This window comes from Vicugna pacos, chromosome 12 (assembly GCF_048564905.1).
Source record: "Vicugna pacos chromosome 12, VicPac4, whole genome shotgun sequence".
In the NCBI taxonomy this organism is placed as follows: Eukaryota; Metazoa; Chordata; class Mammalia; order Artiodactyla; family Camelidae; genus Vicugna; species Vicugna pacos.
In genome coordinates, this window is record NC_132998.1 from 20751977 (window position 1) to 20896155 (window position 144179).

General features: G+C 41.0%; 1 protein-coding gene and 1 long non-coding RNA gene across 4 annotated transcripts in view; one reads left to right on the forward strand and one right to left on the reverse strand.

The window, feature by feature from the left end:
- Positions 1-17447, reverse strand: part of LOC107033419 (transport and Golgi organization protein 1 homolog) — a 20087-nt gene extending 2640 nt beyond the window's left edge. Inside the window, exons 1-12 of one of the 2 annotated variants that reach the window (XM_072973001.1) lie at positions 17327-17447; positions 13253-13384; positions 12341-12362; positions 10754-10842; positions 10017-10127; positions 8273-8345; positions 6104-6230; positions 3271-3369; positions 2514-2574; positions 2366-2401; positions 2223-2290; positions 2007-2101 (exon numbers count right to left, since the gene is read on the reverse strand). In XM_072973001.1, the coding sequence (XP_072829102.1) occupies positions 2007-2101; positions 2223-2290; positions 2366-2401; positions 2514-2574; positions 3271-3369; positions 6104-6230; positions 8273-8345; positions 10017-10127; positions 10754-10842; positions 12341-12362; positions 13253-13384; positions 17327-17368 (955 nt within the window). In that variant the 5' untranslated portion in view covers positions 17369-17447. The remainder of the gene's footprint in view (positions 1-2006; positions 2102-2222; positions 2291-2365; positions 2402-2513; positions 2575-3270; positions 3370-6103; positions 6231-8272; positions 8346-10016; positions 10128-10753; positions 10843-12340; positions 12363-13252; positions 13385-17326) is intronic. The other variant, XM_072973002.1, reaches the window with a different exon arrangement.
- A 14480-nt stretch (positions 17448-31927) lies between these two features.
- Positions 31928-107626, forward strand: LOC140700152 (uncharacterized). 2 transcript variants are annotated; one of them, XR_012078409.1, is made up of 3 exons: positions 31928-32059; positions 42924-43137; positions 107336-107626. It is a non-coding gene; the product is annotated as an uncharacterized lncRNA (long non-coding RNA). The 2 variants fall into 2 exon arrangements; XR_012078410.1 differs by lacking the exons at positions 31928-32059; positions 42924-43137 and adding an exon at positions 107167-107228.
- The last annotated feature ends 36553 nt before the right edge of the window (positions 107627-144179 follow it).

Consider the following 144179-nt stretch of genomic DNA (forward strand, 5'->3'; position numbering starts at 1 on the left):
TTCCAGGGCAGCACCGACCCTGCTTACGGGAACACAACGTGAGGACTGTGGTGGGAATCCGCCCTGCAGGGAGTTAGGCATTTTCACTGAGGGCTGTTTCACTTCCAGCATATATTCCCTACCACAAATACAACATCTCTGAGATTCAGGCTTTTCTACCAAGAGTACAACTGGAGGGAGCATGGAAGACACATTTACCTACAGAGAAAAGACAGTGGTGGGCTGTGACATTTACTACATCCAGGAAGATTCGAAGTTGCACAAAGCACACGGCATAAAGTTGGAGGGAGGGCTTTTCTCATTTTTCAGTTACGGAAATTAGAATGGACATTCTAAACCAGAAGAATCACCTGACCTGAACCAGGAAAGGAGTAAAATAATGATGATGATAATAGCCTGTGACCCAGGAGCAAGCCCACGTGAAGGGGGCCAGGAAGGAGTCAGCTGCGCCAGGAGGAGTCAGTGTGGGGCGAGGGCTCACCCTCCTCACGCTATTTTGAGAAACACACTATCAGAGTCTGCGGTCCTCAGCCTCTAAGCCCTCCCTCATGGCTTTTGTAGGCACCACCAGAGGCAACGGCCTGAAGCGGGGGGGCCCCCGGCTCCTGGGGAAGAGTTTGAATTGAAAAGTCACGATGCGGTGGACACATCACAGAACAATCGGGAGGCAAGGCCAGGAGAGGGTTGTTGAAAAGAAACCAGGTATTTCCAGAGGTAGCTCCAGCACAAAATGACCCCTGGAACACAGCTGGAAAAAGATCATTTAGCCGGGGCTCCTCGGCCTCCTCAGTAGGGAAGGAGCTGCCGTTCCTCACAGGGGCGGCACCAGGTCCTGAGTCTGATCACAGCCGAGCAGTGTTGAAGTTTTGTTCTCTCTGACAGACTGTGTGGAGGAAGCAGAAACCCTCATGCCTTCCTCCAGGAGCTCACACTCCTGCCCACTCCCCGGTCTCTTCACAGAGGCCGCAGGTCTCCCTCATGTCTCAGGTGACCCCGAGGGCAAAGGGGGACTGGACCCCTGACCCTTGAGGAGGACACCACAGAGCCCTGGTTCAGGTGTTTTCATAACTAATTAACCTGGATGGAAGCTCAGGGCTCAAATCCCTGGAAATCAACACTAACACAGGGGACTCACAATACACTTCAGGTGAAACCATAGTTTCTACATAGGTTAAAAATTAAAATAAGGAGAGTCTTTCATAGGAAGAATATCAACAAGCCCTGACCATGAGCTCCACCTATTTCTCCTCAGCCTGTTGGTAAACTGTTGAAATCCTTCTGTCTGACAGAACATGTCTTGTATAAGTGACCAGGTGTCACATAAATATTTATGAAAGAAGCAGCCTTAGAAAGACTAATACTGTAATAATCGGCAAAAGACTGGTGAATTCTATGGAGACTCTGTTGGAAGATTTTAGGGTTACATGTACAACCCTAGAAGAGTGAGATTACGTAGTAATATTACTTACTAACTGGCTACTCTAGATCACTGTGCAACATTTTTTATGAGAATGAAAGGACCTGCAAAATTAGTGAAGAGATGCCTGCTGTCTTAAAGCAGATCTTGAATAGAATATTCAAGGCAAATGAAGAAACTTTTTTTCTCATCAGGACATACTGCCTTCATTCTAAAATGTTGTGCGTGTTATTTTTCTGAAATAAAAGGATAATTCAGCCTTCAACATTGTCTCCAGATGGGAAGAGGGTTCTGACGCTCATGTCTTCTAGTACACAGCAACCAACCAAATCAACCAACCAAGAGGCTGCAGGGCAGCCCACAGTCCCTGGAGGGGCATGAGCTCCACCGTTCACAGGAGACAGAGCCCTGCTGGCTGGCGGCATGTGAAGAAAAGAGCATCTTGTCAACCAACTGAGAACCTGTTCTCTGCAGTGAGTGTATGGTACGGTGTCCAGGAAACCTAACAATTACCCACGGGGACAAGAAGCCCATTGGGCAGCTTTTGCAGCAGAAATGAAGCTGCTGCACTTCACAGTGTGCTCCTTACATGTCAATGGAGGGTGCAGCCCGTATGGTCCTCCTAGGATGGCCTCCTGCTTCATGTATTTCTCTGCCTGCCTCTGTCTGGAGATTGCTTCCAGTCTTAAAGATAGAGAAAGAATGGCTTCAGTAAGAATTACATCACCAACTCCTCTACTAGACACGAAACAACCAATCCTTAAAAATCTCAAAACATCCTTAAAAATGTGTCAAAATTCTGTACCTTTGTTTCAGGTAGGCAACTTCCCTTCTCATCTCAGCATTTTCCCTCTCCAACTCCTGAGCCCTGAGCTGTGGGAGAAAAACACATCGATGCTCAGTTGTGGCCAACTGTGCACAAAGGGAAGGAAGGAAACAAATTCTTACCCAGTTGTCTTGGGCCTTCTTCTCAGCAAGAGCGATCTGAAAAATTCAACACATCAAGAAACACCCCATGGCTAGGGATTCTGAGGACAACAATAACTGTCTGCATCATGTGCGAAGGACTCAGTGTGTCAGGAGGAAGGCAGGTTACCTGGTGTCTCCAGGTGATCTCTGCTTCCTGCATTTGCCTTTGGCATTCTTCAAGTCTTCTCCTGAGTTACAGATTATTTCATCAGATAAAACACAATGCTGGGTATGATTTTAAATAACCTGGCCAAGTCCACATTATCCAAACTACACACTTATACACATTGTCTAATCGTACAAGACACATTCCATATGACCATAAATGTACAGTAGGTTCAAAGCTATTGCTGCATTAATTCCTTCCTTCATTATTATTTAATGCCTGCCAGGTTCTGCCTGACATAATTTCCTTTCCCATCCTCAGCGTTTCCCTAATTTATCCTGTATTGAGTCTCTTTCACCATCAAGTTTGATTCGTCTTTTCCTTACATCCTTATCCTATTTCTCAGGCTCACAACAAGTGGGTCTCTCCAGGGGCACGGTCATACGTATTGATGTGACTGATGTTACACCAAATTGCTTTCCTAAGGTTGATAATAATTTATGGCACCTTCAGAAACATCCCCGTGAACCTTCTTTCCACACAGTCTGGCCAGCACTGGGGATGAGGGAATTCTTAGTAACTTAATACTTTTTCAAGTTAAAACTTTAACTTAACATGTAAAATTTAACATTTTTTTCCTGTGTGAAGTATCTATACAAATGACTTCTGAACATTTGTTTTGGTCTGTGTATGATATTGTGTCTAAACGTTTGAGAAAAGTTTTTTAAAAATCCATCAGGGGTTTTCTGAGCCACAGGTGTTCAGGAGCTGAACTCACTTGTACTTTTGTGTCTCTTCCTCAGCCAATTTCAACTTCTCTTCTACTGCTAATAGCTGCTTTTTTTCCACCAGCTCACATCTTTTCATGTCCAGCTTCCTGAGAGGGGAAAGACACTCTGAAATTCTGCCAGTTTTCCATCCCAGAAATTGGAAGGGAAGAATTCAATGTTCCTTTCACCCTTCCCCATAAATGCACAGACTGACAAATACAGAGGAAGGAATTAAAGGCCCCCACTAACAGAGATCAAAAATTAAACTCAGGCTTCTGGCAAGTGTTTGGTATTTGGGCTTCTCTTCAGCGTCTCCATCCCTGTTCATTTGGACATACAGTAAACACACATGAAAAGCCCATGTGAGATGCACTGTGTGCCCTCCCAGGCCCAGCCTTCTGTGACTGGGACAGCGTGAGCTCACTGTGTTCCAATGTGGGAAACAGGGCCTGACCAAGTCATCACACCCAAACACATTAGGATGAAGCAAGCATTCATGACTTATTTGATTTCTCCCACGGAGAGCCCTGATTTCAGTTGAAGCTTGGGGGAAAACCTGATTCTTTAGGAAATATAAGAAAATGTTTGTTTTTGAATGTGGGTTAATGGGTGTGAAGTCCATGACCTCCCCCTGAGAATGACAGAAAGCTCTGGACAAATTATGACCTCCACAATTACCAAATTTCTAACAAGCCAGGAAGGAAAATGAGGCCAAGATGGAGAAGAAGGAAGCCCAGGACTGGGTCCACCTTCCCCAAGGGTCATCCGTTAACTGCAGAGGAAACTACTGAGATGCCGAGCAGCCCAGCAGCTTGTGCCCCACCCACTCCCTACCCCCCCACAACGGGCACCGCAGTCAGACAGCTGGAGCTCACGATCCATCAGTGCAGGTGATCCCTAGAGAGACCCACAGGCCTTAGCTGGGATCCATGAGAGTTACATGCCAGGAATAAAGGTGGACAGGAGACACACTGGCCTCAAGAGGGCTGACTACACTGACTGATCTCAGTTGGTAACTGGTAACTAACTGGGTTGACAGGATGCAGCACTGCTGGCTCCCTGATCACCTGCCAGCTGTAATGCCCATCTTCTCTGCAGCAAGTTAACCTCACTCTAGGCCTCAAATTTTCTCTGTTTTCTACCCAATGTCTAGAATTTAATAAAAATGATAGACACATGGCAGGTCATTGACAATATGATGCGGTTGAAACCTAAGGACAATAAAAATGGATCTGGGGGATCCAGATAATGAAGTGATTAAATCTGGTCCAAGAACCCACTAAGATCTCAAACTAAATACAAATAAGAACTCTGGTAGACAGCAGCATGTAAAACAATGAAGCTAGAACACACCCTTACACCATATACAAAAATCAACTCAAAATGGATTAAAGACTTAAACATAAGACAAGATACAATAAACCTCCTAAAGGAAAACATAGGCAAAACATTATCTGACATACATTTCAAAAATTTTCTCCTAGAAGAAATAAAAGCAAGAATAAACAAATGGGACCTAATGAAACTTACAAGCTTCTGCAGAGCAAAGGAAACCAGAAATAAAACAAGAAGAAAACCTACAGAATGGGAGAAAATTTTTGCAAGTGAAACCGACAAAGGCTTGATCTCCAAAATATATAAGCAGCTCATACGACTCAATAAGAAAAAAATAAACAACCCAATCCAAAAATGAGCAGAAGACCTAAACAAACAATTCTCCAAGGAAGACATACAAATGATCAAAAAGCACATGAAAAAATGCTCAATATCACTAATTATCAGAGAAATGCAAATCAAAACTACAATGAGGTATCACCTCACACCAGTCAGAATGGCCGTCATTCAAAAATCCACAAGTGACAAATGCTGGAGAGGCTGTGGAGAAAGGGAAACCCTCCTACACTGCTGGTGGGAATGCAGTTTGGTGCAGCCACTATGGAAAACAGTGTGGAGATTCCTCAAAAGACTAGGAATAGACTTACCATATGACCCAGGAATCCCACTCCTGGGCTTGTATCCGGAAGGAACCCTACTTCAGGATGACACCTGCACCCCAATGTTCATAGCAGCACTATTTACAATAGCCAAAACATGGAAACAGCCTAAATGTCCATCAACAGGTGACTGGATAAAGAAGAGGTGGTATATTTATACAATGGAATACTACTCAGCCATAAAAACCGACAACATAATGCCATTTGCAGCAACATGGATGATCCTAGAGAATGTCATTCTAAGTGAAGTAAGCCAGAAAGAGAAAGAAAAATAGCATATGAGATCGCTCATATGTGGAATCTAAAAAACAAAAACAAACAAACAAACAAAAACAAAGCATAAATACAGGACAGAAATAGACTCATGGACAGAGAATACAGACTTGTGGTTACCGGGGGGGGGGGGTAGAGGGTGGGAAGGGATAGACTGGGATTTCAAAATTGTAGAATAGATAAACAAGATTACACTGTATAGCACAGGGAAATATACACAAAATGTTATGATAAATCACAGAGAAAAAAATGTGACAATGAGTGTGTATATGTCCATGAATGACTGAAAAATTGTGCTGAACACTGGAATTTGACACAACACTGTAAAATGATTATAAATCAATAAAAAATGTTAAAAAAAAAAAAAAAGAACTCTGGTAACCAGTTAGAATGAACAGAAGCAGATTACAGAAATCAAGGCAGAAAAGTAAACACAAATCTGAACTGATTGAATATGGTAAAGAAAATAAGGTGGTAAGTATCCTGAAACATTATATCTACATAATTCCACACATTCATTTACATGACATTATCTGTCATAATTAACACGGGAACGTCTTACTCTTCAATGTACCTATTTAACTGTCCAGCAATTTCTTTAAGGAAGTGTATTCTTGGCTCCAGCCTTTGGAATTTCGCTTCCTCTCCCAGTTTCACAGATCCCGATGCAGCACAGTGGTCTTGCACTTCACCTTCACGTTCTGTAAATATAAAACAATTGTCTTTGTGTGTGTACATGTGCACTCAAGAGGTTGGCTATGGTGGGGAGTGGAGAAAGGAGAGAATCCTGAAGGCAGGAATCCACTTTTTACCTTCCCAGTGCAAACTCATTTTTACTACAGGCATGTCTCATTTTATTGCCCTTCATGGTGATGCATTTTTTAAAAAACAAATTAAAGATTTGTAGCAACCCTGAGTCCAGAAATTTTATCGGTAACACTTTTTTTCTGACAGCATTCGCTCATTTCTTATCTCTGTGTCACATTTTGGTAATTCTTGAAATATTTCATTCTTTATCATTTTAATTAAAACAGGCATGACATTCCTTTAAGGCAAAGCCTAATCCAGTGGAAGTCCCTAATTCTCAGCAATTCTGCAAACCCTGAGAGAGATGAAGAGGCTACAAAAGAAAAGTCTGAAGCCAGTAGGGGTTGGCCCATGAAGTTTAAGGCATGATTCCATCTCCATTGCATACATGTGCGAGGTAAGGCAGGAAAAGCTAATCCAGAAGCTGCTGCAAGTTATCCAGGAGATCAAGCTAAGACAATTAATGAAGGTGGCTAGACTAAACAACAGACTTTCAATGCAGAAAATTGGATGGGGAGGCCATCCAGCACCTTTATAGCTGGAGAGAATTCAGCACCTGGCATCAAAGCTTCAATGGACAGGCTGATTTTCTTGTTAGGGGCTAATGCAGCTGGTGACTGTAAGTTGAAGCCAATGCTCATTTAACAGTCTGAAAATCCTATGTCCCATGAGAATCATGGGAAAACTACTCTGTGCTCTCTATATGGAACAAAGCCTGGATGACAGCACATCTGTTTACAACATGAATATTTTAGCCCACTGTTGAGACCTACTGCTCAGAAAGACAAACAAACAAACAAACAAAAACCCAAAACACTTCTTTCAAAATATTATTGCTCTTGGTTAATGCACCCAGCCACCCAGGAGCTCTGATGGAGACGTATGAGATGAGTGCCGTTTCCATGCTTAACATGACATCCATTCTGCAGCCCATGGATCAGGAGTAATTATGACTTTCAAGTCTTATTATTTAAGAAATACATTTTGGAAGGCTTTAGCTGCCACAGATAGTGACACCACTGATGGGTCTGGGCAAATAAATGGAAAACTTTCTGAAAAGGATTCACCACTTTAAGTGCCATTAAGAACATTTGTGATTCATGGGAAGAAGTCAAAATATCAACATGAACCAGGGTCTGGAATGAACTCATTCCAAGCTCGATGTGTGACTTTGAGAGGCTCAAGACTTCAGTGCAGAAGGGAAATGCAGATGTGCAGAAAATAGCAAGAGAACTAGAGTTGGAATTGGAGCCTGAAGACGTGACAGAATGGCTGCAATCTCATGATAAATTGTGCACAAATGAGGAGCTGCTTCTTATGGATGAGCAAAGAGATTGTTTTCTCGAGATGGAATCTACTGGTGAAGATGCTGTAAAGAATGTTGAAATAACAAAGGTATGAACTTGGCTGATAAACTACTGCAGGGTTTGAGAGGATTGACTCTAGTTTGAAAGAAGTTCTACTGTGTGTAAAATGTATCAGATAGCATTGCCTGCTACAGAGGAGTTGTCCCTGAAAGGAAGAGTTAATCCTGTGACAAAATTCACTGTGGTCTTATGTTAAGAAATTGCAAAAGCCACACCAATCTTCAGCAACTGCCGCAATGATTGATCAGCAGCCACCAACATCAATTCAAGGCCATCCACCAACAAAAAGATAACACCTCACTGAAGGCTCAGATGATGGCTAGTAGTTTTTAATAATAAAGTATATTTAAATTAAGTTATCAACATTGGGGTTTTTAGACATAGCGGTATTGCTCACTTTAACAGACTACAGTATAGTGTAAAGATAACTGTTATATGCACTGGAAAACAAACAAAAAAACTTGACTCTCTTTATTATGATATTTATTTCATTCAAGGGTCTAGAACAGAGGCCACAACATCTCCCAGGAAGCTGACATGTGAGGTTTTCTTCCAAACAAGCAACATACCTTCCAGGTTACATTCCTCAGTTGTCACAGCTCTCTGCATCAAATCCTCAGGTCTTGTGTTCAAAATGCCTGGCTGTAAGACAGATGTGAGAAAACATATTCTAGAAGTAATGATCCACAGCAATGTGAATGTACTTAACACAAAAGGATCGTACACTTGGAAACAGCTAAGAGAGGTCATCTGATTTATGTGCATTACAACACAATTAAACATTGACAAAGTGATGTTCAGTTCTCTGATGTAAGTATCTCTGGGGGTGAGTAACATTTCTTACTCTCTTCTTCTTGCTGCTGAGCTGAACATCCTCCTGTACATGCATTTCTTCAGATTTCACTTTGGCTTCATGGACATGAGCTTTATTAAGAGCAATTTCAACCTAAAACATTCTGATTGATGACTAAATTCCCAAGAAAAATAATTTGAATAGTTATCAACATTTAGTCTTCTAAGACATGAAATTGTTGTTCCTTGTGAAAGCTAATGTGTACAGTGGGAATCCTGCTGCAACTGCAGGCACTTATCTCTGAGATTCCTGAAGTGTTCATTGAAACAGCATCTTTCAAGTTCTGAGGAGATGTTCCTTTTTCTGATATCTTCACACAGGATAGAAACAAAGCATGTATTAAGATTTCAATGAAAACTCAGGGTGATATGCTTAAAAAGCGTAACTTTTTTTTTTCAAAAACAAATTATTTTGTTAAGTGCAAAACAAACCATAGAAAATAAACATATTAGCTCTGGTACACATCCAAAGACTTTGGTGAGCATTCTCTCTACAAGATATTAAGGCAGTGAAATGATTCTGAACATACAAATTTTAAAAATAAAAGAAAACAAGTGTCATACATCCCCTTACACATGCTTGAAAGCATCTGGGACTTTGCATGAATTTTGGTTTGGGGTCAAAGACAGTGTCTGCTCCATTTGAGAGTTTACAACAGACAGGGTCTCTTACTTCAGGTTCTAGCACTAGGAATCCTAACAGTTCATTCTGACCCTTTGTGTCTTGCATTTCCTTCTTCAGCTGGTCTTCTTTCATTGCCAGCCTGTCAATCTCTTCCAGCAAGTCTTGGTTTGTTCTGATGGGCAGTTGCTTCTCTTCAACCCATTTGGAATCCTGTCCCTTCTCAGCCTGTATCCACAGCCACTCCTAAGTTTCCTGTGATGGCAGCTGATCCAGGTTGGGCCCAGGATAAATGTCAAGCCCAGAAAAAATGCAGAACAAAGACAGGCCTTCAGGCACAAATATTGCCTGGCTTCCACAAACTTCCTCCTCACTGGACAATGGAAGACATGCCTGGGTGACAAGGGGAAAGCAAGGGTGGGAAACTGCTCATGTCAAAGAGCTCATAAGTGAGTGTTCCTAGTGGAATATAAAGAAAGTTTCCCCAAATTCACATGGAAAATTCTGTTTAACTTCAACAGAGCAAGGGGCTGCACAACTCAGCTAGATTACTTCCTTAACCTCTCAGGCATTTCCTGGCATTTTCTATGTATCTTGGAGGGCAGTGTGAGTGGTGAGAAAACCCCCTAGGTTGTGAAAATAAGACATATTTCCATAGAAAAAAGTCACAGAGGTCTTAGTCCATGAAATTCTGGATCATTGTTCATAGGGAGGTTCAGCTCCCAAGCTCCCACAGTCTACTGTGCCCAAAAGCAAGAGGAGCTGGAGCTCTCAGCTTATCCAGTGCACAAAAAGCCTCAGAAGCCCAATTATGGTCAACGTGGCAGCCAAACTCTTACCAAGCACTGACGCTTGGCATTCTGATCCCTTGCTGACTGCAGTTTCGCTCGAGCAATTTGAATGAAGTAATTCAAATATTCATTAACCCTCTCCATGGTTTTGATGTTCTCCTTCAACAAAAACATACTGAATCAGTAACAATTACTCATTACTTTCATTTCTGTTTTCAGAATGTAATCTAGGAAAAGATGTTTGTAACTTAAACTTAAGTGCTTCGTCAGAGAGCATCTTCTTCTGCCTAATGGTCTCCTCTAAGCATTTCTCTGAATCATTTGTCTATGCAAATATGCAATAAAGGAAACAGAATTACAATTATTAATTACACTGCTAGCTTAACCTATCTTGTGTGTAACCCCTTCCACTAATACAGAAAGTAGTGCTTTACATCTATGACACTTGCTGTGTTTATTTATTTTTTTTATTGAAGTACATAATCAGTTACAGTGTGTCAATTTCTGGTATACAGTATAATAATTCAGTCACAGCCATATATGTACCTATATTTGTCTTCACATTATTTTTCATTATAGGTTACTACAAGATATCAAGTAGAGTTCCCTATGCTCTACAGAAGAAATTTGTTTTTTATCTAGGACACTTGCTTTGAATCTAGACCTCTTATAGAAAATATGGGACAGGACAGTGGGATGAAAGAAAGAGAGCCAAATAACTGAACTACCAGAGGGGGAAGGGATTGAAGGTGAAGTCACAAAAAATATCAAATGGACAATGATACCTTCTGCTCCCAAGTGGATATATTTTCTGCAAGTTCTCTGTTTTCATTCTTTAAATTATTGATCTTCTCAGTTATCTGCTTTATAGTAACTAAAAGGAGATAAAGCAATTTCTTATATTGGTAGGAAAACCCAGTAGAATTGAATTATCCCAATAGATTAGTGGCAGAGACAAACCTGGCTGGCACTATGAGTGTAATTAACTTTTTAGCTTTACTATTGTGCCTAAAGAAAGCAAATTTTATCAGTGGCATTTTAAATGTGAGATCACTGAGACTCCTAGTTCAATTATTTTCAAAGATGCAGAAACACTATAAAAAGTCTTCTCCTAAGTTCTCTCCCAGCTATAAGCACCATTCTTAGAAAATTCAATCATTCAAATACTTCTGACATCACCAGAGATGAAATAGAAAAACCAAGCATCCTGTCCCCTTAACATTCTCTCCTCCAATTATTAAGGTAAGTAAACGGGCCCCTGTTTAAAAAAAAAAACAAAAAAACAAAAAAGAACCCTTATTCCAGGCAGGTTCATCCCACAGCCAGGCCCTATTGTCAGCACCACAGAAGGCAAGTTCAAAACGTCTCCTGATTGGACCTGCACAGGCCTCCAGTGTCTTCCTGCTGCCTGGCGGATCATCTTTCATGAAAAACATGCTGGGGGCCCTGAAGGACAAGGTCATTGGGATTAAACACTTGGTACGATGTCACTGGAGGACCTGGATAACGCACAGTAACTAAATGACAAGTTTTCCATTGCCAGGAAGAGAATGTTCCCATCACTGCTTCAGGAAAACAGCACACAAAAAGCACCCAGTCACAGAGGACCCCACACGTGAAGCTCTAGAACGCAGCCCTCAATTCCAGACTCCTCTGTCGGGCATTTAATTCTCTCATCTGACCACACAGCACACACGCCTCTTCTCTCTGCCCAGCGGGGAAGCTCTGATGCCCAGATCCCTCTTCTCACCACCAGCACTTCTGCATCCGTTGTGACCAACACCAGCAATCAAGGGCCTACTGAGCGCCAGGCAGCCACTGTGCCTGCCACACACAGCCCTACTCAGTCAGCAGGGTCTGTGAAGAAAGCGGTGTCCTCAGGCTGAATCACTTTCATGAAGTCCCCGCTGGCATGAATGGCTCCCTTCACTTCTGAGTCAGAGTCCATGGATTCCCCTTGGCTGTGACACACACCAGCTGGCTACATCTGCATCCCTCCCTAAGCCTGGAGAGTCCTGATAGGCTCAAGTAGTGTTTTAGCACCTTTAGTTTTCACCAAGAACCAGGTCATGCCAGGTACTCACTCCAAATGTTAAGACTCTTCTCATCACCTACTCCCTGAAGGTTTCTATACAAAATTAAACTCATCCTTGTCTCCCTACACCTGTGACCCTCCTGGTCTCTTATCTCAATAGATGCCAACTTCCTCCACGGTGTCATTTATACATCATCCCCAGGAGTAAAACTTTCAAGAGTTATGAAGTCAGTTAGACATCAGAAGTCACTGTGTTTGCTCTTAGTTGAATTAAAACCCACATCAAATCCCAGTATTGAGAAAATATTACAAAGAAAACTAGATCTGAATATCTTACCTTGATACTTTTGAGGCTTTTCCTAGGAGAGGAAGAAACATTAAATTTGATGTCAAAACATGTAATTAGTATATATATAGTTTCTAATAAAATATCAGAATGGTAACCCATTGAAATTACAAATATCATTTTGGTTCAGCATAATGATTCATATAATTAAAAAATCAGGAAAAATCAGTATTTCCTACTTAAGGCAGGATCTTTCACTCACCATTTCTGATAGAGAGCACAAAAGTAAATAATTTATTTTAGAACAAAGATCTCTTTACATTCTATTAAATAAACACCAATCTATTTAATTTTCATAATGCATATTTATGTTTGATTACAGTGAACTATTTTATTTTCATAATATATTGTTATAAATACACTAATGCATCATTTATCTAATTTGTTTTTGTCAAACCAAACATCCATACTGTAGTCCAGAACCTGGATTGTTGTATAAATGTCAGAGAGAGAGAGAGAAAGAGAGAGAGGAGAAACTAAAAGAAAAATAAAGGGAAAATCTTTATACTAAGATACACCCCTATCATTCAATGAAAGTTGTTTGGAACTCTTATAAAGAGTTGACTGAATTGATAAACAACTGTAACATGTAAGTTCCTCAGATTTTTCAAGACCACTAAAAAAAGGGGGGGACATGAAATGAGACATCAGATGAGAATGATAGTGGTCAACGACTGTAACAAAAGCACAAGCAACAGCAGGAAAGACAGCTACCATTTTTAAGAAGCAAAATTTTCATTTCAAAACTAATTTCTGTTCAAGTTAGTAACGTAAAAGGAAACAAAGAAAAGGTCTGGACTTCTGGATTCTGGCCTAGGCGTGCAAATAAAATGTCCAGTGACTACAAAAATTCCTGGCAGGTGTGATTAAAAGGACAGCGTAAGGTACTTCAGTAATACTCACAGCAAGGACGGTCCTCCAGATGAACACCAGGAAAGCAAAAATTCTCCAGCAGGCAGTAAGAACAGTAGCACTCTGCAGAATTCCATGAACATCAGGCCCAGGATGGGAAAGGAGAACCAGAGTGCGGACGACCTGAAATAATATTGGAGATAATGAGGAATCTCAGAGACATTCACAGTTTATCCGTCACAAAGAATCCTCTCTAGAAACCCTAAACCACACCCCTCAAGTATCTCCTCAGAGAGGAGAGTAGGGACACTTGAGTTCAAACGGAGCAGGAGGAAGCTCTTAGGACTGTGGGTATGTTTACTGCCTTTGTTTGGAGATAAGTTTCTTTGCTGCACATTGCTGCACACATATGTCAAATATCAACAAATTGTACTCATTGGAAAGGTGCTGATATTACTTGTAAATACACCACACTAAACCTATACAAAAAAGCCTGATCCACAAAATGTTAGAGATTTGACTTTGCTGACGGACACATTGCAAATATCTTAAAAATAGTTAATAGAACTTAACTTATGAATGTAGAAGCCAACTTGAAACTGAAAATAAGCAAGCACAAGCCTACAGGGGATGGGAAGCCTACATCTTCTATTGTATGTTCATGAAGCAACTGAATAAACTCCTATGAAATATCTCCAAAAATATACCCAAAATGTATGGGAAAATAGCAATGAAAATGTGTTAAAGTAAAACTGAGATTAATACACAGAGAGATATACCTTTGTGTTTATAGATTGGACATGACTGAGAACGTGGATCAGCTACTGTTATCATAATACCAAAGTTACTATTCCAACAAAAATTAATTATAATTTATTTTAGCCCAACTTTCTAAAAACCATGGAGGTTTTCTTTCAATGTTCACTTTGACTCTGAACCAGAGTATGTAATGTCAGACTTCTGAAATATATAAGGATTTGTATAATTCAGCAATCTTGTATAATGATTAAAACTATGAGAATGAAGTTACATAAAAATAGAATTCAAAACAGTCAGTACAAATAATTCATATGCATATTTCATAGTGTTGCACCTACGTCAATTAACAGCAACCATGAAAGTTAATTAGTATTTCTGGAATGTATGGTCACCAAAACAAAAGGCAAACACATAGTTTTGTCAAAACTAGATTTCTAAGTATTGTAGGAGGGAATAAATGCACAATGCAATTTGTACTAATTCAACACCAAGCTTCAGTTTTGTGCAAATAAAACCTCTCTAGAAAGCAGCGTCTGAAATTGGTAACATTGTCGTTGTCAGCTCTCACAGTTGAGGTCAGTAAAATGTGTGATGGTGGGAAACATGCACGGTCTTTGTGTAGCTGCTGTCTGAGAGAGCAGTGGCTCTCAGCACAAAGGACAGACATGCAGATCAAAGGCACAAAAAGACAAACACCATCTGGTCACTAACTGGTAAAACACCATCTGTCGTGGGTATGCTTGTTACACACGGCACTGTCTAAATGCTGACATAAGTAGCTGACTCCTACCTAGACTCTATCCACCAGGGCCAATGAACCCAGGTTCTGACAGTCAGTGGCCATGTGCAATGGTGGAGGAGGACAAGTTAGTTTATCCAAATGCTCAAAGATGTGGTAGGGAAAGAGGGCTTAACTAACCTATGAGAACTCAGCCTCATTCCCTTTGAGGGAAAAAAATTCCAACAAAGATTACCTAGAAATGTCCTCCTTAGTAGGCTCAAACGAAACAGAACAGATTCCTCTTGAGTTGGAGCATTCATATGGCATGATTCTGCCTCAGTGCAAAGGTTGTTCCTGACACTTGATTTTTCCAGAACCCTAAGAATCTGGTGCTTGCCCATCAGAACAAACCCACTTTAATCCATGAGGTGTTCTCAGTCTTTCTTTTCCTTGGGTGTGGAGGTGCTTTTTCCTGACAGAGTGAAAATTTCACAGTATGTACCTGAATTTTCTTTATATTTGGACAATTCTAAGGACATGAAGGACCCTCTCTGCTTTGGGGAAATCAACTCTCTGCACATGGACACTTCACTAAAGGGAGGACAACTCGTCCACCTCCTAGGCATTTCCCCATTATAAATATCCCAGCAGGTTGTAGCCACTGATTTTCACATTGACTGGACTCTCAAGGCTCCCATCAACCTAGTTGGACACAGAGTCCCTGGGGGCAGCCTCCAAGATGAGAAGGAAAGGGGTGACCCAGAATTTGCTAGAAGTCTGATAGAAATAAAAGCAAAAATAAACATATGGAACTTAATTAAACTTGGAAGCTTTTGCATAGCAAAGGAAATAATAAGCAAAATAAAAAGACAACCTATGGAATGGGAGAAAATATTTGCAAAAGATGAGACTGACACGGGCTTAATTGCCAGAATATATAAATAGGTCACATAACTGAATAAGAAAAAAAACAAACAAGCCAATCCAAAAATCGTCAGAAGACCTAAACAAGCAATTCTCCAAGGAAGACATACAAATGGCCAATAGACACATGAAAAAATGCTCAATATCACTAATTATCAGAGAAATGAAAATCAAAACTACAATGAGGTATCACCTTACACCAGTCAGAAGGGCCATCATTCAAAAGTCCACAAACAGTAAATGCTGAAGAGGGTGTGGAGAAAAGGGAACCCTCCTACACTGCTGGTAGGAATGTAGTTTGGTGCAGCCATTATGGAAAATAGTACGGAGATTCATCAAAAGACTAAATATAGACTTATCATATGATCAAGCAATCCCACTCTTGGGCATATATGCAGAGGGAACCTTAATTCAAAGAGATACCTGCAACCCAATGTTCATAGCAGCATGATTTACAATAGCCAAGACATGGAAACAATCTATGTGTCCACTGACAGATGACAGGATAAAGAAGCTGTGGTATATTCATGCAATAGAATACCACTTGGCCATAAAAAATAATAAAATGATGCCATTTATACCAACATGGATGGACCTGGAGAATGTCATTCTAAGTGAAGTAAGTCAGAAAGCAAAAGAAAAAATATACCATATGATATCACTTACATGTGGAATCAAAAAAAAAAAAAAGACAAATGAACTTATTTACAAAACAAAAACTGACTCACAGACACAGAAAACAAACTTATGGTTACCAGGGGTGGAAAGGGGTGAGTAGGGAAAAATTGGGAGTTTGAGATTCATGGATACTTATCTATATAAAGTAGATGAACAACTAGCTTATACTGTAGAGCGCAGGGAACTATATTCAATATCTTGTAGTAATTTATGGTAAAAAGGAATATGAAAATGAATATATGTATGCTCCTATATGACTGAAGCATTCTGTTGTACACCAGAAATTGACACAACATTGTAAACTAACTATACTTCAATAAAAATATTTTTTAAATTATAGAGCTATTGAATATTTTCATTACATTAAAATTTCTGGAAAGAATACACTTCAAAGAGAAAAAAAAAAGTTGTTAGAAGTTAACAAACCAGAAAGCACAGAGCACAAATGACATTTCACTGTTTAACAGACTAGCACAAACCCAATGCTTAGATCCCACTGCTCCCAGGGCTGCCGAGCTTCACCACTAGGAAGAGTGTGCTCCGAGGAACACACACTGCACAGGGACTGGACCCCAAATGTGTACAGCTTGAAGCAGGATCTTGACAAGCTTTCCAGGAGCCAGTCTAACTATGACTTCTAGTAAGTAAGAGTTGCTCACTTTTTAAAAAACAGCTTTATTGAGATATAATTAACACATCCCCCCCATTTTAGACATACAACTCAATGGCTTTTAGTATATTCACACTTCCTTCTTTGCTGCAATAAAGTAACAATTTCAGGTTTCATCCCGTCAACCGTGCTGTGTTTGGCCCAAGAGGTCCTGACAGGACCCAGATCTTGATGAGGACGCCGGTGGCCAGGGCCACTTCAGGCTGGTCAAGAAACCTGTCCTGAGGGCCTCAGTCTTCACCAATGATGAGTTCCCATCAAGGACCCCATGAGAAAGCAGTTACTTAACCACAGTGTGAAAGAGCCCAGGGAAAAGGAGGAAGCCCCTGACGCCCCATGTTTACTCACAGCTCATGGGGTACGGGTTACTCACAGATGTGGGACACCCCAGCAAGTGGGACCTCATCCCCTCCATGTCCTGGTCCTCTCAGGGGCCCTCAGGTCCCCATGCAGGAGGAAGGGTGGGAGGGGAGGGGAAGGAGGAGGGGGGAGGGGAGCAGGGGGAGGGAGTGTGACAGGAAGAGGGGTTGGGCACTTAGTAGGAGAAGAAGGGGGGCACAGAAAGGATGAGGGTCAATCAAGCTTTTGAGGGGAGGAAGGAGGGTTCAGTCAGGTTAGCAGGCCAGCCATAAGAGGTCAAACGGACTCTCAGGAGCAGTTGGAGGGGATGATGCTTTATACCCTCTTTCAACCAATCACCTGCCTTCACCGCCGGCCCCTCACAGTGGACATTCCGGGTGCCCTCACTTTTGGAATGCGCCCCCCTACCTGATCCCCCACCACCAACTGCCATCCAACCCTGGGTCCTCAATGCAAGCTATTCCGACCTTATGCTTTCTTGTCCTTCCCAACCCTGGTCCCCTGCCCCCTACTTCTGGGTGCTCCCTCCTTCTCCAAATTCCCAGGGTTTCCCTTGGGCAGTGGCTGAAAAACATGTAAAGAATGACAGAACCAAGAGGAATCAATTACACAGGCTGAGTGGGAGGTCTTCACTACCCCTCGCTCAGCACTTCATACAAAAAGCAGACACAGCGTTCACAAGATGGAGAAGATCTTAACAGCAAACCATCTTAACCACATTGCCACACCTATATGGCCATCCTTATCTGTAGTACACCAGTAGGTGACACAGTAACCTTAGGTACATATGATACATACATAAAAATAAACCCTATTATTATGGCCAAAACTATAACTATAAAATATAATTATATATTGTCACACCACCTACATTGCACTTGGGTGACTCATGTACAAACAGGTCCAAAGAGGCAGAAACTACCCCGGTGGGGCAAGAGCAAAGTTATGCTCTGGGGTAGCATTGGCTGCGAGGGGGCCTGAGAAATCCTTCTGGAGTGGTGGGAAGATTTGGTGTCTGGATATGGGGGATGGTTGTGTTCATTCAATCAAGAAATACTGAGCACGCAGGGCCTGCTAGTCCCAAGGGTCAGAGAGACCCTCATATCTGTCCTCGTGAAGTGGGCAACTGCTGACGGTGAGGAAGGGATGAGGTGCCAGGAGTGGCTGCGAGAATCCAGTGAGAGGGCCCCGCACTAATCCAGGCTTTGTGCCCCGGCCCGGCCCTGCCAGCTGCCCCCAGGAGCCCAGATTCCAGGCAAACTCTGAGGGGGACTGAGGGCAGCAGCTCCCTCCTGTCTCAGGAGCTCCCATAATCTGCCCATAATTTTCTTAGTGAGAAACGGACAGGGGACAGTCAGTGGTTTGGGACTCTCTGCCATTCACAGAGAGGAGTTGGGTGAAAATACCTGGCTCCTCACAGGTCCCTCAGTCCAATCCTCAGTAGCCCCCCAAGCGCACAGGGCCCTCCCTCCTTCCTAGCTGGGGGAGGCAGCCAGCCCTGCAGCAGCACTGGGGTCCAGGCTGGGCCACCAACAGGTCAAGGTGGGGCGGTGCTGCCCAGGAGGAGGGAGAGCAGTGGTGCAGCAGTAAATAGCAGCATGAGCAGCCTCTGTAACTGGATCCCCCACTGTGAGCAGGGCCGGGGGCCACAACGTGGCAGTGAGAGTGGGAGGGCTGGGAGAGGTGGGGCCCTGTGGCCCTGGACAGGGCTGGACCAGAGCCCAGGGCCTGAGGGCCTAGGGGAGAGACAGAGAAAGAGACAGGCAGGGAGAGGGACAATGCGTGAGTGATTGAGAGAGAGAGAGGTGGGGGTCAAATCCTAGAGAGTGACAGGAGGTGACAGAAGGGGACTGGATAGGGATAAGCAGAGACAAGATGAGGCAAGAAGGAAAGAGGGAGCCAGGGTGCATGGTGGGGACGAAGGGCCAGGGTGGAGCAACTCTGGGAAGGGGCTGAGAGTGGAGGGGGCAGCAAAGGCAGGAATCCTGGCATCACAATCCCTCCCACTCTGAGGCTCTGATCTCCCTGGAGCTGAGCTCCCCAGGGGTCACCATACTTGGAAAGTCCCATTTTTCTTGGGACTGCTGGTCCCAGCCTCTATGTCTGTCCCTGTCAGGGCTGCCTTCCAGGAGAGTGGGCTGCCCTTTGGGAGGAAACTCCAGATCCTGCCCTGTGAGGAGTTGACCCCGACTCCTCACAGACCCAGTGGTGCTGGTTTCCAACCGCACTGTTGGACCTTCCTGGTCCCACAGCAGGGCTTCAGGCACTGTGCTGGCCCCAGGATCCCCCAGCCTGGAGGGACTGAGTCCCATCCAGGGTGAGCAGGTGTCAAGGATACTGGGTCTCCTCCTAATGTCAACAAAAATTCCCTCCAACTCTCAGGAGCCGGGACCCCTGATAAATTACAAATTAACATCAGATCAAAGGTATTGAGGTCTCACATTGAGCAATAAGATGTGCCAACTGATCAAATTCAAGGTGCAGTTTTCCAGTTATGCAACATTCTCAATAACACGTTTTATGAGTGAGAAGACAGAGGGGATGTGAATCACCTAAGGGTCTCAGGGCTGGTGAATGCTGTAACTTTACCTTGAACCAAGCTCTACCTTGGAAAGGGATTCCTCCTGCAGCCCATCCTGTGATCTGTTTCCTGAGGTTTTTAGGAAGATTGTTGGTTTTATCTTGGAAAATTCCTCTTCCAAGGACATGAAGTCACGCATCAGTCAGGACAAACAGGGTGAGGATGTGTTCATGAGTGATCCTGACTCCTAAAAGCTAGTCAACTTTGTCTCAGGAAATGGGTCTTCTAATATCATTAAGTCGGGCACCAAGGTAAATAAAAGTAAAAATATAAAATCCATCATACATATGAGTACTTTTTATTTAAAATATAAATGACTTTATGAACTATAAATGGATGCATTGCATTGGTCCATGACAAACTGGATCTGGCTCACGCGAGACTGTGTGTATGCTTCCAAGGAGAATGAAGTCTCTGTCTCCCCCAGTCCTATGGGGCTCCTAGAGCTAAGCCCTGCTAGCCTTCAAAACTAGATGTCCTGGGGTCCCCTCCTACTTCCAATGCCAGAACCCCAGGCTGGAGAGCCTGCTGTGGGGCTTAGAACTTCACTGCACTGCCATGCACAGCCCCAAGTCACCACCCTCAAGCTGGGGAGGATTCTGATTGGCCAGGTCAGAGAAAGTCATATAAAATGTGACTGTCACACAAGAGTCACACAGGAGAGACTTTCAGACTGCCAGACAAGAGGGGAGGACTCAACTGTCATCACAGCACTTCCTAAAGAAGAAAGCTTAATTTCACCCTCCAACCAGGCAAGCGATTACAAAATGCTCAAACGAATGAGTATCAGACTCACATATTCCCTGACTGGTCACCAATGGTGGGAGAAAAAGTGATCCTGTATTGCTGAACTGGCCCATCAACGTGACCCCAGGGTGTGGAGAGGCTGTTGGTTGTCTCCCCAGAGACTCAGATTCCTCAGTCCACTTCATGGTCCTAAATAAATCAACACAATAGAGTCAGTAGCCTGTCTGTAAGCATGGTGGACATGGGGTGGAGGGAGGGGTATGAAAGAACTGTAAGCAGGTCAGAGTCACTGCACCCAGGGGTTTCACCACTCTCTGGGGTGTTTCCTTCCTTGTGATAAAATCCGCATCTGCTCCCTTTCTCACGTGGACCCGTAAACAGTAGGAAGTTCTCCATTCAGAGCTACGGTTATGTGCTGCGCTTCCTGGGACAGAGACTAGGTTGGAACCTAAATGTACAGACTGGGAGAGAAAGGGATTTTAACTACTCTGACCGCTTCCTGTTGAATGAAACACAGAGGCCGAGCCTTCATGTTTCAAAAGTGCCCAGTTGGTGAGAAGACTCACGGCAGGGCAGGAGAAGGGAAGAAACCTCTCCTTAACTCAGGTCCCAGATGAGAAAATGGCCCAATGACACTCACTCAGCCCAAAGGGCCTTCAGCCTGAATGTGAACGTGGGAAACCCAGGCAAAAGTGGGCGCCAGGCCTCCCCTCACCTGCACAAGGTGGAGGTAGCTCTCAGCACCCCTCCCTCACCACCCACCTGCCCAGCCTTCCTCACTGAGTCACAAGGGACCTGGGTTGAAAGGATTTCAGCCTCATGTGTTTGGCCCTGGGTGGGGCTGGGATTCCCCTCTCTATCTGAGTGGAGGGCAATGATGTTCACGGAAAAGGATGTGTCTGGAATCAGCCACTCCAAGTGCCCCATGTGGGTGTTTCCTGGCACCACAATCTGGAGGGGAGGACATGCCAAATTCTGACGACAACCCAAATGCTTACTGAGTCCTCTGTTAGTCGGCATAATAACATTTATAGTAAAGGGCTGAGCCCAGACACAGCAGAAGCCAACCTCTGTGCTACCTCGTGAGATCTGCCCAAGCCACAGCGTTAGATGCAGTTTACCCTCAGGAATTCCCTCTCCACTAAATGTGAGCTCACACTTGACGCTTAGCAACTTCAACAACCTCCCATTTAGGTTCCTTGGGGAGGCTATCAACTACAACATCCAGGGCTTACAATAGTGGCCCCAAATCACCCCAAATGTTAGAGACACATAAGATACACTGCTCAAGGAGAGATTTTCTAATACAATAGAGAGCTCCTCCATGCGACGGATAAGCGCAGTGTTGTCTGAACACGTCCTGCCACACACAAGGATGCAAATCAACACTCAGACAGGGTCATCATGTGTTTATCTTTGTGCAAGGTCCTTGCTGTTTTTTGTAAAGTCTTGTAAACTTACTTTCCCTCAGGTGCTCTGATACTCTCCCTACTCACATTGGTAATTTCTGCTCTCTATATTATTAATCTACTTAGAAAATGGAATAATACTAAGATAGATGAGCAATCTGTTAAGAGATAATGAAGGCAAACTTTCAGGTAGCTTCCTAGCAAAGAGGTGTGTGTTATAATAAAAGCCCGTATTGACAAGGTCTATGAATGATTTGCATTTACTACTGGGGTTTTTTAACTCATACAGCTAATTTGCATTTTCCCCAAATTCATTTTTGCTTACTAACCCTACAGTTAATACTCTTATGATTTAATTCATCAAAAGCAATCACTTAAGCATTGTACACGGGCATGTTCATGGCCTGCATTCTCACAGGCTGCCAAGCATGACACAAACATAAGACTAAGTTCATCAGGAAATGAGTGTGCATGTGACCCAGTGCCACACCAACTCATCTACTGTCCTGTGCCAGCAACTATAGCAAGAGGCACCATAAAATCTGCAAAATTCTTCTGCTGAGCTCTCAGCTGACAACAGTACTTACAGGTTCCGAGGGTCTCATGCCAGCCAGGGGAGAACACAGAACATGGTACTGCTGCACTGCTGGGGCAGATTCCCACCAGCGAACGTCCAGGTTGTTCGGCATCAGATTGTACACTTGGACATTTCTGGCCAGTCCTCTCACCACTGAGGAAAGAAAAGCCAACACATATTTTTTATGTCTATTTATACATGTTGAACTTTTGTTATCACTTCATCTCAAATTCCACTCTGTAGTAGGATAAAATACTGTCCTCCTTAAACTTTGAATTATCTACACACAAAAACTCTCCAAATCCATATTTAGCCAAACTTAGCCAACTAGGGCCTTGGCCTATACAGAAGCTAAGTTGGTGCCAATAAAAACAAGGGAGTAAAAGTACTAATACTGGGTTGGCCATAAAAGAACAAGGGACAAGGGCAAGAAATTGGAAAAGCTTCAGTTTTCAAACACAGGTCACAGAGAGATAGACAAGAGGATTCTATCATCTCTGCCTCTAAATGAAAACTGACAACACCGAGGATGCCCATCTAATCCAGGCAGCTAGGTTAGCTGATTTCAATCATTCATTTCTTCTCATTCAACAAGCAGATACTGAGTCTGTGTGATTAAAAGAAAAGGCAAACATAGGGAGAAGTTAAAGATACACTCAGTTCTCAGATAACTGCCCCAATAAGGACTTAGAAAGACATGCAAATTAAATCCATGTATTAACCCCAAACTCCAGTTTAGCCAATAACATCATTTTTCTAGACCACTAATCTTTTGTCAAAAGAAGTCATCCACACCTGCTTTCTTTTAGTCATCAGCACGTATATTTTTAAGTCAAAAAAATATTTAGAGGTATGCATCAAAGCCTTTAAACACTACAAAGAATTATAAAACCACTATAAACTGGTTTCTGAAGATGTTAATAGCAAATGAAAGCACACAGATTTTCAATGCCAAAAAGCATTTTATTGGCAAACAGAGAAATGTGCTATCAAGTAACGTGATGAACAGATTCCAACAACTGACACTGAAAGCCAGTGACAAAATACTGCTTCACAAAAATTTATCAAGCACAAAGCAAAGCTCATGAACTTCTGTCAGTGAAAAAGAACACTGATAACTGTATACACACTTACAAATCCTGAAGTTATCATTTCAGAAGAATGTCATTATACATTTTTTATCTCATACACTAAAATATTAACAACTGATGGGAGTTGAGAGGTAAACTATGGGTAATTGCTACATTTTTATTCCATCATGAAATTTTCAAATTTTCTTTAATGGGCCTATATGGCCTGTATACTGAAAAGCAAAATGCATCATGAATAAGCCAAATTTTCCTGCCTTTTTACTTACGTGTCCTTCGAGTGTCTGGTGTATGCCCTTCATCGCCCTCAGGATAAACAGGAACTACTGTAATGGTGTGTGTGGTATCTGGCTGCAGATTCCTAAGAATGGTATAATTGAAATTCCCAGGGATTGGCACCTAAAGATTTTAATAAAATGTAAAGTACTTGATTTGAAAAACTTGTGCAAGAAATAATACTTCAAACAATAAAATACTCAAAATATTAACTCAAGACCAAGTCAAGAAGCAGGTTCTGCAATCCTGGGACCTAAGGATGTGCCCCCATACAAACTATTGTAAGAGCTGATGAAGACTTCTCTGCACACATCCTAGCTCCTTCTTGAAAAGTCCCTGGAATGATTCAATCCCCCAGCCCCAATCCCTCAAAAGCCCCCATCACTCAGGCTCTAAGGCACCAACCAACTATGCTCAGTCAAGTTCTACTGAAGGAACATGAACTTACTCAGCACTACTGAAAGCTGATTAACTCAATCTCCACTTTGCAATCTACAGCTGCAACTAATATGCACTTTTCTCTACAGGAAAAAATGACCAGTTCCTCCAGACTACCTGCTGGTGGTGCATAGAAGAGCTTGTACTGACGAGGATTTCCCTCCGCATGGTCCCAGAGAATGTTCAAAGTGCTGGTGGCAGGGTCACCATATGCTCTGAGGTTCCTCACAGTAGTCAGAGGTTCTGAAACGCACAGAAAGCACATCACATGTGATCCTAACAGCCCAGCACACCTGAAGCCCAGGTTTACTGAGGGGTCCCGGGAACCCTAGAACACAGCAGGATCCCTGTCGCAGGCACCCACAAATATCTGCAGAAGTAGTGAATAAGGGAAAAAATGTCTGTGATCATCTGGGTCATGTCTCATCCCTCCACAAGGTATTTTGTCCCCAGAGCATAGTTTGTTTATTTGTCTGTGTTATCCTAGAAAGTAATAAGCACCTTTCTCCAAGACCAGAGACAGATAAGTCCAGTAAGGATTTTAAGACAATTAAGATCTTAGGGGGAGAAGTCATGCAAAGTAATCTGAACTTCATAAAAATAAAGTTTGTTATTAATTCATTTACAGCTCAGGAAACCCAAAGCTTACAAAAACATTGCTAAATAAATCCATGTTTATTTCACTTAGGATAGCTACACTGTAAGTGAAAAGCTCTTTGGAAGGAAAGGGAGAAAATGATTATTAGCATTGAAAGCTGACTTAGACATATTTCAGAAAGTATCTTTGTGGTGAGAAACCTCCAATTATGTCATCACTTTATATGAACTGATAAAGAATTCACTGTTCTCTTGAAGCTAACCCTGATCACTGGGGTAAGTCATTCAATGCTTATCGACTTCTTAACCAAGAGCAGAGGAAATAAGTGAGGGGAGGCCACAAGGGGCAGGAGGGGCTCACAGACACAAAGCCGTCTCCCTTGCCAGGTGATCAAGGAGAGTAAAGGTCTCACATGTGGAACTCCTGACCTCGGACAGTACTCGAGGTGGTGCGGGAAAGGGGCAGTGTGCTCCAGGATAGGAGTGTTTAGTGTTGTTCCGGTTCAGTAGGTCTATAGCCCTCACAGCCCAGCTGTGCCTGGGCAGAGTATTCCCCACAGCCTGCTGGTCATGTTGCCAGAATGTGGGGTATGAAACATTCTAAGTCATTCCCTCCCAAGCCATGAGAAAGTCACACAGTCTACAATTACTATCAGAGCCACATCTGTGAGTCACCCAGCTGCCTGCACCAGATAGTTTGCCTACTGGAAAATCCTGATTAATGACTTTTTAAAAACACCAGAGTAACAATTTGACCTGCCAAAAATGACCATTTTTTCATCATGTCACCATTTTTTACTTTGGTTATCTATTATCTTCTGCAGATAATATAAAGGAAGTAAAATGAAAACGCTGTTTTTAATGTACATTAACCTCAAATCCAAATGCTGCTCCTTCCAAGGTGTGGAAAAGGTTCTGTGGTGTCAGCATTGAGGGACTCAGAGACTCCTTTTGGTTGAGGCTTTTGGGCTTCTTCAGGCCATGCTGAGATGCCGGAGGATTTTCTAGTAACTAATACAATTAATGCACATCTGCAAATAAGAGTCCTCTTGAAGTCACAGGTTACCAGGCCTGTGAGTTCCGATCAGACACACTGTTCACCGGGATGCACGGTTACTGTGAACAAAGCCCCAAGACCCCGAGGACTAAGGCCCCTCATGAAAGCCATTGTCTGAACTCCTTGGATGACAGAAAAAGCAGGTGCTTTACATTTCTGGCTCAAAAACCACCCACAGCCTGAATTGGCAGCATTAATCACAGGAAGGAATCCCTGCCTATCAGTTTATTTTTGCTCCATAGAAGCCAGTCGCTCAAAAAAGTCCGAAGCCGGAGACGCGCCAAATCGCCATTCATGGGGGAAGCGAGAGGCGGGCAGCCAGAACACTTTTGGGAGGAGAGCGAGCGCCAAGGGAGCCGCTCCTGAGTTTCTGACACCGGTTGCCCCTCCAGGGTTGTTCTCCTGTGCTCTCCCCCTGCAAAACCCCGGAGCCTGGGCTGTGCGCCCTGCCGCCCCCTCTACCTCGGACTTTTTTCCCGCCCCTGCTGGTTCACATGTACTCTGCTCCACGTCTCTCCGCTGCAGCACTACCAACCAGGGGGCCAGGAGCATGGACACACACCTGACCAGGCAGGGGGCCACCATGCCTGCCGCTCCCACCCATCTCTGGGAAGACTGTAATAATTACATCTTTATGCTACCCTTAGCCCGCCAGCCCAGAAAGGAAACAGCCGCTGCTGCCAGGGGAGACTCCTTACAGGATCCTGAGTCTCACTCAGCAACCACCCCTGAAAAAGCCTCCGTACTCCCCTTCCACTTGGAGAGCCCCTGGCTACATTCCCGGGGCAGTCACTCAGACCCCTGGTTGAGGCGGAAGGTGCACCCAGCAGGAGTGACCCCTCCCGCCTCCCAGCCGCGCCCCCCACCCTCAGGGTACTCGGCGCCCCCTGCACGCAGCCCAGGCTCCCGGCGCCTTCCATCCATTCCCAGGGGCGGTAGGCCTACCGGCCGGCGCTGAACATAGAGACAGGGTGCAGTTTGCTGCCGCCCCCACCCCCTCGAGGTGCCTAACTTGAGCGGGGCGCCCAGCCCCTCGCTGGCCGGCGCCCCTCCCGGGTCTCCGCGGGTCCTCTCTGCGGAGCCCTGCTTGGTGCTCGCTCCCGCACCCGGGTGCAGGGGCCACGCGCAAGGCTGACCCGGGTTCCCCGCCCCCAACCCAGCCGCCCTCCCGATGCCCCAGCTGTCGGTCCAGCCATGCAGCATTCCCCCGCCCCGCAACCCCCAACGGCTCCGCTGCACCTCACCGAGACCCCGCGCCGTTTTGGCCGGATGGCTCGCACCTTCCTCAGTGTAGACATCCTGGAGGGGGGCGCTCCAGTTCAGCAGGTGCCCAAGGACATGGCCCGATCGTACATCAGTCAGCCAGCCCAGAGATACTCCCCGCTGCTGCCGCTCTGACCCGCTGGGGTTCCTTGTACCTTCTGGCTTTATGCCTACCGCCTAAGCACTGGGCTCACGGCGAGGCACGGAGCACGGCGCACAGACGGGGAGAGCAGCGCAGAGAGGACGTCTGGGCAGGGGCGGGGCTCGCGCGTGGGGGAGCGTCAGGCCTCCGGTCCGTTACCCAGGCACTCGCACTCACCCTGGCCGCCCAGCACACTTGGCAGGCTCCGTCTTGGCAGCGCGCGCACTTTCCAGCCCACAAACTGTTGTGTGGGGAATGCCGGTAAGGCGGGGAAAGCCGGATTCTCCAGACACCCAAGGATGCCGCTACCTGCCCCCCGCCCCACAAGCGCAGTGCCTCAGGGGCGCCCAGTGCGCAGGCGCCAACCATAAGGCCCCAAGGTGCTAGGAGCTCTGGCAGGTTGGAGCTGAGGCAGCGTGGAGGGCCCTGGGGCTGGCAGACTGAAGGGTTCAGGAGAAAATTCCCGGGGTACCTGCTGCCCCTGTTAGAGCAGGCAGATAGCTAGATATGAGCAGAGAAAGGGGGACACAGACCAAATGGCAGGAATTGGGCAGAAAGGAGGGGCACAGGCCAAATGCTGGAAACCACACATTATTTAAGCACCAGGGGTCCCTGGACAGAGAAAGAAAAGCAGTAACCTTTGGGCTGACAATGAACAAAGAAAGTTGAGAAAAGGCAGGAATTTCCAGTGTCCGAATGTAACCTTTTGCTCATTATGCCCTCATTTCAATAAAATTAGCCTGGCCGATTAAGAGTACCCATCATGCACTGATGCCGTGACACTTCTGAGCCTGACTAAAGACAAAAATCCCTTTGCCCTCTGGGAAGGTGGAGTTGAGATGATAATCAGAGAATGCGACCCCAAACCGTTCCCTCCCCAATAATATTCCGCCCATTCATTTTTACATTCTATGTAACCAACTTGCCAAAGAAACACAGGGCAGCTGCTCACCTGAGCCTGCCTGACCCCTTGAGAGTGTACTATCCATCCTTTAATAAATCCTCACTTTACTTTTTTAACCACTGCATCTCGTCTCTGAATTCTTTCTGGGACAGGACAAGAACTTGGAACACTGGTTGCATCTACCGGCAACATTTCCACCAATGTTTTTACCCCATTCACTACATCTATGTGTTTCATCAATATAGGAAATTTATTTATTTATGTTTGTTTACTAAGGTAGATTTATTTAGAGAGATACACATTGCGTAGAATGTCGGCTGTTTCAAAAGGTGAGAGAAAGGCCATGAGATGTGGCAGGGAATTGATTTAGATGTTTTCAGTTTACCATAGCAGGAGGCTTTCCCCACCCCCAGTATTGTTTTAAAGATTTCTCTACACATATTAATGTGGCTGTATGTCATAAATTTTATCTACTAAATAGCTTCCCATTACATGAATATGCCTTAGATTGTCATCCATCTTCTGTTTATAGGCAATAAGGATAATTTCCATATTTTATAAAGAAAGCTTCAGTAAACTTCCTTGTATACATTCCCTTATGCAGATGTGTTCAGTTTCCTCCAGTTTACAGAAAAGAATCTATATGGAGATGGAAATTATAGGTTGTAGAATGTGTGTATGTTTGTTTATATATTCCATTTAAAACTTTTTTTCCAGCTTCATCGAGCTATAATTGACATAGTACATTGTGTAAGCTTAAGGCACACACTTGTGTATTACAGGATGATTACCACTGTGTTGTAGGAGGTAATCAAGAGGACGTCACTGCCTTTTGACCTATGAGCTGCACCCAGGCATTGAAGGCTCGTCACCCCCTCCCTTGTCCTTGGAATGTATCTTCTGTCCACTGTGCCCACAGTAGGAGACATTTTCAAGGGTGCAGCCTTTAGAAAATAATGTGTTGTTGAGGCCACGTGTACTGAATATGCAACTAAATCCTGGTAAGGCCTCTACAGAAACCTTTAAGATTCTGGTGGGTGGGTATGGAGATCTACTCATCTTGCGACCGCCCAAGACAAGTCTTGTGTGTAAGTTCCCTTGCTTGTTAAACCTGCTGCGTACCAATCTGGAGTGGCCTGCCTCTTCCTTCTGTCTCTCCTTGCCATCCATGTATGGGGGCCAGTTTCAGATTTGATCCAGGGAACTTCTGAGTTTTCGAACCAACACACTATAATGTGAGCTAATACCTCTATCACATCACATTACACAATTACCTTCTGTGTGTGTGTGTGTGTGTGGTGAGAACACTTAAGGTCTACTTTCTTTTTTATTTATTTATTTTTTAAAACTGAAATACAGTCAGTTACAATGTGTCAGTCTCTGGTGTACAGCACAATATCCCAGTCATGCATATACATATGTATATTCATTTCCATATTTTTTCCATTAGAGGTTTTTACAAGATATTGAACATAGTTCCTTGTGCTATACAGAAGAAACTTAAAAAAAAATCTACTTTCTTTTTTTAAACATTTTTTATTGAGTTATAGTCATTTTACAATGTTGTGTCAAATTCCAGTGTAGAGCACAATTTTTCAGTTATACATGAACATACATATATTCATTGTCACATTTTTTTTTTTGCTGTGAGCTACCACAAGATCTTGTATATATTTCCCTGTGCTATACAGTATAATCTTGCTTATCTATTCTACATATGCCTGTCAGTATCTACAAATTTTGAACTCCTAGTCTATCCCTTCCCACACCCACCCATCTTGGCAACCACAAGTTTGTGTTCTATGTCTATGAGTCTGTTTCTGTTTTGTATTTATGGTCTTTTTTTTTTTAAGATTTCACATATGAATGATCTCATATGGTATATTTCTTTCTCTTTCTGGCTTAACTTTACTTAGAATGACATTCTCCAGGAACATCCAGGTTGCTGCAAATGGCGTTATGTTGTCGGTTTTTATGGCTGAATAGTATTCCATTGAATAAATATACCATACCTTCTTTATCCAGTCAGCTGTTGATGGACATTTAGGGTGTTTCCATGTCTTGGCTATTGTAAATAGTGCTGCTATGAACATTGGGGTGCAGGTGTTTTTTTGAAGTAGGGTTCCTTCTGGATATATGCCCAAGAGTGGGATTCCTGGGTCATATGGTAAGTCTATTCCTATTCTTTTGAGGAATCTCCATACTGTTTTCCACAGTGGCTGCACCAAACTGCATTTCCACCAGCAGTGTAGGAGGGTTCCCTTTTCTCAACAGCCTCTACAGCATTTGTCATTTGTGGACTTTTAAATGATAGCCATTCTGACTGGTGTGAGGTGTAGTTTTGTAGTTTTGAGTTGCATTTCTCTGATAATTAGTGATATTGAGCATTTTTTCATGTGCCTATTGATCATTTGTATTTCTTCCTTGGAGAATTGCTTGTTTAGGTCTTCTGACCATTTTTGGATTGGGTTGTTTGGTTGTTTCTTATTAAGTTGTAGGAGCTGCTTATATATTCTGGAGATCAAGCCTTTGTCAGTTTCATTTGCAAAAATTTTCTCCCATTCCATAGGTTGTCGTTTTGTTTTACTTATGGTTTCCTTTGCTGTGTAGAAGCTTGTAAGCTTAATTAGGTCCCATTTGTTTATTCTTGCTTTTATTTCTATTGCTTGGGTAGACTGCCCTAGGAGAACATTTTTGAGATGTGTGTCAGATAATGTTTTGCCTATATTTTCTTCTAGGAGGTTTATTGTATCTTGTCTTATGTTTAAGTCTTAGATCCATTTTCAGTTTATTTTTGTGTATGGCGTAAGGGAGTGTTCTAGCTTCATTCATTTACATGCTGCTGTCCAGTTTTCCCAACACCATTTGCTGAAGAGACTGCCTTTATTCCATTGTATATTCTTGCCTCCTTTGTCGAAGATTAGTTGACCAAAAGTTTGTGGGTTCATTTCTGGTCTCTCTATTCTGTTCCACTGGTCCATATGTCTGTTTTTGTCCCAATATCATGCTGTTTTAGATCTACTTTCTTGATGACTTTCAGATGAATGGATAACAGAGTAGTATTCATATACAACGGAATATTATTAAGACATGAGAAAGAAGGAAATCCCGCCTTTGTGACAACATGGACCTGGAGGTCATAATACTAAGTGAAGGAAGTCAAAGACAAATACCCTGTTGTTACTGAGCAAAGCTCTCTCTGCCTGGGGCGCATAGAAGCCAGTACTATGGCATCAGCTTTTGAGAAAAGAAAAGCTTTATTCCGAAGTCCACCAACAAGGAGACAGGCGGCAGGGCTCAAATCTGTCTCCCTGACAGCAAGGTGAGGTGGGTAGTTTAAGTCTTAAGAGTTTGGGGGTGGTGAAGAAAAGGTGAAAAAAATCGGTTGGTTGCAAAGTTTGAGAGCGCGGCGGGTTCTTATGCGCAGGCGCAAACAGAGCTTCATCCTTAGAGGGTCACGTCCACCTTCCGCGGAAGTTGGTATGAAACATGTGCAATGCAAATTAGGTCAAAGGTCACCAACGGCACAAGCAAGTCAGCCCTGCGCAGACTCTAGCCCGCCCTGCGCAGACTCCAGCCAGCCGTCAGGGTCCCAGCTGCTTTCGGACAATTTTATCGTGTTCCCAGCGGAGGCGACTTTACCAAGCTGCTGCCTTCTCTGCTGCCTGTAAGATAAAAGCTGAACACATAGAAACAAAGGGTAGAATGGTGGTTACCAGGGGCTGGGGGAGGGGTGGGAGAAATGGGAGAAATGGCGAGAGGTTGGTCAAAGGGCACAAACTTCCAGAGAGAAGATGAATAAATTCTGGGGATGTGACGCACAGCACTGGGATTAGGGTTAAAAAATACATTCTTGGAAGTCAGGTGAGGAGACCTTCAGTGCCCCTCCACTTTTCACCTGCTGGAGGGGCACCGCTTCTCCGGCGGACTCCGCTGTGTTGCTCTGGCTACCTTGAAAGCCTTCTGGAAACGCCTGCCGTAACCAGTGACCGAGGGTTTGCCGGGAAAAACTTGCCTTTTGGACTGAGTGCTTCCAGATGTCCCTTGTGACCATTTATCACATTAAATATTTACTCATTTTTTAATTTTTGTTTCTTACTACTTAGAAGCCCCGTCCTTATAGTTATTTTTAGCTCTCCCTGTCTAGTGTTCCACAGCACCTGAGATTTTAAGCCGTCCACTTGGGACAAAATGCTGCCTTTTGAGGATTTTAATAAAATGTCAACTGCTTTGTGTCTGAAAGGTGAATTATAACTGGAAATGTCCAGAACACCATCCTATTCAATAATTCACACGTGATTATCTTATTTGGCTCTCCCAGCCTCCTGTGTTCCCCAGGCATGCCAGGGTCCTGCCACTGAGAGGACACAGAATCAAGGAAGCCGGCAGAGGAGGGAAATGTTTGATTGGGGTAATTAATGTTGCAGTCATTTCGGGTTTCTGATGTGGTTTCTGGTCTGAAAGTGTAGTTTGGAAACTGTCTGACATGCAAGTACTTGACTTCTACAATTATACCTAATATAGACTAAACTCCATCAAGCCTGTCAGAGGGGGATTTCCTTCCTAACGGAGGCAAAACCTTAAATAAACCAACTCATTGCACTCCCTTTAGGACTTGTACTCAACTCAGAGCCCCCCATTTCCATTATGTTTGATTATTTATTGAAACCCATCTGTGTACTTGACTCTACACAGCCATAAATGAAAACCTAGGCCTTTCCCAAGGACCTCCCAAGCTAAATTCTGTTGGTTAATATCCTGGTATGATTGGAGGATGGCTTGGTCCATAGCTCAAAAAAATTCTCTGAATCTTATATTAATTATGAAAACCTTGAAAAGTGATTATGTTTTGTATTAGCTCTATGCCAAAGTTAGAATCATTTGTTTCTTAAGTACCTAATATGGTTGATGGTAAAGCTCTTAGGTTATGCTTCAGAGTATTATTAAGTGGACAAATTCTTGGTTTATCGTTTAATGATTAGAATCATGATGAAATGAAAGTTGCTTACTTTCACAAAGGACAAACCCCATTAGTGGTGCTGTCCCTACTTTCAACATTTGCAATAAACTGGGCCACAAAGGAAGTTTTGAACCGAGTATCGTTACTATAAAGTAGATCCTTCAAAGCTCCAATTTTGCTCACTTGGGTTTAGTGTCTCATCACCTGCAAGCCACAGCACAGTCCTCTGGCGGCTTTGCTGCCGAAAGTGTGATCTAATTGACCAGCACCTTCAGCATCACCTGGGAGCTTGTGCAAACCACTCCAGACCTGCTGAGACAGAATCTGTATTTTTAACAAGATCCCTAGATGGTTCGTATGCATTTTCAAGTCTAAGAGACCTTATGTCTAGTCCAGCAGCAAACTGTTAGAGTGTGGCGGTCTCTCTTCCTCGTCAGTGAGAAAGCAAAGCCCAGAAGGATTAAGAAGTTTACCCAGTGACTCACAGGCAAGTAGCTGGTGCTAGGTATGTATTCAGGCCAGGTCCCACCTCCTGTGTTACTGTGTTACTTTTGTTTCCATTGTCTGCCCACTGGGTCATTCCTCTCCCTTCTGTAAGAGCCTTATCACTGCCTCCTTCAGGGAGGTACCAACTGCACCACCAGTTGAAGGAGACTTCCTCCCACCTCTCCACCCTGCCCCCACCCACAGGGGGTGTGACTGAAGATGGGTCCATCAGCTTCTGTTGCTAGAGCCTGAGATCTTTAGTTGAAACACACAGGGACACAAGGTGCTTGTAGTCAAATCATCTCATGGCAGCCCTGCAGGGAGAAACCCCGAAGCTCCCTCCTGCTGCCCCAGGCCCTAGGAGATGAGCTGGTTTCTGTGATGATAGATGTTCAGCACTTCCTTCTGTTCTGATCCTTAGAAATAATCAATGTCAATTCTTTCTTTATGAAAAAGACATACTCATTTCAGAATTTCCAGGCGTAAACCAGTGTATGTGTCTTTTTTAAATTCTGCAAATTGGTTCATTCCATAGACACTCTTCTGCATCTTGTGTGCTCACTTCGCGTAGGCTGTAATTCCTTGTTGGGAGCTTTGGGGCCAGTTGAGTTTAGGAGCTCAGAGTCTTTTGGATTTTAGAGTACTGATATAGTGCTTACACCAAATTTCACATAATACAGCTGGTCTGAGGCGGCACCCCATAATTAAACACAATAAATGGTTTTTGCACTGGAAAGTATGAATATTCTATGCACACCAAGTGAGACTGTACATATTTTCACTTCAAGACAGGTAAATATTTGCTGTCAAGTGAGTTTAGAACTGGTGAGGTTTTGCCCCCAGTTAAATTACAAAACTTTTAGTTTCCAGTGTGTGTTTTGGATTTTGGAATTGTGGATAAGAAATTGTTAGCACATGTAATATACCTTGGAGATATGATTGCCAAATCAGTACTTACAGATTTACTTCGATCTTTTTCGTGTCTGCAGAAGTATTCCACTGTGTGAATATAACGTAATTTATTTAACCAGTCTTCTATTGATGAATGTTCAGAATTTTCCAATTTCTGCTCTGTTGTGGTGATCATCTTTGTGTGTGTTTGTTTTCATGTAATTGTACAAATATGAAGCAACAATTTAAATGTATGAACAGAACCAATCAGAGGGGAAAGTGTTGCTCATCTTCTAACTGGAACTGATTTCTTCCATTGTCAAGTGACATTTATGTAGAAAAACCTAAATATAATGGTGGAAAATATCTTGGCAAAATGGAAAAAGCTCAGCCTTGGGAGTCAGGACTCATATTCCAGTTCAGGCTTTGCCATTTACCATGGGCAACATTTGTTTTCTTGTGTGTGCACCAGTTTTTCAGTCTATCAGATAGAGAACTGTAATGTATGACTCTGACCAAGATTGAGTTCCTGTGTACAGGCACTGTTCAATATGCCTGAGAAGCAGCAGGAATCCAAACCAGAGAATCCCTGCTATGAGGGAGCTTACATTTTAATCAGAAAAACCTACAATAAACATGAGAACAAAGTAAAGTACTTAGTATGTTACATAAGTGGCAAGGAAAAAAAAATTAATAAAGCAGCCAAAGGTAATAGGACGTGTCAGGAGGGAAAACTGAACTTTTGGATAGCATAGCCAGGGAAAGCCTCACAGAAAATACCTGCACAGAGCTTGCAAGAAGTAAGACAACTAGCCCTGCGGATGTTTGGGGAGGGGCAGTCAGAGCAGAGGAAGTGGTAAATACAAAGACGCCAAGGTGAGATCATGTCTGGGCTGTACAGAAGTTCAGGAAGGCCAGCGTGGTTGAAGAAGCTTAAGTAGATGGATGGGAGGAGAAGCAGGTGATGCAGGGAGGCACTGGAGGGCCAGACGAAAGGGCTTTAATGGTTTAGTGAGGACTTTGGTTTGCACTGTGTGAGAGGAGATGCCCTTGGAGGGCTGCAAACACGAGAATATCGTGACCTGCTTGGTGCTTTAAAAGGGCCTCTCTGTTAACACTATACTGGAAGGGAAAAGGACAGAAGTGTGGGAGGCTATTGATGGGGAGACTCTAGGTAGGAGGCTGTTGAACTAATTTAGGCGATGACAGTGAGCGTGGTGAGACACGGCTGAATTCTGGATGTAACTGGAAGGTAAATCTTACAAGGGTTATTGATGGATTTGATTTGAGGTTTAGAAAAGAATTTAATGATGACTCTGTGGTTATTGTCTGAGCAGCTGGAAGAATAGGGGACCAATGAGTGAGATAGGGAGCAGATGCTGGAAGACAAGGTGCAGGGGAAAGTCAGGAACTCAGGTTTAAATGAACTGAGTTTGTCTCGTGAAGATACCAATTAGACGGTTGGCTAGAGATGAGTCTGGAGTTTAAGGGAACAGGTTTGGGTTGGAGATAAAAATTTGGCAGTCATCAATGCATAGATGGACTTAAAGCCTTGGATGGGATTATGCAGGAAATGCATGCAGGCAGGTAAAATGGGAGGTCTAGGGACTGGACCTAAAGGAACTCCAACACTGAAATGTCAGACGAAGAGCAAGAGATTGAGAAGGAAAGGACTGAGAGCAAGGAGAAGAAACCAGAGGAGTGTGGTGTTCTGGAAGCCAAGTGAAGACAGTATTTCCAGAAGGTGAGTGGTCAGCTGTGCTGAACACTGCTGCCAGGTCAGTTTAGGAGAGGAATGTGGCATCAGATTGTCCTTGTTAAACTGATGAGAGCAATTTCAGTGGAGTGGATTGCGTGAAAGTCTCGCTGCATTTGGGTTCAAGAGAGGCAGGAGGAGAGAATGGGAGACAGTGAGTATGGACAACTGTTTCTGGTGTTTTTTATGGGTGTGTGTGACCAAAAAAGAGAAAAGCAGTGGAACTTGGAGGTAGCAGACGGGGTCAAAATAAGTTTCAGTTTTTTTAGGTGGAAAGATTAATGGCGTGTCTATGTGCTAACAGGAATGTTTTGGTAGAGAGGGGAAAAATGGATGCTGCAGAAGAGAGAGGGTGGTTGTTATTGAGCAGTGAAAGGGGACAGGGTCTGGTGCACAGACTGGGGCCTGGCCTTATCCAAGCTTATCCAGATATAATAGGAGAAATAGTGGTAGGTGGGAGATGTGGTGGGAACTTGGAGTCCTGGGTTTTTGTTTTTCTTTTGTTTTTTGGTGAGAACATTTAAGTTGTACTCTCTTAGCAAATTTCAGTTATACAGTCCAGTGTCATCAACTGTAGTCACCATGTTTTGCATTAGCTCCTTAGACCTTGTTCACTGCAGAGCTGAAAGTTTGAACTCTCTTACCATTGTCTCCCTATTTCCCCCAGCCCTAGCCCCTGGCAACTGCTTTTTACTCTCCGTTTCTAAGAATTTGACTTTTTTTTTTTCTTTTTAGATTCTACATGTTAGTGATACCGTGTAGTATTTGTCTTTCTCTGCCTGTCTTATTTCATGTAGCATAATGCCTTTCAAGTCCATCCATGGAAAGGCAGGATTTCCTTTTTCTCAAGGCTGAGTAATATTCCATTGTGTATGTATGAATACACACACACACACACGCACATACACACACATACATATATATATATATACATACACACACACATCTTCTGAAGTTCTATTTTTATGGTTCAGAAATGGGCAGTTAAGTTGTTAGTGAGCAGAGCAGCACTCGGGTGGGAAGGTGTGAGGCAGGGCACTGCTATTTCTTGTTATGGTGCCTTTGATACCGCCTGTGAATTAAAACTATATACACATATTTATTTGATAAACCATAAATATCTTTTAAAAGGAAGAGGTGAGAATGTCTGGTTTACTTTTATGGGGAACTGTTTGAGGTAACCCTTAAGAGAATGGAGGGACAGAGCAACCACAGAGGGAAAGACAGACCAGGTGTAGGGTTGGATTCTAGAAGACACCAACATCAGAATGAGGCACTGGGGTGTGAAAGATTGTCTGAGACTCTTAAAAACATGAAGAATCTAAAAAGTATGAAACAACATTACTGCGTTTCAATAGGACTCCTACTGAGAATGATTCCATCGCTTAACAATTCCAAATACACTTCAGTAGTCAAGCAATGGTAACCACTGACATTTCAGCCTCTCAAGTAGTCTCAAATTAATTGTTTTTCAGCTCAATGGCTGGAGGTGTTGGGGAGCGTATACTTGTGAAGGGGTGCTTTTAGCATCCTTTTGTAATTTGAAGCCTGAGACTGAAACATCTTTCTCTCTGTCTCTCTCTCTCACTGCCTCTCTTCCCCAACTTTTTCTTTCTCTCTCTCTCTCCCCTTCATCCTGTTGCAAGACATGGGCTTCCATTCATCACATTCTCAGTGACCATCTTCTTTATACCCTCCCTTATTCCCTCTTATTTAAATCATACTTATTTTTATAAATTCAGGTTAATTTCCATTTTCTGGCACTGGGGCACAAAATGGCTGTGGGCTTGGTGATATTCAAGTGGCAAAACCCAGCAGGATGTAGTCACCTAATTAAAAAAAAAAAGGATGATGTCTGAGTCTACATTAAATATTTCAGTGAATTTGCAAAGAAAATCCAATGAGAGTATCTCACCGGAGCTAGACAGGCATGAGCAGTCTCTGTGTCCTCATTTGTGCCTTCATTGATTTGACAAATACTGGTTGAGTGTCTTATCACGTGCCTGGCACAGTGTGAGGCACCAGGAATAGAGCAGTGAGTGACTCAACCAGGCAAGGCTCTGCTCTCACGGAGCTCACCTCCTACAGGGAGAGACACAGGCAATAAACAAGTCAAAAAGAAATGAAGACGAGAACCACAGAGAGGGGGCCTGCTGTAGGAAGCAGAGCAGGGGAAAGGGAAAGGATGTAAATCTGGAGGGTGGGATTCTTTCAGAGAAAGTAGCCAGGGAAGGACTCTTTCAAACGTGAAGTAGGAGTAGAGAGCTGTGAGAAAATCAGGGATGGATTCTTGGTGAGGTCTGCAAGTGCAAAGGCCCTGAGGTAGATAAGGACAGGACCAGCAAAAAGAAACCATGTGACTGGATTGTCAAGAGAAATAGGGCAAGTGGTAGGAGAAGCAGTTGGTGAACCAGTCATTTATTCAAAAAAGAAAAAAAAAAGATTAAATATGCCATGCCAGTCAATGCCCTAGGGGCTGCTTCAGTGGAAAGTTCTATACCTTCTTTCTCTAGTTGGCTCATTTGCAATATTGCCCAGAAATATAAAATTGAAGAGAGAAAATGCCCCGCCCAGCGAGCCTCAGTCTCTTGTTTCACTCTTGCTTGTTCTGCGCTGAGGCACTTAATGACCTTATTTCGCCTTAATGTACTTTCATAGGAAAAAAAAAAAAAAACCTTAGGACATGATTCCATGCCTGTTTTTAAGGCAGTTTATGAAATAGGAATGAATATGAGCAGTTTGTTCTAGTGAGCCTCTAATAATCAAATGCACCCTTGCTTGGCAGATTTTTGGCTTCCACAAAGGGATTATAATTGCCAGGGTTTTTGCAAAGACAGCATTTAGTATTCTGAGACACTCATTCAGCAAATACTGTGTTAGTATAATCTGCTTCAATGTATAAAGTAATTTGAAGAGTGGTTCTGAAGAGAGTCTCTGACCAATCCCTGTGTGAACCCTGATAAATGACACTGCAGAAGGTCTCCATCCAAATGGGATCAGCATAGATTTGTGCATTTATGGGTTTAGCCTCTGTATATAAATCCAAACCACATAACTTAAATCCTGGATCAAAGGAGATATGTATATATGACTTCTTTTTTTACTGCTATGGCCAAAGCTCTGATCACGGACTGAACCTGAGAAATCGCAAAAAGACTTACAAATCAAGTATTATTTTCTTCTTGTTTTTATTCCCAAGTATTATTTCCGTCTTATTTTTATTCCCTTGGTTTAGGTTTTATGTTCACTGGAGCCTGTAGGGTTAATGCTAGCTAGGTACACCTGTAGTACAGTCTAGCACAGTTGAACCTAGCTGCCTAGAAAGGTTTAGTAGGAGGAATTGAGGAAAGTTAGCAGTGGTGAGTGGTTAGCATACTTGATTCACAGATATCAATGTACACGTTATTATTATTTTTTTAGTGTGACTTGAAAACAAATGTCTGTCCTGATGAGATTACAGGTGTGTGGAGGGCCGCGTAATTTCATTATACGGCAAATTTGGTGACCTCCATCTCTTGCTACTGTCCATGCCTTGAGTAGATCGAGGCTATATCTTACTCACCGTTTAGCCCAGCATCTGTTATACTGCCTGGCATATAGTAGGTGCTCATTTAATATTTGTTGACTGAATGAAATATTAATAAAAGTAGAAACTACAGTGAATTAGTTATAATTAAGACAGTTTTCTCTTAGTGTGGGAGAAACCAATTTTTAAAGGTTCCAATATATTTTCTTATAGTACTTAATTTTCTTTTTATCAAAAATGGTTTTACATGCATATGCTAATTTTACAGATGTATAAATGTGATAATATTGTAAAATTGTTTTCTTCATTCAGTCATTTTTTTCCTACATGCATTTAGCTTCTTCCTCCCTCCACCTTCCAGCCCTCTAGTCCTCTGCTCCCACCTCCAAATCATATTGGTAACCTAATAATGTGTGTAATTAAGACCAGGAATGTATGAGGCAATATTTGTTCTTATCCCAGCACCACCACTTATAAGCTGCGTGACCTTGAGGAAGTTTCATAAATTTTCTTATCTGTAAGTCGAGATCATAAAACCTACATCAAAGAGTTATGAGAACTAAATGAACTAATATGTGTAGAGCTCTTAGAAGAGTGTCTGTCACTTCTCATATATATATACAGCGGTCCCCCCTCATCCACAGGGGATATGTTCCAAGACTCCAGTGGATGCCTGAAACTCCAGATAGTACCAAACTTTATATGTACTATGTTTTTTCTATATATACATACCTATAATAAAGTTTAATTTTATCAACTAGGTGCAGTAAGAGATTAACAACATAACTAATAATAAAATAGAACAATTATAATAATACACTGTAATAAAATTAAGTGAATGTGATCTGTTTCTCAAAATATCTTGCAAATTTAATGCCTTTTCCATCTTAACTGAACCTTTGCTATGCACTGTGGCTGTAACTTTTGCAGTTTGAGGTACGACAGCAAAACCAGCATAAATTTTTTATTCCTTCTTCACAATTTCACAGATAGATCAGCACATGATTCTATTTTTTTTTTTCCTTTTCTTAAGCCAAGAACTTTCTCCTTTTCATTTAAAGGAAGCATTTTGCCGCTGAGTTGCCAGCATCACTACTCTTGCCTTTTGGGGCCATTGTTAAATAAAATAAGGGTTACTAAGCATAAGCACTGGGATCTGATTATGGAGATGGCTCCTAAGTGACTAATGAGCACGACACGCTGGACAAAGGGATGATTCATGTCCAGGGTGGGTAGGAGCAGGACGGCACGAGATTTCATCAAGCTCCTCGGGTCGACTTGTAAATGAATTGTTTATTTCTGGAATTTTCTGTTAATGTTTTTGGACCACAGTTGACCATGGGTATCTGAAAATGTGGAAATCAAAAACTTGAACAAGGGAGGGACTACCATATGTGGACTGGCCGTGCACAGAAGTCATCAGTTCCTTACCACGTGGGCCTCCTCGAGAGCCGCTCACACTGAGGCATCCACCCTCCTTCAAAGTGAGAGATCCCAGAGAGAGAGGAGGAAGTTGCAGTGCCTTTTATGACCCAGTCTCCAGGCTCTATAATGTTACAATTTTAAAATGTTTATATTGGTTTTTAGATGACTGCATTTAAAATAGCTTCAGAGTTTCCATGCATGGTTAAAAGGTAACCATTTGTATATGTATTCATCAAGAGTTCTTACAAGATTTGTCTTATTTTTTGGAAAAAAAAAAAACCCTTCTTTTTTAAAGAAAATTGAAATGTATAATCAGTTACAATGTGTCAATTTCTGGTATTCAGCATAATGTTTCAACCATACATACACGTACATATATTCACTTTCATAGTCTTTTTCATTGTGGGTTACTACAAGGTATTGAGTATAGTTCTCTGTGCTATACAGAAGAAATTTGTTTTTTATCCATTTTATAAATAGTAATTAATATTTGCAAATCTCAAACTCCTAATTTATCTCTTTCCACCTCCTTCCCCCACCCCAGTAATCATAAGTTTGTTTACTATGTCTGTGAGTCTGTTTCTGTTTTGTAGGTAAGTTCACTAGTGTCTTGTGTCTTCTTTTTTCTTTTTGGAAAAAAACTCTTTAACCCACCTGCAATATATTACTATGTATGATATCAGGGTCTAATTTTATCTCTCATCAGTGACTAGATACTTAAATAGCTAAAATTAATTTTATATTTGACTCTTTATTCTGAATTGAATTTGTATATTTATCACTAATTGCTATACATGTATATACCCCCCAGCTCAGGGGCTTAATATTACAAAAAATTGTTTTCTTTTGGCTAATATGTCCAATGTGGATGCTTCTGAGAGGAAACTCTTCTGAGTTTCCTCTTCCAACCAGTAATTCAGGGACCCTGACTTCTACCTATGGCCTCCCTATCTTCAACATGAGGTTTCTAAGCCTGCCTGGGTAGTCATCACTATTCCAGTTAGCCAGAAGTGGAAATGTGTGTAGGGAGTCAGGCATGTAAAATTTTTATGGATCAAGCTTGGAGGTGGTAAACAGTATTTCCATGCTCATTTTATAAGCCTGAGCTTATAAATGCATGGCCACTCCCAACTACCAGGGAGGCTGGGAGATAAATCCTAGCTGGTGCCACTGATCTGTTTGTCAGTTTCTGTGCTGATGCTGTATTGTTTAGATTATAATGATTTTATAATGTATTCTGAAAATCCCCTTCACTGGCCGTCTTTTTGTATTTTCCCTTATTTTTCTTGGGCATTATCCTTCCATATAAAGTTTAAATCCATTTTATTCAATTCTGAAATCAGACTGAAATAACCATAACAAAACTCTGTTGAGATTTTAATTGAAAATGTATTCAACTTAATATTATTTGTACAAGTGATAATTTTCATATGTTACTGTCTTTCCAACCAAGAACAAATGTTTTTTTACTTCTTTTTTTTTTTCAGGTATTTTCCTATGTGCTTCCTGAAGATTGGATTATGAAAGAGACTGGAAAGGATAGGAAAGTTTCATGGCTGAGGTTATTGTTTTTTTTTTAAAGTGAGATATAATTTACTTATTGTGAAATGGACAGATCTTAAACCCCCATCAAGATATGGAACATGGCCATCACCTCAGAAGGTTCCCTTGTGCCTCTGCCAGTGAATCCTCACCACAAAGGTAAGAATTGTTTTGATTTTCAGCATCATAGAGTTAGTGGTGCTTATTCTTGAATTTTACGTAAGTGGAATGATATGGTATGTACTTTTTGTGCCATAAGGCTTCCTTTGCTCTGTGTGGGGAGTCATCTGTGTTGCTCCATTTATCGGTTTGTTCCTTTCTGTTGCTGAGCAATGTCTCACTGTGTGGAGGTACCACACTTGTTTATCCTTCCACATGTTGAATGACATATGGGTTGTTTCAGTTTGTTGCTCTCATGTTTAAAGCTGCTGCGGACATTCATGTGCAGGTGTCCATGTGGTCACGTGTTTTTATCTCTCTTGAGAAAATACTCAGGAATTCCTTCTGGGTCATAAGATAGGCATCTGCTTAACTTTATAAGAAACTGATGAACAATTTCCCAAAGTGTCTGTGCCATTTAACACTCCATCAGCAGTGTCTTCTCCCCATTAACACCTGTTACAGGTTACATCCTTACAGTTTTTTTAACTGAAGCCACTTGAGTGGCTGTACAGTATCTCACATACCAACTTTACTGCAGTATAATTTATGTACAGTAAAACACACATATTTTCAGGTGAAATCTGACAAGTATATCCATGCATATAACTACCACCCCAATTGAAATAAAAGAACACCCAAAACCCCAAAATACAAAACATTCCTATTACCCCTTATATCCTTTTCATTCAGTCCCCACTTCTCATCCCCACCTCAGGCTGATCTGCTTTTAATCGTGTAGATTTGTCCTTCTAACAGTTTCACTTGAAGAGGGACATAAAGTATGTGCTCTTGTGTCTGGCTTCTTTCACTTAGCATAATGTCTGTGAGATTTATATATATTATTGTACACACTAGTAACATGTTCCTTGTTATTGCTAAATAGTATTCTATTATATGAATATACCGTAGTTCACCTATTGATGAATATCTGGGTTGTTTCTAGTTTCTGGCTATTTTAAATAAGGCTGCTATGAACATTTATGTCTAAGTCTTTGTATGAACATATGCTTCCAGTTTTCTTGGATGAATATCTAGAAGTAGAATTGCTGCATCACATAGTCAGTGTATGTTAACTTTGTAAGGAAATGCCTAACTATTTTCCAAAGTGGCTATACCAGTCAGCGTTTCCATCATTAGTGTATTAGAGTTATGATTGCTTTGCACAGTTGTCAACACTTGGGGTTATCAGTCTTTTAAATTTTAACCATTGTAATTGAGTAGTCTCTTATGTTCATTTTAATTTTCATTTCTTCGATGACTAATTATGTTAAGCACCTTTTGATGTAATTACTTGACATTTGAATGTAATCTTTGCTGAGGGGTCTGTTCAAATCTTTTGCCCGTTTTTAAAAGATTGGATTGCTACTTTTATTATTACTGAGTTGTAAGAATACTTTATGTATTCTGAATATAAGACCTTTGTAAACACATTGCAAATATTTACTTTGTCTGTGTCTTGACTTTTCATTTTCTTTGTAGTGTCTTTTGAAGATCAGAACTCTTTTTTAACTTTTAGAAGTATTTTTTTTCAATTTTTTTTTAATGGTTCAGACTTTTATGTCCTATATGAAAAATATATGTATGTTAGATTTGCAGTGATCTTTTGTTATGTTTTATAGTAAAAGTTTTTTAGTTTTAGCTTGTGTGTGGGGTCTATTTTCCATCTCTAATTATTTTTGTGTACTGAATGTGAGTGTGTAGAGATTCAGTTTTTTTCCATATGGGTATTGATTTGTTCCAATATCGTTTGTTGAAAAGATTTTTCTTTCTCCATTGAATTGCCTTTATTGAAAATCAATTGACCATAAAATCTGGGTCATGTTGAATTCTTTATTCTGGTCCTTTGATCTATCTGTTCATTGTTATGTCGATACCATACTATCTTGATTATTGTAGTTTTAAAGAAAGTCTTGAAATCAGGTAGTGTGAGTTTTTTCCACTTTGTTCTTCTTTTGTAGCATTGTCTTGGCTAGTCTAAGTCCTTTGCATTTCCACATAAACTTTATGGTCAGCTCACTTTAAAGAAAATGGTGTGTTACATTGATTGACTTTTGTTTATTGAACCAATCTTACATTCCTTGGATAAATTCTACTTGGTTATTGTTTTAAAATGTAGGTTTTATTATTATTCAGGGGTGTTGAGGCCAAAGGATCAGGAAACAGTTTCCATTGAAAAGATAGTTTATTACTCACAGTTCCCAAGAAGAGGAGACACATTTATGCTATGTAGGGTGAAAGGTGCATACGGAGGACACACCATGGTCAGTCAGGAGATAGGGGAAGCGAGGGAAAATGGGGGCAAGTATCTTTATTGTGGTTTCCATGGGAAGGAAAGGGGAAGCAGGTCTAGGGCTGGCTAGTTTGAATAATTTCAGTGGGCTCTGGGGTATAGGGGCTGTCTCTAGTTGTCTGGTACCTGGCCCTGGACGTTTGGTGTAGGAGGATGGTGGCACAGACTGTGAGAACCCTATGAGAGCCTGATAAAGGAGATGGTTGAGATGGGCTCTGAATTGGTAGGTTTGCATAGGAAAGGAGCATGAGCAGATGAGCTGTTTATTGTCTCTAGGATTTGGCAGCTCTGGGAGGGACAGTCTCTCCAGAGTCAGCAGGGTCTCAGATTTCAAAGCATAAGGATAAAAAGACGTGCCTAATACAGTCTTGGTATATATTTCTTTTGCTCTGTTGCTGGATTCAATTTGCTTGATTTGTTAAGGATTTTTTAATCTATATTCGTAGGGGATATTGGTCTGTGTTTTTTGTCTCTTGTGATGTCTCTGATTTTGGTATCAGGGTTATCCTGGCCTCATAAAATGAGTTGGGAAGTGTTCCCTCTCCTGTTTTTGGAAGAATTTGTAAAGTATTCCTTACTTTAATTACTCTTTAAAAGTTTGGTAGAGATCACCAGTGAGGCCAGTTTGTCCTGAGCTTTTATTTCTGGTGAGTTTAATCACCTTACTTGTTAAAGGTCAATTCAGACTTTCTTCTTGAGTTAGTTTTGATAGTTGGTGTCTTTCTACAAATTTATCCTTTTTATCTAGGCTCTCTAATTTGTTGGCATAAAACTTACACATTTTCTTATTTACAGTAGGTAAATAACTTTTTATCAACATACCATTTCATAAAATGAAGCAAAACCACATGAGAGTCCGTGCTAAAGTACCTGGGGTGTCATCTCAAAATAAATCCTATTGTTTGGGGAGACAGAAATAAGGATATTAAATTATCATCGTTGATCTGTTCTTTAAGGGTTTGTTTGCTTCTCAGAAATCCACTAAAACTGGTGCAAGTGAAGAGGTCAGTTATTGTAAGAATGATAGTACATTGAAATGGAAATCCCAAACACTAGAGGCTATAAAGGGTTAAAGTCTTGAAGATTAAGGGGCCAGAATTTATGAAAAGATTTCTTTAAGTTATGCTGTGTGCTTTGTCCCCTGCTTCCTTCAAAGGGCAGAGGTGTGTGGTGTCTGATTCTCCCTTCAAGCCCAGGAAAGGTGATTTAAACATGATTGACTGAGAGAGCAGATGGAGGACACGGAACACTGGTGTCTGACCTGAGGTGCCAGAGAAGACTGAGAGGTGGTTGCTTTGGGGTTACTCTCCACACCCCAGACTTGCCAGGGCAAAGATGCACAGGTGCCTCCTGAGGCTCGTAGGTGGACCCTACGTATCAGAGAGGCAGTGTGATGTTGGATTAGGTTATTTTAGTAGGGCCATTAGAGTGAGAGATGGGATTGCAGCAGATGGAGGCTGAAGAAGGACCACAGGATACTTTGGGGCTGTGATAGAAATCATGTGTTATCCTGTTGAAAGATCCATTCATCTGAGTTAGAAGATCTTCTGCAAGAGATGCCTCACAATGGGTTCTTTAAAGAACCCATCCAGGTAATGCAAACATTTATCAGGCTTCCATAGAAGGAGAAACTTGCTTTGGACAGTGATAAGTAAGAACCTCCTTTTCTGTTGCCTCTCCATCCTCTCACTGATGACTCTCTTGGCCCTTTAGGAACCAGAAAGTAGCTAGTGAGTGAAAGAGTGGTGAGAAGTGAAGAAAAGGCAACTATTACACCTTTCCCTGGGTAGAACTTCCTACCTAGAGGGAAGGAAATGCCAAGAACTGTAAAGGGTCTGAAAGTTCACCCTATTTGCAAGTTAGCTTGCTATGTTTCATGGAGGCTGGTAGAAGACAGAGACTCTTGCTCCAGAGTCAAAGAACAGTTTTTTACTCACAGCAGTGGTATTTTTTAAGCTGGTTCCCTGACTGTCAGTTCCCACAATGCAAAGAGGGCCAGGTTACACCTGCACACACAGTGGATTCTGCTGTGGGAGAGGAACCCTAAACTTAGGGAACACAGATTTTTTTTTTTTTTTTTAATGAGCAGTAAACATGCCTGCCCTTTTCTCCAGAGGGAGGTGTTATCTTTCTCATTCTGGACAGCAAGCAGTCAGTTCTTTCCTCCTGAGAAAGACACGATCTCTGTCTAAGGCTGTTCACTATACAGAGATCCTTGAAAAATGGTACAGAACAAAGGAAAGTTAGCGCCTCTCTAGCAGATATGGAGAAACATGGGAGACCCGTGAAGAATCGTCCTCCCATAAGGAAATAGCTGTAACTTTGAGGGAAATGAGAAGCTTTCTCCCTAGCATGGAACAGGACCTTATAAATAAAAAGATTTGAGACTATTCTTCACTATTTAAATGATCATAGGGTGTAATGTTTTATGAGCAAAAAAAGAAATTTCAAATAGGAGTAGGGGAAAAACTCTCCCACCCCAAATAACATGTAAGAGGGAAGCAGGAGAAAACATTCAAGTTGCTTTGATTAATACTCCCATTTCACAAGAACTTGATGAACAACCTTAAAGTCATCTGAGGTCTGCTAATCTTCAAATAAAGTATAGCCAAACCTTCTGTAAACTGGAAAGGAGAATTACAATGTCAGAATTAGATAAATTCTCTCTCCCTTTGAACTTTTTCTTCTCTGTTTGGTCTCTCATCTCTGATTTCTCTGTTTGTCTGTTTTATTTTACTTTCTCTGGCTTTGTTTCTGCCTGAGTTTTCATGCTAGATCCTAGTACCATTTACCAAGAGTCATTTTGCCTCTTGGTTCAAAGTCTCCAGAGAGGAAATCATATGGTTACTGTTCAACTGATGGATTAACTTCTCTTAGTCAAGTGATTCAGTAATCGGGAGATGGGGTGGGACTGGCATCTGGTGAAGTCCAGAGGCAATAATAAGGCCACAGCAGCTACAAACATGGGTATGTTCTGAGAAAAGATAGCTGAGGGAGTGGCAAGTGCCCTCAAACAAATTTCCAAATACTGCCTTAAATCTGATCTGAATTCAGAAGAATTTCCAGGTATAATACATACAATTATAAATAAAAAGTTTGACTTCTTTGTTGGTAATGTCTATAAAATTACAAGGAAATAGTGATTGAATTCCGTAAATACCTGATACTGGCCCCAAGAGCTTGGTGAGTAGAGCTGGGTCAGGTCAAACCCATCCTATTCGTACGCAACCCAAAGCACATGTTCCACTGATGCAAGTTATGTCTCCCTGCTGACAAAGAGCAAATGGCCTAAAGCAAGTGAGAGGACGTTTAGTCACCATCCCTAAAATGCACACCAAGGACATTTTTCAGGGTAGTTTTCCTATTATGGATAAATTTTATGCTATTAGGCTGTTAATGTTATTTCCGTAATAATTTAAATGACTCATTTAAATATAACAAACAAGAAAAGACAGGCATTTTTTGTTCCTGGATAAGAACTGAAAATTTAGGGTAATACTAAATCCTCTTATTAGCAAAAGCAATTTTTATTAGCATACATGACTGTTGGCTTAAGGAAGACAGTGGTTCTTTTTTTTTTTTTTTAAGTAACACAAAGCAAGGATTCTTCTGAACTAGAACTCAAAGTAAAGAACAGACTAAGGGTGAAGTAAGAAAATGAGACAGGGTGTCAATTTTGCTAATTCTTTTTTTTAAAGTTTTTTTTTTAATTGAAATACAATCGGTTTGCAATGTGGTGTTAATTTCTGGTATAGAGCACACTGACTCAGTTGTACATATATATATGTATACATACTCCTTTTCATGCTCTTTTTCACTATAGGCCGTTACCAGGTATTGAATATAGTTCCCTGTGCTTTACAGTAGGTCTTTGCTGTTTATCTATATTTATATACAGTAGTTGGTATCTGCAAATCCTGAACTCCCAATTTATCCCCGCCACGCCACTTCCCCTCCTGGTAAAGAAAACAAACTTGCTAATTCTTTTTAAAACTCACTTTTCCTTCTATTATTCCCATCTAGTTTTTTATTTTGTGGTGTAACAAATCAACCTTGCAGGTTGAGTTAAAATTAAATTTGTGAGATTGACTTATATCTCCCCCTTTTACCGTTTTTTCCCCCCAGGGAAAAAGCTTCTTCTTCTAAGGGACTATGGTTGAAATCATTATATACAGACACACACGTTTCTTAAAGCATAAGGAATCCATTCTCTGGTTATTGCTTTGGGGGGAATGCTTGTTGGTAAAACATTCTTTTTCATATCTCCCTGAAGAGCCTGCAAGGTTTTGCAGGGGACTGATAATCAGTTATGCAGGCATTTTCTAAAACAGTAGAATGTGTATTTAGTATGTATTTTCTGCTGCGGCAAAATTCTTTTGTTGTTCTGTTTTCTATCTCCTTGAAAAGATCACTCCTCTCTGGTTTCATTTTAAGGGTCACTAAGACCAAGCTGCTTCAGGCCATCTTCCATTTTCATGTAGATTTGTTAGTTATTTTGTTTGTCCAGAAGGAGGTTTTGTTTTCTATCCTAGAGCTGATTTTGAAAAGGAAGCTAATCATGTAAGTGAAAATAATCAATTATACTCATGGTTAAATCCAATATATTGTTGGTTTCCCCACTGCTCATTCAGCCTCTGAGACCCCAGATCAAGGGCAGAGATGCTTAACAGATTTTACTTGGCTCTGGTGTGTGTGTGTGTGTGTGTGAGAGAGAGAGAGAGAGACTAAGAAGCAGACTCTCAGAAAAACTGCAGAATGCAGAACAAAGATCCAGTTTTAGAATTTACTTTATAAACAAACAAATAAATACAGACAATAAAGGGTGGATCTATATAGTTAAAATATGCTGAATTGTAAGTCAGCCCAGAAATACAAAATGGTACAACCACTGAGAAAAGTTCAGCAATTTCTTTAAAAATTAAACACACACCTGCCATATAATCCAGCCAGTCTACTCCTAGATGCCTACCCGAGGGAAATGAAAACATGTCTATGCATGCACTGCTATGTGGACATGCATGGCAGTATTATTTGTAATAGCCCTGAGCTAGTAACGCCTGAATGTCCATCAACTGGTAAATGGATCAACAAAATGGAGGCATACCTATTTAATGGAATACTATTCAGCCATAAAAAGATGTAAATTACTGACACACGTGACCACCTGTAGGATCTTGAAAGCAGCATGCTAAAAGAAATGCACCAGATACAGAAGGACATACTACTTATGGTATGTCCATTTGGGCTGCTGTAACAAAATACCAGAGACTGGGTCTTTCTTGGAAGCTGGGAGGTCCAAGATCAGAGTGCCAGCATGGTCAGGGGCTGGTGAAGGTTGTTCCGTTGTATCCTCATGTGGTGGACGGGGGTCAGGGTGCCCCCCTGAGCCTCGTTTATAAGGGCACTAATCTCATTCGTGAGTGTGGAGCCTCCTGATAACTTAAGCAGTCATTTAATTTACTTGTTTGTTTGCTTACTTGTTTCTTTTTCTTGGCTTCTTCATCAGCACTGAAAACGTCACAGTAAGGCTAGCGTCTCATATGTTACAGTTTTCAGAGCACATGGAAAGGAAGTTTGGGAACTATCCCTTTGCTGACATAAGGGATAGGAAGAGCTCATTTATTCATGTATTCATATTTTTGCCACTAAATTATTCATTCATATTCAGAATGTGCTTAAAATCTAAACGATTCCATATAATTTCTTTTCACTTTGGGGCATGTTACCCTTTTGCTTTCTGATGTTTTTGGAATCATTTTCTGCCCAATTTCTACTTCTAGATAGATCTGTATTTCATTTTGGAAGTTAAAAAAGAACCATAACTCTTTAAAATTGAGATCTTTATTTCGGTCTTACACCCTCACTTGAAGAAATATGACAGCTATGTCTCTCAAATTCTAGATTATTTATAGGTAAGGTAATTTATAAGCATGGGATTTAAATCCAGATCTGCATGACTCAAATCTGTATACTTTCCAACCATCTTAGGCATACTCTAAGTATTTAGAAATGAAAACAAACTGATTTATCTCAAAAAAGTTTTAAGTTACATGGACAGAAACAAATATTTTTTCCAGATAACAAGGAAATTTATTTCACTATAGTATTATAGTCATTAAGGGTCCTATTTTACCAATTATTGTACAAAACCCATAGATAAACCACACCTTTGGTAATGAGAAAGGCTATGATTTTGGAGTCAGAACATGTTATCAACAAAAGAGAAGTCTGAACAGAGGGAACACACAAGCATCTCAAAGCACCTATAGTAGATTTACCTGGAAAAGAAATACAACCCGAATTTGGGAGGTAAGTTTTCTCAAATGATGAATCATAATAGCTAATATATATCCAGCATCAAATTTTGCAGACATTGTGTTAGACCATGTACATGGTGATCTCGTTTAATCCTCAGTTGAACCTTATGTGTTAAGAGCACTCTTCATCACCAAGACCCCCCTTTACAGGTGGGGAATCTGGAACTCACTAGCAGAGTCTCACCTAATGACATGCACTGGCATGTAGTGCGGGACCAGTGACACCAGAACCTGCTCTGTCAATCAGAAATTCACTATATGAAGTAACTGGCAACAGAGTAAACTAATGTATTATATATTCTTCAAATAAGATTTTTTTCCACAACGATAATTGTTACCAACACTATAGCACCAGGATGCACACTTAAAATGAAATAAAAATGTCTTTGTTTGATGAGCACTTGTCCCCATCCACTTTTTTTTCCAACTGAAATTGGGAGGACTGGTACATTTTGAGCATCAGTGGAAACTGGCAAATAGGACTTAGTTTTGAGTGAAAGGACAGGTCAGATATATGCTATTCAGTTATTGAAAGAGAAGAGATTCCAGATACTCCAACCAGAAACTTTTAAAGAAAGCAGAATACCTCGATCATTTCCATATGAAAGGCACAGGTAGGAATTCAATAGCTCCTTTTCTTCTTTGGAGAAAAAGAGTGTAGCTTTTTGCTGGCTGATAAAAAATGATTGGGGAAGAGGGGCCCCTGTTTCAGGGGCAGAAAATAAATTCTATTTCAGGCAGAAAATAAATTCTTTGCCTGCTGTTCTGTGCTTGAGGTCTTCTCGTGTCGTGCTATGTGTCTAGAAGACGATGCCATTGACCTTCAGAGCAAAAGCAACCAAGGGCACCAGCAGAGTTGCAGAGGGCGGCCAGGTCATTTGTGTCTTCTTGCATTAGTGAGGTATGGGCCAAGTTCTCACCTTGTTATTCATTTTGCTGGATGAATAGGGCCAGGTTTGGGAGCTTCCAAGTTAGTAAGAGCTATAAGGCAAAGCACTGGGGCAAGGCTTGGCTGTGTGAGTCCAAGTGTTTCACTCCAAGGGTTTGTATCCTGCTCCCACTCTTCAAGGATGTTGATGTTGAAAGGGGTTTTAAATGAAGGTTGCTTGTGTTACAGTCTTCCCTGGGTATCAGTGGGGGAGTGGACTCCCCCATGGATACCAAAATCCACGGAGGCACAAGCCTCTTGTATAAAATGACGTAGTGTTTGCAGACAACTCCTGCACATCCTCCTGTATACTTCGAATCATCTTTAGATTACTTATAAGAATTTACACAAAGTAAGCGCTATGGAAATAGTCGTAACACAATGTAAATGCTATGTAAATGAATAGTTGCCCATGGGGCAAATTCAAGTTTTGAGTTTTGGAACTTTCTGGAATTTTTTTCCCCTAATACTTTCTATCTGGGCTTGATTGAATCCTCTAGTACAGAACCTGCAGACATGGAGGGCTGACTGTATATTAAAGGAGTTAGAATAGTATACAACTCATTTCAGCTTAACACACACATATACACACACAGACATTGCAGGTCAGTCCCATTCAGTATTTTTGGCATTCTTTCAATTTTCATAAAACTTGAGAACATCTTCTGGGCTGGGCCTTGTCAAAGTGCTCAGCTTGTCCCGACCTTCAGCTTTCACGCAGCTGCAGCTCCCTATTCTGCTCCCTCCAGGGCTCCCTCATACTGTGTCAGTTAGAAATAACACAAAGAATACGGCATTCCTCCATCTGAGAGGGTTTGGTTTTGGTTTTTGAACATGTCCCTAGATGTGGGGTTTTTAATTTGGTTTGGTGCCTTTAGTTTTCTGGGCATGTTTGTTTATTAGAGTTAGCATTTACTGAACACTTACTATATGCTAGACACTGTTAAGTACTCTAAATACATTTATAATGTGAATGGTATCATATCCACTTCACCTATGGAGAAACCAAAGCCCAGACTGATAAAAACCTATCAAGGAATAACACAATATTGTAAACTAACTATACCTCAATAGAAAAAAACAAAAAGAAACCTATCAGGCGTCGCAGAGCTAGAGAGCCACAAAACCATATTATCAGTCAGTTTTATTTGTTCATTTGTGAAATATGACAGTCCCAACCTAAGCTGACCATCTTGTAAATACAATCTATGGTCATACGGAGAATAAAGTAAATAAAGTTACATGTGTTTGGGTGTAACCTGTGACCATTACCAACGTCACAACTCAGTCTGGTTGTGTTTGGGCAGAGTCCAAGAGTGAGACCAGGAGCAGCTCCCTCTTATAAAAAAAAGTAAACCTTAGACCAAGTGTACAGATTCACAAATTATGAGTGAAACAAAAGCAAACTTTAGTGCTGCCTCTTATCCTCTCTAGATTTAGCAGGGAGGAAAGGGGAAATTTAACAGCAGGAGTAGAAGTTTATGGTTTCTTACCATAAGATATCAGCACCTGCGCACAGTGTCTTGGTTCCCGGTGGGTATCCAAGGAAACCAGGAAGACCGTCAGTCCTCATCCTGTTAGGAAAAGCAGCTTTTCTTCCAGTGGGTCTTAGCAGGTACAACAGCGGCTGTAGACCGCTGTATGTGCCCTGTTGCCTCAGGCTGCCCTGGAAAGACCTCCTTCATGGGATAGTTAGTGTAGTCCTGAGTTACATCAGGAGAAGTCAGGTTTTTGCAATCTGGGATGCCCAGACAAAAATGACCCGTGCATCTTTTAAAGTATAGAGCTGAAAACCAATCTCGTTCTTTCATTTCACAATCTACTGAGTGCTTAAATTCAAACTGTTAAGTTATCACCAGATTTTGTCAGACAGCTTTGCAAGTAAGGCTTCAAAGTGTAAGCTAATTGAGAGAACAGTCCGATGACAAAGGTGGGACGAGCATCATTACCAAATGGCTTTTGTTTGGTGGAGCTTAAACCCAAAAGAATTTTTGCAGGAACGAGGAATCCCTACTAATGCCAAACCCCTTTGGATGATAGGTCAACCACTTCAGCTTTGTATATAAAGTATAGCACATATATGCTTTTAAACATATATTTGATTGGAACCAATGGAATCAGACATTGGCTAGCTTACTATGCAGTGGCAGTGTGTTTTATCACCTTGAAAATATTTTAGCAAGTAAGAATTTCAAAGCACAGGCTCAGGTATAAGAAAGATAACTTTATTTCCCTTTAACTCTGCTTCTATTATGTAGAAATGCAACCTCAGTCAGTTTGTGGTTCCTGCCTTCTGGGGGTGTATCTAACAAGTTGTGGGGGCTTATGGAGTAAGGCTCAAGGCACTGGCAGGAGAGGAAGGAGAGGCACTGAATTCTCCGTATCATGCAGGCACCAATGAAACATCCCTTATTGTACCAGTCCTTGCACTGATCTGGGCAGGGCCTTCCTTGAAGGATTGTAGGGTCTGGGGCACCTCGGCCAGTGTGGGTCAGACAAGCTCAAGGTGATTGCAATTAGAAGCTTCATTGCTGGTATTTCTAAGACCTTTGAGATACAATTAAAGGCAGAAATTTCAAATTTAACATTTAAAAAATTATGAAAAACTTTAAATGTATGCAAAAATAGAGGACAGTGAACCCCAAGTATGCATCACCCAGTGGCAGCAATCATAAGTGTTTATTTCACCTGTATCCCTTCTACAAGAGACTATTTTGAAGCGACTCCCAGACAATATTCAATAACAGTGGATTTTAATGAGACCTGGACTCCCTTCTAGTACGAGGCCTGGGCCCTTGCCCTGGTTGCCCAGCCCAAGGGATGGGCTTGGTTGCATGTTGGTCACCCCTGAGAAGCCTTTCCTTTTGTGGTCCCTTCAGACCAAAGCCTCTCTCTCCTTTAGTGCTATAATTGAGGTATTTATAGCCCTCTAGGGCACAGTAATTTTTCTGAAGTTCTCTGTGATCCATATCTCCCCAGATAGGCACCAGAATCCCTCACTGACCCCAAGTCCAACCTGGATGTGAGATGTTGGGTCCCTCACAGATACCCACCGAGGTGTCTGCTCCTCCTTCTCCTGATGCTCCTTCTTCCTCAGTGCCTTTTCTAAAGAATGGGTGGTTGGGAGTATGGGGCGCTGATGGAGAGAAGGCCTGTTCCCGTTCATGAAGCCTGTTGCAACATCTAGTCTATCTGGAGTGGTCAGAAGTCGCAGTCAGGAAGAGTCTCTTCACCCGAGTTCTACTTTTGGATCTATCGTATCTCTCCCCAGGGGCCGGGAGCTCAGAACCTAGCATCTCTACAAATGGGATGGGAGAAAGGAAAAAATAAATAGTATTTCAGAAATCTTGTCCTGCTAGATATCGTGTTGAAAACTCTGTTTCAGAAAGTGAGTGAAGCCAGCACAGCATCCTTTGTAGCCTTGCAAGTTATGAGAGGCAGGGCAGGGATGTGGGTTCTGGAGCAGATAGACGTGGACTGTAATTTCTTTTATAATTCAAGGTATTTTGTGTCTTTTCCTCTGCTTTCTCATCTGTATAATGGGGATGATAATACCTACTTAAATGTCATTACTAGGAGGTGAAATAATACCTTAATCTCAGTGCTAGTTACATATTAAGCACCTAATAACATTAAGTATTATTATTATTATTACAGATGCTATGAGAATGGGAATGAATTCTCACTGAGGTCATATAGGAAGCTTTCTTAGGAAGGTTGACTCAAATTGAGTCTTGAAGTGCATGTATGTCTTTTGTAGACAAATACGGGGGTGTGTGGCAAGAAGTACATTTTAGGTAAAGAAAATATATTCAGCAGGGTCAGTGACCAAAATCCTTCTTCATTATCACACAAAATTATTAACCACGAAAAATAATATTAACTAAAGATAGAATGGATTTTCTTTTTTCCCATATAAGTAGGTCCCCCCTTTATTATAAGCAGAACATGCTTAGAGAAAATATTTAGAAAATGCAGACAAAATGAAGAAAATTATACTCCTCGTCATACCATCTTCAGGATACAAAACTTTTGAATTGTGGTAAAATATGCATACTATAAAATTTACCATTTTGACTATCTTTAAGTGGACAGCTCAGTAGTGTTAATTGCATTCACATTGTTGTAAAGCCAATCTCCAGAATTTTTTTCATCTTTCCTAACTGAAACTCTGTCCCCATGAAACAGTAATTCCCCTTTGTCTCCTCTCTCAGCCCCTGGCAACCACAACTACCTTCTACATCTATGAATTTGACTACTCTAGGTATTCATATAAGTGGAATCATATAGTATTTATCTTTTTGTGACTGGATGATTTCACTTAAAATTGATATTTTAATCTAGTTTTGTTACCTGCTTTTGTATGGAAATGTTTGGATCCACCCCGGTCTATTTAACTATTTCCCTGTAGTAGGATAGTCAGGAGCTTATGATAAAGTAAATCATTATAAACAACACTGCAGTTATTATCCTTATAGTAAGTATTCAGGCACATTCATTGTTAGTTCTTTAGAATACATTTCTAGAAGTCCATTTTTCTGGGTCAGAGGGCATGCACAGACGCACAGGCTTTTGAGGTAAATTGACACTTGCCCTCTAGAAATGTGATAGCAAATTCCATTCCTATCTGTGATGTGGGTGCTGGTTCCTTGTCCCATTTACTTTTCTTCTTCCTTCCTTTTTTAAACAACTAAAGTTAAAACCAGTTTTGATCCCCTATCAGTCATTAGTTAAAGCCCAGTGAAGCTCAGACTTTACAACGGATGCACCAAGCACCTCGCTTACACGCTGGCCCAAACAGCACAGCCTCTGCTGGGACAGATGTTACCACCACCACACAGTGACACAAACTCTCCCGGGACCCGTGGCTCTGGAATGGGACACACGCTTCCCTCTTTTATATCAAGTGTTCACTTAGGTTTTTCAAACAGGCCGGCAACCCAGTGCAACAGTTTCTCTAACATCTCTATGGCTGTGATACTCTGCCTTCACGTGAACATTTACATGAACATCCACCGTATAAAAAGAACAAAAGTGGAGTGGCTGTGTTGCGGTGGGACAGGAGGTCCACAGTACTTCCTCTTTGTCCCCTCTCGTCACGCTCTGGGCAGTTCCTGAGCAGACTTTGTGGAACTGCTGGGCTTTGAGAGGCCGTTTGAGCACCACTGAGGCTCAGGTGTGGTAGGGCCAAGTCTCTAAACCTCCCTGGCCTCAGCTTTCTCTAGAAGAGGATGGTGATCCGCTAAGTGATCACCGAAGGTGCTTCCAGCTCAAATGTTTCCTGAGTCTGTGATTTCTTGCTTCTAATAGTAATAGTAATGTTTACTGGGCACGGACTATATACGTTAGGTACTTTATCCGTGATTATGTTGACCTAGAATAAATAGACTGTCAGATATTTCTCCAGCAAAGAGGGAGATCATCAGAGAATTGCAGTTTGAAATTTGCAACTGTGATGAGCCACATGCATGATCTCCCCAGTAAGGGAAGGAGAAGAATTCGTAGAGGGAAAAGGGCAGTTGGGCGCTCTGTAGTAAACAGAGTCCATGGCTTTTCATTGGCTGAGTCCTTGCCAGGAACGAGGAGTGGGTGCTTTCTGTTGGGCTCTGCTGTCATCACAGGGTGTGAGAGCTCCCCCTGCTGGTCTCCCCACTCTATTTAATTCAGGTTTCTGTTCCATTAATTTTTTTTTTTACAGTTCTACCTCAGTTAATATAACCACCCTATAGAATAGGTATATTATCCCCATTTTACAGAAGAGGAAACAAAAGTTCAAAGAAATTAAGCAGTGATTAGGTGGCAGAACCAGAACGTGGACCCAGGTCGGCTTGATTCCAATGACCACCACGCTCTTTCCACTAGATGGTGCTGCTCCCTGTGAAACAAGCAGTTCAGGTGAAGGGGTCCCTGAAAAGCCTTCTTTGATTCCTTTCAGAAGCATTTTGTTTGTCTGCAGTTTTGACACTTGGATGCTCCTTCAGGTGCCCTGTTACTTACGTAACCTGCCTTGCAGATTGCAGTCTGTTAGCCAGTCTTAAGATGGTTCAAATGCAGATGTTACAAATTAATATACTTTTTCATTATCTTTTATGAGCTCTCCTAAAGTTTGTTTACCAATGGTGATCCTTATGACAGAAATAGCATTACCTATCAAACAAAAAAGTAATTTCCTGGATGCCTCTCATTGGAGATGGGCAGGTATTACTGTCCATAAACCATGTCTGTTTCCTTTTAAGCCACCAGATGCTGTTTGGAAATATGCTAATAACATGTTCTCTCCGTTAGAGTGGTTTTCCAAGGATCCTTCTCTATAAATTTCTTTCTTATTCTTAGGAGCCCCTGAATATTCTTTGGTTATATGTCAGTTATGTTGATTAAATGCAGGCTGAACATGAATACACTCATCCAAAAAGAAAGAAAGTCAGCTTTTCTATGGCAACTTGTTGTAGTGACTGTGCAGGGGATTTAGCCAGCCCCACCATGATAGGAGGCCCATTCAATCTTACTCTTTTAAGAACTGTCCCTTTAAAATATTGCCATATTCTTTTTTATTCTGTTACTTCCTGCCCAATAAATCCTCCACAGTTTTCATGTTGCTCCACATCATTACGACTCTGAGTTAGCCGAGCCTCACACCCGTGGCATCAATTTTGTTTTTCCAATATGAAATGTCAGAAGGTTAAGAGATCAAATACTCAATAGCTACATCGCTTTTGTAACACATACTCCTTTATTTAAGAGGCAATATTCTAGCCATCCTAAGATGAAAGTGGGTTGTGTTTTCCATCTTTTTCAACCCTCTTTTCCATTATTTTCCAGCCTAGGGTGGCCTCATTTCTATCAATGGCTAAGTAGCTGTGATGGTGGAGGTAGCTCGAGGCTCTTCTGAGGGAAGGTTTATGTGCAACGGGAGACTCTTACTCCCCTCCTCTCCTTTATAATGGCGGGAAGATAGTTTTCCTGGATATCCACAGCATTTTGATATTTTAGAGAAAAATAGGAGTCTTGCAAACATAGAAATGGATTCTTTATAAAGTACTGTGCTCTGATACAAAAAGCATAATAAAACAAGCCGATTCTGAGCTGCTTTGTAAAGGTGTGCCTCTTAAATTTTACTCTCCCAGAGCCATCAGAGAAGTAAGTAGCTAATTAAATGGCAACTCCAGAGACTTTCTGTTAGAAGAACATATTTATATAATATATTCATTTATATATATACACATTTTCTTAGCTTTATTGAGGTAAAATTTATGAATAAAATTGTAATATATTTAAAGTACACAATATAATGATTTGCTCTATCTATATGTTGTGAAGGGGTTCCCATAATCAAGTACATTAACACGTTTATCACCTCACATAGTTACACTGTTGGGTTTTTTTTTTTTTTTTTTTGGTGAGAACATTTAAGTTCTATTCTCTCAGCAAATTTCAATTTTACAATACAGTATTATCAACTAGAGTCATTGTGTTAAACATTAGATCTTTAGGCCTTACTTATTTTATAACTAAAAATTTATACATTTTGACCAACATCTCCTCATTTCTTCCACCCCTAGCCCCTGGCAAATACTGTTCTACTCTCTTCTTAAGTTCAACTTTTCTTTTTGGCTCCACATGTAAGTGATGGCATGCAGTATTTGTCATTTTCTGCCTGGTTTATTTCATTTAACAGAATCGCTTCCAGGTTCATCCATGTTGTGCCAAATGGCAGGATTTCCTTCTTTTTATGGCTGAATAATATTCCATTGTGTATATATACATTTTTTTTAACCAATCATCAATTAACAGCTACTTAGGTTGTTTCCATATATTGGCTATTGTGAATAATGCTGCAGTGAACATTGGAATACCACTATCTCTTTTGAGAGAATGACTTTATTTTCCTTGGGTATATACCTTGAAGTGAGATTGCTGGATCATATGGTAATTCTACTTTTTTTTTCTACTTATAATTCTTGAGGAACCTCCATACTGTTTCCCATAGTGGCTCTACCAGCTTATATTCCCACCAACGGTGCATGAAGGTTCTCTTTTACCACATCCTTGTCAGTGTTTGTTGTCTCTCGTCCTTTTGATAATTAGCCATTCTAACAGGTGTCAAGTGATGTCTCACTGTGGTTTTGATTTGTGTTTCTCTGATGATTAATTATGTTGAGTACCTTTTCATGTATCTGTTGGCCATTTGTAAGTCTTCTCTGGAAAAATGTCTGTCAAGGTCCTTTGACCATTTTAAAATCAGGTTATTTGTTTTTTTAGCTGTTGAGATATGAGAGTTCCTTATATATTTTGGGTATTAACACCTTATTGGCTATGTGCTGTGCAAATGTCTTCTCCCATTCTGTAAGTTGCCTGTGATTTTGTTGATGGTTTCCTTTGCTGTACAGAAGCTTTTTAGTGTGATAGAGTCCCACTTGTTTATTTTTGCTTTTGTTGCCTTTGTTTTTGGTGTCAAATCCAAAAGTCATTGCCTAGAATGATATTGAGTTTATCCCCTATGTTTTCTTCTGGGGTTTTTACAGTTTTAGGTCTTAGATTCAGTTCAGGTCTTTAATCTGTTTTGAGTTGATTTTTGTTTATGGTGTAAGGTAGGGGTCCAGTTCATTCTTTTTGCATGTGGATGTCCAGGTTTCCCAGCACCATTGAAGAGACTGTCCTTTCCCCATTGTTATTCTTGTCTCCTTTGTAAAAAAATTTATAGAGAATATATGCATGGGCTTATTTCTGGGTTCTCTATTCTGTTCCATTGATATATGTGTCTGTTTTTATGCCTGTACCATAATGTTTTGATTGCTATTCATTTATAATATAGTTTGATATCAAGAAATGTGATACCTCCAGCTTTGTTCTTCTTGCTCAAGGTTGCTTTGGTTAATCAGGATCTTTTGTAGTTCCAAACTTGTTTTAGGATTGTTCTATTTCTGTGAGGAATGCCATTAACATTTTCAAAGGAATCGCACTGTATATCTCTTTGTGTAGTATGGACATTTAAAGAATACTGAATCTTCTGATCCACAAACATGGGATATCTTTCCATTTTTTTGAGTCTTCTCCAATTTCTTTCATCAACGTCTTACAATTTTCAGTTTACAATTCTTTTACCTCCTTGTTTAAATTTATTCATAGGTATTTTATTCTTTACAGTTGCTATTGGGATCATTTTCCTGATTTCTCTTTCTCATGGTTCATTATTAGAAATGCGATTAATTTTTGTATATTGATTTTGCATCCTGCAACTTTGGTGAACTTGTTTGTTTGTTCTAAGAGTTTTGGGGTGTTTTTTGGCAGAGTTTGTAGCGTTCTGTATATGTAATCATATCATCTGCAAATAGAGACAGTTTCACTCCTTTCTTTCAGATTTGGATGCCTTTTATGTATTTATTTTTTTACTTGATTGCTCTAACAAAGACTTCCAATACTATGTGAATAAAAGTGAGGAAAGTGGGCATCCTTGTTTTGCTCCTGATCTTAGAGAAAAAGATTTTATCTTTTCTCTGTTGAGGATGATGTTAGCTATGGACTTGTCATACATGGCCTTTATTATGTTGAGGTGTGTTCCTGCCAACCCATTTTGTTGAGAGTTTTTTTTTGAATATATGTTAAATTTTGTCAAATGCTTCTTATTCATCTATTGAGATGATATATGATTTTTAGCCTTGATTTTCACGTTTATCACATTTGTTGATTTGTATAGGCTGAATTATCCGTACATCCCAGGAATAAATCCCACTTGATCATGTTGTATGATCCTGTACTGTTGAGCTCACTTTGTCAATATTGTGTTGAAGATTTTTGTACCTAAGTTCATCGGAAACATCAGAAACAAATTTCCTTTTTTTGTAGATTCTTTGTCTGGCTTTGGTATCAGGGTAATGCCGGCCATGTAAAATGAGTTTGGAAGTGTTCCCTCTTCTTCAATTTTTGGGGAAAGTTTGAGAAGGATTGATACTAATTATTCTTTAAATGTTTGGTTGAATTTACCAGTGAAGCCATCTGGTCCTGGATTTCAGTTTGTGGGGAGGTTTTTTGATTACTGATTCAATCTCCCTACTAGGAGCTGGTCTATCCAGATGTTCTATTTCTTCATGATTCAGTCTTGGTAGATTGTATGTTTCTAGGAATTTCTCCGCTCCTTCTAGTTAATTTTTTGTTGTTTTTAAAAGCACATCAAACAAAATAGGTTTCTCATGAGACTAAGAAACAGGCTGAATCTGATTCTAGAACTTAGATTTATTTACCTCCAAGGTCAGTGCTCTTTCTTTGATACAGAACACTTACCCCCCTCCCCAAATGAGAACAAAGTATGCCTTAAACAAACAAAAAAAAAAACCACTTCTCTCCCCCCAAACCCAAAACAACAGTGAGAACAAACTACTCACCAACAATAGCAAAAATAGCTGATATAGTCAATAGTTTCCTTATAGAGACATTACATATTTTTCCAATTCTGTATTACAAGTTTCATCTTATTTTACTTTGACCTTATATTATTGTCAGATGATGTTGCAGTCAGTTGTGCTCAGTCAGTCTTTGATTTTTCTTAGCATGAGAAATTTCTGTAATTTACAAACTACTAGGGTAGTTACGCTTGTTTCCTTTTGTCTAATGGATAGTGAATCTTCTTTGTCTTACACATAGACTTTTAGAATCTTAAAACTTAAGTGAACTTAATCTTTTAGATAAAGAAGTCAAGGTTCAGTGAATTAAGTGGCTTGCCTAAAGTTACACAGTCTAGCAAGAGAACTGGTAAATAGGGAAACCCAGCCAGAAATGTGTGGAGTCATTTAGAAGGCATTTTACTGTGCTGACAGAGAAGCATCCGAGCAAGAATTCAGGACATTTAAGATGTATTTAGATGATAGAAACTCAGCATGCATGTTTTGGTTTCTGTCTGCCTCCAAACATGAATATTTCTGTCCAACTTTTTACAAAATCAATACCTGCCCAGGTCTTTAATGAGGATTAAAATCCTAGCTCTGTCCCTCTCTGTTGAAAAACAAGTTAATTAATATATTGAGCTTTCTATTTCCTCATCAATAAGATAGAGGTAGAGATTTTTTACTCCATGAGATAACAGTGAAAATAAAATATAACGTGATTTTTTTTTTCCATTGCGAGTGACATATTATACATGCTTGATACGTGAGTTTTCTTTTTCTGGTCTTGTCTGCACGTATGAAGACTGCGTGGAAGTATGCCCAATTCCATACCATTATTATAGTAAAAATAACTGACCTGAAGAGGGTAGTCTGAAATGTTAGGTCAGAGAATAAAAGAATAAAGAAGGCACATCTTGAACCTACGGAAAGTGAAGTGCTCTGTGATATTTCCATGGCTGGTCTTTGAAGTAGTTTCATGCATTTAATTAGGGTAGATTTTTAAAAAGTAAGTTAGACAAGTGAATAGGAAAGAATGCATCTTGTTGATCATCAGGGTATTATATAATACAAAGAAGTAAAAGCAACATTATTTTAATTGAAGGGAGGCATGTTCACAGAAACAGAGGGAGGTGATTTTTTAAAATAAATATAACAACCCCTATTTAATAATTTGTCAAGTAGCAATAGTTAAGACTTTGGTTTCAGACAGCTGTGGGTTCACATCGTAGCTTTTTCCCACGCTGTGGTATGTGGGCAGGTAACTAGCTAACTAGCCTCTAAATTGTATTTGTATATAATGGTAATATCTATGAAGGTAAGTCATATGAAATTGCCATTTTTGTGTGTCAAAACTCATCAAACAATGGATATTTCATATGATTCAACCTAGTTGTGGGAATAAAAAGATCATATATGAATGTTTAGGACTTCCTGCGTCCGATCAAGTATATAAGAAGCTTAGAAGTCACCATTCAGTCCTAGCAACAAAGGAAAAGCCAGTCAAGCCAAAAAATCAGTAGTTCTTAGAGCTGTAAGAAAAGCAAGGTCACAGAGCAAACCACTGCCTCTAAAACTGGAGAGACAGAGAGGTGAATGCAGAGAATCACAACTTATGGGAGCAGAACCCCACAAGCAGAAAATCCTGAGGGGACCAGGGCCAGGGCGGGAAAACCTGAACTATAATTGATGAATTGCTGGAAATTCTTCTGTGAAAAATTTTGGGAGTTAAAAACTCCAGGGGAGCCCCCCAACTAGAGGGACCCTGAACGTTTGTGAGCTTTACTTTCAGGGATTTGACCTGGTTCTCACAGTGAATATCAGAGAAAAAATGATAAAACTCCTAGAAGATAATCTAGGAGAAAACATAGATGAGTTTGGGTTTGGCAGTAACTTTTTAGATACAACACCAAAGGTACAATCAGCGACAGAAATGCTTGATAAGCTGGGCTTCACTAAAATGAAAAACTTTCATTCTGTGAAAGGTAATGTCAAGAGAATGAGAAGAAAAGCCAGACTGGGAAAAAAAAATACTTGCAAAGGACACATCTGATGAAGGGCTGTTATTCAAAATATACAAAGAACTTTTAAAACACAATAATAAGAAACCAAACAACTAAATTAAAAAATGGGCCGAAGATCTTAACAGACACCTCGCCAAAGGAGATATTCAGACGGCAAATAAGCATGTGAAAGATCCTTGACCCCCAACATCCTTAGGAAGAATACAAATTAAAACAACAGTGAGATACCACTTTATACTTATTAGAATGGCTCAAATTTGGAACATCAAATGCTGGCAAGTATGTGGAGCAACAGAAAGTCTCACTGATTGCTAGTGGGAGTGCAAAATGGTCCGGCCACTTTGGAAGACAGCTGGGTGGTTTCCTACCATGTGATCCAGCAGTTGTGCGCCTTGTTATTTACCCAGAGAAGCTGGAAACATGTTCACACAGAAAGCTACGTGTGAATATTTATAGCAGCTTATTCATAATTGACAAAACTTGGAAGCAACCAAGATGCAGTCAGTAGATGAATGAATCAATACACTGCAATACATCCAGACATTATTCAGTGCCAAGAAGAAATGAGCTATCAAGCCATGAAAAGACATGGAGGAAAGTTAAATGCCTATTATTAAGTGAAAGAAGTCAATCTGAAGAGGCTTCATACTGTATGATTCCAACTATATGACATTCTGAAAAAGGCAAAACTATAGAGACAGTAAAAAGATCAGTGGTTGTGGGGTTAGGGGGGGAATCTTGCATGATACCACTACACCAGCGGCGCTACTTTGGTTGTGGGGTTAGGGAAAGGGAGAGATGAGTACGTGGAGCACAGAGGATTTTTAGAGCAGTGAAACTACTCTGTATGAAATTATAATGGTGGATACATGTCTTTATACATTTGTCCAAACTTATGAAATATACAACACCAAGAGTGACTATGGACTTTGGGTGATTATGACGTGTCAGTTTAGGTTCATCAGCTGTTAACAAAGGTACCTCTCTGGAGGAGTTGACAGTGGTGGGTCTCTATGCATGCTCAGAGGCAGCATGTATTTGCGAAATCTTTGTATCTTTCCTCTCAGTTTTGGTATAAACCTAAAATTGCTGAAAAAATAAAATCTATTATAAGGAAAAATGTATATAAAGTTATTGCCACAATTACAGGCATCACCTATGTTCAATAAATAATTGTTATTACTATGTTAATGCATCTAATGCATTTATTCTCTATTGTTATAAGAGAATAGAAAATTATGCTATGGTTTTTCTATACAATGGAGTAACATAAAACCATTAAAAATTATGATGAAAATATGAAAAATAAGGATAGAAACAAGCAAAAAGGATAGAAACAGTATTCGTGATAAAATGTTAAATCAGAATAAGGAGTACCAAAAAATAGGCACAATTTCATCTAAATTTTGAGACATACGCCATTGTATTTGTCTACTTATATAGAAGAGAGACTGGAAGAAAATAACGCACATGTTGAACATGGTTATCTCTGGGTAAGTGGTATTGCCTTTTTTACATGGTTTCTTCCCATTTACTGTGAGCTCAGACTACTTTCCTAATCAATGAAGATATGTACTCTTCCTTCCTGTTCCCCCCAAACAAGAAAAATACCCACAACAGTTCTTGCCACATGTAGGATATCATCCTATTTGAAAAATGCTATTTTGTTATCCAGTTAAAACATTTAAAAATCAGTGCTTTAGACATTGACTTTTTTTGTCGTTCTGCATTTCCTTTTGGACAATGTTGTGTGTGTGTGTGTGTGTGTGTGTGTGTGTTGAGAAGGACAGTTGAAACAAAACTAAAAGGGATCATTAGTGAAGAGTTAGAGAAAAATTTAGGCTGTTAAAATGTGGGACAAAGGCATAGAATTTAAGAAAGAAGTGGTTATTATTTAGACATGGAATTAGCAGACAACAAAAAGAACTTTTTAACTCTTTATTTGTATTTGCTTTGAGAATTTCACTTTTCTAGTTTCGTGTAGCCTCTCTGCAGTCAGGCCTTTGGGGCAACTTAGGGGGTGAAACACAACACATCTGAGGGATATAATTTCAGGAAGCTCCTTTTGATGTGGTTTCCAGTGGACTTGCATGACGCTTACGTCTGCCTTGTTACAAGAACGTCATGATGCTATAGATCAGATGTCTACGATGCTTATGTTTGTAAACTGCCTTGTCAGTTCTTATCTCATTATGATCCTGTGAGATAAACAGAGCGTGGATTATCTCATCTATCTTGCAGGATAAAAAAAGATGGGGACATTAAAAGAATTCTCTAGTATGCCACAACTAGAGCACAGTAAGGGTTAGAACCTAGACTCCTCCCTCCAAACCTAGGCATGTCCGCCTCAGCTGTGCAGGGCATTTTTAGGGTATCTTGTGACATAAACAAGAACACAGGGGAAAGAGTAAGTGAAAAATTAAAACTTGAGTAAGGATGAATGAAAACTGTAATACTTGACCCCATTTTATATTACTTCCTGTCTCTGAGAACATGCTAGTTTGAGGTGGTAACAAAATACAGATATTCAGGTCCTGATCGGTTCCTCATGTGTAGATGTGCAGTGCTTGGTGTTTAAAGCCACGTGGGGAGCAGGCAGGTAATGGGAAGAGCTTCATGTGTGATGCTAGCCGTGCTTCCTGCCGTGGTGCTGCTGCGGTCAGAGGTCTGGCAGATTTCCCTTCCTGTTCTTATAGAAATGCAGACCTACGTACAGAATTGATTTTCAGAAAAGAACATTCACCAGTATTGTGAAAACACTTTACTCTCAAAGTACTTCCAACATTAATCCTTTCCCACTGAAATCAACCCTTCCAGAGGAACTGTTAAATAATAGAGCTCTGGTCATGCAGTCAGGACAGCTAAGGTCTTGGCCACTAGTGTCTGGGACACCCTAGACAAAGGATGTAAGCTCATTTGACCTGAGTTGCCTTTTCTGAAAAGTGAAGGGTTCTAATTAGACTAGTGGTTCTTGACTCAGGGTGTATGACATAGAACATAGCCTTTTACAAATGCTGTTGTTGGACCCAGCGTCCAGCGATTCTGACTTAACTGATGGTGAATCTCTGCAGGTAATGCTGACACCAAGCAGGTTTAAGAACCCCTGAGTTAGGTGTTCTCTGAGATTCCAGGATAATGTGGTTGTCTTTCTCCTTCCCATAGCAAACCAGGAGGTGGCGTAGTATGCTACCTCTCCCTCCCCTCCACTCTTAGAATAACTTTCTGACCTGGGCTTAAAGCAGTGCTCTTCAGACATTAGTGGTGACTTGCAGTAAGTAGCTAGTTAAAAATGCAGATTCCTGGGAGCTACTCCATGAACTTCTGGTAACGCTGACCTGGGGCATTGCTCAGGGATCTTTTTCACAGGCACCCAGGTGATTTTGAGAACATCGGTTGAGAACCACACTTTAAGATACACTGTCAAAGGTATAATCTGTAATTTGAAGGAAGGGATTTCGCCTGGAGAATCTGGGATTCTGGAATATAACTCCCAGCTAAATGATGGAGTCGATGCAGTGACTCAAGACCCTGAGCTTCAGAGCTCTGAGCTTCCTCTTCTTTTGAGCTCCAGTCATGTAGCCGGGGTCCTGACTTCCATTACAGCCTTCTCTGAATGGGTAAGAGAGGGAGGATGAGAATCCAGATTAGACATAATTTTCTATAAATAACTAGAAGTAAGAGAAATCACAATGGAAGAATGGGCTAAAGAAACGGACAGGCAAATCACAGTAGAAGAACAAACCCAATGGTGATTAGGCACTCATCATATCAGAACAATAAAAATGAATAAGAGATATCATTTTTCATCTATCAAATTGGCCCATATTTTAAAAAATTGATAGTATAAAGTGACTGCAAGGAAGTGGTACCGTCAGACATTTATGGGGGAAGTACAGACTGGATGAGCCAGTTTAGGGGACAAGTTGATTGTATCTACTGCATGTTTATACTTTACAATGCTGAAAGTGTAATTTCACCTCTCAGTGTTAACCTGAGAAATACTGGCATATAAACAAAAATAAGTATATTCAAGAATGATTTTAAAATTAAAAAAATGGAAACCATCAAATGTCTGTAAATGTCTGTAAAATCTAAATAAACTACATATAGTCTTAGTCAGTGTTATGCAGCACTTGGAAAAAATGAAATAGATCTATATGGACTAACTTGCGTAGCTTGCCAAGACTTGGTGCTGAGTGAGAACCTAGTTACAGAATGCACTGTGGGAACTTGTATCCAAGGTGGTGCCATCAATTCTTCCCTCTGTGTGCACAGACCATTCCTCCAGCAAGACACTGTGTCTCTTCCTGCCCTCCCTTTGAATCTGGGATAGTCTTAGTAACTTGCTTAACCAGTAGAAAATGGCAGAGGTGATTCTGGGACTTCTGAGGTTACGTTGTAAGAAGCTATCCAGCTCCCTCCTGGGTCTTTTGGACCTAGTTATTATAATGCTTGCCCTGGGAGAAGTCATCTGCTGTGTAAGAAGTGCAGTTGTCATGAAAATGGTGTGTGTGGAGCAGGGAAGATGCCCCAGCCCTCACTATTTTACCCATTCTAGCCATCTCATCCGAGGCAACAGATGTATGTATGTGAAGCTGCCATCTTGGACATCACAGTCCCAGCAGATGACGTGTAGAGAAAAACCAAGGGGCTGCACATGTGGCCCAGTCAAGCCGTCCCAGCCATCCCTAGTCTTTTGAGCCACCCTGGCTGAGGCCCCAGACATGTGAAGCAAGGGGAGCCATTCCTGCTATGCCCTGCCCTAATTTCTGACTCACAGAATTAGGAGAATAATAAATGTTAGTTGTTTCCCACTAGTAAGTTTTTGTGTGGCTTGTTACCACCAATAGATGACCAGAACATTCACAACACAATACAGTAATGTGTTAGAAAAACATACAAAATTTTACCAGATATTTGTGTGTGTGTGTGTGTGTGTGTGTGTGTCTGTCTGTCTGTCTGTCTGTCTGTCTGTGATCTAGCAGGACAAACACTTAACTGATGACAATATTTATGTCTGGGTCAGAGAGGAAGTCAAGCAGGATTCAACATGATGGTCCTTCAAAAGGGTCTTTAACCCTTTGTAGAGTTAGGGTTCAGTCAGGAAAACAGAAGTTACTGTGTAGATTCAAGGAGGAAGGGTGTGAATTCAGGTGATTAGATGTTACAAAAAGGACAGGAGAAGAGAAGGTAAGGAATGCTGACACTAAAGCTCAGGTGTGTCAGGACCTTTCAGAGAGTGAGGAGGTTGCAGGAATTGCAGAAAAGAACCTGGGACGATCTTCTCTGCCGGGAGCACAAAGAAAATGCTTGGAGGCTGCTGCGAAGCCTCATGGTCACAATATCTGCGCAGCCTGCATGGCGGTAAGGATGGTTCTGCCTCCCTTCTGCCTGCCAAACCTTAACTGAATGCCTCCCATTGATGAGCTTTAACTCAGAATCCTGTTGGCAAGGGTTCCAGGAAATACAGCACAGAGAACATAGAGGGTTGTACTCAGATACCAACAGAAGACCCCGCTCTGAAAACACTGTGAAACGCTAGCCTTTTAAGGTGTATATAATTGAAAGTTGCTTCAGTTGGTAACTCTTTTGAGGAGATGTAGATATGACGCTTAAGCTCGTTAAAAGAACTAGGTATTTTCAGCATTTATTTTTGCATCTTTCCCCCTTTGACAGTAAATAGTGAGGTGGCAAGGCAGACTCTGAAGGTGGTCCCATGATCCCCACCTCCTGGTCAGTATCCACTCTCTTGTGTCTTTCACCTCCTCTTGAGTGTGGGGGGCACCTGTGACTTGCTTCTAAATGTTGGGGCAAAGGTGATGGAGGTGTGTGATTATGAGTTAGCGATCATGTGATTACTTTGCATAAATCTGTGGCTCTGGTCTTGCTGGGTTCTCTCTCTCCCTAGCTGGCTGTGAGGAAGGAAGTAGCCGTGTTGAGGAACCCATGTGGCACGAAACTCTGGGCAGGCCCTAGGACCTGAGAGCAGCCTCTGGCCAACAGCCAGCAAAGCCCAGCAGCTCTCAGTCCTACGATCACAGGGACCCAGAATGGTGACAACCATGCGAGTGGGGAGGGGGATCCTCCCACAGCCAAACCTCCAGATGAGAACCCAGCCCTGACCAATAACTTGGTTGCAGCCTTGGAGGACCCCAACCAGGGGACCCTAAGCTAAGCCATGCCCAGACTCCTATCTCAGAAAGTGTGAGATAATCAATACATGTTGTTTTAAGCCACTAGGTGTGTGGTACTGTTGTTATTCAGCAATAGAAAACAAATACAGTGACTTTTTCTACCTCGGGTTTTCCTAAAATTGTAAGAAGGAATTTAAGCTTTCAGAATACTCAGTGTATAGATTGATGGTCACTTGATTCAGTTCACATCTCTTAGGGTCACAAACTGGATGACGGTGAGGTACCTTTAGAGCAGAGTAGGTGTCCACAGGAAGAGGCTCACACACAAGTGGCTGTCTCCCCCCTTCCTTCCCTTTGAGTGCGTTGTGACACACGACACTACAGGGGAGTTAGGAGTGATTTTATATCACTTAAGGACGTTAATCTGCCCCAATGGACCAGCGGTTTGAAGAGATTCTTTCAAAGAAACTATGAGGTAATAATACTTCTGTGCAAGCGTAAGTCATCTGTGAGAAAACGGTAGTGCAGGTGGTTTCTATTCGTGTGAACTTTTTTTCACATTATGAGATAAAAAAACGTGATAATATAATCTTACATAGTAAAATGCAAAATTATTAAGCACATTATTTAACATATGAATGGATGCAAAAGCATGTTTTTATGGGGTTACTTCTTTAACTGTTAAAACCAAGGACCCAGATAAACTCAAACCTTTGAATTGCGGTAATCTGAGGGAAAAAAGAATGTGAGAACATAAAGTTGTTTTGAGGATGCTAAAAAGATGTGGAATTATTTAAAGTATTTTCTCATGTCTTTCAGTCATTTAAAAATTCTATGCTTGTTTGTGTGTTTTGAAATGTTCCTAAATATTTGTAATTTATAGATAATTATAATCATGGAGGTAACAGTTCAATCATATTGGTATTATAAAATTATTATAATAATATTTAGAGACACCAAAAATATTTTTGTGCCCTTATAAAGGAAATAAAATATACAATCACCTAAACATATTTTTATTTCATCTTTGTTTCATAATATTTATTTTTGTATTTGAGTATGTTTTAAAATGTAAATAAATATTAATATACATGCATATTTATAATTTGTATAATTTATATTTATTATAACTTATATATTTAGAATTATAATTTATACTTATAATTTATAAATATGCATATCTGTATATTAGGTTTGTGTGCCTATATATTTTTACTGCTGGGATACAAAGTCAATTAGTTTGAAGATCTACCCTCATGAATAAAAATACCTGCTATGTCTAGAATTGAATACATGGTTTCTCTGATGTTGTTTGGACTTACAACACAACCAGGGATGTCTCCAGTTTGGAGCTGTTGCCCACCGTTGTGTGTGTGTGTCCTACAGAGTTTATGGAAAGACACAGAGACCAGGCAAATTCAGTTTAGTTATTTAGTTAACAAATTCAGTTTCTTGATTAACTTTCAAGTCATCGTGGGGTGATTGAGAAGGGGCTGGATTCCTGCCCCAAAGGAGCTTACAATGTCATTGTCACTGTGGAGAAAGACATAAATAAGCACATGCATGGGGTAATAAAGATATAAGGTAGTCTGTGATTGGGGTTTAGAGAAGGCAAATATATTGAGAGTTCTGGATTATACACCAGATTTTGGACCTCAGGCTGGTTACACTGCTGTGTATTATTTTCTTAGCCTGTAAAACTGAGATAATAATACCTCCCTACATACCTCAAAATCACTGTGAAGTTAAAAATAATTAAAAGTTGAGAATTTAGGTATACAAATAATAGGAACTACATTTTAGCTTAGAAATCTACATTCTCTTAAAAGCTTTAATTTGAATTTTCCTTTCTCTTTTCCCCCCTGCAAATGGAAATGATGATAGTTGAATCTGTGCTTTAAATCCAGGATTACTCAGAATTTAAGCAGAATCTTTCATTTTGAGCTATACATAACATGGCGGATCAAGTGGGAAAGAAAGAGTCTTTTCTGCCTGTGGGTCAAGGACTTTTTCGATTTCTTTGGAAAATTGTTATTTCTTTTACTTCTTCAAAGATTGAGATAAACTTTCCCATGCAGAATGTAAATTAATTCATAGCTCTCTTTGTTCTAAAAAAAGATTTCAAATGGGAAATATTGAATAAGCAGAGGTTTACTGACCTCTGGTGGCCAAACTTAAGAACTGCTATTTTTAGTACACTGCATATAACGACAGTATAAAGCTCCCTCTGAAAGCAGCCTAAGTATATACTGTAAAGCGTCCAAGAATCATTGGCCAAGAAGAGGGAGACCACAAGATGTCAAAATACTCAGTCTTCCTTTTCCCAGGCAGAATCAGCCTGGGCTAGGTTCTGTTAAATCAATGGTAATTCATTTAAAAATGCTTCAGTGTGTAAGTCAGAGTAATGTCAAAGTGTGTGCCAGTTTAACCTACATCATGGGAGTGATTAGAATATGGGAAGTATTTTAATCAGAAGCCCACACTCCATGAGTGGTTAATTAGCATTTGAAAGACTATCCAGGAATCCACATTAGAGAAATGACTGACTAGAGCATTTCAATTGCTACTACCTAAATCTGCATTAGTTTGTTAATTAGCAAAAGAAATATATGAAATAACGTTTCTTTGGAGAATTGATGGTGTATGAGATATGTGGTTGGCTAGAAGATACTATAGAGGAATCTTAGATTCTGTGTGAAGAGGGTATAAGAATCTGGCAAAAAATGTTTGTATGTGGAGTAGAACTTGGTCCAAATTTTGTTTTCACCCTGGTATACCTGGTAGCGAGGTCATGAAGGAGACCTATATCTCTCACTTGCTTCTAATCTTTGAAGGCATCAAGAGTCATCAAAGAAAAACTGACAATTGTGAAATGGCTAAATTGCCTGAGGTCAATTTTACTCTTAAAACTTAAAAGAAATTATTGCAAAAGCTGCTTTAGTGATTTCTCTCCTTATGTTTTATACCATATATCATCAAGATCTTCCTTCTAGTTTTTACCCCAAATCTCATCTGTTAAAATTTACATGTGGTTCCACTGAATATACAGATAAGAGAAATGAATTAGCCCCAACCAAGGTATTTTTCCGGCAGAGTTAGCTTTCAAAAAAAGCCCATGGCTAAAGACACTGGATTTAGGGAGTGGTTTGAAGGTGGCACTGTTCTCTGCATGCTGGAGCTAGCTGGGGGATTGCTTGGACATCTTCGCAGATGCCATTGGTAGCCTAAAATGTAGTCATCCTTTTTCTGTGCACAAGAAGCTTGTGCTATGTTAATGCCACTTACCTGTCAATTTACTAGAAGGGGAATCAGCAATAATGAAGTTGAGATGGTGATGTTATTTTTTTTAATGTTTTGTTTCATATAAATAAGTATACACTTTAAAAATGGATTGCACCATACCTCTAAAAATGGATTTGTACTGCTTTGAAATCTGCATTCAGAACTAAAAAGTTATCCTTAAGGCCACATAAGATCTGGCCTCAGGGAATCTCTGGACCTCACCTCCTGTCTTTTCTCCTCATTTGCTCTTGTCTAACTGCACTGGCGTCTCTGCTCATCACACTTCTGCTCAGAGCCATGCTGTCCCCATTGCCTTGGAATATTCTTCCACCTCTGACAACTCTCCTTTCTCCATCAGATCTCTGCTCAAATGCCACTCAGATGGGAGTCCCAGGTGACTTTCTTTCTCTAAAACATCAGCCTCCATCACGCTCCAGCCTCCTTATCTGCGTCATTTTTCCCACAGGACTTAGCCTTCACGTTATCTACTTACCTGTTTACGTCTGTCACTAGAAAGTAAGCTCCAAGAAGGCAGAGAATTTGTGCCTAGCTCAGAGAGTGAGATCAATGAAGAGTTACTGGCTGAATAAATGACTCTTCCCATGTCAATGACCATATGTCTATCTTATTATTAAGTTTTTGAAATTGTAGAATAAAACACAAATGCCCAAAATTGCGCAGAATACATTTATAGTTTAAACAATTATTATAAAGTAAGCACCTTTCTAATCACCATTTCAGGTCAGGACATCACTGTCCCAGACACTCATTCAGTAAATCCATGTTCCTCATTCTGCTCACACCCCCGGCCTCCCCATGAAAGCATCCGCTATGCTGATTTTTATAGTAATCACACCTTTGTGTTTCTATAGAGCTTTAGTACCTGAGTGTGCATCCCTAGGGTTTTAGTTTAGTCTTGCCCAGATTTTGGGTTTGTCTTCTAATTTTCTCCACATCCTTGCCAGCACTTGTTATTTCTTGCCTTTTTGGTAATAACGGTTCTGACAGGCATGAGCTTATATCTTACTGTGGTTTTAACTTACATTTCTCTAATAATTAGTGATGTTGAACATCTTTTCACATGCCTGTTGGTCATCTCTATGTCTTCGGAAAAATGTCTATTCCAATACTTGGTCCATTTTTCACTTGGGTTATTTGTTCTTTTACTATTGTTGTTGAGTTGTATGAGTTTCTTTATATCTTTTGGATATTAACCCCTTATTTGGATACACAATTTGCAAATATCTTCTCCCATTTAGTAGGTTGTCCTTTCAATCTGTTAAGGTTTCCTTTGCTGTGCAGCAGCTTTTTAGGTTGACATAGTCCCATTTGTTTATTTTTGCTTTTGTTTCTTTTGCCTAAGGAGACATATCCAGAAAGATATTGCTAAGACTGATGTCAAGTGATGCACTGCCTATGTTTTATGTAGGAGTTTTATGGCTTCAGGTCTTCAAGTCTTTAATCCATTTTGAGTTGAGTTTAATCCGTTTTTGTGTTTGTTATGAGGTAGGTGCTCTGGTTTCATTTTTGGGAGTGTGGCTGCCCCATTTTCCCAACATCATTTGTTGAAGAGATTATTCTTTCTCCATCATCTGTTCTTTGTTCCTTTGTTGTAAATTAATTGTCCACATATGCATGGGTTTATTTCTGGGCTTTCACTTCTGTTCTGTTGATCTGTGTGTGTCTGTTCTTCTGGTAACACCACGCTGTTCTGATTGCAGTCACTTTGGTGTAATCTGGAATCAGGGAATGTGATACTTCAAGCTTTGTTCTTTTGTCTGTGGATTGCTTTGGCCATTTAGGGTCTTTTGTGGTTCCATATAAATTTTAGATTTTTAGGGTTATATTTCTGAGAAAAATGTCAGTGGGATTTTGATAGGGATTGCATTGAATCTGTAGATTTCTTTAGGTAATATGGACATTTTAACAATGTCCATTTTCCAACCCCTGAGTATGGAATAGTTTTCCATTTATTTGTATCTTCTTCAGTTTCTTTCAACAATATCTTGTAATTTTCTGTGTATAGGTCCTTTCACCTCCTTGATTATATTTATTCCTAGGTATTTTGTTCCTTTTGTTGTAATTGTAATTGAAAAGATTTTAAAATTTTCTTTCTGACAGCTCATTGTTAGCGTATAGAAACACAACAGATTTTTGTATGTGATTTTGTACCCTGAAACTTTACTATATATTTGATCATTATTTCTGATAATTTTTTGGTGGCGTCTTAGGGTTTCCTATATATAAAATCATGTCATCTGCAAATCATAATAGTTTTACTTCTTCCTTTCCAATATGATGTCTTTCACTCCCTTTTCTTGCCTAATTCCTCTGGCTAGGACTTCCAATGCTATGTGGAATAAGAGGTGAGAGTCTTGTTCCTTCTTTTAGAGAGATAGCTTTCAGTTTTTCACCGCTGAATATGATATTGGATGTGATTTTGTCATACATGGTCTTATGTTGAGGTACATTTCTTCTGTACCCATGTTATTGAGAGTTTTTATTATAAGGGGATGTTGAATCTTGTCACATGTTTTTTATGCATCTATTGAGGCGATCATATGATTTTTTATACCTCTTTTTGTTCATGTAATGCATCACACTGATTGGTTTGCAGATGTTGAACCATCTTTGCATCCCTGGAATAAATCCTACGTGATGATGGTATGTAATTCTTTTAATGTATTGTTCTATTCACTTTGCTGATATTCTATTGAGAATTGTTATATCTGTGTTCATCAGAGATATTGGCCAGTGATTTTTGTTGTATGCATTGTTTGGTCGGGTTTTGGTATCAGGGTTATGCTGGCCTCTTAAAATAAGTTAGGTAGCCTTCATTCCTGTTCAGTTTTTTGGAAGAGTTTGAGAAGGTTAGGTATTAAATCTTCTTTGTTTGGTAGAAATCACCTGTAAAGTCAGCTGGTCCTGGACTGTGGTTTATTGGGAGGATTTTTGATAGCTGCTTCAATCTCCTCACCACAGGCTGGTCTGTTCAGATTTTCTCTTTCTTCCTGATTCAGTCTTGGAAGGTTATATGATTCTAAGAATTTGTCCATTTCTTCTGGGTTGTTCAATTTGTTGGCATCTGGCCACTAATAATACTCTGCTATAATCCTTTGTATTTCTGTGCAATCCCTTGTTATTTCTCCTTTTTTTGTTTCTGATTATATTGGAGCCTTATCTCTTTTTTTATTAGTGAGTTTAGTTAAAAGTTTGTCAATTTTATCTTTTCAAAGAAGCAGCTCTTTGTTTTACTCATTTTTTTCTGTTGTCTTTTTAGTCTCTATTTCATTTATTTTCTGATGTTTATTATTTCCTTTCTTCTACTGGCCTTGAGCTTCATTTGTTTTTCTTTTTCTAGTTCCTTTAGGTATAAGGTTAGATTTTTTTCCCTCTGAATTAAACTTATATCTTAATTCTGTGCTCTTCAGGGTCATATTCTGATTTTCAGGTACATGAGCCTTATGGTTTAAAGGTATAGGAGATTTGTTTAGACCAATCAAAGGAGACTACTGGTTTTCTGACCATGTTTTAAAATAAAAATGAAAAATTTCCAAGCTCTTCAGGACAGTTGTTGTATTACCCACTCCCACTTGAACTGCTAAGCAGTCTCGTAAAGCTTTGCCTGCAACAGGTACTCCATTCTAAGACATCACAGGTGATAATTTAAGCTGTCATTTTGCTAATGCATAAACTACAAGTGCCTCATTTTTCAGTCTTTAGATAATCCCTGTCTGCAGTCCAATCAGATCAGATAACCAATTCCACACTTCTGTCCTTGAAAGTCCAGTCCCCGCAACTGCATGGGGTATCTGTGCCAGTCCAGTTCTAGTGCAGGGAATAGTCACCAATCTCGGTATTTTAAGTGAAAAGAGATATAACACAGGGAATACAACCCTTGAAAGGGCTGATGGAATGGAAGTCAGGAGGCACCAACAGAACGACTGAGCTCAAGATCACAATACGATACAGTCCTCTCTGCCCCTGGGTTCTGGTAATGACCCCCTCTTCCTGTACTTCCGGCCTTGAGAGGTAACTGCCACTGTCACAAGCTTCAGAGTACTGTTTGCCCCTTTTAGTAGTCTCTGCATGAAAACTTTTCTCAGACTTTCCCGAGCTAGATGTTTCCTACTGACTTACAGATCTAACCTTTTAGCTATTCTAATACGCCAAATTCTCTTCAGTGTTACAAATGGTTTAAATAGTAACGATACCAAGACCAAACCACTGATTACAAATTTTTATTCTTGAACCTAACACAAAAAATTTTAATATTCTATTTGGAGGTAAAATATACTTACTCATGAAGACTGCTACTAATGGCTGCCTAGGTGGTTCCCTGAACAACTGTGGGGCAACATTCACAACTACTATGTAAGAGGTAGACTCCAGAGTGGGTGGTGCACACCCAGTGAAATCGCATATGGTGGCCCTTATTCCAAAAATATGGAGCTTATCCTCTCAAGCAAATTGAGGCAAAAAAATTCCAGCAACTGAGGCTTCTGATTGGCTGGAGAATTTTGTCTTGGTCTAAGGTTTGATTCTCTCCTTGCTGCTGACCAGTGTGAGATTTTTTTCTTTTCAATTCCATGCCCTCCAGACAATGTGTTCTCAGAATACGATGTCCCAGATTCACTCTGAACATTATCTAATTCTGTCTGATTTGAGTTTGAAATCCCATTCCAGGTTACTTCACCAGTTGATTGAATTTAATTAATCTATTTATTGCCTGCTTCCTCTCAGTTCTTCCTGTCTGGCCAGGCTATAGCCTTAAAGCTATCAGGTGTCCTCAGACTTGATCCTGAATCTCTCTCTCGTCTTTCTCAGCAACACAGCAGGAGAGTGATTATGAATGAGGGGATGGTGACACGAAATGAGACTGAAGATGTAGGCAGAGGTCAGTCATAAGGAAACAAGCCTTTGAAAGTTCCCCCCCCCACAAGGAAATCTATATTTTATTTTATTTTTCAGTTTTATTGAGGTATAGTTGACAAATAAAAATTGTGGAAGAAAAAAAGGTAAAATAAAATGTAAAAAAGTTATCTACCCGTTCATGCTACATTCATTGAAAGAATACTGGTTGAAGGCTTTGCTTACACTGAACTCAGGTCCCTATGCTCAAAGTCCCTACTCTCAATGGAAGTAAATCCAGAATGTTGAGATGAAACGGTCAGTGCTGCCTTCAGAAAGAAAGAAACAGATAAAATTTGGGTTTTGGTTTTATTTATTTATTTTTCAGACATGTTACATTGATACTGCTTTTTCCATTAATTTATCGAACATTTTCTAAGTGCTCTATTGGCCAGTAGTTCATAAGTTTGCTAGTTAATTTCCATAAAATTTTTATATTTATATGTCCAAAACATTGATTGATAAAGTATTCTTCTTTTATGTATTCTTTCTTGAACTTTATTAGCATCAAAAGCCCCCTAAATATTACCCACTAGATGAAGAAACATGCCAGAAGGAGAGGCTTTTATTGTATGTGTGTAAAATAACTTTATAACCCAAAATATGTTACAGAAATATCCTTCATACAGCAGTTTTACAGTTGTGATTTTAAAATATTCAATAGAAGTCTCTTCAGAGATTTTCAGACAGAAAGCTAAATTCTGTGGGAAAGTATTCTTTCCTTAAAAATCTATTTAGGTTGAAATCACAGCATATTATGTTTAAAGCAAGGAAAATAATCTTGGCAGTAGAAATAGGGTGTTCTTATTCTAAAATACATTCACATAAGTTTTGGAAAACAAGTCATAGTTTCATTGAATACATCCAAGTTCTAAAATTCCCTTGTTTAGAAAGACGCAAATTTGCAAATAGGAGGTAAAAGTTGGTTTGCTTTAGAACAAACAAAATCAACAAATCCATGACCCCATCTGAAGATCTTTGTGAGACAGGCCAGCTTTGGGACTCTTAACGTAATAGTGCTATATTGTTGAGCATTGCTGATAATATTAATTGCTGACTATTAAAGTGGTAATAACAACTGGGCAGGGAGGGATTCATTCTGCTCAGGCAAGTCCCAATGCTAAATAAGTATTTATTCAATGCTCAGGTGTGCTAGGCATTGAGACAGAATCTTGAGCTACAATAATAAAAAGACTCAAAAGCTCTTAATTCAGAGAAAATTTCCTTGCTCAGTATCTGTCTGGGAAACATACATGGGTCCTGACGTGTTATATGGTACCCACGACTGGGAACACTCACCGACATCCCCCAGCTCCTACCTGTCTTCGGAACATCGCTTACTTTTTCATGTTTGCACCGTCCTCTTGTTTAGCATTGCTGAGAAATGGCATAGTAACAGATTTTCTAATATTTTGGATAACTGATGTTTAGTCGTGATATCAGTCAGTGTTCATTCAAGCAAACAGAAGTTGCTCTTTGTATTAGAATATAGGGAATTAGAGGTTCCCTGCTTGTCAGATGGGATCAAGGGCAGGTTGAGAAGCCCATTGCCAACAATCTCAGTCAGCACCGTCGAAGTGGGTGGTTCTCGAGGGCGGGAGAGGCACTGCTGGGTGCTTCTCATCTGCCGTCTGCTCAGCATCTGCCCGCAACTGCCGGTAGAGAGTAACGGCCTCTTCTCTCCTTCGGAAGCTCCCCAAGTGCCCTATCCCAGTTCTCATGGCCCTTTTCTCCTCCAGTCAACACTCTTACAAAAGAGGCTCGACAAAGTTCACTATGAGTTCAACTTTCTTTGTTATCCAGCCAACTATAGGATCACATTTTGGTTCTGATTTTCAAATACCTCAACCCTGTAGCTACAGGAAATAAAAGATTCTTTCAGTACAATCATAAAGGCTCTTTGGTTCTTTGACTTCTTGAGAATTTAGAAGCTTGCCTTCTGTAAGCTACAGTGTTACGTACTCAACTCCATAGTCCTTGTTGTCAGAGTTCCCACTAGAACAGTCTGTTGCATAGTCATGAAGTCTTTCAACACTTAGTTTTCCTTAGACACTTAATTCCAGGCAACTAGGAGTGGAAATTTAAGGAATCATTTTGCCACTCCATGCTAGGCACCAAGAAGTCTTACTTTGTACTAGCAGTGAGATTATTACTTCCTTTAAATCCATTCAGATCTTGGAACACATCCCAGATTCTCTTCTTTGAGGTTCTGTTTTACTGAAACTGAGCCAGTACTAAATGTTCTAAGAGCCAGAGTTTGGTCATTAAAGCAGAATTCATTTTGTATATTTCAAGCATGAAGTGTTTTAAAAGAGGAAATTAAAGAACTACACATCATCTGGAAGGCTAGGGGATCAGAATCAGAAAAGCCATTTCTGCGAGTCCCATCCTGAAACACTGAAGTGGTGAGTCTTAAGAACTCACTAAGACACCACTGTGAATCCTGTGTCTGCTGACTCCCTATGTGAGGGGTTGGCAAACTATGGTGATGGGAAAAACCTGTTTTTGTACAGTGTGTGAGCTAAGAATAGATTTATTCTTTTAAATTGTCAAAAAAAAAAAAGCCCAAAGCAGAATATTTTGTGTCATGTGATGATTACATAGGATTCAATTTCAATGTCCTTAAGTAAAGGTTTATTGGAACACAGCTACACTCACTTGTTTATATGTTGTTTATGACTACTTTTGCATTGCAATGGCAGAGTTTAGTACTTGTGACAGAAAATGTATGGCCTACAAAGATGAAAATATTTACTATCCAGCCCTTCACAGTATAAGTTTGTTGACCCCTGGTCTGTGCGTCTGACTGCAAGTACTTCTGCCAAATAATGGCTCTCTTTCTCTCCTGCTCTCCAAGTTGAATGAAAATGTCTCACATTGGCAAACCCTCATAATCATAAGGAGGAAAGTAATTTTGAGAAATGTCACTCTTGGGTTCTCCTCTGGATTGCAGAAAAGCAGTAGTACTGAGTTGACAACAAATAATTGAGAATAGTGATAATATGGTTGGTGATCCCTAAGACCACTTTCAGGTTAAATAATTAGCTAGAAGGACTCACAGAACTCAGAAGGGCTGTCGTGCTCACTCGTATAGTTTGTTACAGCAAAGGCATACAGAGGGAAAGTAGCAAATGTAAAAGACTCATAATGCAGAGTCCAGGAGAGGCCAGATGTGAGTGTCTAAATGACCTCTCCCAAGCAGAGTCACACAGACAGTGTTTAATTCTCTCTGCAGTGGCATGTCACAGCACACATGGAGTGTTTTCTGCCAGGGAAGCCCAACCAAACCTGGTGTCCGTTCCATCATTTTTATTGGAGGTTGTTCACATTGGCATGGCTGATGGCCCACGTGGGTGACCTTATTTACTTGGTCTCCAGCCCCTCCAGAGGTCAAGTGGATACCACATGGCACATGGCTCACTATAAATAACATTGTTAGCATAAACTATCTGGAGTGGCCCAAGGCCCCAGACAAACAGGGATACGCTTCTTGGGCAGGATATTCCAAAGTCTTAGAGATTATCTCTTAGGAAGGAAACTTTTCTCTGGAATGTGCAGGATTTGGACAACCCAGGCCTGCAGAGATAATGCTTTATTCCACCCCTAGATTCCCTGAAATTTTGATCTCTAGGAACCTCAGAGATTATCCAATTAAACCTCCTTTTTGTGAATGAAAAAATAGGGGCTTTGGAATCAGAGATGTGGATTTAAATCCCAGTTTCACTGCTTACAAGCTGTGTGGCCTTGAAAAAGTTGTTTAACTTCTTTAGGCCCATTTTTGCCCTTACAGATTCATAGTTAATAGTATTACAGTAAGGACTAAGCAACATGAGCTTGTAAAACTTCTTGTCAGATTAGTGGTTGAAACATGGTAGGTATAGGGACCACCGGCATCATGGCGGCAAGACACACTCCTTCTGTCTCTCTGATTCAGTCCACAGCTAGTTAAACATTCATAACTCAACAAAGGTTCCTCAACCAAGGTATTCCAGCACACCAGGATGCCAGAGAGACCCACATACCTGTACCTCTGAAGATAAGTGGGTTGGAGCTCTAGAGAAGGCAGGACTAGGGGAACAGTGGAGGCAGTGTCTGCAGTCCTGGCCTCCAGCCGTGGAACCAGAGAACTACCAGCAGCAGAGGAGGAGGCACACGTGGCTTTGAGCTCCTGGCCGTAGCAGCACCCGTGGTCACAGGGAACCAGGCAGTCGTGCTGGTCAGGCTCACAACCCTGGTTCTTCAGCCACCGTGGTGCCCGAGACTCCAGCATCCCAGGCCGTGGCAGCAGTGCCTGTGATCCTGAGAACTCCAGATACAGAGGAGACACCCCTGACCCTGGGTCCTTCCCCACTCCCCTCGCCCATCTCCCTCACAAGCCCATCGCAGTGGCAGTGCCCCCAAACTAGGGGACCTTGGGTGTAGTGGACGTGCCTGCCAACCTGGTATCTCTGGAGGTGATGCCAGTGACAGCAGCAACACTGGCAGCAGCCAGGCACCAGCAGTCCTGGAAGCATAGGCAGTGACAGCGAGGGCGATGGGAAATATTACCATCATCATCATCATCTCTGACAGTTGTAGCTGCAGCAGAAATAATAAATAGTAACAGCAAACTCATCAAACTCCACTTACAGCGCTGCCTTTCACCTCTGCCAGAGACCTTGTGTGGCACTGTCTCACAGGGCTCCTATAACTTCTGTAAGGAAATACTGTGATAAAGGAAGATAAGCGTAGAATCGTTGTTTGAGATTTTTCTCTGAAATTTAAGATTAATTTTCCTTTATCTTAGTCTTATCTTATATTTCTATTTAGGTTAAAAAAAAAAAAGGAGCTTGGAAAGGCCAAGCTAATGAAGGTCCAGAGGGAGGTGGACAAAGTTTGTGAGAAAAATAATAATGACAGAGTTGTCTGTATGAGAAAAGGATTTAGACCTGTGTTCCCTGACTCTCGGGGGAATGTCAGTGGCAAATTGGACTGTGATCTTTAAAAGTACACTGAACCTTTACCTTTTCCCCCAGTTTCCTCAACATGAGTAACAGTAAAAAGCTGTGGGAAATCTGAAAATGGAGCTGTACTTGTTCTCCCCCTGGAGGAGGGGAGATGCTGAGATAGGTGGGGGCTGTGCAGTGAGTGGAGGGGACTAGACTGAGTCAGAAACAAGGCGGTGGAAGGAAATCTGCAAGCGGTCCAGGGCTGGGGTTCTCCTGGAAGGAATAATACTCACAGGCTGGGAGGCTGGATTTCTTACCTTCTCTTCCACTCGCTCTTCTGCCTCCCTTTCCACCAAGGAGCCTGGCCCAGACGGTTGGAGCACTCACTGAGGACTCAGAATACGAGAGGTGGTCATCTGCTCTTCCATCACTGTTCCGTTGGGAAAGAGAATTTGATTTCCAAACTACCAACTTAGACGCTTCCAATATGTCTTTATTATAATTCTTTGAAAAGAAGGAGCTGCTTAGTACTTTGAGGGAGTTTGGCATGGGGTGTCCTTCTGTCAAGGGGAAGAGCCCCCTCTCAAGTGAAGCTGTCTGTGTTCACCAGCAGTTGGGTTCAGGCTTGTTGGGTATGTCCAGAAAATTTGTAGTTTCCAGATGTCTTTTTTTTTTTTTAAGGGACTAGAGAATCTCCTGGAAGCAAGTCCTCCTTTTGGTCCTCTAGCTCGACCTAGAAAGGCAGAAGTGAGGGGTAATTCTGTGCGCTGTGTGTCTTTGGTTCCTTAGTCTTTAGGGCCTCAATGGAATGCAGTGGGAGTGGAGTGGTGGTGATGCTGTATCACCTGTGAAATCTGAAAGAGCTGTGTCACAAATCTCTGTTAGACCATAGGGTGCCAAGACTAATGTCTTGGTACTTCTTGTCATTCTCCCAAATCAGCTTTGGCACCAAAGGGGCTCCAGTGTGACACTGGTGGGTGATGGTGCCCAGAAGCTATGGCAATGCTGCCTGGTGGGAGGCTGTGATGAGGGGACGGGGTACATTATCAGGGAGCTGGAGCAGAGGGAAGAAACTGGGCAATTTCGGAACATTTGTTTCTGGTAGGTAGGATTCAAGGGGCTGGAGTTCCACATGGGGAGGCAGGAAAAAGAGAAAATGAAAAAGCAATATATTTGAGAGCCAAGCACTCTAGATAGATTATATAATTTAATCCTATAACAACCTTACGAATTATGTACTAATTTGTCCTCATTTTCTAGGTAAGACTTCCGAAGAAGATACAGTTTAAGTAAATTGCTCAAGGTCACTTGGCCAGCAAATGAAGGATACAGGTTTAAAACTCAGTCTGATTCCAGAGCCCTCGTTTTCAGTCATTTACCCACATGCACCCTCATATTTGTGAGGAAATTGAGCAACTGAGAACTAGAAAAACTAAGGTTAAATACTCATTAGGTGCAGTTGGTTCACTCCGACACCTTTGCAGGGCTGGAAACCCCTAGTTTCACATTGGAGCTGCGAGCCAGACTCAAGCTGATTCCCAGCAGTGCTTTAACATGGGATGTTTTAACAGTTAAAACAGCCCGTGCATGTGTTAACAGTTACTACCACCAAGGGTATCATAATTATCCTGTGGCCAGCTAATTATTTTTAAAGACACTGTCTTCAGGGAATAAGCATTACACTAAGGCGTGCATTATCACTGCAACAAAATACATATTTAGCATCTGTCTCTTTTTTTTTTTTGGCTATGATAGTCTTACAACAATATGCACAACTTCCCCATCCTCAGATGTTTCCAAGTGGCAAGATATGTGTGGATTAGGGAATAGGCAGATAATTGACTGACCTCTTGAACTAATAAAATAAGACGTGTGTAAGGGGGGAACCAAGATGGTTGTCCTAATTTGGTAAGGGGATTCCACCTACCTAAAGAAGGCCAAAGTAAATGCCCAATAAAACTTAATTTGTACATGATCTTTCTTCTGAAGAACTAAAAATGGCTGCATGATTAGATTTCTTGTCATCACATATTCCTCTGAAACATAGCTATCTATTCATGTGCCTCTTCAGTCAGTGCACATTTTTGAATGCCCTTGTTGGGTCTAGTCACTGTTCTAGATGCTGTTGACAGAAAAATAAAAACACACCAGCCCTGACTACTGGCCCGGAGAACTGCCGCCTAGTGGAAGGAAGAGGTGAACAGGCAGGTGACTGTGAAGGGCACCATGTAGATGGGTATGCTAAGGATAAAGGTGACTGATTTGCACAGGGCATTATTGATTTATTTAAACTCATCTCTAGTGATGGGGACACGAGTGTGTAAGGAATGAGAAAGTGGTTCTGGAGGATGGAGCTTTTTTTCTGAGTGCTGCTGGACACACAGCTGTGGGAGGCTGCGGTCCAGGCACAGTCCACAGAGGCAGCTTGAGCAAGGGGAAGGTGGGACACGGCCCAGGGGTGCTGGGTCATGGGGGTGAGCTCTGAGCAATGAGGAGCTGCTGGAGCTTGGCCTGGGAAAGATGAGGCTAGGACAGCAGCGAGGGGCCAGCTCACTGGAGGCCTGGTATACCATGTAGACTGCAGCCAGTGGGAGGCAGCAGTTTTACTTCTTTGGGGATGTGCAGACAGTGTTTCACAAAGTTAAACTTACTTGATGGAAGATACTGACAATGTTTCTGAGACCACACTGGGTGCATAAATGTGTGTAGTTCTAAATGAGCTTCTCTTTTATGAAAGGATTTTGATAGAAGATGTTTTTTAAATTTATTTTCTTATTGAAGTACAGTTGATTTACAGTGTTGTGTTAGTTTCTCGTGTACAGCAAAGTGATTCAGTTATACATTTGCATATATATTCTTTTTCATTATAGGTTATTGCCAAATATTGGATATAGTTCCCTGTGCAATACCTTGTTTTATACATATATATATATACCTAGGACCTTGTTGTTTATCTACTTTATATATAGTAGCTTGTAGAAGGTGGGTTTTTTTTTTAAGTTGTCCTTCCTTAGCTAAATGTAAATTTGGCATCTTCATGGAAATTTCTAATATTAAAAAAATTATCCTGCAAATTGAAGAGTCTGAGAACTTCTGCTTCAGACAAGGGAGCCATTGAAGGGGTTTAGCCATGGGAGTCCATAGCTGGATTGACATTTTAAACAATTTCTTCAGCTGTGTGGAGAGTGCATTTGAGGGAAACAAGACTAGAGGCAGGAAGACCACTTACGAGGTTAGCGCTCTAGTCCAGGTGAAAGATAATGAAGACCCAACCTAGGGCTGGGGCAGCAGGGGTGATGGGGAGCAGGAGGCCAATTTAAAACAATATTTATAGGCTAAAATCCACAGGACCTGGTGATGGAAAACAAGGATGAGGGAGAGGGCTGAGTATCCCCATTTTTTTCCATTCACATCACTGGGGCAGAGAGGGTTTCCTCGTGCTCGTCAGTGGTTGATGAGGCTTTTTTGCTCTCATTTATCTCAGTCCAGTACAACTGCAGAAAGATGGAGGAAGTAACAGCGAAGTTACCTTCACAAGACCCATTGCTTTCCAGGTCAGACCACTTTGGAAAAACCTCCACACGCATGAGCTTTAGGTTGGGTGTGAAGAGACATACTTTGTGAGAGGGGCCTGGTGCTGAAGACAGAGTGCAGGGCAGTGTTGAATAGCCAGGCAGATGCAAAGGACGTTATGAAAGCCCAGCAGTGAGCCAGGACACATTTGTCCCGTGATCCCCGTGTGCGATGCTGGCCCTGGTTCTCACACAATCCACGCGAGTGTTAACGTCTTCTCCCTTCACCTCGTTGTGTTAATCATGGTCTTTGTTTTTTGTATGTTATGATGCTGTAACATCTTGGGGTCTTGCTAATCCCGGAGAGACTGCCCCCTTGCAGGGCTAGCTAATTCCTGCAGATAGAGCGAACAACCTGCCTGTGAGACTTTCACACACAAGCCAGTCAATCCAAAAGCCATATCACCAACCACCCCCTTTATGTGACTGGCTCACACCCAGCCAATATTTCCCCTGCCCTAAATCACCTCAGGGCCAGGTTCCACCACTGGAGACCACCCTACAGGCCAGAGCCCACTGAAAGGATTAAACCATCCAAACTTGCCTACCCTGCCTTGCCCACCCCTTCCTTCCTGTAGAAAGGACAGTGGTGGGCCGTGCTTTCCCGTCGCTCCTTCTGCCTCCTGACGTCAGTGGTGTTGGCCCATGTGGCCCTGCGCTGCCTGGCACACCTCTCCTCTTGGGGCTGTGAGTAGCTTGCACTTGCCTCCTCTCTCAAAGGTGATTGTCTCTGTTTCTGTTACCTTCCACCCCCTGATCAAAAACAAACCCTGGGTACATTTTAACACACTTCATCTTCTACCCCCTCACCTCAGCTCCCGTAAGAAACTGAGATGCGCAGACAGCTCCAGTCAGGAGTCAGCGCTCAGGCAGGTCTTGGTTGCAAGGGCAACCATAAAACTTTGGTTACCTTAGAGAAAGTTGGTTCTAGCCATGTATCCGATTGTAAAATCACACTCCTTTTCCTACTGAAGCACAACCACACCCTGAAGGTTAGCAGAGTGCTCTCTGGAAAATGTTTCTCTCTGGGTAAACATAATGAATTAGTCAAGAAAGTAGCATTCAAGTTGCAGGTCTTTTGTCCTAGCCATACATTCCACTCAGCAGAAGGTAACATTGCAGATGAAAATACTGAGCCCCTCTGACTGGGAGCTGGCCAAAGCTACATCAGAGCCCCCAGAGGGGAAAAGGTGCTGGAGAAGATTTGTTGAATGATAATAAAACAATACAAAGCCACACCCGCCAAGTTCTGATTCTGCTTGATCCTGTCAGAAAAGTATGCTTGAAATGTGGAAAACAGTCAGAAGTGGACTTGAATTTTGGAAGGCTGCGTCACAGCAAGAAATTAACTCTGATAGTAACACAGTGGGAAAATCAGGTGAAGCAAGAAAGATATCGAAGACGATACTGCCGAAACACCTTGTGCTTAAGCGAGTGGCATGTCTGAATCCAACAGCCAGCAGTTAAACTGAAACATTAAATAATCATCATCAACAATTTGCATTTAAGGAGCAGCAGGCAGAATTGTGTTGGTCTTTCTGAAATGACTCCATTTTATCATCTTAAAATGTTGAATGCTGCCATGAGGCAACAGGAGATGAGCGACTTTCAGTCACATTAACTGTCAGTAAGCAAATAGTGGACTTAGAGGAAATTAGTTGATAAAATCTCATAAAACAATACATTCATCTGGGATATATGGAGCACTATATGCTGTGGAGGATTCCAGGTTGTGGGCACAGTCCACACGCTTTGGTGTCTGTGCAGCATCAGTTCCCTGTCTTCCATCCTTCTAATGGTACCAGTTTTGCTCCGGGAGACCACTGTTCTCTCTGTTGTGAAGCAGCCCCGCAGTTTTGGCGCAACGGACACCTTCCTCCAGCTGCCTGTCGCTGGTGGGGTCATCTCATCTTCCGCGCCACAGGGCCTGGTTGAGAGATCCCCAGGATGTAAGCCAGTCAGTGCGTGATTTTCATCCTGGCCAGAGGGTGGTCCAGTCTGTGTGAAGCTCAGCACTTATGACCTGAGCGACAGTCTTACTCTTCCCAATGTGGACAAGGAAACAGGCAGTTCTGGTTCTGCAGGCAGCCGTCTAGGCACTACGAGAGAGCTGGTCTGAAGATGTCAGGGTGAAGAAGGGAGGGGAGTCAGGGGGGCTGGCAATAACAGAGCCAGAGCCCCGATGAAACCAGGTCCACCGCCTGCCTTCCGGTGGACTTTCCAGTTTGCTGAGCCAGCAAATGCCCTGGATTGTGGGCCAGTTTGTTTGCTTGTTGGTGGGTTGCTTGCTTGCTTGCTTGGCGATGCAGGGGATGAAAGGAAGTCTAAAGCTTGATTCTATGGCGTTGCATTTATGCAAGAAACAAAAGCATTGGTTCTTTACACTTGAGCTTAGCTGTGGAGTAACTGGGTTTCCTCCCTTGCACTTTTCTGCCTGGTAGTATTAGCAAGAGAAGGGTTTCTCTTTTTCTTTTCTTTCTATTTGCTTTTCAACATCTGCAGATATTTCACCCTGAAGAACCTGACACTTTCAGGCCCATTTGAAGGAAGCACAGATGGTGCGCAGCGTCTGCAGGGGCCGGGAGAAGGACCACAGAAGACGGCAGAGGGAAGATGATGAAATGTCCCCTGATTCCTCCCCCAAACAGACGTACCGTGTCACAAGGCTTGCCCTGGGTGTTACGGCATCATTTCATGTGCATGTAGCAAGAGACTGGTGCTTGATTGTAAGACTTGTCTATCAGCGGGATTCAGATGAGTATTAACATAACTGGCTCATTAGTAATGGGGGTCGGTCAGGGGCTTCTGTGCACAAAGGACTGAGGACTCTCCCCGGGGAGATCTCATTTTCTGGGATGCCCAGGAGGCAAGTTGGGTATAGTGAACAAAACCTTAATTTTTAGAGCAGAGAAATAATTCAGACTAGAGCCCCAAACGGACTCATGTGTGGTTCCTGAGATGGGAAAAGTAGGCTGTGGGTAAAAAATGAAAGAAGCTGAGAAAGAAGAAAGAGAGAGAGAAAAGGAAAAGAGGAAGGAAAGGAGAGAGGGAGGAAGGGAGGAAAGGAAAGAAAGGAAAAGAAAAAAGAATGTAGCTGGAAGGGGGTGATTTCGGTGCTGCTGTGGCCACTGTCCGTGTGAGCTTGGGTTTCTGCTGCTTTTCCTGGAGTGGCTGTCTCCAGCCTAGTCAGAGTGATAGCAACACCTGGAGTGCTGGAGTGCTGACAATTAGTTAGGAAAAAAAAAACGAAAACAAAAAACACAGGATCCAAAACTCCATGATGATAAAATAAAAGGGGATCAGATAACAGCAGGGAATGTAGCCGGAAACAGTCTCCTGGAAGGAAAGGTGGCAATTTCGTACGAAATTACTAGTTCTTCAAACATTGACAAGGGATCATAACGGCTTTCCCCAGAAAAATGTGGAGGTGGGGGAAGCTTTTATTGCTCTCTGGTGCAAAATAACACCAATTTGATGGGCTTGTAGAAGAATATCAACCAGCTCTTTTCTCAAAAGAAATTGTGGTGCCAAGGGAAAATATATCCTATGGGAAATTGCCCTGATGCAGTGGTGGCCTTCGAGTACACACCAGGCAAGCCATCCAGAGGTCATAGAACAGAAAGTCCCACAGGCTAAGTTAAGAGTCTACTATCACGTGGTTTATTGGATGGACAGAAAACATACATTGAGTAGCAAAGGAAAAGAGGTAGAGGGGAGGTTGACATACTTAGGATGGAGCCAAAGGACCACAGCCCTGAATCCTGTGTTACACAACTGTTTCTAGGTCCTCTCTCTTTCCTTCCCTCCTCCCTCTCTCCCTTTTCCCTCTTCCCCATGCTCTCTCTGTTGCATCAGTTTTTCCCTAATGGTGATGTGGTTGCAAAGACCAGAGCTGAGTTAGAACAAGGGGACTTAGCAAGCTCATAGTGTCTGGAGACAACACATGTCTGTTGACATGGAGGCAAGGATGCCTGGCCACAGCTGGAGCTCAGCAGTTAGTTTGCTGGACAGCTGTGAGATCTCTCCTGGGCAGAGCGCAGGCAAAGTTGGACTGCGGCTCCAGTGGCTGGTCAGCTGAGAGATGATGTGTGTCCATCTGAAGGGGACCAGATTTGTACTTTATGATTTGGTCCTTCCATCATTTTCCCTACATAAGTAACCACTCCGAGTGTTCCGTCTGTTTAAAAACCATATGTTTCATTCATTCTCTCTTTAGCACATCTTCCTGATGGCTAGCTATCTGTTCTTAAACACACACCTTGTGAATTCTGCTCATGTCTCACGGGCCACCTGCTTCCTCAGCATCTTTGTTCAGCACGTCTTACGCGGTTTAGCCATCCTGCTTGTTTTCCCTTGCCTGCTCCGGTAGAACTGAGTACTCTCCATCAGTGTCAAACACACAGTGCAGAATACAGGCTTTGCCTGCCTCCCACAGATAGCATGTCACCATTCTCACCATCACCTACGTTTCAGTGGAAGAACCAAGCAAAGCGAACAAAAAATATGGCTTGTATCCTTCAGCATCTTAGAAATGAAGACCACGACTGCTGCTGCTGCCACAAGCTTTTATTGAGTGTTTGCTCTCAGCTAAATGTGTGATGTATGTATTATCCCGTCCAGTCCTCACAGTGACCCCACAGGGGAGGCGTTATTAATCAGGTCTATGGGTGAGACGACTGAGGCTTGGAGAAGGAAGGTGACCTGTCAGGGTCAAGCGTGGGGAGAGCAGAGCGAGGAAAGGAGCCCAAGACTGTCTGACCCCCAAGTCCTCCTTCTGGTCACGGGACTGGGCTCTTCCCTGTCTGAGCCCCTGAGGGCCCCCAGGCATTCCCCTCCCCAGGGCCCCTCTCCCAGTCCCTGCCCCTGCATCTCAGGGCTGTGCTCCTACAGGGACCTCCTGGATGCCTTTTCCTTCATGTGCTCATTTCACATAATGAGGCGGCATTAAAATTCAGGTCACATCAGAAGCAAATTAAAGAGAATTCCTAACTTCAAAATAAACCGAAGATCCTCATGGCTCATTTTGTCACATAGTAGCTGTCAATGGGTTATGAAAGCAGCATGTCAGAAGGAGTGGCCAAATTGTCTAGATAGCGAAGAAAACAATGTAGCGGGGGAGAGGCGGCATCTGTTCACGGAAGACAGCCCTCGTGTGATGAGTAGTTACAGCACTCTGAGTATTATTATGAGTGTTATTGCTCAGTTTTCTGAGTATTATTGTGAGTATTCTGAGTATTATTAGGAAACACAGTACACATGTTATTTCAAACCCACCAAAGCACTCTGAGAGATGGCTCTCCCGAGAGGAACTCGCGCAGCTGGGAGGCGGCAGGCTGGGTTTTGCTCCCAGGTTGTCCCTGCCCTTCCTCGCTGCACAAGAGGGCACACGTGGAAGAAAGAATGTGCTGGGTACAAGGGAGGGTAGAGGTCTGCAGGGCATGTGTATGCTGGGTTTGTTTGTTCCAGGGAGGAGCAAATGGAAGCCTTTGAAAATGGAATAAATGAAATCAAAATTATACACCTCCTACTAGGAAGGAAAATGCTTTCAGATAAATGAAAAGGATGCAGTCTTTGTTTATCTAGACTTATCCAGGTTCAGTACAGTACATTTTATATGCCCTGAAATGTTTAAAATGCCTTTGTGGGGGTCGGCAGGAGGGCAGTTACAAGGTCATTAGCTGGATTTATTAAACTGAAGACAAGGGTCTCAAGTCAGATTACTGTCTGCGAAATATTCTGAACTTTCTCACCACAGTCCAAAGAGATAAAAACTGTTAAGTGTGTACATTCTTATGTGTTTACAAATACAGATCTTAATTTCTTCGCATTTGTGGATGTCACATTTTGTAAAACGTAGCTTACATAATAGTTAAAATGTCATAAAATATGACTAGACTAGAAGGTAGAAATATTTCATCAGATGGACCTATTGTCAGTCATTTCAGATCTCTAACTACTCAGACTGAATTCACTGGGATTTCTTTTCCATTTTTTCCTTTCTTGCCTTGAATTACCCCCCCCCATTATGATCTCTTGGTTTAACTTCTGACAGCTGGGAGAGTTGTTCTAACTGATACCTTCCTATGGCAGCTGTTTTTGAGAAGCTTAAATTAAATAAAAACATACCTGACAGTTTCTGAATCTAAACACATTATATTGCGTTCTTCCACAGGTCACAAAGTTAGTTACCAGCGAAATGGAATTGTAACTGTGGCAGGGCTGTATAGGAGAGCTATCGTGAACTTGTCTCCATGGAAAACTAGTTCTGCATCTAATTTCTGCCACAGAAAATGACCCAAGCACCACTCTAAAGCCAAATCATCAATTTAGGCAGCTGCCTGTAATTGGCTTGTATAACTGGTCGATATATTTAGTTACCTAGGAGTACATTTTGCAGCTAAATTACATTGAAAAGCTCACCAGGAAGTTACACTGATTAAAATTTACATTTCAAGCATGCATTACTGCGTTTTAAGGGCTATAGTGAGAAACCAACACTTTCAAAATTTCACACTAAAGGAATTATTTTTGAGCTTTGATAGTTTAATTGTGGGAGCGAGCAGCACCAGCACTGTTTTCTGGAGAAAGCTGGGCCCTGCGCGTGGGGACTCTTCATGGCTCTCCGTAAAGGGCACGAGTCCTGGTGAGGCATTTTCGTTTGCTTAGGACAACATCTTTGTTATCTTTTTTGCAGCTGCTCGTTAATTTTTTTTTATTTTAATTGAAGTATAGTCAGTTTACAATGTTGTGTCAATTTCTGGTGTACAGCATAATAGTTCAGTCATACATATACATACATGTATTTATTTTCATATTCTTTTTCATTATAGGTTACCACAGGATACTGGATATAGTTCCCAGCACTATACAGTAGGACCTTGTTGTTTATCTGTTTTATATATAGTAGTTAGTGTCTGCAAATCTCAAACTCCCAGTCTATCCCTTCCCACCGCCTTCCCCCATTGGTAAACATAAGTTTGTTGTCTATGTCTGGGAGTCTGTTTCTGTTTTGTAAATAAGTTCACTTGTCTTTATTTTAGATTATGATATAGGTGAGATCATATGCTATTTTTCTCTTTCTGGCTTACTTCACTTAGAATGACAATCTCCAGGTCTTTCCATGTTGCTGCCAGTGGCATTATTTTATTTTTTTTTTAATGGCTGAGCCGTTAAATCTTACTGAACAATTCTTGCCAGGAATAATGACTGCAAACTCCTGATGACCCACTCTGAGGGTGTCATGAGACCACGTGCCCATTGACTCCCCCAGTGTTCTGAATGTGATGCCTGAGCCAAGCCAAGTCATGAGGGACCACGTGTGCTGGCCCTTGTAGGACTGTGCTCTCTTAGATGCTGTGCTCTTGCAGCTCGTTGGGCTGTTAAACTGCACGGGCTGGCCACTGCTGGATTTATAACTCACTAGCAAGGCTCTGTCTCTCCATCTTGCGTAAATCCCATTTTGCCACTCTGGCTTTGACGTCAGAAACCAGGGGGTTTTGCCTTATGGTCTCCTTCTGGGTGACTGCCTGCTGACTGGGACGCCCCTCTGGCTGTAGTGTACAATGGGGGGCGGCTGGTGACTGTGGAATGTTTGTGGAACAGTGGTCCATCACTTTCTGAGTACCTACTCCTAGGTCTTCCCTCCTGGATGTCGCCTGGGTTTCTGAATATCTCCTCTCACGCTCCTCCTCGTGGTCTCCTTCCACAGTCCTCATTGCTCAGGGCTGCCGTCCTCTCCCACAGAACAACAGTCTTCACTTACAGTAACGGAATCCTGGCCCCAGGTTCTTCTTCTTTCTCAGGTTACCCCTGGATCATAACAGTGTCTTTAATCACTCTCGCTGCTACTGACTTCTCCAGGGGGAAGGCTGAACACTGTCACAGGGCAGGAGAAGAGAGGGGGAGGAAGTGGTGGAGTCTCCAACTCCATTCAAAGTAACTAAAGTCAGACACATTTCACCATCAATCTCAGACACTCATCATGTGTAGATGCAACTACAATATCCACTTCAAGTTGATTGAACCAAGCCCAGTTCAGTCTAGATTCAATTTCAGTCCAAGGCTAAGATTATGCTTTCATACCTTTCTTTCTGTCCCAAATCTCAGCTCTACATCTCTTGAAACCAGTTGTTCAACTGCCCTAGGAATTTCTCCAAGAAGACCACCATAAAGAAAATTTTAAAACTTTGTTTAGGGATATAAATAAGAAACTGAATAAATGGAGAGGTGTATCATGTTTATGGGAAGAAAGACAATACCATTAAGATGCCAGTTCTCCCCAACTTGAATTATAGATTCAAACAAGTGCGGTCACAATCATGGAAATTGCTAGGCTGTTTTCACAATTTATATGGAAGACAGAAGGGTGAAAAATGGCCCAGATATTTCTGAAGTACCAGGTATCAGAACTCAGTGTGAAGCTATGATTAAGACAGTGAGATAGCAGCACGGGGTTGGACACCGGGTAGACATTTACATAGGATTAAACTACCCCCAAATGCTAATTAATTAGGCGCTAATTAATAAGCTTAAAATACTTATTGCATAGCTTTATGGTAGAGAACTTGGGCAGACACCAAATTATCCAGTTAACAAAAGCTAATTTACCAGTAGTGAGATAAATCAGCATTGTGTGTCTCCATAAAGGATGTTCTGGGGACACAGAATCACTTCTGTGGTATTCTGGGCAAGAATGCATGACATAAAAAGGTATTAATGAGGAAACCCCAAAACAAGAGACTTCCTACAAAGTAACTGGCCTGTATTTTTCAAAAGTGTCAAGGTCATGCAAGACAAAAGGCCAAGGAACTCTTCCGGATTGGAGACTCCAGAGACACAACAATGACAGACCATGTGATCCTGGATTACACCCAGGAATCCAGGACCAGGGAAGAAACTGTTGGGACAGTTTGCAAAATTTGAACGGAGCATGCAGTAGTAATATGTCAGTGCTGCTCTCTTGATTTCCATGGTTATATTTGGCTATGTAGGAGACTGTCTTTGTTTTTAGGAAATACATACTACAGTATTGGTGAATAATGGGGTGTCATGTTTCAAGCTTGCTCTCTGAAATGGTTCAGAGAAAACTATCACACACACGCAGGAAGAGAGAGAGGGAGAGACAAGAGAATGGGAACGATGAGGCACATGTGATCGAGTGTTACCAGCTGTGGAATGGGTGAAGGGGATACATAAACACGCTTTGTATTGTTCTCTCAACTTCCCTGTAAGATTAAATTGCTTTAAAAAAAGAATTAAAAGAGTCCACCAGGAACTGCTACAAATAAAAAGAAAAGTATAAATGACACAACATACGAATTGTGGGGGGGGGGGTGGACATGGGCAAACATGGACTTCTGGCCAGTAAAGCTGTGATGACATATTTGACGTCATTCATGGTGCTGGTCAAGACCACACACTGAGGCACCGTTTTGTATCCATTCATTCAACTGCCCCAAATTGAAAAGTTTGGAAACATCAAGTGCTAGGATTTAGCTTTAAATGGTCCATAATAAATTTCTGGAGGGAGTGTAATTTGTTGCTGTCACTCTAAACAACAGCTTATCATGATCTCAAAATGTTGAACATTTGCATAGTCCATGACCCAGGAGTTCCACATAGGAATATGGCTAAGCCAATCTCTAACACACATGCACCTGGGGACGTGGGCCGTGTGATGACAGAAGTACTATTTACAATAGGAAAGGCCTGGAAATGCCTGACAGTGGAAGAGTGGGTAAATGAACTGTGTACACTTGCACTGTGAAGAGTTTTAGCAATATAATATGAAATGAAAAAGGAGGCCATCCCTCTGCCACATACAGCATGATGTCATTCTTGCAAAGTGAGAATAACTAAAAATTTGTAAATGATGGACATATAGCAGATTCATAAAACTGTATAAAAAGAATGCAGGGGGACAGTGAATACACAGGATATGAATTTTTATCGCCATAGAGAACACACTGCCTTAAAGGTGAATTTATGTTTTTTCCCTCCAGAAAAAAAAAGTTGGTAACTTTTAATTGAAAGGCTTTTTTTTTTTTTGGCTTTTATTCATCAAGTTCCCAAAGTCTTACCGTTCAGCCTTATCCAGGATACCTATTACACAGATTCCTATATTATATTGTAGTGAACAAAATAAGAAATGTTATGCTTATACACTAAAATATAAGCTTCATGAAGACAGAAAATTTTGGTCTTTACTATTGAATTTATTACTATTACATTTTTGTGTTTACTATTACTATTATAGTAGTTTATTACGATTACACTTGAATAGGGTCTATAGAAGACAAGCAATAAATTTACTAATGAATAATAATAGTGAATGAACAAAAACCTCTATTGGCCAATGTTAAAGGGTATTATTACAGTAACATAAACTGTCCAGTGGGTGGAGCGTATGTTGTAATTTGATGGCAGCATAGGGCAAAAAAAGCAAGAATTGAAAAATTGTTTGATGAATGCTTCCATGTCCTTGGGTGAATTTTAGATGGTTCTGCAGGAACTCTTAATAAGTTTAGATTTTCTTTGAAGTATATTAATTGGCACTAACTTCAGCCTTTTTAGTTCGGAATTTATTTGTGTTTGATTAACAACTTTCTAACAGAAAATTTAAATCATTTGGTTCTTGAGTTAATGTCAAGTGAAAAGTTTGTCTTCTCTAGGAAATTCAACTTGATTGTTAAATTTATTGCATTTATTTCTGAGTTAAAAAAGCTAAGATAGAGGGTGGGAAGGGATAGACTGGGATTTCAAAATTGTAGAATAGATAAACAAGATTACACTGTATAGCACAGGGAAATATACACAAAATGTTATGATAAATCACAGAGAAAAAAATGTGACAATGAGTGTGTATATGTCCATGAATGACTGAAAAATTGTGCTGAACACTGGAATTTGACACAACACTGTAAAATGATTATGAATCAATAAAAAATGTAAAAAAAAAAAAAGAAAAAAAAGCTAAGAATGTTAAAGAATGAGAAAAATCTGAAAGAAAATGAGAGGTCAAATGGTGGTTAAATAATGAAATATGAATGTTGACTACGCTGACATCTTCTAAAGGAAAGCAGAATCAAAGTTTTCCCTATTGCTTAGTTAAAAGGCCCAGCATTCATGTAAACGCAGTGTATTTGAATTAATTATTAGCTTTATTTAATTTTCTTTTTTATCGAAGTATAGTTGATTTACAGTGTTAGTTTCAGATGTACAGCAGAGTGATTCAGTATTTTAACAGGTTACACTATGTTAAAAGTCATTACAAGATAACCTTTAATGAAAAAGAATTTGAAAATGAATATATGGAATATATGTATGTGTACGCATGACTGGGACATTGTGCTGTACACCAGAAATTGACACATTGTAACTGTACTTCAAAAAAAAAGTCATTACAAGATAATGGCCACCATTCCCTGTGCTGTACAATATATCCCTGTTGCTTATTTGTTTTATACATAGTAGTTTGTACCTCATAATCCTCTACCCCTTTCTTGCCCCCCCGTTCCCTCTCCCCTCTGGTAACGACTAGTTTATTTTCTATATCCGAGTCTGTTTCTGTTTTGCTGTATATATTCATTTGTATTATTTTTTTTAGATTCTGCACGTAAGTGATAAAATACAGTATTTGTCTTTCTCTGACTTATTTCCCTAAGCATAATATTCTCTAGGTCCATCCATGTTATTACAAATGGCAGAGTATCATTGGTTTTAAAGTTTTCTTTCTTAAGTCTGTTTCTGGATGCTCGTATGACCCCACACATCTGCTAACCAGGCCCATTCCTCTCCTCTTTCCACTTTGGGGACCTTCCCTGTGCTCCCAAACTCAAGAACTGTCATCTGCAAAACGTGGATGTCATTCCTTTTATGTTTTTGCTCAGTGGAAACTTGGCTTTTGCGTGAGGGCTATGCCTTCTGATCCTCTCTCTCATGCTGCTCTCCCTCCGCACTCTCCTTACCCCTGACCTGGAGGGGCAGCTCCTCTGTGCCACCTCTGACCATGCTCCCTTCCAGCTCCCAAAAACCCAGCTTTGAGGTCCTTGCCATCAGACCATTCCACAACCTCTGCTTACTGTAGTCAGCTCTTTCCAGTCCCTCCTCCTCATCTCTCTAATATTTTTAGCTCCTGGCTCACTGCCATTTTCTTCTTAAAATTCCTGTGACAGTTTTTGGTTATTTCAGTATGCAGATAAATGATCCTTTCAACGCTCTGTACTCTTGGTTCCTTAACCTCCTTTTCTCTAGGGATCTTGTTCTTTTCCTGACCTCGTTCCCTCCCACGGTCATACCTTTGCCCTTGCATTTAAAACCAAAAGCTACTTTCCTACCTTTATCTCAGTTTCAGGCACCCACTTTCCCACCACCACATCCTGTTTCTCTAGCTTACTCTCTCTGATGCCCTGTTCCCACCAGACCTTTAGTCCTTTGACTGGCCACCTTTCCTTCTCTCACTCTCCGTCTTAACTGCATATTACAGCCTGGAGTCCATACTTTGACATTATAATAACCCACCTAGATGCCCTTACTTCATCCTTCATCACAGGTTCCAGGAAAACCCCAATCCTAGTTAAAGCTGATTCTACTCCCTGGCTGCCTCCTTGCAGCTGAACGTGACTGGATAAAAACCCCCAACCATGACTACTGGGCTCACGTAAAATTTATCACCACAAACCTCAAGTGGACCCTCCTTGCTGCCTGGCACCTCTCCTTCATCTCTCTAGTCCTTCTTCCAGTTTTCTAGGTCCTTGTTTTTCAAGTTGTGCATTAAAAGAACTAGACAGGTGAGAGCAGAGTAGAATTGACTGGAGTTCACAGCATGCAATTAGGGTAAATATTATTTCATGAAACTCTCGTTTCAGTTATTTGGATCCAGTAGTCCCTCCATTATTGTGGGAATGTGCTCCAAGACCCCCAGTGGATGCCTGACACCATGGATAGTACCAAACCCTATATTTACTGTGTTTTTTTCCACGCATGCATAACGATGATAAAGTTTAATTTATAAATTAGGTGCAGTGAGAAATTAACAACACTAGCAATAAAATAGAACAGTTATAACAATATACTGTAATAAAAGTTATGTGAATGTGACCTCTCCCTCTCAGAATATCTTGTACAGATTGAGAGCCTTTTCCATTTTAAGCACTTATCAAGCAGTTTGAGGTGCAACAGCAAAACTAGCACAAATTTCCTTTTCCTTCTTCACAGCTTTGCAGATAGAAGATTCGTCCTTCTCGCAGATCTTGGCAACCTCAGCATACAATTTTACTTTTCTTTATTAAACCAAGCACTTTCACCTTTTCACTCAGAGGAAGCACTTTATGGCTTCTCTTTGGCACATCCGGATTGTCAGCATCGCTGCTCTTGTGCTTTGGGGATGTTATTAAGTAAAATAAGGGTGACTTGAACTGAAGCACTGTTACTGAAACAGTTGATCTGATAACGGAGAAGGCTAAGTGACTAGCAGGCGAGGTGGACAAAGGGATGATTCTCGCCCCAGGCGGGAGGGAGCAGGATGGTACAAAATTTCATCACCTGACACAGGACGGCATATAATTTAAAACTTACAAATTGTTTATTTCTGGAATTTTCCATTTAAATATTTTCAGACCATGGCTGACCTTGGGTATGAAACAGGATAAGGGAAAACTGCTGTGTGTACGTTTATATATATATATATATATACACACACACACGTGTGTGCTGGGTTAGGTTATAAAATGTACTTTGTGCTTAAAAAAAGTTCAAGAAACACTGTTCTAGACAATTATTTTCACATTTCTCCCCTCTCAAACTTTCGTCACCTCCTTCAGCTCTTCACTTTCGTCTGATGACTCTGCTTCCTATTTTTCTAAGTAATTAGGAGAAATTAGAAGTGAACTTCACCTGCCAACCTGCACCCAAATTCTGCTCTTTCTCCTGTTAAGTTACTGTATTCCTCCTGTTTTTGCCAGTCCCTCTGCTTGTCTCCTAAATCCCATCAATCCTCGGTTCCTCGAAGACATTGTTTTTTATTTATCTAGTAATTAGTCAGAACCTCAGTCAGGTTCTTTCTGATGTGTCACCCATTTCCCCCTCTCTGTTAGATCATTCTTACTAACAGGAAACAATCTGTAACTGCTCCCATCTTAAAAACAACAGTCAAAACCAAACAAAACCTTTGGTGATTCCCCATTAGCTACGGTGTCCTTTCTCTGCTCCCCTGAACAGCAGAACTCCTTTAAAGAGTTGTCCACACGTGCTGTCCCTGAGATCTCTTCTCCTGTTTTCATTTGTCCTTACTCCACTGCCTGTTTACTCCCACTGTTCTGCCAGAACCTTTCTATCAAGGTTGCCAGTGACCTCCACTCAAATCCAAGGAACCTCCTTGGCTGTGATCACTCTCTCCTCCTTGAAACACTTTCCCCATTTAGCTTTCAGGACAGCTAGCACTGCATTCCCGGCTCCCCCAGTTTCCCCTCCTCCTGTACTCGTCGTTCCTTGTGGATGTTGGAGTGCCTGTGTTGGAGTTGGCTTTCCCAAGGTCTCAGTCCTTGGACCTCTTCTGTGTTTATTTATACCCATCCCTTGGAGATTTCATCTACTCTCCTGGCTTTAAATAGCATTTATATACCAATGATTCCCAAGTTTATATGCCGCAGACCCTCCCCTTGAGACTCCACTTTATGTAGGCAGTTGCCTCCACAGCCTCTTCAGTTGGGTGCTTCTCAGGTGTCGGGCCGCACCTTGCCTTCTAGTTGCCTTGCCTCGAGATCAAAGGAGGAGTCCGGAAACAGTGACAGAGACATCAGTGGTTTACTGGACAGGGTGGCCTTACATAAAGGGTCCTGGAACGACACCCCTCTGTGTGTGGCAGCATATGGCGGTGGTCTTTGCTACTCACCACTCGGGGGAGAAGAAGGCTACCATTTAGAGGGGGAATTGATGTCAAGTGGGCTCACCAGTTATCAGGAACTAATTAAGTCAGATAATTAAGAGGATTGGATAACCATGTGAATGAAGCCTGGGCTGGTCAGCAGGGGACGTGCAGAGAGCAAGAGGACAGCTATCTTGAGTGGCCTGACCCGTACTTCAGGCATCTGAGGTTAAAATGGAATGCCTTCTCCTCCCATAGTCTTCTCCATGTCAGATAAGGGAAACTTCATACTTCTAGTTGCTCAGGGCAGAAGTCTTAGTGCCAGCCTTGGCCCCTCCCTTTTACATACTACATCCAGTTAATAGCACCAAATCCCATTGGCTCTATGTTCAAAATATAACCTGAACTCAACCACTGTTCACCACCTCCATGGCTTCCATCCTGGAACTAAGCCATAGTGTGTTACAGGTGTTGGGGACATAAACATGAGAAGGTATGCCTGGCTGAATTCATCTCATTAATAAATACAATACAGCAGGTTAGTGTCATAATAAAGTATTAATAACTGTGAGACACAGGGCTGGGAAAGGCTTTATAACTGAATTGGCGATTGAACTGGATCTTGGAGGATGAGTAGAAGTGAGCCAGGTGAATACAGATGGAAGAGAATTCCAGGCAGAGATGAAAGGGCAGGGAGGAATGGCATGATCTGGGAACGGTAAGGGGTTTGAGAAAGTTGAAAACATTTTCCTTCTTGGTACCATGCCCTGAATGCTAATAGTGGAGCACTTGAAAGAGGACCAGGATGGATATGTTTTCAGGAAGCATTTTCATTAGTGTCCTCTTTTTTTTCTTGTATATGCATGACTGGGACATTGTGCTGAACACCAGAAATTGATACGTTGTAACTGACTGTACTTCAATAAAAATAATAATAAAAAGAGCATTTTCAGTTCATTTAGTGACCATTTTGAAGGCAAATGTGGGTCTAATTTTTTAGGTAGTCATATCTCAGCTATTTTGATGAATATCTTCCTGAATGTCAAACCTAAAAATGGTCCTAACGTTTGAAGTTCTTTAAACATTAACCATATAGAATAAAGTCAATTTTACCCAGCATTTTGAAACAAATACAAGTACATTGCCTCTGACTCTAATAGTTTTATGCTAATAAATTCAACAAGCATTTATTGAATACCTTCAATATACCAGACACTGCATTTAGTGTTGCCGAGAATTAGAAGTCAAGATGTCAAACCATGAAAAGACATGGAGGAAACGCAAATGCATATTTCCAAGTGAAAGAAGTCAATCTGAAAAAGCTACATGCTCTATGATTCCCAGTATATGGCACTTTGGAAAACTATGGAGACAATAAAAAAGACCAGTGGCTGCCAGGGTTGGAGATAGGGAGGGATTAATAGGCAGATCACAGAGGATTTTTAGCTGAAAATAATCTGTAAGACATTACAATGATGGATACGTGTTGCAACTCATAGAAAGTACAACACCAAGAGTGAGCCCTAAAATAAACTATGGACTCATGATTATGATGTATCGGTGTAGGTGCATCCTTGGTAAAAAATGCACCATCCTGGTGGGTGATGCTGATAATGGGAGAGGCTGTATGTGGGTGAGAGCAAGGGATATATGGGAAGTCTCTCCCTTTCCCTCAGCTTTGTTGTAAACCCAAAACTGCTTCATTATCTTAAAAAAATAAGCTAAAAAAGTCCAGTTTTATATTCTTAAGGGTCTTAATGTCTTTGAAGGAGTAGTATGATAGAAATATAGCTCAGAAGGTCAGAAAGAATAAATTTTTGCCTTTGTGAAAATATCCAATTCAGGAGGTGATGAAACAGTAAATAAAGCAGTAACTCAGTTAGCAGATTTTAAACATTTGCATTTGCCAGTCCACAAATTAATCTGCCAGTGTGAAAAGGCTCTGATGTAGAAATCTATTCTTCCTTCAGATCTTACTGTTTCAGAGGATGTGGTGTCTTTTTTCATGTTCAAGGTCAGTTTTCACATGAGTCCCTTGAGGACTTTCTGCTGGTTTCCTCTGGGATGTTGCTTCATCATTTACTCACTATGTATTCATTCCGCAGACCTTGGATACTTGTGCGCCAGGCACTGTGCTGAGACTCAGGGAGAAGCAAAGAAACAGACACAATCCAAGGCACCAAGGAGCTCATTTTTTAGGAGCAACCCTTTGTTTTCCTTTTTTTTTGGTTTGTTTTAGTGGCTTGTTTTCCCCAGTTGCCAACGTGCTCATAACTCTGCTATCTTCTCATTTTTCCTGTGACCATGATACCATCATTTCTTTTCCCTGCTCACCTCCAAGGTTACCCTCCTTATTTTCTTCCCCTCTCATTCGGCTTCTTTAAGGATCATCCCACACTCACTGCCTCCTCTTCCTCACCTGCTTTTCATGCATCTGTTCTCTGCAAGTTGAGCTTCGCCCCATCACCCCTCGGAATCCTCCCTGCCTAAGTGAGAGTCAGCCCGATGGCACTCGTCTTGCCAACCCAGTGATTATTTTCCTGTCCTTAACCTTGGACTACTCTCCTGCAATTTTCACTCTTGATTTCTTTCTTTCAAACTCTTTGTCCTTGACTTTCATCAACTACTCACTCCTGGTTATGCAACTTCTTCCTGCTCCCTTTGACAGTCTTCCTAGACTCCTCCTCCTTTGCCTCATCTCTGCGACCCTGAGCTGTGTTCTTGGTTCTTTGCTGCTTCTTCTGCATGTACTCTCCTTAGCAATCTCATGTGCTCTTCTGGTCTTAGATTTCCCTCTCTGAAGGTGAGAGCCTAGGTTGTATCAAACTGCCAGCTGCACACATAGGCTTATGTATCAAACTGTCTACTGCTTGTAGTGACTTGTCCCCCAGATATCTAAACTCTGCATGCTGAAACTGGAACTCATTTTCTTCCCCATCCCACTCCAAACCTGCTCCTTTCCCACCATCTCATTACTTTCCCCTCTCCCCTTTCTCCCCAGTTTTATCATCATCAAGAATGCTGGTCCTAGGTCTCTGTTTCCTGAATGGATCCCCTCCTCTGCATCACTATTACAATTGCTTTAGTTCACGTCACCACCATGCCTTGCTTAAATTACTTACAGCTTTTAGCCCATGCCATACTGTCTCGTATCTCCATGCCCGTTTCCTGAAGTGCCCTTTCTTAAACTGGTAGACATTCATCAGACTTGCTCAAGAATCATCCTCTCTAGGAAGTCTTTCCTGAGCTGTGCAAACATTTATTTTACTGTATTCGATTTATGTTATTGCATTCACTTTTAAAAATAGATTATCGACTTATGCGTCTTTTATTCTTATCCCATTATATAGTAAATTCTAAGAGTACAGGGACCATGCTTCATTCATCTTTATTCTCCTGGTACCTAACTCAGTGCCTGGCATACAGGAGGCCATTGAACATAAATGTAGCTAAGATTTTCCCACTCAGTTGCAATCGACAAGCTTTGGTACATCGTGGGGTGCTTGGGCTTTTCCACTTATTAAACAAACACTGACTGGGTGCCTCCTTTGTGCGGGCACCCTGAAGGAGTGATCCCAATGTGTCCTGAGACATGCAAGTGGAGTAATGTGGCCAGAGTGGGGTTTAGGGGGAGGGCAGTGGGAAGGACAGAACTAGACAAGTAATCCAGGCCCAGTAGTCACGAAGGGCCATGCACACTCTGGCTTTTGTTCAAAAGGACCATTCTGTGGCCGAGTGGAAAAGGACAATGAGGGCAAGCTGGGAGCAGAAAAGTCTTTCATAGAAGCCATTTGTTATTTAGATCACACCTCATTATGATGTGTCTGTCTGGGTTGTACTAACTTTCCAACAGCAGATTGTTACTTTAAAGTATGTATTTAACTGTATTTATTCATATATTCATCCCATAACCCTTACTAGCACACAGATGATATCGTGGGGATCCCAGGGTGACAGATGCTGTCCTTGACCTCCAGGAACTCATGGGCTAGTGGTAGCACTGGACGCTGGAATGGACAGATATGATTCACTCTCTGTGCTGTGGGAGGACTGAGGACAGGCTGCTTATGGAGCCCGGCAGGGGGGTGACCTCATACACGGGGGTCAGTGGAGCCCGGGAAGGGCAGTCTAGAATGATGGCTCCGAGCTGAACTTTGAAGGATGTGTAAGAATTAGCCTCTCAAATAAACTGGAGGCTTGCCAGGTCACTCCACTCAGCGGGAACAGCTTGTGCAGAGACTCAAATGAGACAACTGAGTTTTTAGCAGTTTGAATTTATGGTGCAGCCGGTGGTAGGACCAGGAATAAGGAAGGAGGGGGAGGTGAGCAGGCCATGTTCAAGTTTAAATTTTGTCTTGACTGTGATGTCACAGAAGCAAGCGAAATTCTGACCCGCTTTCATGAATGGATCAGATAGTACGGGAATCGCGATGCTACTTAGCTAACAAACTGAAGTGTAAACAGTAAGACAAATCATGGGAATCATCAGGGCTTTTTGGTAGAAATATTCTTAGAGAAGAAAGGTTAGCGAGTCTTTTCTCTCATCACCAATCCATATTTCTTGGTTTAGATCTGCTGTGACTCATACTCAGAAATGGAAACTAAGAAACCCTGCATTGTCCCGGAGGGCCAGCAGTTCCAGCAATAACCACTCTCATGGCACTTCCTGGATATGATAAGTCCCGTATTTACAGATACAGATAAGTCAAAGATTTTCTTCAGAGATTTTCTTCAATTTGAGCCCTCAGAGCACCGTGCGCTGTGCCTCAGGCGAGGTAACCACCAGCCTGGCGAAGAAGCCAGGGGGACTCTACGATGGCGTTTCCGGCCTGCGAAAATACAGCCAACTCTCCTGTGTGAACAGATTTGGTCAAATTTTATCTTTTATTCCAGAATATCTTGGGTTCATTCAAATACTGTATTTGGCCTCAACACCAAACAATTACTCACCTAGCAGAGGGGGTGAGGGAGTATCTCCTGATTACGAACCTCGACCTTCAGGGGCTGAGCTGTGACCCTGTCAGAGAAGGATGAGGAAAAAAAGGTAGTTTCAGAATTTAGTAGATATAGGACATTCTGAGTGTGATTTTATTTTACATGCCAGGTTTCAAGGTTGCTGTAAATTAGAACGTGTTCTTTTTCCGTTGGAAATAACACCACCAGTTTCCTGGTCTTCGGTGGGTGTTGAATGAGAGTTTTCCTGTTGAGTCTGAGGAAGAAACCAAGCACTTCCCTTTTCCATAGGATACAATTTTGTATCTTTAGGTCCTTTGAGTAGATTTTGGCTTCATTCTATCTGGATGCTTTTTTTTTTCCTTGCCAGTATCAATCTGTTTTTACTGAGTATTACTGCCTTATGCACACGGAATTATATGCAAACTGCTGAGGTCCAAAATGTAGGCCAGCTACTTTTTAAGGGGATATAATTATTTTTAATTCAAATTTAAAATATATTCATTTTGCCTGCACACTAGTCTTTGAACTTTAAGCTTATCTAAAGAAATGTTAAATAATGAAGCAGAGTTATCCACAAAAATATGCACTGATAACAAGGGTAGACTGTAGAAGATTTAAAAAACTGTAAGAGCCATTAATTAATCCCAGATATCTCCACATAGCTGCAACTCTGTTCATCTCAAGTTTAGCACTTCCAAATCTGAACCAGTCAACTTCCCTCCCCTTTGACAGAGCCGTCAGTGTTTTCCTAACCTCCAAAGGAAGGTAGCACAATGATTAGGGAAGTGCATGGGCTTTCTGACTCAGGCGTAATGAGGTATGCATGAAAACTTTTAAGACCTTTGCAAGGTAGTTAAATTCTCAGAGGCTGTGTTTCCTTGTCTGTAAAAATAGTATAATAATTCCAACCCCACAGCATTGTGGTGAGGATTAAAGGAAGCCATCAGGTGTAAAGCAAGCATAAAGAGCATTTAATGAGTATCATGAGAAATTCTGGTATCATCTGAACTCTCCTTTTCTCTCTCTTCCCAATATCCAGTCTTTAACAGAGTTCTGTGATTTCCTTGCTTGGAACTATTTCACATACACCTTCCTTTATACTCTAACAGCTATGAGCTTATTGCATGCTGCTTGGATTACTGAAAGAAATCTCTCAGCTGATACCTGTCTCTTCGTTTCCCTCTTATGGATCATTTCCCCCCTTGATATTGAAATGAAATTTTGAAATCTTCCTACAACACTGATCTCCATATGCCATATCCTTGTGTTAGAACTTTATCGACCCCCTCATTTTTTCAGAATCATGTCTAGTCACCTGTTTGACTTTCAGGACCTGGAGAAGAGGCAGTGAGTTAATAATGGAAAGAGCACAGATTTTTGGATGCAAACAAAAGTAGATCCAAACCCTGCATAGCAGGTTTACATCTGCTAGATATTGAAAAAGTAACCTAAGCTTTCAGATTGTCAGCTTACTCACTTATAGATAATGTCTGTTTGTGCAGGAAAGGGTTAACTTAGCAGGTCTGCACTGTCCAAACCCTGCACGTTCCAAAGGAAGTTGAGCCTTCCCCCCACTTCTCAGAAATAACCTCTAAGCTCCTGGAATATCCTGCCTATTAAGAGCATTTTGGTTTACTTGGTGCCGCGTTGAGTGTTTTTGCGTACCTGGACCACACAAGTAGTTTGTCGGTGCCAGCCGACAATCGATCAGGTCCAGAAACCTGTGCTGCAGGACTGAGAAAAGGAAAGACGTAACAAAGAGACGACAAGACAAGACAAGTTGGGGTTGAGAGGGTCTCACTCTAGCCCGCAAGACGCTAGGTCAAGAGTGGACCTCGAGTTTATTTTCAGCAGTTCATTTATATGATTTTGACCCATTAGCTCATACATTCCTGCACGTAGGCAACGGTATTGTTTTAGGGTACATTAACAACATGTACTAAAATCATTAACTTAAAGACATCATTATTGTTTACTGTTCCCAAAAACCCGGATCAACTATTCCCCAAAACAGGATCATAAAACCAAAGTCATAAACTTAGGTATTGTTTCTCTAAGCTTAACATCGTGACTATAAACTAGCATCGTGACTCGTATATATTTAACTCAGGTGATTGTTCTCTAAAAAGATCACTGACTTGTGTGCCGATTGTATCTCTCCCTCTGAAGGTCCTTTGTGACTTAATAGCTCAGGATGTTTCCTCAGGCATTAGCGCACCTGGTGCATTCTTTAGTAAAAGAGGTGGCGGGACAGAGATTGTTCTAACTCAATTGACCTTTGAGCCGGGCGCCCCGCACTGTGGGAGTTTAGGCCCATCCTTTGTGCTCGGCAGCCTCAATCTCAGAGCCTGGCGCCCTGCACTTTGGGGTTTTACGCCCAAGTTTTGTGCTCGGCAGCCCTCCGTCACGAGCGGCTCCCCGCAGTAGTTTGTGCTGACAGTGTCCTTGGGTGTGACGGTGTCCTGGGGGACCCCAAACTACACTGACTTCTCAGAATTTTTGTAAGAATGGAATGAGGTAGATTATATAAAGCATCTAGACGATGAGTTGGGTGTTGTCTTCCTTCACAGTCTTTGTGATTCCCTCCCCATCTATTGAGTCATATCTCTGAGAGCTCCCCTGCCTTTACCTTCTGTGACGCCGAGGCTGCATTTCTCACCGACTGGACACACGCTTGGTACTTGTGTGCCTTTGCTCGTGCTGTCCCGACTCCTGCCCCAGTTGGGTTTTCCCTTTTGTCCACATAAAACCTATGTATTCCTTCCTGGAATAGCTGAAATCCACTCTTCTCTATCTCCTCCTCCGACTACCCTAGCCTGGGCTAATTTCTTTCTTTCCTGAACTTCATTGCACTTTTAGCTGATAACAAAAGCTGGGTGCCACCTTGTGCACTTATGAATTGGGCCTCTAAGTAGACTGTAGAAAACGCAAAGGAATGGAGGAATGTTTGATTTTCTTGGTCTCCTCCTTGGTAGATGCTCAGTACATGTTGACTTATGGATTTACTCAGAGCTTCAGATTTTAAGCTCGATCACCCTCAGGAGTGAGCAACATTAACTTAGATTGCATGTTGTCCGTGTGCTGAGTTACCTGAGTGTTTTAAAATTCCAGGCCCCTTTTTCCCCATGTGCTCTCTGACTACCACTTCTTCCGTGGGCCAGACAGGTGGTAGCAGTAGCCCAGCCCACATCTCTTTCTCTCCCAGGGCTCTAGAAGGTCCTGGGGTTGCAGATGCTTGACCTGCGTAGGGGTGTGTCCACCAGGTGAGGCCAGCGAGCTGAGGCCACGATGAACAGGCCTATGTTGCCGATTTATTGAGTCTTATTCCTTCGAGTATCACCGTGAAGTGTCTTTGTTCCCCAATAAATGCCTTCTAACTGGGTCATGCTGAATTCCTTTTCCACTGGATAACAGTTCTTTAATTACAAGTTGGCTGTATGTGTTTTCTTTAAATTTTATTTTCAACGATTTTTAAAAAGTCATTTTAACCCTGTGCAGTTTGAAATTGCAATCTCAGCGTAATTCACAGCTCTCCTCCTCCGCCACCAGCACAGGCAAAGCCCATCACTGGCTCCAGTTGGTGGTGAGGGCTGGACTCATTATACTCTTATCCTTCCTCCCTCCTCCAGGGCTAGGGGAGGGGTGAGCGAGGGGAGAAAAGGGAACACCCCTCTTACTTATCTGAGTAGGGTGGCAGACTCTCCTTGATTGGCAAATGCTGTTTTCCCGTTTACCACTGTCTCGCTATTGATCACATCTCTTTTTTGTTGTTGTTGCGTTGGATTCTGTTTTCCTTCTTTGTTTTTTTTTCTCTTAATGGAGGTAGTGGGGATTGAACCCAGGACCTCATGCGTGGTAAGCACATCCTCTACCCACTGAGCTATTACCTTCTCACCTTGAGCACATCTCTGAAGCACCTGTCCAGATGTTGGCTTTCTCATGGTAGGCATCTGTGGGGCTTTGAAGCTTCCACAGGGTTTCTTGCTCCCAGTTCTCTGACACAGAAGCAGGGCTGCTTTATGGATGTGGAAACTGTGGGGCTTGAGGCCAGCGACACAGGACCTTGTGCTCAGAAGCCCCCTCACCCCTGGGAGTTTAATGCTCTGCAGTTGTCTTCTTGAAATTCTTCATAATTTTACCTTTGAGTTGTGTTCTGTAAGTGAAGTCCAGTAGGACAATGGAGCGTTGGGTGGGTGGCTTGGAATCTCAGCTCTTGTGTGGTCCTGTCCTGGCCGCTCCTTCCCTCCCCTGGGCAAGGTCTCCTTGATGTACTCTCTGTTCCCTAGCAACAGGGCTCTGCTCTGCCTCCGTCTCCTGGCATCTGCCTGGCTACAGCTCCCACCTCTTCCCAGATTGGTGAGGGAGATGCAGTGGTGGTGGAGGAGGGGGAGACTCAAGTCCCGCCATTGCCTGGGTGCAGGCATGGGGAGGGTCAGCGCCTTTGGCGGATGACTCCACTGGATCCTCTTGGCCCTCTCCCTGCTCCTAACCCCTCCACCAGGCGCTCAGCCCTCAGTGTATGCCCCCACAGAGGTAGCAGTCCTGGGATTACTCATCTGCTGTAGGTTGGAGCCAAGGAAGTATGCAAGTAGGAAGATCAAAACCTCCACCCCTGCACCCCTGCACCAGGCTGCAAGTAGTTGGTCAGATATCTGACTCTGGCTTCTCCCCTTCCAGTAGCCCTACCTCAGCCTTTACTAATGGAGGTATGTCCACTACTGCCTGGGAGGGCCTCTTGGGAGGGATACTTACAAGTTAGATCAAGCCCTCCTATTTTCTTTGGGGAAAACCAGCCACTCAACCCTGGGGAAAGGCAAGGAAGCTTGTTATGTCAATTGGCAGAAGTGCAGAATGCTCGCCTGTTCCCTACCTCAACCCCACCAACTCTCCCTTCTTTTTCCTTCCTGCTTACGGTTTACAAGCACCCATACTTCTCATCTCTCAGTCTCTTCTTACATGAATGGGGTGGGGAAGGGTCGGTGGTGGGACACCTCTCATGGATCTTCGAAGGAAGGTGGTTGGCTGTCTCTAAGATCTGGCAACTTACCAGCATCTCCCTGAACCTAGATTATGGGGTACTTTCTTGGGACTTAGCTGCAAGTTTGGGCAAAAAGAGATTCCTCTTGGCACTCTGTTCTCCTCACAAAATGGAAGGCAGACATTGGATATTACCAAATTCTTCAGAAAACTCAAACTTAAGGACCCTTTGCAGGGCGAAAATCTCATATGAGCTACTGACAGCAATAATAAGCTTCCATTCGTTGCATGTTTACTACACACCAGATATATTATGCACTCCACTTCATATGCATACACACGTTAGGTACACAGATGTACATGAACACGAAGTTCAAAGGAGGTTGAACTTTGCTCAAAGTCACACACCTGGTAAGTGGTAACAGCCAGGGGTCACCCGGACTCTCCAACTCTGAAGCTCGATTCCTAACCTTTACACAATGTTGCTAACCACAGAGCCTGAACATTTATAATTAGAAACATGTGCTCACATAGAAGAAAGGTAGAGGACCAAGGTCTTTCTTATAAATGAGCACATGTTTCTGATTGTGTTATCCAAATCCAACAACAGTGGGTTTAGGTCTTCTTCGAGGTCAGGACTAAAAATATCACATACACAATATTTCTTCTAAGCCACTAAACCACACTTAGACTAAATGCACGTAGGCCCTGCAGACAATTTTTTTTTCTATTAACCATGGGATTGTGTCCATAAAAAGTGAGACATTTCAGAGAAAGGCTTGGATTTTTTTTCTTTAAAAGAAATAACTTTATGAATTGCCTGAAGAAAACATAAATGTGGAAGTTATTAGGCTAGCAATGGTTTTTGTAGGAGAAATAAACCTAGAGTTTTCCTACAACAAGAGTGCTTCATCTTTTAGAGCAGATACTTCATCGAGGATATAGCCAAGGGTGGGTGGGCAAGTGACCTTAAAATTTAAGGAGTCAAATGCAGGGTCTGGTAAACTAGGTTTGTTTACTAAGGGCTACATTAAAAATAGCTTTTGGTATACTTCTAAAGCTTCTTTTCAAGTCTGCAGGCATCAATTATTTACAACATTTGTTTTCTCAATCAAGGAGTACAAACGGCCATTTTAAATTACCCTGAATAGTTAGAGATCATCAATTATTGTTTCTCTCCATTAATATAAACAGTTGACAACTGTCTGCTTGGGCCCTTTCTTCTCCGTAAGACTTCTGATTTGGATAGGAGGCATTCCACCTTAGCTTGGCCCCTAGGTCCTTATGGGTGGAAGCAGTCCAGTGGGGTGGCTTTGGCATCAAACAGAGCCAAGTTCAAGAGCTGGCTCCTTCACTTAATAGCTGTGTGACCTTGGGCAGGTTACTTTTGTACTCTCAGCCTCAGTCTTTGCCTTTGTCGAGTGGGGTTTTTAATAGCCACCACATGGGGTTGTAAGAATTAAAGAACATAACACACGTAAAACACTAGCACATTACATGGCACTGAGTAAAGACAATAAATAGTATTCTTAGCTTCAGTTCACTAAGGTTAAAAAAGACATGTTGGCCTGTTTTGCCCTATATTGACCGATTTGCCCTAATTCACTTTGAAGTTGTTTGTTTTCCGATGCTGGGCTTTACGAGGCTGTTACTAGTATCAGACTGGGGAAGCCCTCTGAACGAGTTTCTGTGGAGCAAATGTGGTGAGTAGATTCAATCTGAAGAATATTTATGAATTCCAAAACAAAACAAACAACAAAAAACCAAAACAAAACAAAGTGGAGTTTTCTTTTTTTTCACAGGACATTCAAAGAGAAAATTATTTCAAGTTTTATCCAGTTTAAAAGATATGGACATTTTCTTCTCACATTCCTTCAGAAGACATCAGTTCATTGCACAGTGCAGGGTACTCTTGTGTAGAGATGGTAAAGGCAGGTGTCAGCTATTAAATCTTTTCTTTTACAAAACCATTAAAACCATATATTCCAAATGGCTACGGTTGAGAAGAAATGTACAGTCCAGTTTGTTTGAAATAGAGGATTGACACTAGGGAGTGACTGAGTTGGTCTGCTTTGCTGAACGGCTCTCCAGGGCCTCCTCCAGCATTGCTTCCTGCCACTCCCCAATGCTGCCGGCACTGATTGGCTTCTTACTGTTTCCCAGACACACTGTGCCCAAGGTATTCTTGGTTACATTTTCTTCTCCACCTAGCCAATGTCTACCTATTAGTTGGGGCACAATGAAAGGACTACTTCCAGCAGAAAGTTCTTCTTGACTATATCAGTTCATATATTCATTTTTGTCTGCATCAATGGAACTGACCGTCTGTATACAATTATCACACAGTGGAGAGGTCTACTGTCTGAGGAATCTCCCAAGTGGTCATGATCATAAGGATGTCATCCTCCATGACCTCCCTGATTCAACTTCGGTGGTCTGCTGGAATATCTAGCGGCACAATGATGATGTGATGATAATATAACACTCATTGAGCACCTATTTCATGACAGGTACCATGCTAACTCAGCTCTTTCTATGCATCATCTCATTTAATCTTTACAGCAGTCCTATGAAGTGGCTGTTAGCATAATTATCCCTATTTTACAGATGGGGGAACCAATGCTTAGAGATATTCAGTGACCTTACACTTACCTAAGTCCACACAGATAGGAAATGATAGATTCTGGATCAGAAGACATGTCAGCCTTGTAGGTTACCGGTACCAGGATTCTTTTTATCATTCCTGGCTTCTCTTGAAATTTCGGGAAAGTAAAAATTCACTCATTTGTGAAAAATAATTGGGGCTGCTTGGCTTGTACCAATCACTTATTTATCACCAGGCAGCCCTAGACTGTTGTGTGACTTTTCAAGGCATAGTTTCTTTAATTTGTTACAAACTTCTGTAGGGGAAAATTCACTTCAATAACTTCATATTCTTCACAATGATTAGCAAATTACCTTAAAATAGTAACTGAAAAGTATTTGCTACTTTTTGCCCTGCATTGATTTATTTGCTCAGATCTAACTTGAAGATACTGTTTGCTCCGCCAGGGTTACAGGCTGACTCTAGTGCTACATGGGTGAAGTCCTCTGAATGGGTTCTGTGTAACTTGAGAAACCAACCTAGACTATTACCATGGAAGTTCTAGATGTTTCAGTGCCAGTTCATGGATATATCTAAGAACAAGCATTCATTATTATTTTTAATGGATTAAGAAATTCTCTAGTAATCTGTTTTCATGAGCTGAAAAAAAAATGACAAGAATTAGGGATCTTTCTAAGGCTTGTTATGAGATGTGAACTTTTTATCTTAACTCCCACCATTGGGTCCAGATCACATTGGATCATATGATACTATGAATATCTGCAAATTTTCTAGGGAGAATTAGTCATTGTGCAAAATAAAAAATACATTCTATAAAATATGTAGCCTCACAGTGTACAGTCCATAGAGGGTTCTCTGTTACTTCTGCTCACCAAATGCAGAAAGCCAGTAATGAAGATAAGTCTAGTTATAGAGAGAGATGAATTTCCTGATGCCCCATCAAGATGGAAAATAATATGGAACCAAACATGCCTGACTTCAAATCCCATAGGGGATGCTCTCTGACCCTGAACAAGTTATTTAATTTGTGTGAGGAAAAAAAAGATGGAAAACAAAAAGCTTCTCCCGGTTGAGTAGTAGTAGTGTGGGCCATCGTGTTGAGAAGAATTCTGAGGCTGTGCCTTCTCTCAGAGAAAAGGAAAGCCATTAACTGGTCGAGATTCCTGACACAGATGTAGGAGGCAGAGGGGCAGCATGTGTGCCAAATGATTGCTATACGTGGACCAATGTTTCTGAGTTAGTAGTAGTGGAAATAGCTTTTCCTAGATGCTTGGTCTTTTCCTCTTGTGATAAATGAGATAAGCCTACAAGATGACTCAAGTGTAGTTATTAACGAGAGCAAAGGTAGCAGGTACACCCAGAACCAACTCCTGACCCTAGCTCCATGGTGACTGAACTTGAATCACCTAAACCAAACAGCCAGAGACTGGCAAAGGCGATTCATTCAAGAACTGAAAGAGGGAAATCAGATCACAAAATGGCACCTCGAAACAACATTCTCCTGTGTTGCGGCCTGCAGGTCAGCTCTGATGTCGTAAAAATATATTTTGATGGTGAAAACCACTGCAGAATCAGTGAATTGTGATAAAAATTGGGACAAGAATAAACTGTGCAGTATTCTTTTTTGTGTGTTTCGATTCAAAAGCAATTGTCACCACAATCCAATTTCAGAATTATTATTTTTGTTGAAAAAAGACTAAATATGAAAAGGAGGGGTCACAGCTTGAGTTTCTGATCTAGTGCTGGATTTATCCAGCAGAGCCGACATGTGGAAGTGTTCTTGTTTACCTGTCCACCTAGAAAACCGTCCTCCGGAAATCATTGCCAAAGGGGCTGTCTGGTCCTCACTAGTTTTCTGATGCAGTATTTGTGTTCACAATAAAGACTGAGACCCCAGAGTCCAAATCAAGTAGAGCTTGGTAAGGATAAAAAATATTCATTTGTCTACTTATAATTTTACTTAGAAAATATTTTTTAACCTCATTCTTAACATTTCTTTAATCCTTACATTTCTGGTTTTATAGTAATTTCAGACAGACTAAATTTATGTATTTTTTTGTACTTCCAAACTTCGCTTGAAATGTGTAATTATTATGTCTCATTGATTCCCTAAGGACGCAGTATACTCCTGCTCTGGCATTTCTTAAATATTATTATCTTTCTTTATGCTCCTAATCTTTCCTCCCTTTCCTCTATCCTGTGCTCTCTCAGTTAAGTCTTAGGGACTGTTAACTCACTGATACCACACTTTTTCCACCTGGAGTTATTTTCCTGTATTTTGTTGTTCCAGGTATTTATTGCTGCTCAATAAACCACTTCAAAACCTAGGGGTTTTAATCTCTCTTAGTTCTGTCAGTGGGCTGGGCTGAGCTGGGCCGTTTTTGCTTGGGGTCTTTCACTCAGTTGCAGTCAGATGTCTGAAGACTCCGTGGGTCTAAGAAGGCTCCCTCACGTGGTTGAGAACGCTGATGCTGGTTGTTAGCTGGGAGCTCAGCTGAGGTTGGGGACCAGAGTGCCTACACACAGCCTCGCAGGGTAGCTTGGGCTTCTCTCTACATGGTGGCTGGGATTCAAGACTAAACGTTTCATGAGATTCAGGCAGAAGCTCCAAGGCTTTTTATGAACTAGCCTTGAAAATTCAAGAATGTTATTCTACCATGGTCTGTTGGTCTAACAAGTCACCAAGTCCAGCCCAGATTCCGGAGGACAATAATTAGATGCCCTCTTTTGATGGGGCAGTGACAGGATGACCTTGCAGAAGAACATGTGGGATGGGGGTTATTTGGGAAAATATATTCTGCTAAATTCATATTTATTCTTTAAAAATGCATAAGTCAGATTTTTTTTGCCCTAAAAATGTCTTGGTCAAAGTGTCTAAGCCCTTGGAAGATGAAAGCCAAAATTCTTAGAGACCTTAAAAAAAATTTGGGAAATGAAGTTCAGTTGAAGGCAGACACCAAGCTTTGTGCACACTGTGTATAAAGAAGCTGTGTATGTGGGAAAAGAGCATTGGGTTAGAAATTAGGGGTTGGAGGTTCTAATTATGACACCCTTGAAGACTTTCTTGTAAGTTTAAATAAACCACTTTACTGTTAAACCTCATACTTCTCATCTATAAAATGAGGGTTAGACTTTACCAGTGCTTTTCCAGCCTTGCTGCACACTGAAATAATGGGGGGGAAAAAAAGCAAACCAAACAATCCCTCACAACCACCTGAGACAAATGGTGAGGTGGTTAATGTCAGGGACATTCACCCCACCACCTCCCCCGCCGCCCTCCATCAGTCAGGGCTGGAGAAACATTAGATTTGATCTGTAATACTATATCAACCACACTTATCTTTCTTTCTTCAGAGCTTCGGTTATGAGCCTTGGTGGCACTTTGGAATCACCTTGCAGTCTGTCTGTTCCAGTTCTGATTTAATTGGTCTGGAGATGGGTGCAGCTATCGATATTTATTAAAAGCTCCCCAGATTATTTCAGTATGAAGCAAGGGTTGGTAACTTCTGCCTCAGAGAAATGGTTTTTAAACGTTAGTGTGCACTAGAAAGTACTCGTAATATACATATTTTCAGTTTTCTGTATAAGATGTTTTAACATCTTAAAAAACCTTTCTGGCTGGGGAGACACTGCCCCTCCCAGGGCTAGATAATGCCTAAAGATAATAATAATTTGCCAAGAGTATGCTTTTCATATGCAAACCGGTGAATCCCAAGTTTATACTACCCCAACCACCTCCTTATCTAACTCTCACACACCAAACCGGTATTTCTCCTGCCCTGAATTACCCCAGGACGAGGTACCAGGCAACCGGAGACCACTCCTGTAGTCCAAAGCCCACCAGAATTAGGCAAGTTAGCCAATCCTAAACTGTGTCCTCTGTCTTGTCTTGTGTTTCCCTGGAAACTCCAATAAGGGCTCTGCTTAAACCTTCTGTCCGCTTCTGTCTTCTGCCTCCTGACCACCTGGTGTTTTCCCCGTGACCTTGCACGGCATGCGGTGATGCTCTCTCTGGGACCTGTGGGCATAATAAACTTCTTCCAAGCCTCATCATCATCTCCTCCTTTGGCCGCACAACTTTACCATACTGTATCCAACAAGAATCACCTGGAAGTTTTTTTTTTAAAACACATATTACTCTGGAGTGTAATATACAACATTAGGAATATGGTCAATGATACTGTAATCACTCCGTATGGGGACAGATGGCTACTAGACGTGTGGTGATCATTTCATAACGTATGCAAACGTCAGATCATTGTGTAGTACACCTGAAGCTACGCAGTACTGTATGTCTACTATATTTCAATTTAAAAAAGCACACAGGTTACTGAGCCCCATCCTCAGCGTTTCTGACTCATATGCCTGGGATAGGTCTGGAAATGTGCATATCTCACAAGGTCTGTTTCTGTGTTGTAGATGTTTTCATGAGTGATGCTGTGGCTGCTGGTCCGGGGACCACATTTTGGAAACTGCTGTCTTAGAGAATTGCTGCAATGTCGAGCCATTATCATTAGTGTGCGTGGTTTGGAGGAGCCCCTCAGGGGTGTTGGTGGGAAAACTCCCTGGAACAGGGCTCCTCCAACTTGAATAGGTGCCATCCGGGGATCTTGCTAAACTGTACATTCTGCATTTCTAACACGGGCCCAGGTGGTTGATGCCCATGCAGCTGGAACATGGAGAGAACACTGCGTAGCCGTGCACTTAAGTAAGTAACCTGTAAAGGTCATTGCAGGCCTCGATTCAGTCGTCAGGGGGATTGTGGTAGAAAGAAGTCCAGGTAGAGAGCCACGACTGAGAAATGGCAAGTGGTACTGGAAGGGCCTGAAGTAGAGACACGGGAGCGGTGTGTACAGTGGTTCTGCTGTCTTCCACACTCACGGGGCCTTTAAAGGACTTTTCTTGCTGGTGCCTTGCTTTTTAATGTCTGATGTTTCTTGTTGTGAAGCCTATTGTGTATGAGTATATGAGGGACATAGAAAGCATACAGGAGAAAACAAATATAGTCCCATTTAAAAAACTGCTCTGACCCAGAATCACAGAAAGTCTTAAAATTAGATGAAAGCCACTGTCACCTGAGTAGTGGAGAGGCTTCACTCACACAGAGCTGTTCCCACTGTGCTCAAGGGTCCCTGGTGCCAGAAACACCATCAGGGATTCATTTCTTTGGATTAAGGAGTGTTAACATGTAAATGTTCCCAGAAAGGTCATTATTACCATTTGATTTGTGTTCTGAACCAGATGACAGACCGGAAGTGGGCATATGTAGGGATGCTCTTGGAAAATATACCTGTCTTGACCCTATTCTCAGAGATTCAGAAAGAGTAGATTTGATAGGCCATATATCTCTATTTACAACACCTCCCTGGGTAATTCTCATGTGCATCCTTAACTGAAACCCATTGCCTTAGTGGGTCCTTTCTGTCAAGAACAGCATAGTTCAGAATGAGGCCAAGTAGAGCAGGATTCAGTGGAAAGCATGTGAGATTTAGGGTAAAATGTCTTTGATTTGAGCCTTAGCTCTGCCCTTAAAATATGATCACATTTAAAATCTGTAAAGTGAGGAAAATTTTTTTGACTTTTTTTTAAATTGAAGCATAGTCAGTTATAATGTATCAATTTCTGGTGTGCAGCATAATGTTTCAGTCATACATATACATACATGTATTTGTTTTCATATTCTTTTTCATTAAAGATTACTACAAGGCATTGAATATAGTTCCCTGTGCTACATAGAAAATTTTGGTTTTTATCTGTTTAGAGAGAGAGAGAGTTAATATTTGCAAATCTTGAACTCTCAGTTTATCCCTTCCCACCTCCTTTCCCCCCAGTAACCATAAGTTTGTTTACTATGTCTGTGAGTCTGTTTCTGTTCTGTAGATGTGTTCATTAGTGTTTCTTTTCTTCTTTTTGTAGATTCCACATAATGAATGATATCATATGGCATTCTTCTTTCTCTTTCTAGCTTACTTCACTTAGAATAATGATCTTTGGGTCCATCCATGTTGCTGCAAATGCCATTATCTTGTTCTTTTTATGGCTGAGTAGTATTCCACTGTATAAATGTACCACAGCTTCTTTATCCAGTCATCTGTCGATGGACATTTAGGTTGTTTCCATGTCTTGGCTATTGTAAATAGTGCTGCTCTGAACATTGGGATGAGTATGTCTTTTCAAATTAGAGTTCCGTCCAGATACATGCCTAGGAGTGGGATTGCTGGATCATATGGTAAGTCTATTTTTAGTTTTTTGAGGAATCTCCATACTGTTTTTCATAATGGCTGCACCAAACGACATTCCTACCAACAGTGTGGGAGGGTTCCTTTTCTCCACACCCTCCCCAGCATTTATCGTTTGTGGACTTTTGAATGATGGCCATTCTGACTGGTGTGAGGTGATACCAAATGAGGATCATTAATAACAGTTTCCTCGCAATGTTGTTGTCAGAGTTAAGTGCAATATTGTATAAAAGCACCTTTTAAATTCTAAAATGCTACAACAATATCGTCGTCGTTGGGCTATAGAAAAGTTAATTGCTGATGGTGGGAGAGATGGCAGATATGCCGTGAGTTTTTTTTTTTTTAACGAGCTATCTTTACATATATTTATGAAGAAATGTAAAGAGAATAGGGATTATTTAGCCTATATAAACAGAGTTTCTCAGCCTCAGCACTGTTGATGTTTTGAGCTACATAATTCTTTGTTGTGAGGCAGGGGAGGAAAGAAGAAGAGGGGGGGACTCTCCTGTGCATGTAAAATCTTTAATAGCATCCCTGGCCTCTACTACTTAAATTATCAGCAACACTCTCTCACAACTCCCAGTTATGGTATCTAAAAGCGTTTCCAGAATTACCAAATATCCCATTAAGAATCACTAGTGTAAAAGCAGTTACAGTCCTTAGTTAAGTGATTTACTAAATGATTAAAAACAGATAATCAACATAATACCTGTTTTTCAGTTCCACTTCACAAAGCAATAGAAAATGCTATTCTTGACATCAGGAAGGAACTAACAGCCATATCTAACATGTGGAATCTGTATCAAATTCAGCCCTTGGAACAAGGATGCCAACACCCCAGGATGTTGGCATTGACAGTCCTGCCTCTCAGGAAGCCCCTTCCTACCGTTTATTTTGTTTTCTGTAGAACCAAGAGAAGGGGTCATCCCACATTTGTTGGCAATAAGGGAACAGGCGTTTGCTGCGGCCTGTTTAGTGTTGATTGGATGTCTGATGTGTTCATATTACTTCATCTTCACAAGGTGAAGGTAGGTGGTCCTGTTGCGGGAAAATGTGTTACAGCTCCGTGTTACAGCTCAGTTGTGACAGCAACCTGGATCCAGGCGAGAGAACAAGCAGCACTCGGAGAGTTGGAGAACTCAGGTTTATTATGCCAGCAGGCCCAGAGGAGTTAACACTTCAAGCTCTGGACCCCGTCTATAGGTTTACACATACCTTTTATAGGCTGCCAGTTTTACACTTTGCAACATTATATGCAAATAAAGTACAACAGAAGTTGACCAACCAGGAACAAGCTTTGTAGAAATAGACCAATCAGGAGTGAGCTCCATGCAAATGAATTACTACAAATGGACCAATCAGAAGTTAGGGAAGTGGACCAATCAGAAGTGAGAGTAATAACCAATCAGAAGTGAGAGTAATAACCAATCAGGAGTGAAGGAAATAACCAATCAGAAGTGAGGGAACCAACAGAATTCTAGGTGTAAGTTAGCCGGTTTAGAGGCAAAAAGTGAGATAGAGCCTCTGGGCCAGGGAACCGGACGGTGCTGGGAGGAGAGCAGCGGCCCTGCCTAGGGGTCCTGCAGGTGTTTTTATGGGGCTTCTCGCCTCAGTCCCCTATCACAGATGACGAAGCTGAAACCCAGAGTAATGCAGAAGCATCCCCAGTACTGCAGAGCTACTGAATGACAGAAGTGAGGTTCAGCTCCAGATGCTTCTCGATCTAATGTCTGCATCTTTTCACACCACTTCACATACCACTGTCACCAATTATCTTGATTGTTTCTGAACACATAAGTGGCAATTTGGTTTTCTAGGGTCTTTGAAAAGTGTTTCTAAATGAGGGAAGTGGGCACGTAATTTCTAGCTCAGCTGTCTATCACAGTTGAGCTCTGTTTCGCAAGTTTCCAAGATTAGAGTCATTTGGAGTCAACTCCCTCCACCGTCTTGCTTGTCCTCAGTACAAAAAGAAAGCCTACAAAACACTGGCGCAGCCTATCCTGTAAGCAAAGCCAAATTCAAGGCTGCTATGAGAATCCCATGTTCTCTTGGGGCCCAGAGAATAGAGTTGGAGTCCATTAGATTCCATCAGTCTTATGCAATTTCATCCAGCAATTCAGGTGAGAAAGTGATATGTGTTTTTCAGTAGGTCTTGGTTAATTATATTTCACAATGGCCCGTCTACTGGAAAAGATACATTGATTAACAGCAGAATTATGTTAGAGATGTCTTATTATGTTAGAAATGCTATTACGTGTCTCAGTTCACTGCAATAGGACAGAGCAGAGTAGCTTAAAATTGTCCTTTAGTCATGGGAGAAGCTCAAGGGAGAGGTTAGGAGAATGACATAAATGGGGAAGTAAATCACTGAACGTAGCCATAGGATCTGGAGTGCAAGTAAAAATAGACCAAGTGTTTCTAAAGACTGAAACTAAAATCAAATTACTGGTTGTGTAATGCTTTTCTGGAAGTAGCACTTGTACAGATGCCAATGAGAAAATTAAAGGTAACCAAAAATTGCCAGCTGTCACTTATTAAGTGAGCATGACTTGCCAAAGAGACAAATTTGCTTAATAAAATCGGTTATCTAACAATAACTTCAGATCTCTCCAGAGTTTAGAGAGATCTATAGATCACTTTTAAGACAGGATAAAAATAAGAAAACAAAGATGAGTAGAACTCTGCTGTGCCTGCAGTGAAGTCTTCTTGTAATGAGAACACTTTTCCAGCATTTGGCAAATCATTTCATTTACTGGACATTTAAAGAATAACAACATTCTGTATTGCCACATGTTCCACTGACAGAGTGGTACCTTAGCAGATTCTGGCTACACTGACCTTTTGTTCCTAATTCCATGGTTAGGTTTTCGAAAACAAACAAGGGATTTGTGGGTCATTCATCTTCACTAGGGTCCTCCAGTCTTCTGAGGAACTCAAAAATCCCATGTGGGATGGAGCATTAAAGATACTCTTTAGACTATTTAGTTTAAAGAGACCATTCAAGAAACATGATCATCTTCAAATATTTGAAGTTTCATGTAGAAAACAGATTAGGTTTTTCTCACCAGTTTTATTGAGAAATAATTGACATACATCACTTTTTTAAGTTTAAGACATACAGCAGGATAGTTTGATTTATATATACTGTGGAATGATTACAACAGTAGGTTCAGCTGACATCCATTTTCTCATTTAGATAGAACAGACAGAAAAGAATGAAGAAAGAAAAAAAAATTTCCCCTTGTGAAGAGAACTCACAGGATTTACTCTCTTAACAAGCTTCCTCTATATCACACAGCAGTGTTAGCTGTAGTCACCATGCTGTACATTACATCCACTGTATCCCTAGTACTTATTTCTGTTATGATTGGAGGTTTGTACCTTCTGACTACTTTCCTCCAATTTCCCCTCCGCCAACCGTCTGCCTCTGGTTACCACAAGTCTGACCTCTTTCTATGAGTCTGTAGGGTTTTTAAAAATTAGTATTCCATATATAAGTGAGATTGTACAGTATTTATCATTCTCTGTCTGACTTTTTTCACTTAGCATAATGCCTTCCATGTTGTCACAAATGGTAGAATTTCCTCATTTTTTTAAGTGGCTGAATAATATTGCATGGTGTATATACATACATACATACATACATACACATATACATATATATCACAACTTCTTTTGCATTCATCCATCAATGGACACTTAGGTTGTTTCCATGTCTTGGCTATTGTAAATAGTGCTGCTGTAAACATAGGGGTACAGATACCTTTTCAAGCTAGTGTTTTTATTTCCTTTGGATATATTCCCAGAAGTAGACTTGCTGGATCATATGGTAGTTCTATTTTTAATTTTCTGAGGATCCTCCATACTATTTTCCATAGTGGCTGCAGCAGTGTACAACCCCACCAACAGTACGCAAGAGTTTCTCTTTCTCTGCATCCACACCAGATTTGTTGTCTTCTTGATGATAGCTAACTGACATGAGGTGCTATCTCATTGTGGTTTTAACTTGTATTTCTCTAATGACTAGTGATGTCAAGCATCTTTTCCTGTACCTGTTGGCTTTTCATACATCTTTCTTTGAAGAAATATCTATTCAGGCGTTTTGCTCATTTTAAAATTGGGTTATTTGTTTATTGTTGTTTTTGAGTTGTATGAGATCTTTTGGATATTAACCCCTTATCAGCTATATGGTTTGTAAATATTTTTTCCCATCGCATAAGTTGTCTTTCACTTTGCTAATGGCTTCTTTCACTGTATAGCAGCTTTTTAGTTTGATGTAGTCTCACCTGTTAATTTTTTATTTTGTTGCTTGAGGTTTAGATGTCATATCCAAAAAAATCACTACCAAGACCCATGTCAAGGAGTCTTGTTTATATGTTTTCTAATAAGAGTTTTATGGTTTCAGGTCTTACATTTAAGTCTTTAATCCATTTTGAGTTAATTTTTGAGAGTGCTATAAGTGTAGGTCTAGTTTCATTCTTCTACATGTAAATATCCAATTATCCCAGCAGCAGTTTTTTTCCCCCACTGAGTATTCTTGGCTCCCTTATCAAATATTAGCTGACTGTACATGGTTGGGTTTATTTCTGAGCTCTTGATTCTGTTCCACTGGTTTATTTGTTTTACTGACAGTACTATACTGTTTTGATGACTATAGCTTTATAGTATACAGAAATATATAGAAATACAGAAAGTATATAGAAATACAGAATGTACTGTATATGTTATTTATTTTTGCTATTGTTAGGACCATTAGGTTTTTAGTGTTGCTCAAATCCACTGTTTCCTTATTAATTCTCTGTGTAAATGGTCACTCTATTGTTGAGAGTGGGGTATTAAAGTCCCCAATTATTATTATATTACTGTTTCTTTCTTATTTTAGCTTTGTTAGTTGTGGCTTTATATATGTAGGTGCTCTGGTGTTAGGCACATAAATATCTGCAACTGTCACATCTTCTTGATGTATTGGCTCTTTATCTTTATGTACTACTTTGTCCCTTTTTGCCATTTTTAGTTTAAAATCTATTTTGTCTGATATAAGTAGAGCTACCCCTACTTTTTCTGGGGGTACCGTTTGCTTGAAATATCTTTTCCTATCCCCTCATTCTGAGTTTATATGTGTATTTAAGGCTAAACTGAATCTCTAACAGGTAGCATATTGTTGGATCCTTTTTTGTAATGGAATCTATTCTGCCATTCTTTGTCTTCTAACTGGAGAATTTGGTCCTTTCCCCTTTAAAGCAATTATTGATGGGTAAGAACTTACTAGTGCCATTTTCTTAATTGTTTCTTGCTTTGTAGATCTGCTCTTTTTGTGTTTTTATGTCTTTGGGTATCAGTATGCTTTGACTTCTTCATTCTGTTCTTTTGTATAATTGCTACAATACTTTTCTCTGTGGTTACTATAAGGCTAACATACAATATCTCAAACTTATTATACCCTATTTAAACTGATAACTTCAATAGAATTTGTAAACTTTACACTTTTACTTCTCTTCCCTACCACTTTTTAGGTTATTGCTGTAACAGTTTACATGTTTTTTGTATTGCATGACTAAGATCAGATTAATGTAGTCGTAGTTTTTTTTTTTTACTACTTTTTAAATTTTCAAACTAGAGTAGTAAGTGAATTATGCATCACTGTTACCGTATTGCAAAATCTAATTGTTGCTACATATTTACTATTACTAGTGAGATTTATGCAACCGTTCTGTGTTTTAATGATATCAATTAGCATTCTTTTACTTTTAATGAAAGAGTTCCCGTTAGCATTTCTTGTGAGAGAAGTCTGTTGGTAATGAACTCCCTCAGCTTTTGTTTGTTCAGGGAAGTCGTTATCCCTCCTTTGTTTCTGAAGGACAGCTTTGCTTTGTGCAGAATTCCTGGTTGACGGCTACTGTCTTTCAATATTTGGAATATGTCATCCCATTGTCTTTTGGCCTGAAAGCTTTCTGTTGAGAAATCCACCAGTAGATTTGTGGTGTTCCCTTGTATGTGACTTCTCTTTTCCCTTCCTGCTCTTTCTACTGCATGGTTGAGTCTACTTTCGAAACTCCTTATTGAATTCTTTAGTTCAGTTATTGTATTTTTCAACTCCAGGACTTCCGTTGGTTTTTTTTTTTAATGGTTATTATTTCCTTGTTGGACTTTTCATTTTGTTCATGCATTGTTTTCCTAATTGCTTTTAACTCTGCCTGTGTTTTCTTGTAGTTTATTAAACTTCCTTAAGAGGATTATTCTGAATTCTTTGTCCAATAGTTCATAGATCTCCATTTCTTTAGGGTCAGTTGTCAGAGCTTTATTAGCTGCCTTTGGTGGTGTCTCATTTACCTGGCGTTCTGTGACCCTTAATTCCTTATGTTGGTATCTGTGCATTTGAGTAATCAGGCTCCTCTTCTAGACTTGCTTTGGCAGAGACAGTTCTTCACAGTGAACATAGTTTGGGGTTCTGGGTGTGTCTACTGGTGGTGTGTGTGCCTCGGGCAGATGAGTCCTGATATTATAGTCTATTTTGGGGCAAGGCAACTGTTTGAGCTCTGAAGACAGGGACGGGGAGTGTACCGCTGTCTGAGAACAGCTGGGCAGGACTGTTGGTTCAGTTTCCTACCCAAGCGAGGGTATAAGATGGCTCCGTTGTTGCCTGGATTCTCTGGTTAGGCTTACTAGATAGTCAGGACTGGGTACTATTTCAGTAGTAAAGAGGCTAGGACTTACCTTCCCTGCTCTGGAGGGGCAGCAGGACAGGACCCTGAGCCTGAGCAGCTCACTGTTTGGGGGTCCGAATCAGGCCAGAGTGTGCACTGAGTTCCTTGGTCAGGTGAGGCCACCAGTTCTGCTTGGTAGATGGGGGAAGCCACAGGCTGTGCTGTTTAAATGCCGCTGTATGTAGGGCTGTTGGAGGCGTTATGCAGCTTCCCACACGCTCTGGTTAGGTGTCCCGGTTGGATAGGCTATAGGCTGTGTTCAGTGATGAGCGGGGCTGAGAATCAGATTCCCTGTGTGGGTACAGTGAGAGAAGCAGCTTGAAAACTGGTGAAGTTCTTTGCTTGTTGTCTTAACTCAAGCCAGTCCACACCTCAATTTTCCTGACCAAATAGGGCCAGTGGCTTTGTTGTGCAAACTCTACCTCTGCCAGCCCACCTCATGGCTTGAATGCTACTGGGCTGTGCAGTTTCTAGGAGTTGTCATCAGCCTTTCTGGTCAGATAGGGCCAGAAGACACTTTCCACTCTCCAGTGGGTAGGGCTGTGATCCAGCTGCTTCCCCTGGGCATGGGCAAACTGGACTCTGGGCCCAGCAAATCTCCTCCTTTGAGGATCCAAATCAAGAGATCTACCCCCTGCTGAGTTCCCTGATCAGTGTGTCTTGGTTCTGCAGATGGGCAAAGCCGCTGTTTGGGATCACTCATTGGGCACAGCAGGCATAACCTTGGTCCGCCAAGATCCACATACTGATTGTTGCAAGCCCCTCCCCACATCTCCAGCACAGTCAGACTAGCAGTGGTTGAGCCCCACACACTCCCTTGCCATCCCTGTGCTGTGACATCAGAGTGGGGGCTCCCACAAAGTGACTGGTTGTCCCCCCTAGGTTCTCCTTTCCCACTGCAGGAGCCAGAGGCTCAGGGGAGAGCTCTCTGCATGGTGCTGTGCTGGCCCGGGGGAGGGGCAATGTGCTCACGTGCGTGCAGCCACTTCTCTTACCTCCTAGTGCAGACTGTGTTGGTGTCTGCGCTGCAGGGGGTGCCCCAGCCTCGCACTGTATCCTAGGACTCTCTGAGTGGTGTCTTGCTCTTGAATGGTTATTTGTTGTTCTTGTGAAGGGGAGTGAGTTCAGGAACAGTCTAGGTTGCCATCTTGGTAAGTCACCCTCTCAGATTAGGTTTTTATAAGTAGCAAAAAAGTACCTAATTGAGATCCTGGGTAGAAGTTATGGGGAGACAGATTTCAACTTCACTGTAAGGCAAAACACTAGGCTGTTCTGCAAGGGGACGAGCTGCATGATGTGACAGAAGATTTTCAGGCACAGCAAGTTTGTGTGTGTATTTGTTCATCCGTTCACTTGTTTGTTTGTTCCAAGCACTGTTCTAAATTCTGGGAATGTAGTTACAAACAAGAAAGACAAGGGCCCTGACCTCAGGGAGCTTATAGTCTAGAGTAGGGGTTGACCAGCTTTTTCTCTAAAGAGAATATTTTGCAGATGTAGTCTATGTTGAATACAGGCTTTGCAGGGCATTTGGTTTCTGTTGCAACTACTGAATCCTGCCGTTGCAAGGCAAAAGCAGTCACAGGCCAGGAGCTGGCCGACTAGTCCACAGACCGAAGCCTGCCCGCCATCATTTTTTGTAAATAAAGTTATATTGAAACACATTGATTCATTTGCCTATATCTGTCTTTATGCTACAATAGCAGAGTTGAGTGTTGTGACAGAGACAATTTGCCCCACAAAGCTGGAACTTTTCACTATCTTTCCCTCTACAAAAAAACATTTGCTGATCCCTGGCATAGAAAACACATAAGCAAATGATTGTGGCTATATTCTAGTAAGATTTTATTTATGGATATCCAGATCTAATTTTATATAATTTTCACATCATGAAATAATCTTTAAAAATTTTTCCCCCAATCATTTAGCTCACAAGTCATACTAAAACTAAAGAGGCCCAAATTTGGCCTGTGGGTCATGGTTTGCCAATCCCTGCTGTAAAGTATTTTAGCCAATTTCCATATTTTGAATGTACTGTTTTTATGGTGAGAGTCTTTCTAACTTTGATCATGCTGAAAATCACACATTTCTCCGTGATGCGCCTTAACAACATGTCAGTTGTTGATCAGAGAAGGTCACCAAAGTGCTTACCCTAGTTGTCTCTGGAGTGTGGGACCTTGTCAATAAAACTCTAGCTGCCTCCCTCACTGCCTTCCATCAATGCAGTGTGAAATCCTGGTTAGAACATGTGAGTGGGCCCGGGTTGTGGTTTAGCCTTACTGATCCACAGTATCACACTGTCCTGGCTGAAGTATTGTAAAGTAAATTACAGATGTCATAGCACTTTAATATGCAGAGACAATTATCTCTCTCTCTCTCTCTCTTTTTTTTTTTTTTGCCTCAGTGCTCCCTTTATAGGCTTTTGGGTGTTCTTTGCATAATTTAAAAGGTCTATGAATCTCCCAAACAAAAGAGCCATCTGTGTGGGAGACTGTACTCAGAAGCTGGCTGTAATTTTTCTTCATTTCCCTCCAAATAGCAATTTTTCTTCATGTCACATATCAAAACAAACTACTCATAGTCAAATGGAAAAAGAGTAAAAGCATTTGACGATGTGTTTGACTGAAGTGATTAGTAAGTTCCATTTTAAACAACTGATGCCATAACCACTTTTAGGTACCAATGAATATTTCATTCTGAAATAATTTTTTTCTAGGATAAATTATTGTTTTTGGCAAATGTGCCACCTCTATGTCAAAATTTTCTGACATAGAATCCTTTTACCCTGTCTTTATTTGCCTACTTCCCTCAAACCATCTCTCTTTCAGTTGATGAAAGTCAGATTATAGTTCTCTTCAGTTTTTTTTAAAGCTTTTTTTTCTTTAGGTTTTTTTTTTCTTTTGAGGGGGGAGGTAACTCGGTTTATTTTTTCATTTATTTTTCGAGGAGGTACTGAGGATTGAACACAAGACCTCATGCATGCCAAGCATGCACTATACCACTTGAGCTATATCCTCCCGCCTCTTCAGTTTTTAAAATCTTTTCCCTACTACTTCATGCATTAGTAGTTTTAGTTCTGAAAACTGAAAGTACTTTTGAGTAATAAAATCGAACCCCTTTCCCATTTGAGAGACTGAATATATTTTTCATTTTGTGTCTATTTTGCCAGTGAATTAGCCAGTGCCGCTTTTGAGAGCTGAAGCCAGTAGGTATCTGCCTAAGAGAGCCAATGCCCTGGCTTGTTACTGGACCCTCCCAATGAGGTGCAATTGGGACTCTAAATAGGAACTTGGAAATGTTCTAACCGTTGGGGTGACCTTAAACTAAATCATTTACTGCAGTATTGTCCTCAAACATAAAAGGTGGCATTGTATTGGCTTGTTTATTTGACTTATTTATTTGCTTTGAAATTAAAACTAATCTGTGTTTTGTGAAATAAAGGGTGGGGTTGGGATTTCCATTGACCTCAAGCACTGACTGTTTGCTCTCCTCTGCCAAGAGGCTTGCTTGAGGATAGTCATGTCACGTTGACTAAAGGGCCCATCCCTTATCTAAAAGTCCTTCATGGTAAAATCCTTATTTTTTATGTGAAAATGTGATATTTTACTGGTGAAAGTTTATTTTTGTAGGTTACATACATAAAGAATAGAAGCAAATTCAGTGCTCACTGCTAATGTGAACACCACGCTCCTCTTCACTTCCTACAAAAAGAGATTTGATTTTGAGGGTGGAAGGATGACTTCTGTATGGGGGCATGGGAACACATCCTCTGAAACTGATGCTGGTTGTGGGGCATGGACAAGTACAAGGACTGTGATGTCATAGCTTGTAAACAGTGATTTCTGTTATTACACTCCCTATAATCTCTCATGCACAGCCTCAGTTCCCTTGACCCATGATTGCAAGGTTAGATACTTTGGCAAAATCCAAACCCTGGTCAAATTTGACTTCCCTTTAATTCTGCCCGGACATAAGCAGCCGACGGTGGGAGGGAGACGATCATCACGAGATCTGGTGTCACCTTCATTTTGTTGTGCTGACCTCAAGTTGGCCCTTAAACCTTCAGGGGACTCTGCAGTACTCCACTCTCTCTTCACCATTCTCCTCTTTCAGACGGGTTTTCTTACACCCATGGAGGCACTGAGAAGTGTTTGTGAGCGTGTGTATGACGTGGGCTTGGGTGCCGAGAATGGGCGTAAATTACCAGGACTGGCTTAGAAGGGGTCAGGGCCTGAAATCAAGGGCAGGGTCAAGATTTTTAGTCAGTCAGTATCTAGTCTTTGCAAAAGATCTTAGAGACCAAATTCTTCAAAAGGTGATGGTGCATAGGGATTGAAAAATGTATAGTAATGAAAGAGACTATAGAAAATTTGGACCATAGTCCTTTAGGGTAAGATCAAAATACAGCAGCCAGTCCCTAAATTTAGTAAATAGTTTTAATATAGAATTTTTGCAATGTATATTCTTCTTATTGCTCTATAAAATTTCAAAACATATGGTATTACCATAGAAGTACTTCAAACAATCTTTATCTATAAAGCTATAGGGGATCTCTGCATTTTAAATGTTTTCAGCAATATGGTCTGTTACGTATTTGTAAATGATTGTATGTCTTTGAAGTGGCTACACCGAATATGAAGTATGAAATGCTAAAATAGGTACAGTTCTCTATGTCCGTGGGCTCTGTATCTGTGGGTGCCACATCCTCAGATTTTGATATCTCAGGGGTCCTGAAATCAATTCCTTGCGGCTACTGTGGGACAAATGTATTTGAGCCTCCTTACTGCCCCTTCCCCACCAAAGGTGTACATAAAAGATGGCTAAGGTGTTCCAAGTCCTTTTCAAGGTAATTAGTGACACACAGAGATCTTTAAATCCAATCACTATTCTGTAAAAATAGTCTACAAATAAGAGTAATATTTTCAAACCAGTGTCTTTAAGCCTATTTTCCCCAACTCTTGCAACACAAGAACTGAAAATAGTGATCAAGATGATTTCTAAATAAGTTTGTTAGTAAATCTCATGACAATGTTTTTACTTTAATTTCCCTAATCTTCTTGGAGCTTAACTACCTCATTTACCATTTCAAATATATCTTAAAAATATACCTATCATTTAGTAGTATTTTAAATTTAATGTTAATCCTTTGAACTTAAAAATTCTGCAGTAATATCTGAAACTGAAGAGAATTTCATTAATCAATTTCCTATGTAGACCATGTACTTCATTGCCAATGCTCAGTTAATAAAATCATCTGTTATTTGAGGGATTACTCTCAATTTAATAACACTTCTAACAACATTCTTTCATCTGTGAAGACTTTGACAAAGATTCTTGACAAAGGCGCCTTGTTCTTGGATGTGGAGTTAAAGGCTAAAATACTCGGTGCTACTTTTTGTAAAGATCAAAACCCACGTTGTCAACCAACTAGAGTTGTGCATCTTTTTATGCAAGTAATGAAATTGGAAAAAGGAAATTTTTTCCATAAAAGAATTTTAAGTTTTTTAATATCGACCACCTCTTTCTAGCTAAGGTCCATCATGTCAAAAATGACATTTTTTCCTATGACTTTTAGTTCCATATGATTCTTATATGTGCAAGCAATAAAACTTCATCCTACTTTATCCATTTGTACATCAAATTTGCCCAATTAGTATTCATGACACAACTGATTTTTAACATCTTTCACGCCTCATTGAGTCTTCTCAAAATAATATGAATTCAGTACAGTAAAGGATTTCATTTGTATCCTTTTTGTTACACCATAACCTTTGGTATAGCTGCTAAGATTATTTTTCTTTAATGTTATCTGGCTTATTGTGCTTTGTGATTGTGTTAGTCTAAAATAAATAAGATCTTTATTCTTACAAGACTTTTAGGGACAGTTTACTTAATCATGGTTGATTCATTTCTTCATTAGAAAATCATGTTGGTAAAATAGACATATCGATAAATGTTTGTAATTGAAACCATGAAGTTCAGTTTCAGTTTTCAAGTACATATTATTGGAATTTTGAAATTATATCTGACGTGAAATATGGGCTAAAAAGTGTGTTCATACCCATGTGAATATGACAACTAGAATTTCGAACTGAAAGGATATGTCATCGGTGTTTCCAAAAAATGAGAGGTGCTGCCACCGAAGAATAATTTTCTGAGATGTTGAATGAATTTTCCAAAGTTTCCAACCAGAAAATACAATCTTCCTTTGATTTTCAGTGTAGTTACTTCCCTGTAAAATTCCTTGTATATTACTACTGTAAACCAGTACCTCAGAGCTGATGTCTGCCAGGATCCTCACCTCTAGTTACTCTTTTCCCCTCTTTCCACACTGTACCCTTTGGAAGGAGGTCACTACATTGAAGGAGGTGAGAAGTTACACTCTATCTCTTCTATTTTTCTTAAGTTAAGGCTTTTCCCCTCTGCCCCAGTTACTAACATATGCCAGCATTCTCTGAAAAATTAGGCTCTTTGATCAAATAAATTTGGAAAATACTATGTAGCTGGAAGTATCAACTTATGTTTTTTGTTCTTCCTGTCTTTCTCCCATCCCCTGTTTCTTCCACCATTTTAAACAATAGCCAACTCTACTTCACTGAGTTGGGGGTAGGACATGAGGCAGGACAGAAATAGAAATAGTCTATAGACCCTTGAAGTGTTTGATCAGAAGCTGAAAGGGGGCTGGAGAAAGGGAAGAATGCAGAGGAGTACAGACAGATGTTTAACAACCAGCTCTCCAGGGAGGAAGGGAGCAGGAAGCCTTGACTTGTGGCATTTGTAGATTCCCATGGTATAAATACTTCCACCAGGGCCAATATCAATTACCAAGGTCAAGTCTAAGTGCTTGCAAAATTCCTGAATATTTAACAGTTGGCTCGTGAGAGCTGGTCTGATTCCAGGATAATGCTGAAAGTAGGTGTTACACTCTTCTCATCCCCACCTCTCCCTCTCCAGCCCAGTTAAGAAAGAGATTTGCCGAAACTGAGCAGAAGAAATGGAAAGGGAGTGGGAAGATCTGAGAAATCATTCTTGGCATATCTAAGCAGAAGGGACTTTGGGCAAATTTATGAAAAATTCCTGGGTCTCAGCTTGGCCTTGGAAGCATTACCCAAGAAGCAAAAGAAGAGAGTGACTTTTAATTCAATATTAACTGGTGTGTATTGATGACCTGGAGGGTGTCAATGACCTAGATTTGTGTCATTTACCTCCCCCACCCATACCTCTGTCCCCACAGAGGCTTTAACACTGCCTGAGGTTCCAAAACTACATCCCAGCTCCAGGGAGTAGAGAGATATTCCAGAAAAAAATGAGAGTGTGTTTTTCCATTTGGACTGATAGAATGGAAGCTTGGTGTCATACTTTAAGTTGTATTCTAGAAAACTCTTTTTGCAATGGGAGCTGGATTTAATCCCATTACAACTACATATTTTGTCATAGGAGTTTCATTGTCATGGTATTACAGATTGAGACAGCCCTGTAGTAAAGAAACGTGTTTAAAATTTTTTTTAAATGTGAGCATTTCACAATCTTGAGATGACTTAAATATGTAGATATACACATATACATGTACATACGGCACTGTTTATTTAGCATTGTCAGGAATTAGTTTTTCATGGAACAAATTTTGGGAAACACTGTTGTGTATTTTTTCAGTTTTTTTTTTTTTGCTGTGTGTGCATGTGTGTTGTTGTATGCATAGAAATATGAACAATATAAAATAGGGATTGCAATGTTCATACTATTTCAAAACCTTCTGGTTTAATATGTTGTGAATACATCTCTGTTTTTTAAGGGAATATTTTCTGGCTTTTAAAATACTTCTGGGAATAATCTGGAGGCAAACTGAAGAATTCAAGATGTGATGTATGCTTCTTCTTAATCCCTTTCCATGAATCACAGCACAGACTTGGGAATAGTTCCTCAGCTACCCCAGCAGGGCATCAAAAGAATAACCAAATAAATCAGCAATCTCTCAGCTGCACAGAGAAAGCTGCTCATTGCTAGAGAAGCCCTAAGAGAAAGGTTTCTGGTTGGCAGAGGGTTTACTGGTATATTGGAAAGACTTTCTTAAAAGTACTTCTCAGTCTGTTGCCTTTATAATAGCTTCCATTTTTTCATGTTTGTTGAGATTTCAGAAAAGAGAGGAGAATGACTGGGCATGGTCTTCCTACCTCACCAGCGTGAATATATAAACACTGTTTTCTCTCTCTCTCTCTCACACACACACACACACACACACTTTCTTGTCTTTATGAAAAGAATTGTATTCCTCTGAGGTTTGCTTTTAAAAAGTGGCCAGTTGTATCAACTTCTTCAGTCTATCAACTTTTTTTTTGAGTCTATCAACTCTTCTACCATTGTATCACATGCAGGGATTAAGAAAATCTCAGCAGTCCGTTGCTATTATTATAGCCTGTTCAATACACCCTTTCAACTCCAATTCCCCAATAACGTTCTAAAAATAAAGCAGCACAAGTAAGAAACATCTTAAGAAGGAAACTGACTTCTGTACCTTGGGGATTTCCTCTAGTTCCTTGCTGGAACTCTGATAACTCTGAAAACTCCCTGTTCCATTTACTCATGAAACACAGACTGCTTAGCCAAAAAAAAAAAGACAGGGAATAAAAGGATTTCAAGTAGGAATTCAAGTTGAGGGCACCATGGGGAGTTACTCCAAATTTTCCAGGGTTGTGGCTAAATAATTTAAACGTATCTCAAGTGACAAGGTATCATCTCCGCCTGAGGCCACACTGAAGTAATTATACTACCTTCCTTTGAAAGTTGCGGCCTGGAAGGAAGTCAAAATTTTATTAAATCCAGAGGTAGTAAACTTCTTTAACAATGCCCAGATGAAAACAAACAAGAAAACAAAAACAACTCAAGAGGGTTACTTACTAGTCCTAAAGGCAGCAAAAAACATGTCTTACTTGCTTTTTGTTGTTGTCGTTGTTGAAGTAGAGTTAGTTTACAATGTTGTGTCGGTTTCTGGCGTACAGCATAATAGTTCAGTCATACATATACATACAGAGATTTGTTTTCATGTTCTTTTTCATTATAGGTTACTACAAGATATGGAATATAGTTCCCTGTGCAGTACAGTTTAAACTAGTTGTTTACTTATTGTATATGTAGTAGGTTGTATCTGCAAATGTCAAACTCCTAATTTATCCCTTCCTACCCCTTTCCACCCTGGTAACCATAAGTTTTTTTTTTCCTATGTCTGTGAGTATGTTTCTGTTTTGTAAATAAGTCCATTTGCGTCTTTTTTAAAAATTAGATTTCACAAATGAGTGACATGATATTTTTCTTTCTCTTTCTGGCTTGCTTCACTTAGAATGACAATCTCCAGGTCCATCCATGTTGCTGCAAATGGCATTATTTTAGTATTTTTTTATGACTGAGTCAACATGGAAACAACCTAAATGTTCATCAACAGATGACTGGATAAAGAAGTTGTGGTTTATTTATTTGCTTTTTAAAAATGAACTGCTGATCCCAGTGCCTGACACTCTATTTATAACTATGTGAATTGTAGGCATATGTTTGCTTTTTGGTTTAGAAGGGACATAGTAAAATATAAAACAAACAAAAATACATGACCAACTAAACAAAAAAAAATCTGCCTTCTTGAGTTTATTTGAAGGCAAAATATAGTTTTGAAATTGTCCACAGAGAGAAAATTCCAGGACTTTTCTTAATAACCGTTAGGCTGTGATGAACTGAGAACCTTACAGGCTAAGTCAGTGATGTGTAGATTGCTTTTAAAAGCATTAATTTGTGTTCATAATCTTAGATTTGTCTTATTTCTTGGATTACCGCAACTAATTTTTTTCTTTACATGCATTTAGATAAGAATAAAAATTACTGTTATTTTTCTACTTTGGTAAGACTCCTTAAAAATATACTCTGGAATATAGTTTAAAATGAGTAGTTCTTTTTCATTTACTTTTCATGGTAATTTATCATCTTAGATTATGTGATATTAAGTTATTCATCCATCTAGTTATTCATCTATTTATTCATGCACAAATAAACATTTCTTGACCATCTTTTCAATGCCAGGTTTGGCCCTGAAAAAGGCATGGGGGAAAACTAATTGTAATACGTGGTGTCAAGTACAATAACATATCTGTTGACATGCTCTAAAGATACAGGAAAGGAAACAAGTAATAATGAATCTCAGAATTCATAGAATATACAATTTGAACAAGGAATTAGAGGTCATCTAGCCCAGCCCCTTCATCTTGCAGATCAGGAAACCAAAGCCCAGAAATGTAACTCGCTGAACATCACACAACTTGTTCGAATGGTAATGATGTTGATGTCAGTCATTAACTGAATGCTTGATTAATTCTCAAAACGACACCCAGAGGCAGGTAATAGCATACCCATTTTACAAATGAAGAAACCAAACTCAGAAAGATGAAATAACTCTTCCAAATACCCTACTATTAGTAAAAGGCAGACCTGTGATTCAAACTTAGCTCTGTTTGAATCTAACACTCAACTCAGAAACATCTCACTGTTATTACAGCTAGAGTAATATCTTCTAACATGTAGTCTAATGATTTTTTTTTCTCTGTAAGGTAAATACTCTGGAATGTAGAATGTCTAAATGTAAACTAAATTTATACCCCCCAAATATGAATGTACAAGTGATTCAGATTTTATTCTACAAGCAAATACGTCAAAATTTCTTATCAGAATTACTCTTCGAAATGGTTTACAAAGTCAAACTTCTAGTAGGTGTTTGAGGTTGGGTATGATTTTCTTTCAAAACAGAGTACCCAGGAAGAAAACATTAGAATATGCAAAGACATTATCTTTCTTCCCCAGTGTTTAGATGCACTGTTTTTCTTTCAGAAGACAGTGGAAGAGCATTTTCTTGATTCTTGGTGTCAGGACAAGCTGTTCTTCTCTAGAATGGCTGGTTTGGTTTTAGTTTATGAAGACTGTGAATTTCATAAGAGATCACATCGCCACACTTCCTGGAAATTGCAAATGTGAGACCTATCCCTGTCACCTATACAGGATGGTGTGGCACATATTCCCATGGCTCATCTTATACCTGGTCTTATTTTATTTATGAAACAATTTCCCCATCATTAAAACAATTTTTTTTCTGGTATATATATTTGTCTGAACAGCCTTAAGTCCTCTAGAAAATAAAATGGAGTGTGAAAAAAAGTTTTTTTCCTGAACCACACTTTGCAGATTTATTTCTAAGACTTGGAAAAAATCTCAGTGTAAAAGGAAATGCTACAGTGAATAGAGTAACATAAACAAGTTGTTTAGTTCCTGGAAGGCAAACCTCTAAATCTTTTTGTACTGATTCTATCAACAGAATAATTGTTATGGGCTAGGGGAATTTCCCTGACAGGAAGATCCACATTCTACTTAAGACAGATGGTATATGGCACAGTGGGTAAGAGTATGAATTTGGCGTAAAGTTGACCTGCATTTCATTCCCTGCTATACCACTGACTAACTGTGAGACTCAGGAAAGTTCTTTATTGTTCTTAATCTTCACTTTTTTTGGTCAACCAAAGAGGCTAATAAGTCTACCTACTTTATGTGGTTGCTGAGAGAATTAAATGAGAGTGCACAAGGCACAATGCTTGATACCTGATAGATTTCCGTACAGGTTAGTAATATTGCCGTCATTACCATGGTATACCAGTCTGGCAAATGTCATGAGGTTCATGGAGAGAGTTGTTGACTAGTACCCCATATTACCCCACATGCTGTTTGGGATGGAAGCCCAGCAAGTCGAAGATCCCCAATGTGTCATTGACTAACTAGGAGAGGAGAGGTTTACTTTTCTCACCTCACATGACGCCCAGAGGCAGGCGGGTCCGGACATGGTTTGTGAGCTCAGTGATATCCAGGCTTCAGGTACCCTTCCCCCCAAGATGCAAGTACGTGACATCTCTCCTATATCCTCTCCCACACCTCTCCAACCCCTGCTAACCCGCCATTACACTCTATTTTTTTCAAGTTTGGTTCCTTTTTTTTTTTTTTGAGCTTAATTCTTTTGAGAATGGTGTTAAGGTAACATGATTGATTGAAACCAGTGGTCTCTAAAACTTTATATATGTCTTTTTTCCAAGTGATCAAAGGAACACTGAATAAACCAATGACTTAAACTAAAACAATGCATAGAAGAGGCTTTTTGTTTTATAATGTGAAACAACTGGAAAGCTGGTTTATGACCGTATAAACGCAAGCCTGAGATCACAGGAACATACTCTGTCCCTCAGAACTAATGGCAGTCAGAGCAAAGGAAAGGCCAGTATAAGGAGATGTTAGCCTGGGAAAACTAGAGTGAGGTGGTTCTTGGACTTCAGTGAGTAAACCGTGGAATCTAAATAGGAAAAAACGTTAGCTAGAGTATTCTGGGAATTTTGGGATATGATCAGTGCGTATTTTCTCATACTGGGAACTAGAACTAAATGTGAATAGATTGACTCCTTCAGTGCCCTTCTCACACATCTTTATTTTGTTAATTCTTGCTTATCCTTCAAAATTTGGTTTAGTCCTTATAGCCTCCAGAATGCTTCTTTGATCCCCAGTATTTGACTTCATGCCCATTCTTTGGGCTTCCTAGTCACTCTCTAGAGTCTTCTCTCTTATGATTGACTATATTCTGTTAATATCACAGTGCCTGCTTGCATGTTCATGCATTCCACTATTTGTAAAGTCTCAGTCAGTATTTTGTTTATCTATGCTAATGCCAGCTCACTGAATTGAAAGGATTTCAATGCCATGGACATAACTTGGGCTTAACTTGAGTGTCAAAGGGAATCATTTTAAATTCCTGCACTGAAAAGCGGTATGATCACAGGAATATTTTTGGAATAATAGATTTTAGCAGTGGGCAGCCTGGATGAGAAGAGAAGCTAGTAGAAACAGAAAGACAAAAGAGGAAACTGACACAACAACCATAACACATGAATAATAATGCTTTATGTGTGCATGATACTATTTTGTGAAAGGTGCTGTATACGTGGTTTCTTGGAAATTTAAGCATTTAATTCTAAGAATATTATCCACGTGAGCAGGTATTATTTGTCTCATTTTCAGGATAAGGGAACTTGGAGAGGATAGTAACTTGGCCAATATCATATACAGAAAAAGACAAGAATTGAAGCTTGTTCAAGTCTGAGTTCAGAATTACTTTTATGATAAGATGGTGACAGAAGGCTTTGTCTAGGTGTTGGCAGTGATGTGGGGAGAAAGGAAAATGCTTGCAAATCACAAGACTGATAAATCTGCAGAACTAGAAGACTGGTTGCAGATGGAATGTGATGAAAAGGGTAGAGTCAAAGATACAGCCTAGCGTGTAACCCCAGGGGTCCTAGAGAATGATGTTCCTCTTGGCAAACCTGGGGAAGCAGAAGTATCGATAGTTAAACCCATTACATAAAAGATAACATGAGCTTGTGGGATTATGTGCAGGCAGAGCTTTTCTAGGTTTGGATAGTAGCTTGTGATAAAATACTAAACACTTGTTTTTAATCATTTACCAGGAAGCTACAGAGTCAGGGTTAAGCATAACGATGCCCATAGTGCATTTCAAAAAAACTGTTTTTAAAGTTTTTTTCCATCTATAATAGACTTTTTTAATTGCCTAGGCAACTATTTTTGATCCTGCCTTCCTTTTGCGTCCAGGACAGTACTACCAATATTCTTTCCCTAAAAGTAGAGATGAAACTTCTAAGATTCCACTGGACTATCTTTAAGGTCACAGTTGGATTCTAATTCTTCTATGTTAATTTCAGTTTCTTGACTCCGAGGGTGCTGAATGCCAGGGAGATAGTTTCAGCCTCATTCAAGAGCCAAAAGAGAATTGTAAATATGTGACTCAAAGTGTACTTTTGAAGATCAGTTTTTGAGCAGTGGTCAGTCTGGATTAGGAAGGAAAGATGGTAAATGTAGGAAGAGAAGAGACCTTATAGAAATTAGAGAGCTCAGTATCTGATGTCCAGGGAGAGAACAAAGGAGAACTTTGAGATCTCTTTGGTTAGGGCAACAGGAACCAAAGTCTGAGTGCTTAGATCCAACCCAGGAAGGAGAGCTATTTCTTCTGCACTGGCCTCATGAGATCCTCAGCACAATAAAATGTGGATGCCTTAGGAGAGCTGGGTTTATTTTCACATTCTCTTTACAACCCTCTCATCTGAAACAGTTTTCTGTTGGTGGTGGTGGTGGGTATTTGTTTGTTTTATTTTATTGGGTGTGAAACAGAACAAGTCAAATACAGTCAGCTTGGGAGATTGAATTGCACTCATTGTATATTTCCTCCCTTGGGTTTTTGCCGATCCCCGACTTTATCTTCTGCTCCAGTACCTGCTGTAACAGCTGGTGATAGTCTCCACAAAACTCCACTAAACATAAAAAATCATCCTCAGTAGATACATCGGGTCAGGGTTGAGTAGAGAGAACGGAATGCTCGACCAGGTATTTTTCTCTTGTCAATTTATAATTGTTACTGAAGTCTTTGTCTTCATTCTGGGCTAGATGGAAAGATTACAGGTGGGATTCAGCTAGAGGTAAAGAATATTGTCACATCATTGATTCTTTCTACCCCATCACTCTAATATGTAACCTCCATTTCTTAATGATGAAATTGGGATTGGAGTTAGCTTGGTTGTCAAGGAAATGAACAGGATTTGATAAAATGCAATCTATGTGTAGAACAAATCAAATAGTTGGTCTCAAAAATTATCTGCCATGTGACTGATTCCATGCCCACTCTCTGGGCTTCCTAGGTTTTTCTCTATACCCGTCTCTCTTACAATTTACCGTATTGCATGGGTATCACAATGCCTGATTGTGTGCCATGTATTACGCTATTTTTAAGGCTACAATTAATGTTTTACTCAACTATGTTAATTATGGTTCATTGAACTGAAGGCTTTGAATCCATGGAAAATCACTAATTTACATCCACTTTACACAGATCTCAAGTGATGTGACTCAGCCCCTCCCTTCCCTTCACATCATCCTCTTTTCTACCTCCTGCTCCTCTCCCCAGTTCCTGCCTAATGCTAATGTCCTCACTTTGCTTAGAGCCCTGTGCTTAGCATCTCTTCTAGTCTGCTCTTGTCATGTTCCTATGCACCAGGCCATCTTTACCCTTTTCTTCATCCTAAAATTTAAGTTATGCAGATTATGACTGAGGGGTAGTCCAAGATATGCAGGGAACAAACCAATAATAGATGACTAGCTCAGGACCCTGATTATTTCAGGCAACCATAGCCCATAAATGAGAAATCTCCCCTGGCTCCAAAATGGAAGCAAAAAGGGAACATAGGTAGGAGAATAGCTTGTGCCCTTGGACCATATTGTAGGCTGATATCTGAGACAAAGAGATGATAGCATCTCCTCTCTGAGAAATTTCAGTTTTTCTGTTGACTTGGAAACTTCACATACTTAATTAGGTCCTATAAAAGTCATTTAGTTGTGTGTAACCCAAACTTACACTGTCCCAGACAGAGAAGCTACATTTTATTGGAAGCTTGTTTCTAAAGTCATAACATAGGACACAAATTTAGTATAGGCAGCATCACCCTCGGAAATCCCTTTGGAAGGATTAGGGTTGGAGATTTGTTATGTTGAGGTGGACTAGGTAATTTTTTTCTTCAGTCGAGTACAAGATGATGCATTGTTTTCATTGATGGGTCATGTTGTCTGAAACATGTATTTACATCTCTAAGCATTCAGCAGGGTGATACAGTCATATTATGAGAAGCTCACAGAGATGCAGGGAAAGGTGGATATACATCTTCCATCTCATGATCAATGTAGACATAGCTCCAGAGTGGAATGCTGGGAAGAATTGTCTACACTATTTAAATTGTCCTCTCTGTCTCTCTCCTTTCCCCCCACCTCTCTCTTTCTCCTTTGCTTTGTCTTGAGAGCATCTCGTAAAAT